The 144,179-nt window shown below is 40.7% G+C and overlaps 2 protein-coding genes across 4 annotated transcripts in view; both read right to left on the reverse strand.

Moving 5' to 3' along the window:
- Nucleotides 1–2,578: 2,578 nt before the first annotated feature.
- Nucleotides 2,579–85,019, reverse strand: LOC122558260 (calcium-transporting ATPase type 2C member 2-like). 2 transcript variants are annotated; one of them, XM_087995744.1, is made up of 27 exons: nt 84,713–85,018; nt 68,949–69,062; nt 66,222–66,338; nt 63,198–63,287; nt 59,952–59,987; nt 59,798–59,859; nt 59,156–59,264; nt 53,511–53,660; nt 43,067–43,135; nt 40,949–41,024; nt 34,800–34,866; nt 31,412–31,536; nt 30,940–31,037; nt 29,223–29,324; nt 27,928–28,017; nt 26,978–27,079; nt 26,720–26,876; nt 23,664–23,834; nt 21,526–21,623; nt 21,174–21,224; nt 20,783–20,949; nt 15,695–15,763; nt 15,450–15,566; nt 13,346–13,493; nt 12,371–12,466; nt 5,353–5,494; nt 2,579–3,180 (listed from the first exon to the last, which is right to left on the reverse strand). In XM_087995744.1, exons 1-27 carry the CDS (start codon nt 84,809–84,811, stop codon nt 3,059–3,061), a joined length of 2,844 nt encoding a protein of 947 aa, XP_087851870.1. In that variant the 5' UTR covers nt 84,812–85,018; the 3' UTR covers nt 2,579–3,058. The 2 variants fall into 2 exon arrangements, with proteins under 2 accessions (XP_087851870.1, XP_087851871.1); XM_087995745.1 differs by lacking the exon at nt 27,928–28,017 and having other exon boundaries at nt 84,713–85,019.
- A 15,080-nt stretch (nt 85,020–100,099) lies between these two features.
- Nucleotides 100,100–144,179, reverse strand: part of wfdc1 (WAP four-disulfide core domain 1) — a 49,697-nt gene continuing 5,617 nt past the window's right edge. The window contains exons 1-6 of one of the 2 annotated variants that reach the window (XM_043706647.2): nt 142,413–142,768; nt 113,787–113,982; nt 112,604–112,687; nt 106,212–106,352; nt 102,199–102,249; nt 100,100–100,352 (exon numbers count right to left, since the gene is read on the reverse strand). In XM_043706647.2, coding sequence (XP_043562582.1) covers nt 100,294–100,352; nt 102,199–102,249; nt 106,212–106,352; nt 112,604–112,687; nt 113,787–113,982; nt 142,413–142,544 — 663 coding nt within the window. In that variant the 5' untranslated portion in view covers nt 142,545–142,768 and the 3' untranslated portion in view covers nt 100,100–100,293. Of the gene's footprint in view, nt 100,353–102,198; nt 102,250–106,211; nt 106,353–112,603; nt 112,688–113,786; nt 113,983–142,412; nt 142,769–144,179 lie in introns of those variants that run through there. The other variant, XM_087995746.1, reaches the window with a different exon arrangement.

Below are 144,179 nucleotides of genomic sequence, written 5' to 3' on the forward strand. Positions count from 1 at the left end.
GCCCTTGAACCCCGCCCTCCAATCACCACCAGGACAGAACCCCACTGGTCCTCACCTACCACCCCACCAACCTCCAAATACATGGTATCATCCTTCGTCATTTCCGCCACCTCCAAACAGACCCCACCACCAAGGATATATTTCCCTCCCCTCCCCTATCAGCGTTCCGGAAAGACCACTCCCTCCGTGACTCCCTCGTCAGGTCCACACCCCCCACCAACCCAACCTCCACTCCCGGCAACTTCCCCTGCAACCACAAGAAATGCAAAACTTGCGCCCACACCTCCCCCCTCACTTCCCTCCAAGGCCCCAAGGGATCCTTCCATATCCGTCACAAATTCACCTCCACACACATCATTTACTGCATCCGCTGCACCCGATGTGGCCTCCTGTACATTGGGGAGACAGGCCGCCTACTTGCCGAACGCTTCAGAGAACACCTCTGGGACACCCGCACCAACCAACCCAACTGCCCTGTGGCTGATCACTTTAACTCCCCCTCCCACTCCGCCAAAGACATGCAGGTCCTTGGCCTCCTCCATCGCCAGACCATGGCAACATGACGCCTGGAGGAAGAGCGACTCATCTTCCACCTAGGAACCCTCCAACCACAAGGGATGAATGTAGATTTCTCCAGCTTCCTCATTTCCCCTCCCCCCACCTTATCTCAGTCCCAACCCTCGGACTCCGCATGCCTTCTTGACCTGCAATCTTCTTCCCGACCTCTCCGCCCCACCCCCTCTCCGGTCTATCACCCTCACCTTAACCTCCTTCCATCTATAGCATTCCCAACGCCCCTCCCCCTAGTCTCTCCTCCCTACCTTTTATCTTAGCCTGCTTGGCACACCTTCCTCATTCCTGAAGAAGGGCTTATGCCCGAAACGTCGATTCTCCTCCTCCTTGGATGCTGCCTGACCTGCTGCGCTTTTCCAGCAACACATTTTTCAGCTCTGATCTCCAGCATCTGCAGTCCTCACTTTCTCCCCGTTTTAAATTAGGGATTTATCATTTGTTGAGCAAAGCTATTCTTAGAAATTAGGGAAAAGCAGTTATGTGTGGCAAATCATATGTCAATCATGATCCAAGAACAGGCTCATGGGCTCTCATGGATCTTTTAAAGAATAAATTGTTCTCATCATCTATTCATTACTCAGCCAGTACCACCAAGACAGATTTACTGATTTTAATTTCTGCAGATTGTGGGAGCTATTGTGGGTAACATTTTGCTACCACTCTATTCACAGTTGTAAGGCTGTGAAACACTGAGAATTCCTGAGGAGGAGTCATAGACCTTGCTGATCAGATATCCGAAATAAATCTAGTCCCATTTGACAGCATTTGGCCTATATCCCTCTAAACCCTTCCTATTCATATACCCAACCAGATACCTTTTCAATGTTGCAGTTGTACCAGCCTCCACCACTTTCTTTCGCAGCTCATCCCAAACATGCACCACCCTCTGCATGAAAAGGTTGTTCCTTTAGGTCCCTTTTAAATCTTTCCTCTCTTGCCTTAAACCTATGCTCTCTAGTTCTGGACTGCCCCACCCCAGGGAAAAGACCTTGTTTATTTACTCTATCCATGCCTCTCATCATTTTATAAACCCGTATAAGGTCACCCCTCAGCCTCTGACGCTCCATGAAGTGATTTTCATACTGAGACAATCAGCAGGTAATTTCTAAACACTTACAGAGCAAATCACAGCTCTTCGATTGCCACAAAATATGAATCCAAGCCTAAGGTTTCCTCAAGTTTTCTATTTGGATAGCAGCTCAACCTTGGCAAAATGAAATTAAATAGCACGAACTGACCTGAGGAACCGTTGTGCTGTCTATACCTCATTAAAGGTACAATTGACACTATTTCTTGCCATGGAGCAAAGTCAAGCCTTAGTCCACAACCTGCATGATCAATATGGTTGTGAAATTCTACATGTCTGTGTACAGTTGCGATGGTTTGTTGAATCCCTGTGCATATTTGCATGACTGAGGTTTTCTAACATTAAATCCTGGAAGAGGACCAATGGGTATGAATACAGTGCCGTAAAAACCTCTGGGACTGTTCGTAATGATTTTCTGCAACCACTTAACTATACATTAGTAAATCAGCTCTGACATTCTCTGAAATACACTCCTTTTCATGTAGTTGCACATTTAAGTTTAAGTTCAATTTTCTACCATCAGTTTTGTTTGGATGTTTGCAAACAGGCTATAATGTGCTACTATTGTTTCTTAACATTGTGCCTGTTTTTACACGTCTTTTGTTTTGAAAAGCTTCCTGAACAGGAAATATATTAGACCACATACATCATAGAGCAAAGGTGGTACTTGCTAGTAACCCTTTGCATAATTATGCATAAATTGCATAAAATTATTTCTGCTCAAGCCCTTGTTACTTTACAAAGTGCTTGATGAAGGCCCGTTGTCAACAATTTGATTGACAATGCATAGCCATTCACAGCAAATGCAGTGAAAGTGATTACTAATGAAAGAAATCAGATTGAAAAGTCCAATACATTTCAAGAGATAGTACAAAATGTATGACAATCACTTAAAGGAACAAAACTATAATCACTGCCCTTAGTTTATACATAGCTAGTTTATACAATGTCTGCAACAAGTAAGAAAAACTATGTTCGAAGAACAATACTTAGAATATTTATGCAGAATTGTTACAGCAGAGAAGGAGACTATTTGAACCATCATAGTGGTACTGGCTTCTGAATGTGCAATTCACCTATAAATATTCCCTGTCTTCTCCCTGTATTTCCAGAGTTGCAAGGCTGTTTTGCACATTGCGACTCACTTTAAGAATTTGTACAATATCCAATTTTGCGAACTTTCAAGATAAAATTACAAGGGAATTGTTCTGATCAACAGCATCAGTACATTCTGAAGAGAAACATTTCCTTAAATGAAATCTCAATATACAAAACAGACTTTTTTTTATCTTCAAAATCAAATTTCACAATTGTCTTTGATAATCTTGATAAAGTGTAGCTGTGCAGTTCAGTAGTGCACCATGGCTCAGAGCCAATACAAGTTACATTCCAATATTGTCATAATCCTGACTTGGGTCCATTTTGCCTTTGAGTTGCTGAAGACCATGACCTTTCAATTAACTTCAATACCTCTGATGCAAAGAAAACCGAAGATGCCAAGCCAGCCAAGAACAGCAAGTCTGTCAAGGAATAAATGATACAACTATGTTTAGATTTCAAGACTAGCTGAACTGTTAAATTCAACAAGTGATACCAGTGTTTACATTTTGAAACATTCATTATTAGTGTAGTTATTTGATGTGAGGTATAATATTCATAAGTGGTTTGTAACAATTCAGGATTTACAAATGATACCATGACAAGATAAAAATACAGGCTAATGACTTTTAAATTTAAACCATTACCATAAAAGCCATGGACTTTAGCTTGAGAGGAAACAATTAAAAATGAATTGGGATTATTACAATCAAGGCTGGACGAGTGCAATATTATTATCTAGATTAGAGTGGTGCTGGAAAAGCACAGCAGGTCAGGCAGCATCCGAGGAGCAGGAAAATCGACATTTCGGGCAAAAGCCCTTCATCGGGAATAGAGGCAGGAAGCCTGCAGGGTGGAGAGATAAATGAGAGGGAGGTGGGAGTGGGGAGAAAGTAACATAGAGTACAATAGGTGAATGGGGATGGGATGGAGGTGATAGGTCAGAGAGGAGGATGGGGGAAGGTAGCAAAGAGTACAATGGGTGGATGGGGGTGGGATGAAGGTGATGGGTCAGAGAGGAGGGTGGAGTGGATAGGTGGAAAGGAAGATAGGCAGGTAGGACAGGTCATGAGGGCAGTGCTAAGCTAGAAGGCTGGAGCTGGGGTGAGGTGGGGGAAGGGGAAATGAGGAAACTGGTGAAATCCACATTGATGCCCTGGGGTTGAAGTGTTCCAAGGTGGAAGATGAGGCGTTCTTCCTCCAGGCGTCGGGTGGTGAGGAAACGGCGGTGGAGGAGGCCCAGGACCTCCATGACCTCGACAGAGTGGGAGGGGGAGTTGAAATGTTGGGCCACAGGGCAGTGTGGTTGATTGGTGTGAGTGTCTCGGAAATGTTCCCTAAAAAGCTCTGCTAGGAGGTGTCCAGTCTCCCCAATTTAGAGGAGACCGCATCGGGAGCAACGGATACAATAAATGATATTTGTGGATGTGCAGGTGAAACTTTGATGGATGTGGAAGGCTCCTTTGGGGCCTTGGATGGTGGTGAGGGATGAGGTGTGGGCTCAGGTTTTGCAATTTCTGCGGTGGCAGGGGAGGGTGCCAGGAAGGGAAGGTGGGTTTTTGGGGGGCGTGGACCCGACCAAATAGTCACACAGGGAACGATCTTTGCGGAAAAAGGAAATGGGAGGGGAGGGAAATATATCCCTGGTGGTGGGGTCCGTTTGGAGGTGGCGGAAATGTCGTCGGATGATGTGGTTTATGCGAAGGTTGGTAGGGTGGAAGGTGAGCACCAGGGGGGGTTTTGTCCTTGTTATGGTTGGAGGGGTGGGGTTTGAGGGCGGAGGGGCAGGATGTGGATGAGGTGCGTTTGAGGGCATCTTTAACCACGTGGGAAGGGAAATTGCGGTCTCTAAAGAAGGAGGCCATCTGGTTTTACCGAGTGCAATATTATTGTAGTCCCACTACTCCAAGGGTCGCAACTTAAGATGAAAATTACAATACTTTTTTCCAGTTACCATGTGAATTTCTCAGATGGTACCATTTCTCAGATTTTAAACAACAAAATCTATCAACCATGTTTCTTAATAAACACAATAATGGGTTTATTATCAAATCAAAAAACTTATTCAATAAAGATGCAATAATCGGTCAGCCAATAATAAAGAAGTATATATGTATGCTAATGTGTATTCATCTGTCTGTTTCATGGAATTTGATCTTCTAAATTTATTCCTTAACTTGAGTAAATTTTCAATAAACTAACTCCTTAATTCAAAGAGATCCGTCTGACTTATTATTCATGGCTGTAATGCATGATCAAGTACATACTGATTTGGGAAATACTCCATCTGTTTAAAAATTCAAACTCTGCTATGCCAACTCCAGTGGTGAAAATAGAGGAATGTATTCACTCATCCAGACTCAGTCATAACAAAGTAGACAGGCAGGAGGCTGGACGAACACAGCAAGCCAGGCAGCATCAGGAGATGGAGAAGTCGACATTTCGGATGTAACCCTGACCTCTTCAGGCCTAACAGTGGCAACTACACAATACAATCTGACCTCAAAACTATGATGATAAAAACTCGCGAATGTGTTCTCTAAAAAGTTGGTATCTAAAAACTCTGCATCACTAAGAATTCTTCAATTACATACCGAGTGGTGTGAGGTTCTCAGTTTGGAAAATTTTCTGGAGAGGTGGGAAATAGATGACAGCCATTTGTCCCAGAAGTGAGCCCAGTACGGTGTAGAGAAATACATGATTACGAAGAAGGCCTACTTGGAATACTGATTTAGTCTAGGAAAAAAGAAAAGTTATATAAGTTATCCTGAACCTTGATCTAATGCTGTTGAGGCCGAAGCTGAAATGTAATACCAGATCTTTGTCTCCCAATGCAAACATTGATATGGATTAGGTTGCAAAACACAATTTCTTTTGTTGGAAAATAATTTTCCTCCTGCTTCCTGACAGCACACCATTTTCTTGTGATCTGTTTCTAGTCAGGAAGAGCTGATGAAGTAATTTGCAGAGATAGGTGTCCCTATTTTGAGGTGCATGGGAAAATGGCATGTTCTGCCACATATAATTTTGCTGTGCTCCTGTGGATTTTTCAAAATGCCTGTGAAGTGCATTAAAGCTCCTTAAAGAGCTTGTAATCGTTGGGGAAAGCCGGCTGAGGAGTTGGGAACATGCTGAATGCTCTGCAGTCCAGGGAGTGGGTCACGATCAGTTCTGATGCTCCATAGTGGCCAGTTCAGGGGGTAGGGCGAACGCAGTCAAGGGAAATGTATAGGCATCAACAGGGGCTGGGCACCTCTTGTCCAGAGCTATCCAGTTAGGTCACTCAATGGGGTTGGCCATGGTCAGTCTGTCAGCTCCAGAGAAACGAGAGACATGAGGGTCTGAGTGGGGCTGAGGGAGGGTATTGCTGGGAGAAGTAGCCTTAGGAATCTACTTGTGGGGACTGGGGCTGCAGGCTAGGTAGAAGGGAGTGACAACTGTGGAAGAAGGCAACTGCATTTGTAAGGGGGAGATATAGTAAAGCAGGTTTGGAATGCCAGAGCCTCAGGTGAGGGTGGAGCAGTGTATGACCACACCTGGCATGGTCACCTCATATGCCAGGAGCAGAGATAGGTAGGGAGCTGGGTAGGTGCAAAGGACGGAGTTAAGGTGTTTGCATGAAGAGCTGTCAGGAAAGGGGCCTGAATGTTCAAAGCCTCACTGAGTTGGAGGTTGGAAACCACTGCCGGAAATAAACTCGCTGTCGCCTTCAAAATTATACAAAGGGAAGGAAGTGCCTGTGAATACATCCAGAGTGTGTGGAGGAAGTATCTTAACCAGTGAAGAATAAGCTGCCAGACCCACTGATGTGAGGCTGTATGTAGAGCAAGAATGTTGCACTCAAACCAATGCACTGTACAGGACACAGGTCTGCTGGCACCTTAATCCTCGGTGATCCTAATGCATTGGTTCCCTGTGAGCTGTACATTTCCCTGCCCCAGTCACTTCAATGACCACAGTATGGAGGAGGAAGGGCTGGCCACCCTGGAGCGTCCTGAGGGGAAACTTCTGAGAGACTCGAGTGTGGTTCCTCCTCCAGCTGGATGCCTCCTGGCACTGCCCTGTCTCCTTGTGCACCTGGAGTGAGTGCCTGGGTCCTGCCCTAATGACACCATGCATTTGCTCATGAGGACCAATGGCTGGGAAGATGGAGAGCAGGTGTGCACAGGTATCCAGCAGACCCTGGGAGTGCTGGACGGGCTGTCCATTGACAGCCACCAACTAGTCCATGGAGGCAGCCAAATGGTTGCAGGTTTGAGGCAGCAGGGTCCTGTACTCCCACAGTTTTCGGCCTTTGACGGCCACTGCCTCCTACACAGCTGTCTGCTGCTCTGATGCCTCCCTGTGTATTTAGATGAAGTTCCTGATTGTTGACACCTATACCACCTGGAGCTGAGCAGCTTCCTGGTCTCTGGTAGTCCTTAGGGTGCCAGTGGCTTCTGGGGTTCCCGCCCCAGAGTGCTGCAGAGCTCTCACAGTGAGGTGCTCACCAGACTGTGCTCTCAAACCTTCTAACCCTGATGTTCCCACCAAGGTGTCAGGATCTGATCTAGGATGGATGGTGCGGGAGGCTGCCTTCCTGTTGCTTTCTCTGAAGAGTCTGACTCCTCTTCCTCAGAGGTGCCCCCTGGCGGAGCAGCCCGATTCTCAGCCAGGGCCATGACCATCCCGCTGGCACCTACAAAACACAAGGGAAAGAAGATGTCACGGCCAGGGGTTAATAGTCGTGAACAATTAATGACATTGACAGTGGGGTTAATGTGTGAGTTACAGTGAGACGTGGATCTCTTGACATTCTGACAGGAGTGGTCCTGATTCTCATTTGTGAGGGACTGGATTCCATCCTGAGAGAGGGTAAGGAGCCCCATGTCAGACACCTCTCCAACCAGCCAGGCTCATTCTTCCCTCTGAAGGGCTTTTTTTTCCCTCCTGAAAAGAGAAAAAAGGGAGGGATTGAATGAGTTCTAAGTAGCTGGCACAGCTGTTATTGCCAGCACAGATGATGTGACCCTGGCAACTGAGCAGGCAGAGCAAGCCATGGAGGGTTAGTGGTGTGGGGGATTGTGTAGGTGAGAGTGAATGAGGGAAGATGTTGCAGAGTATAAGCCTTGGACTTGGGTGCAGTTACAGAGAGAGATGAGTGTGAGGCAGCATAAAAAAAGTATTGGACTTACCCTCATAGAGCGACCTTCTTATGGCATTGCTGCCTCCAGACGTTAACCTAGGTGGCAACCTCAGGCTCTTGTGGCATAGCATCCTCTGTCAGTCCTTTGGGAAAGGGATGGTCCCCCTCTGGACCACCATGTTTACCAGGACCTCCATGCGCCTATCAGAGAATTGCAGCCATTATCCCCTTCTCAGTCATCTTCAGAAGACTGTCCTCCAATGTGCAGGGCAGCATTGGAATGTCAGTGGTCATCCTGGGCACAGTGGTCTATGGAAGTTGGTGCCAGGGATGCCGGTCCTCCAGCTGACCTCCGGTGGGCGATGAGTTCTTCCAGAAATAGTGCTTCATAGCATGGAGTTTGGATTGACCGAATTTGGCACCACTGGAGTGGAGTAGGTAGGTAATGAGGCACATTTGGGATGATGTGGCTAAGAAACTCTCTGGGGTGGTCGCAAACAGAAACCTCCCCCACCATAAACATGTTCAAGGTGACAGTGGGGGAGCATTTTAGTGATAGCAATCATAACACAGTATGTTTAAGTTTAGAAAAGAATTGGGAAAAAAAAATAAACTGCTAAAAATAGTTTTGGATTGAGGGATTGCAGATTTTATTAAAATAAAGACAGGATCAAGCCAAAGTAGACTGGAAACAGCTCTTGCTGGTAAATCTACAGCAGAACATTGGTAGGGAGTGGATGGCATTCAAAATGTAATTAGGGCCAACATATCTTCTTTAGGGTGGAATGTAGCAACAATAAGCCAAGACAACCCCTGAATATCTAAGAATATTCAGGACTAGATAAGAAGGAAAAGAAAAGCTTTTAGAAGATTCATAGGGAACAAATCGATGGATGTCCTGATGAAGAACCCGGGGCAATTTAACAAAACAATTAGGAGAGCAAAGGGGAGTGTGAAAAAGCACTAAGAGAAAAGATTAGGGAGAACTTAAAATATTCTGTAAGTATATCAAAGGGAACAGAATAACTAGGGAAAGAGTAGGGAGCATTAGGGACCAAGGGTGAAATCTCTGCCTGGAGATGGAAGACATTGGTTGGGTGTTAAAACAAGTTCTTCACAATTATCTGCACTGGGGAGGTGGAAGATGTTGGTACAGAATTTGGGAAAAGTAACTGTGAGATTCCTGAGCAGATTGGAGTGCGGATATTTTGCAGCTTTTGGCGGGCTTACAAATAGGACAAATCTGACTTGAATTATATCCCAAGCTAATATGGGAGATACGAGAGGAAATTACAGGGGCTCGGACCAAAATTTATAATTCCTCTCTGGCAACATGGAAGGTGCCAGAGGGCTGGAGGATAGCGAATGTGGTTCCACTTTTCAAGAAGGACAGTAGAGATAAACCAGGGTATTATAGACCCGTGAATCTCATCAGTGGTAGGGAAACTATTGGAGAAAAGTCTGAAGGAAAGAAGTAATCTTCATTTGGAGAGGCAAGGTTTGATCAACACACCTTTTTCAAAGGGAAGTCATGCTGAACAAATTTGATTAATTTTTGAGGAGGTTGCCAAATACGTAGATGAGGGTAGTGCAATTGATGTAATTTGTATGGATTTCAGCAAAGTCTTTGAGAAGGTCTTACATGGGAAAAGCTCATGGAACCTATGGTAATTTGACAAGTTGGATCCAAAGTTGGTTGGAAACAGAGGGTGGTGGTAGAAGGCTGTTTGTGGAACTGGAGGATGATGTTCTGTGACATACCACAGAATCTGTTAATGTTTGTGAAATGTATATATATATATATATATATATGATACAGATGATAATGTGGCGACTGAGAAGTAACTTTGAAAATGGTACAAAGCTTGGCTGAATGGTTTTTAGTGAACAAGAAGGTCTTAGATTACAGATGGATATAAATGTATTGGTTAAATAGGTAGATTAGTGACAGATGGTATTTAACACTGATATGTGCGAGATGATGCACATTGGAAGAGATAGCAAGTTAAGGCAGTAGTCAATGAATGGTAGGACATTAGGAAGTCCAGAGGAGCAGAGGGATCTTGGAGCATTTGTCCACAGATCAATGAAGGCAGCAGGACAGGTCAATAGGGTAATTAAGAAGGAGTATGGGACACTTTCCTTTATTAGTTGTGGCATAAATTATAAGAGCAGGGAGATTATGTTGGAGCTGTACAAGACTTTGGTTAGGCCACTGAAGGAGTACTGTGTGCAGTTCTGGTTGCCTCACTACAGGAAGGATGTGATTGCCCTTGATGTGCTGCAAAGAAGATTCACCAGTGTGTTACCTGGGATGGATCAGTTTAAGGATGAAGAACAGCTGAATAAGCTCAGAGTGTTTCCTTTATAGCAAAGAAGGGTGAGAGGGATGTGATTGATGTGTATAAGATTATGAGGGGCATGGACATGGTGGAGAGGAAGCAGCTCATCCCCTTGGTTGAAAAGTCAATAACGAGGGGAGATGATTTCACGGTGAAGGGTAGGGTTTTCAGAGGGGATTTGAGGGAAATTATTTTCACCTGGGGTTGTGGGAATCTGGAATGTATTGGGTGGGAGGGGTGTCCAGGCAGGAAACCTCAAAACCTTTAAAAAGTACTTAGATGAGCACTTGGAATGTTATACCAAGTGCTGGAAAGTGGGATTACTGTAGAGATGGCGGAACAGACTCAATAAGCTGAAGGGTCTGTTCTGTGCTCCATGAACCTTGATGAAATTGCGACTTTACCAACAACAATTATGATTTCACCCTGTGCGTCTGTTTTATTGAGAATGATACAAGAAGTCTCCCACAGGTACAGATCCAATAACTAGGGAGACTGAAGAGTTGAAGGGAATTAGTATAAATAAGAAAATTGTACTGGAGCAATTAAGGGTCTGAAAGTTGGTATGTTCAAGAGACCCGAAAAACCACACCCTAGAGTGTTCAAGAAGGTGGATTTTGAACTAATCAATGCAGGGGTGATCATATTCCAAAATTATATAGATCCTGGAATGATTCCTGCAGACTGGAAGCTAATAAACATCACTCTACAATTTACAAGAGCCAGAGAGAAAACAGGGATCTACAGACATCTCTGCCTTACATTAGTGTCAGAGAAAATGTTAGAATCTAATATAAAGGACAAGGTAAGTGAGACTCCAATAAATAATGATCTGATCATGCATAATCACAGGGGATTTGCAGAGGGAAAGTTGGGTTAGACAAACTTGAAGTGTTTTGAGGATGCTTTTTACAAAGTGATGACAAGTAGTAGGTCAATGGATGTAATACAGTTTGATTGTCAGACGCTTTTGATAAGGTCCCCCACAGGAGGTTGGTTCGCAAAATTAAAGCACATGGGAGAGGAGGTGATGTACTACATGGATTAAGGATTGACAGAACTCAGAGAAAAGGAATAAATGAAATTAACAGAGAAAATGCTGAGGAACACAGAGGATCTGAGCATCTGTGGAGAGAGAAACAGAGTTACCGTTTTCCTTCTGATATATTTCTTTTTCAGAACTGAAGCACAATAGCAATCCTGGTCTTCTCCTTTGAGCGACAGGATTCTCTCCTCTTAGTGGGTAAGGAGTCTTGTAATTTGCTTTTAGTTAGTAGGAATAAATGGTTTATTCTCACAAATTCAGTCCTTGACTGGTGGGTACCGCAAGTACCAATACTTGGACTCCAGCTGTTTGCAACATGTGTACATGATAAATGTGGGAACCAAACATAATATTTCCAAATTTGCAGATGACATAAAGCTAAGCAGCAAGGTGATGTGATTAAAGAGGGCCATATCGGACTCAAAACATTAACTCTCCACAGATGATACCAGACATACTGAGTTGCTCCAGCATTTTCTGTTTTAATTTCAGCTTTCCAGCATTCACAGTATTTTATTTCTATTAAAAATGTGGTTTTAGTTTATGTATGATTATGCAGTGGTTACATGAATAATATAGTTGTACTAATATACAAAAGATCACAAAGATGTTGTTATACCAGAGCATCCTTTTTGAGAAGATAAAATGTGACCATATTTGGAAAGATGATCATTTTAGTCATGTGCACCTAACCTCATGGTGCTTCGAAAATATTGTGCTATAATTAACCATTTTAAAGTATTAATTAGATAAGCCAGACAGCTCTTCCACTAAATTTTAATGAATTCTAATACTTCCTTTAAATTGAAGCAAATTATTTAATCTTTAAGTCAGCACTTACGAATTGAAGAAGAAAACAGAACAGCGAAACTCAGAAGAAGACTGAGTTATTGTTTCTACAATTCCCAAATGCTATAATATTGCGTGCAAGGTAGAACCCCTAGAGGAAGGAATCCTTAAATAAAAAAAAAATTAGTGAGGAACAGAAAATAGAAATCTTTTTGTACACTTTTAATTTGTGGTTTGCTTCATTTCCTGAGCTAGCACAGTCTCGGCATATTATGGCATCTTTAAAAATATGAATAAAGTAACATTTGTACCTGAGAGCGACAACTTAAAGCGTTGAACATATCAAAGAAGACAAAGCAGGTAAATGTCATGGTTGTGGTTCTTGAGGAAATCTTCCCCTCTGGAAGCTATTTTAAATAAAACAATAGATTTAAAGCTCTAGAATCATAAGAAATATAAATATTGATAACTGTTACTGCAAAATCAATCATCCCTATCTTTCAAACAGTAGATGTTGATTGAAATACAGCAGAGATTTTCAGATAGGAAAAATAGATGCACAGAAATGGCCTGCATCTTCCTCTGATTGTTCACAACATACCTTCTAAAGTTAACAAACATAACGGAAATAAAACATTTTTATGGACTACCTGTCTCCAAAGAGAGGTCATTGTTTTAAGATAAGAGCTAGGAAATTTATAGTCAATATGAGAAGAAATTATTTCTCTCAAAGGGTCATGAATCTGTGGAATTCATTACCCCAGAAAGTGGTGGTTGCTGGGACTTTGAGTAAATTGAAGGAGGTGATAGATAGATTTTTAATTAGTAATGGATTGAAGGGTTACGGAGAGTGGGCAGGAAAGTGGAGTTGAGGCCAAGGTGAGATCAGCCATGATCATATCAAATAGCAGAACAGACTTGAGGGGCTGAATGGATTATCCCTGTCCTAGTTCTTGCATTTTTACATGTGGCTGTTCAGCACTACTTTCAGGATTACATTTCCCAAATAACTGGTTTCAAACAAAATACAAATTTACAGAGTTAAGCCCTTTAAAAGAGGTTGCTGGAAACAATTCCAAGAATGGACTGTGAAATTATTTCACACAGAACATAGAATTCTTCTCTTCATTTGCAGATGTGAACACTATTTCTAATTTCCAAATCTATCTACATTCTTTAAAATTGAATGACCAACCGTGCATATAAATCATCTTTCCATCTACTGATGAATTAACCAATGAACAGTTAAAGATAAAGAGCTATTTAGGTTCATAAGTTATACAGACCTCTCTCCAGAAAACAAAGAGGGTCCCACTGATAATGATAATAGCTGAGAATAAGATTTTAACAATTAGGCCCTTATTCAGGATCGAGTCTTTAACATTTCTTGGAGGCCGTTTAATGACATCCCGATCAACTGGCTCAACACCCAGACTGTAGAAAGAGTTGGAAAAAAAATTGTCCAATTATTTAACCAATAGCTGAGTGACCTTTAGTTTACAAGTTAATTACAAATTAATTTACAGGAATCATATTGCATTCTTAACATATCCATGATAGCTAGAGAAATGAAACAAAAATCTACTCTGACACTTCAGATACAAGAGCTTTATTTTTCTTAACTCGTGGGACATGCACAGCACTGGCTGGGGCAGCAGTTTATTATCCATTCCTGGTTGCCCTTGAGAAGATGGTGCTGAGCTGCCTTCTTGAACCACTACAGTCGATGTGTGGTAGGCAGACCCCCAATGCTGTTTGGAAGGGAGTTCCAGAATGTTGACCCAACAACAATGAAGGAACAGCAATATAGGTCCAAGTGGGGTGGTAACACACATACACACACACACATTCGGCTTTTTACATCTTCATTTCCACCTATTTTGTGTGACACTCTCCAACTGTTCCTCTTCCCTCCTCTGTCTATAGCATAAAAACTACCATTTTGCAACCCCTTTATTATTTTGAAGAAGAGTCACATTGGAATCAAAATGTGAACTCTGCTTCTCTTTCCACAGATACTGCCAGACCTGGTGAGTTTCTCCAGCACTTTATATTTCAGTTTTCCAGAATCCATAAATTTGCTTTTATGTGGGCAACATTCCATCCTGGATTCACACCTACAATCACAGAAACCCTTGTTTGTTCTCCTAACTAATGAATCCCCTATCACTACAGCTCATCTGTTCTTCTTCCTCCCATCCTGTCCAGCCAAGCCACTTGCAGTATCACAAACCTAACTCTGACTGAACTCCCTTGAGGAACCAATACCCTCACTAGTTTCTGAACCAGAAAGCTGATTTGTGAACAGGATTCCAAGGGATCCCTTGCACTGCCTGCACAGGATAACACCTAACACTACACTCTGTAGATGTCATAGGCACACTAAATATAACTTCGCCAAGTTTTGTCTAACCTATGTGTGTCTGTATTTACACTACAGGCTAAACTCCTTGTTCCCAACTGGTCCAAGTTTGTCTTCTGCAGGGAGTTTGACACAATCTCTCTCCCAGTTAATACTGGAATCCAGCTTCTTATTTATACTTTAATATCATAACCAAGTGGAAACTGCTTTGCACAATGTTATAGCTGCAGTGTAAATGATTCACAGTACATATTGTGGTAAGGTGTCCCATAGATCATTATCAAACAAAATGAGGAGATGCTAAATTGTTTTAACGAAGCTGTTAAGGCTTGAAAGTAAACAGGATTTTAAGTAATTCACTAAAAAAAGAGAACAGACACAACTGCCAGAATAAAAGCAAAACAAAATCAGACCACCACAGATCATGATCCAAATGTGTATAAAACATACACACAATCCTCTTAAGAACAAAAATGATGCATCATTCTATTTTAATGCAAATAAGGATACAATTAAAAACTAGACTAAAAGGTCCAAAATGCATATAGAAAACAATACGCTTGTAAGTGGATGTATATTTGGTGGCATGGTGGCTCAGTGGTTAGCACTGCTGCCTCACAGCACCAGGATCCCAGGTTCGATCCCAACCTTGGGTGACTGTGTGGGGTTTGCACATTCTCCCTGTGCGTGGGTTTCCTCCGGGTACTCCGGTTTCCTCCCACAATCCAAAGATGTGCAGATTAGTTGAATTGGCCATGCTAAATTGCCCATATTGTAGGGTGCATTAGTTAGAGGGAAAGAGGTTTGGGTGGGTTAGTCTTAGGAGGGTCGGTGTGGACTTGTTGGGCTGATGGGCCTGTTTCCACACTGTAGGGAATCTAATCTAATCTGTTAGCATGATTCACCATTCACACTTACATCAAGTCATAATAGGATTCCGATTTAAAACATAGCCCTAGCTGGACAATGCGACAAGAACATATCATGACCTTGATGGTTACAGTTAAATAACTAACATTGAGTGGTACCTTTGAGCAGGGGGTCCATCCATAATGATGTTGATCCACAAAATCTGCATTGCATTTAATGGATTTGGTAGGTTAAATATAATAGAAAGAGCAATCAAGCTCAATGCTGAAATACTTCTGTGTGTTTAAAAAGAATGAAGATAAATAGAACAGTTTACATATTATATATATATATTCACATAATTGATCTGTAATCTTTCATGACAATTAGAGTTCTTTACACCAATAACTAGATTTATACTTACGTACTCAACTGAAAGCGCACAAAATTTTTAATGTTGAAAAAAATTCCTTTGCCTTCCTCCATTGCACATCTACAAAATAATGACATGGCAGGTCATTCAACTTCTTGGAAATTATTAAGCTTTACAAACTTCAACATTTTTTTCTTCTGCTTGCATTTTTCTCATTTATCTTTCTTCAAGGCAGAGACACCTGGTTGAATACAGTTCTATGAAACATGGTGGAAGCTCATTATTATTTATTAAACTCTCTTATATTATTGTGTTTTTATTACCTAAGTGCGAGTTGTGTTGAGTTTTTTGGAGGGAATTTCATTGCAAGACTTGATGAGTTCTCTTGTTGAGTGTCTGGTGCTGGAAAAGCACAGCAGGTCAGGGTTTATGCATGAAACGTTTCTCCTGCTCCTCAGATGCTGCCTGACCTGCTGTGCTTTTCCAGCACCACACTTTCGACTATGATCTCCAGCATCTGCAGTCCTCACTTTATATTTAATGAATTCTCTTGTCATATCTTTCTCCTGCTCCTCAGATGCTGCCTGACCTGCTGTGCTTTTCTAGCACCACACTCTCGACTATGATCTCCAGCATCTGCAGTCCTCACTTTATATTTAATGAATTCTCTTGTCATAGCTTCCTGATCTTGCCTCATTAAAGATATCTTCTAGTGTCTTTCATTTCTATTCCTAACCCCATCTTACCATGTCCTGGAATAACTTACAATTACCAAGATATCCTGAAATTAACTAGCACCTTTGTCATTGTTAGAGGCATGTTGTGTAATGAGGCAAGCAGTCAGTCCATAACCGTACTGACCCTTGCCCCAGTCGTGGCAGACTGATACCCCGTTTTGTGGGCAATGACTTGAGCTGGACAGTAGAAGTGGGACTTCCTCTGACCGTGAGACCAGCAGAGGAGGTTATGAAAACCAGACCATGCCAGTCTGGCCTGTGGTCGCCACCCATCTCAGCCACTACGAGGAACGTCCAACACAGTAAAAGAGGGTCAATGACCTTCTCCACTCCACCAGAGTGAGTGCCACCATCTCTTTTCAGATCCTCGCATTAACCCTAACTCTACTACTGTTACCCATGTCCCATCAAGGTTGATGCTCCACATCTATCACTATTGCCTGTGGCATCTTCCTCACTTGTTCTCAGTCACCCCAACTCCTGACATCATTAACCCTGTATGCCATCTGAGGTGCCTATTCGTTCACAAGGGGCACCTCCCCACCTGCACCTGAAGTAACAGCAATTTCCATCTCTTCTCTTACCTGCCTTTCTCTCATTCCAGGAGCAAAACAGCCTGTAAATGGGGGAGAGAGTGTCAAGACAGACGATGGGCAGCCTGACATTTAATCCCTCATCCTGCATGTGGAAAACATCTTAACTCTGACTTCCCCAAAGGCAGGCTGACTGACTGATTGACTGTGTCAATGCCCCTGGACTAGTATCAGAGGCTGCCCTTGCATCAATGGGGCCAAGAATCCTTGACTGAAGGCTATCCCCCTTGACTTAACTGAAGCCTTTTACTATGACAAGCTTCTGGCTTTGTGGTCTGCGCTCACCACAAGGCAAGAAAGATATAACAAAAGCCTGGTAGGTCTTGTTGAGGGTGCAAAGCAGAAAAAGGCAAGGCAGGGGTACTGTTAGCATCCAGGTAGGCTCAGAGTGAGTGACTGCTGACTGCAAACAAAGAGTATGGAGATACATCCTGGTCCAGTCCATGAGCTTGCTGCATTTCCCTGAAAGCACAGTGTCCTGGCTGCAACATTACAACAATAGTTGAAAGTGCAGCTTCAGGAGTAGCGTTGAAGTGCAGATGGGCACTGAAGGTGGATCAGAGAAGTGCTATGAGAGTTCTTATAGGCTGGTACATATCAGACTCCAAAATCTGTAGGCCTGGGGTATGTGCATGAGGCTGGTACCCATGGACAATGTGCTGAGACATTGCTGCTCGGTGTCTAACATGGAAGCCCTTCAGACCAAATGATTTGATTTGATTTATTATTGTCACACATATTTAGGTACAGTGAAAAGTTTTGTTTTGCATACAGTACAGGCAGATCATACCATACAAAGTGCATAAGGGTAATAAAACAGAGTGAGAAATACAATGTTACAGCTGCAGAGAAGGTGCACAAAGAGTGAAGTCAACATTAAATTAAAAATTTGAGAGGTCCATTCAGAAGTTTAATAACAGCAAGGAAGAAGCTGTACTTGAATGTGCTAGTACGTGTGTTTAAGCTTTTGTATCTTCTGCCTGACGGAAGAGATTGGAAGAGATTATAACCAGGGTCGAAAGGGTCTTTGATTATATTCGCTGCCTTCCTGAGGCAGCAAGAAACGTAGATGGAGTCAACAGATGAAAGGTTGGTGTGCGAGATGAACTGGGCTGTATTCATAACCATAAGTCATTTATGGTCCTCAGCAGAGCAGCTGTCATACCAAGCCATGATGCATCCAGCTTTCTATAATGCATCTATAAAAATTGGGAAGTTTTTACGGACATGCCACATTTCCTTTTCCTCCTGAGGAGGTAGAGGCATTGTTGTACTTTCTTGACCGTCGCATCAATGTGCATGGACCAGGACAGATTTTTGGTGATCGTCATTCCGAGGAACTTGATGGTCTCAATTATCGCCACTACAGCACATTGATGTAGATAAGGGCGTGCTGCCCACCTTGCTTCCTGAAGTTAATGACCAGCTCTTTCGTTTTGCTGACATCAATGGAGAGATTTTTATCCTTACAGTATGCCACCAAACACTCTATCCCTTTCCTGGATTCTGTCTCATCATTGTTTGAGATCCGGCCTACAATGGTGGTGTCGTCAGCGAACTTGTAGATGGAGTTAGGATGAAATTTGGTCATACAGTCATGAATGTACAGACAGTATAGTAATGGGCTGACTATGGAACCTTGTGGGGTGCTAGTGTTGAGGATTGAAGTGGAGGAGGTATTGTTGCCTATTTTCACTGATTGCGTCCTGTGGATCAGCAAGTAAAGGATCGAGTTGTAGAGGGTGGAGCAGAGATCTAGATCTCAGAGTTTGAAGAGTAGCTTGGTTGGAATTATATTGTTGAAGGTGGAGTTGTAGTCAATAAGTAGAGGCCTGATGCATGTATCCTTGTTATCCAAATGTTCCAAGGCTGGGTATAGCAGCAGGGAGATGGCATCTTTCATTGCACCAGTAACAAATTGCAAAGGATCAAGGCAGGCGGGGAGGCTACAGTTGGCATGAGCCATGACTAACCTCTGGAAGAACTTTGTAATTATGGAGGTCAGAGCCACTGAGCAGTAGCCATTGAGGCATGTTGTGTGTGCTTTATTTGGTACCGGGATGATGGTGATCTTCTTGAAACAGGTGAGAACTTCAGATCACAGTAAGGAGAGGTTAAAGATGTCAGCAAATACTCCCACCAACTGCTACGTGCAGGATCTGAGTGCATGGCTGGAGACTCCATCCAGAGTTGCTTTCTCTGGGTTTACTCTCAAGAAGAGCAATCTAATATTTGCAGCGGTAACTGAGGGAACAGGTGCACCCGAGGCAGTCAGGGCAGGTGGCACCGTTTCACTGACCTTCTGTTCGAAACGATCATAAAATATATTGAGCGGATCAGGAAGGGTTATATTTTTGTCCACTATTTTGCTCTGCTCTGCTTTGTTGCTACATGGTGGCATAGTGGTTAGCACTGCTGCCTCACAGCACCAGAGACCCGGGTTCAATTCCTGCCTCAGGCAACTGTCTGTGTGGAGTTTGTACATTCTCTCCATGTCTGCGTGGGTTCCTCCGGGTGCTTCGGTTTCCTCCCACAGTCCAAAAATGTGCAGGTCAGGTGAACTGGCCATGCTAAATTGCCCGTAGTGTTAGGTGAAGGGGTAAATGTAGGGGAATGGGTCTGGGTGGGTTGCTCGTCAGAAGGTCAGTGTGGACTTGTTGGGCTGAAGGGCCTGTTTCCACACTGTAAGTAATCTAATCTAATCTAATAAATGCGTGTTTGTGTGGTTAGTTTGGGTCTCTAGTTTAGTTCAGTATTTCCTCTTCGCCTCTCTAATGGTATTACAGAGGTGATATCTGGATTTCTGGTAAAGGCCAGGGTCGTTTGACTTGAAGGCAACATACCTGGACTTCAGTAGGCAATGGATCTCCTGTTTCATCCATGGGTTCTGGTTGGAGTATATTTAGATTGATTTCTTTCTTTTATACACTTGCTAAAGAAGTCTGTCACGGTGATGGCACAGTAATCTAGATTGGCCACTGAGTTCTGGAAAATGGACCAGTTCACCCATTCTAAGCAGTCCCATAGAAGCACTTCCACTGCCCTCAGACCAGCACTGTACTACTTTCTGTACTGAGTTCTCACATTTCAATTTCTGCATGTAAGCCAAGTGGCAAGCTGACACTGCCAGGTACCTGCTCTGATTTCCACACTAAGTTATCTCGACCTCGAGCTTGTTGGTGTGTTTGGTAAGATCAGAGACTGAATGCTAATGAGACAAGTTGTACCATTAACAAGGCATTTAACAAGCTAGAATTACCCATAATTGGCAATTTGCTGTTGGCCAGCTAAGAATCTCACCTCACCACTTGTTAAAAACGTAAAAAATGCAGCGAGATGCTCTCCTCCTTCAGGTAAGCCTCTCGAGACTTCTCATTTGATTCCATCACCAGGTTAAAAATCACACAACATCAGGTTATAGTCCAACAGGTTTATTTGGAAGCACTAGCTTTCGGAGCGCTGCTCTTCCATCAGCAGGTTGTGTCACCAATCTCGCCACAGGTCATTTTGTCCCCTGTGAGATCCTGCACTACATCCTAGTGGCCACTGTTCATGTGACTGTGGACAGTGGATGTCACAAGCTAATTGACCATACAACATTACAGCAAAGTCTGGTTCAGTGATTGTGCAATTCTAACCTTACCAAAATTGTAAGTATTTTTCTTGTACATTTACATTACATACTCATAAGTAAGTCCAAATGTGAACTGTTCATGTTAAACAAGTCTGCTACAGTAATGCACAACAGTTAGTTTACTGTTGAAAGAATAAAGATAAATTCTAAAACGACATCAACTGAAGTTACTCACAGAATAGAAGAAAAGTTATCATCGACCAGAATCATGCCTGCTGCTTCTTTACTGACGTCAGTCCCTGTTCCTTTCATGGCAATTCCAATATCAGCAGATTTGAGAGCAACAGCATCATTCACACCATCTCCAGTCATCCCCACCACTGCATTGTTGCTCTGAAGGGCCTAGGCAGCAACAATTATAAGAAGTATATAACTGTATAGTTTGCAGTTAATACAACATTTAAGCTAAATTTATTACTGCTTAAATTAGCTGACAGGCATCTAAAATTGCTTCAATTTACCATGACAACATCTTTAGACAAATTTGGTATACATTTGAATAATGCCAAACCAGAAGGGATTAATACATTTGCAATTTATTGTGCAAAGTTTGAAATAATTAATACCTTAACAATTTTCTGCTTGTGCTTTGGACTTGTTCTAAAGAATACAGCTACCTGACAGAGGAGGGGGTGTTGAGAGGAAGAGAGAAGAGGGAAAACATATACAATTATTATATGGATAATTTACATTAAAATGCATTTACTATTCTAATTTAAAACATATAACAAAGGCATGACCGCAATATCTCTAAATAGCTCCATTTTTATGCCAAACATTCAAAAATATAAAACTTTCAGGGGGCTGAATTAATATGTTAAAGTGGAACTTATAAATACACATGTGGAAAGTGTCTTTAAGTTAATGTGCACATGAAAGACTTAGTGCATGTTTTGAATAACTGGATTGGAATCATACCTTCATTACCATGAGGGAAAGATCCTCATCTTTGAGTAGGTCCAGTTGCTCTCCTGACATAACCTCCACATCATCATTATAAAGGTCTATGCTTTTTCCTGTACATATAAATTTGAAAAAGATTACCAACTACCATACAACCAGGTTATGCTTTATACCTTCATTTTATTTGAAACACATTGTTAGGAAATATGTTTTTTTTGTTTGTAATTGTTTGCCCAAAAATAGCTTTTTAATTGTGGTCCAAGAATACAAACACACCGACTCAGTGAAAATAAAACAATGAACATGTCACATCCAGTGAAGTATTCCCAGTAGCATGTGTCCCAAGAGAGAAATAGAAACTAGTGATAGAGTCATAGAGATGTACAGCACAGAAATAGACCCTTCGGTCCAACCCGTCCATGCCGACCAGATATCCCAACCCAATCTAGTCCCACCTGCCAGCACCCGGCCCATATCCCTCAAAACCCTTCCTATTCAGATACCCATCCAGATGCCTTTTAAATGTTGCAAACGTACTAGCCTCCATCATTTCCTCCGGCAGCTCATTCCATACACATCCCAACTTCGCTTGAGAAGGTTGCCCCTTGGATCTCTTTTATATCCTTCCTCTCTCACCCTAAACCTATCCCCTCTACTTCTGGACTCCCCCATCCCCAGGGAAAAGACTTTGTTTATTTATCCTTTTCATGCCACTCATGATTTTATAAACGTCAATGAGGTCACCCCTCAGCCTTCGACGCTCCAGGGAAAACAGCCCTAGGCTATTCAACCTCTCCCTATAGCTCAAATCCTCCAACCTTGGCAACATCCTTGTAAATCTTTTCTGAACCCTTTCAAGTTTCACATGTTTCCGATAGGAAGGAGACCAGATCAGTAAGCACACATATTTTAGTCATCACTGCAACTCATCTTAGGAATAAAAATCAGACAGCAATATGATTTTTTTTTATTAGATTCCCTACAGTGTGGAAACAGGCCCTTCGGCCCAACAAGTCCACACCGACCCTCCGAAGAGCAACCCACCCAGACCCATTCCCCTACAATCACCCCTCACTAATGCACTTAACACTACAGGCAGTTTGGCCTGGCCAATTCACCTAACCTGCACAACTTTGGACTGTGGGAGGAAACCGGACCACATGGAGGAAACCCGCGGATTATTAAAAGTATGTCCATTGAATCATCCATTACAAAAGGTCCAGGAATGGAGTCGAATCATAAGTTACCAGAAAATCAACCAAGGACAATAAAATGCCATTCAGTCCACTAAAGTTTCTACCTCAAAATCCGAAATTCCCCACTGTAGCATCGAATTACATTTTGAATAACCCCAGCAGCTGCCTCCATTGTCTTGTCTGATTAATTATTCTACAGACCGATGTTGATTAATTTTTATCAGTGCCAGTTCTTATTCATTTATTGGTCTTTTCAATTTACAGATAAAAGAATTGATATAGATGTGTGCAGAAGACTAGATCATTTAGTATCTACAAAATTGATTTCATATGTTAATAAGAAAAGTACGATTCAGCACAAATCATAAGGCTCTATTGTTGGTATTGAGCCTTGATAGCTTGTGTGGCAAACACAATTGGGGTTTCAGTGAATTCCAATTTCTGACATTGTAATGTTCACGTTTGACTGATACATAGCTATATTATAATACTCAATCTTCTTTTACTAACCTATTGCATAATCAGTCCTTCATATTTTTCTTATTAATTTAAGAAAAATAGACAATCTATTTCAGGTTGACACTTTTTTTCACTGGCTTCTATGCATAATAGAACTTGTGTCTGTCCAAGGATTACAATGATCAGCTTTGTTCAAAAATTGGATGCTACATTGTCTGGCATGCTGCAATACTCAACTATAGGATAGTGCGCTGAATGGGCAGAAAAAGCACTGGATATAGCAGCAGATAAATATCCCTTTAATTGTCTCCATTTCTTTAAAATTGTCTTGTGTATAATATTATCTTTTCTGCCTCAAATTTGGTGAATCATTACACAAATAGAATTTGACAGGTAAATTATTAATTACTTAAGATTCTGTCAGGCATTCCACCCCAAAACGAACTAAACACGAAAAGAATTGTTGTATAAAATAATGAATGCCAAAATTCACAGCACCTATAGAAATAGCCGTCTCCTTAGAGTCTCCAGTGATCATCTTTACAGCAATGCCTGAGCTTTGAAGCATTTGAACTGCTTCTTTGACTTCAGTTCTCGGTGGATCAATAATGCCAATCAATCCCAAGAAAGTAAGTGCGCCTAATTCGCATCCAGCAGCTAGCGTGAGCACTGAGAGAAAGAAAAGGGAAGAGAATCTTATTAAAACTGATCTTTGTCTTTGTTGAACATGTATTATATATAATCAACTTGGATTTGAAGCCAATAGATGTTGAGATCATGTGCAGGCTACCTTTGAAACCCTCTATGTAACAATGTAGGACTTGGCATCAGATTTTTGCTATGACGGATAGTTTTTCCTCTGCGGCAAAAATGGCAGAATATTTCAGAAATCCTAAGTCAATTTGAACCTGGCATTCCTGTTTTCATGATGACAGGAAATGGAGTGGTCTGTAGTTTGGGCATGCACACTTTAAGAAGACAGCTGCCTCCTTAAATTATTTGAATTTAAATAATATGGAGGTGCCGGTCCACTGGGGTGGACAAAGGTAGACATCACACAACACCAGGTTATATCCAATAAGTTTATTTGGAAGCACTAGCTTTCGGAGCATTGCTCCTTCATCAGGAAGCTAATGGGCTAGAATCATAGGACACAGAATAAAGTGTCATACAACTGATGTGATATATTTAATAAACCTAGATGTCTGTTAGGTCAGCATTAAAGGTGTGAGGTTAGAATCTGTTTGTATTCCAATCTTGAGTCAAACTGGTTTTATTTCCAAAGTAGGATTTGATATAATGTCGCATGGTCTGACTGCCTACAGATTGTGTGCTATTTGAACAAAATAGAATGTATCTGCAAATACAAATTCTAAATTGTTCAAAAAGTAAACAATCCATAGCCAGTCAGTCCATGTGACATTTTATCAATTCCTACTTTGGAAATAAAACCAATCTGACTCATGATTGGGATACAAACAGACTCCAACCTCACGCCTTTAATGCATTGTCTGAGCTGAGATGTCACTTTTTTTTATAAAATCTTAAGTTATCTCAGAAATGTGACTTGAAAGAAGTTCTGGGATTTACATATTAATGAATCGAAACCTGCAACCCTAAGTGAATAAAGACCTAACAGACATCTAGGTTTATTAAATACATCACATAGTTGTATGACACTTTGATTTTTTCTGTGTCCTATGATCCTGCCCCACTAGCTTCCTGATGAAGGTGCAACTCTCCGAAAGCTTGTACTTCCAAATAAACTTGTTGGACTATAACCTGGTGTTGTGCAACTTTTACATTTAAATGATTTGCAGCCTCCATTCAAATCTGATCTTGGAATCCCTGGAGTTTAGAACTCAGATTGTGGACATTACAGCTGGTAGGGGCAGACCTGTTGTCTATATTTTTTTGGATTATCAGGGTATCCGTTTGGACAGTTGAGTTATCCCTATGAAATACTTCCAGGGCATCTTATGATTGGGGTCAGGGATAATTTGGGGAGGGATGTTGTTCAGGTGCCCTTTAGGACTGTCAATTGTGGAGAAGATTGTGCACAATCCAGTGGAACTGCCCAATGTGTTCAAATGTATTTCTATGAATGCGATTGCTTTTCTCAATTTCATGCAGTCTGTAATTTACAATGTTAAATAATGAAACTTTATTGTTTTTCCCCTGTTTGCAGTGGTGCTGTGGTACTTGACTTGGAGGTATAAGGGATCCTGGGGTATGGTTAGAAGGCCTTAATGGCATGGGTTGGCATGAGGGGGAGCGATGGAGATATTAAGGGCGAAGGCTGGAAGAATGTTTTACATTTTATTCTATTATTTTAAATTTTGGATGCAGTACTGGAGCCCTATGTTGGCTTTCTACTCAGCACGCTTGGGGAACTGGCAATCTCCTCAGGATGCATGGCCTGAGTACCCAATCCACTCTCCAGGCTATAAATGGGGAGTGTGGAAAGCCAAGGTGGTTTGTGGAGCTATGGTTTCTTCTGCCGCTCCACACCTGTCCAAACTACGAAAATTCGGTGTCTTGATGTTAACCCATTCATCTTACTGAATGCACAAAGGAGAACAAAGCTTTCGGGTTGTATTTAATGATGTGGGTGAGGTGTAGACAGGCAGTAGTTGGATTATTCCTGACTTTTCCATGCAATTACCCTCTTGCCCCAAATAATGAAGGCGATTGGAAACCAATCAACCAAACACAACTAATATTAAAAGGTGGCAGTGGGACTTCCTTCCCTCAACGGGAGGAAATCCTGCCCTTCCGAAGTGCCACATAACCTGATTGGTCAGCATTTTGCAGTCCCAGCAGTGCCAGAATGTAGCAGTGGTCACAGCTGGAACTGCAAGCTGGCTTACGAGAAGGAAGAAGCCCACACCAAAGCAAATAGAGGTTATTGGGCTGCGATGGATTAGGCATCTTACTGCTGGAATTGGTTGAGTGTGAGGAGTTGGCATAATACAGATAGGGACAAAGGAACGGAGAGACAGAGGTGAGAAAGTTAAACCCAATCTGCAAATGATATTCCTTTTGAAGGTGCTGACCCCCAACCCTTCTTCAGAGTCTATTTCCTTCCAGATCTTTTAAAAACACTTTTGAAAAACAAAACAAGCTGCCTAACCCCTGCTCATGCTGACTGTATCATGTCATGGGCAGGATAATACTGAGCTCTGATGAACTCCGAACAAGCTCAATGGACACTTTGTTCATTTACATACGAAGGGCAGTTTGCCAATTTTGGCACCCCCTCCACCTCCTTTAACTATTATCAGGATGAGCTCAGTGAGCCAACATATTTTACATGCCTCACTCCTGCCCTGCCTTAAGAAAACCTTAAGGTGGGAGCATATATTAACCTTTTGTACCAAGCAGAGCACCTCTGTGACAAAATGATCTGATACAACAACTATGATTAATATTCAATAGTTATCCATTTACCAGTAGTTATACATTACGATGAGGTAAAAAGATATCAAATACATGCAGGTTTTCACAAGACAATTAATTGTTTATGAAGTTTAAGACAGAACACAAGACCGTACCGCGCAGGCCCTCTGCTCCTAGTTTTGCTTGTTGTTGGATGTATATTGTCTTTTGTTGTGGTGTGAGGGGCACGGGCATACCACCATTGCTATAATTGCTACAGTACTGAATAACTCCTTCATATGCACCCTTCATGAAGTACATTTCTTCAGTTTCCTTTAAATGGCACATATAATAAAAACTGTTAGTGCTGCCGTGGGAGACATAGACAAACCGCGGAAAATATCTTTCAAGTTCACAAACAAAACAATCCCTACCCGACTCTTGTGGACGCATCTAACAGCCATCCATTTCTGTTCTGAGCTAAATGGATACTCTTTCTTCCTTATATAGCTCTGCTTAACATGATCAAGGTCCATCTTCAATTCAGAATGCAAGACATTAGATTTTAAAGTGAAAGGGTTGATCAATAATTTAACCAAATGACTTCTTAATTTTCCTTCAGACCTTGGCACTGAATCAGATATACAGTTGAGTTGAAACTATATTTGCACAAAATCATTAGAGAAAATTTTATTAGGGTGGCCCTTCTTGAACACATGAATAATCACTTTTACTATTTTCTAATTAATCTCCTATTTTTTGATAATCTGTTCAACAGGAAGTTCCCTGCAATCCCATCATCCCATCAACAGCCTGAGAAAGGTGAAAAACCTGTGTCACAAGTTTCCAGCCAAGGAATGGAGAACATGTAATGAGGAAGGGAGAGATTGCAATGTAACTGGGACGATGCACTTCCTGGTCTAGACACAACAATGGAAGTGTGCTTGGCCTATGGATCTGGCCTTTTTCCTCTCTATATAATTGGCAGGTTACACAATGCAGCGGAAACCTTATTAAAATGAGTCCAAAAAACACAAGCTCAATCCATGAATGGAAGCACGTTGCTACCTTAAAGAGATGTCATCACTGGCCTCCTTCTTAAGAGGAGATTGCTTGAGTGTTTTACCCTATTTCAGTTCCACCACAATGATGAAAAGGTGGTTCATGACAATTTTTTATGTCACTGAGTTGAATAAATAATCCTGATGGGATTGCAGAGAAACATTAATCTCTTCAGGTGAATTTTAAAAATGCATCAGAAGTCCCCTCCTCTTGAAATTTTCAACTTTTTAAGGTAATTTAGCTGTAGTTTGATACAAACTTGTAGCTAATGTTCCAGTTATGATCTGCTTCAAATATCCAAATGTATTTTTTCAGTAATTACCTTCATTGCAAGAGCAATTAAGGCACCTTCTGTTGGTTGTCCCATTAATGTGTCTTCTCTGATGACAGCGTTATTGCATAAACATCCAGCCTACGAGCAAGCAAATTTTAAACATGAGGCCCCACCATTAATCCTTGCGGTACCTCACTAGTAACAAAATTCATTCCCACGTTGTTGCTTTCTGTTCCTGATTTTTCCTCTGTCTATGACAATGGATTACCTCTAACGACAGGAAACCTGATCTGGTGTCATATTTTTATGTTTGGCATCTTATTAAATGCCCTTTTGAAAACCCACTGTTTTCTACACCTTCAGATCGTTCTAATAGATTTGCCAAGTTTTGGAGTCATTGATTGTTTTCATATTGCTCTTTATCAACATTAATTACGTTAAATTCTTCACTTTTATCAGACCCTAAGTTCCACATTGTTTGGGTCTTTTTTGGGTCTGTAGGTGGGATTGGCCAAGGAGTCATAGAGTCATACAGCATGGAAACAGGCCCTTGGGCCCAACTTATCCATGCTGACCAGATTTCCTAAATCTGAACTTGTCCCATTTGTCTGTGTTTGGCCTACATCCCTCTACATCTTTCGAATCCATATACCTGCCTTGTAATGTCCAGGAATGTGAAGGTTATGTCGATTAGCTGTGGTAAATGTGGGCACATGGCGATAGACAGGGGTGATGAGTTTGGGGGGGATGCTGTTTGGGGGGTGTCAGTGCAGACTCAATGGGCTGAATGGCCCCTTTACCCAATGTAGGGATTATATGATGGAAAACAGACACAAAATATTTTGACTTTTACCCATTATAATTCTTCCTGTCTAATCCTCAAGGGACCCAGAGTTACTTTTGTCACTCTATTTCACTTTACACACGTATAAAGCACAGACTGCAATAGTTTCTTTACTTAGTTTTTGTTCACTTCCATTGTATTTTATCCTTCTTGATTTTTATTTGACCATCCCTCAATAATTTTGGAACTTGTCCAGTTGTATGGTTACTACTGTATTAAGTGGTCCTCATTAATAATCTGTTTATTGATGCACAGTTCGGGTTCCACCAGAGCCACTTGACATGAGATCTTGTTATAGCTTTGCTCCAAAAATAGACAGAAGAGCTGAGTGTCAGAGACAACTGGAGATTGACTGTCCTTGATATTAAAGCAGAAACTATGGCAATAGCTTCCCCATACAGAGCAGCAATTCAAGAAGACCACCCAACACCACCACCTTTTCAAGGCCAATAAATACCAGTGACACCCACATTCAGAGAATGAATTAAAAGTAACTCACTTCAACCAGTTTTCCTACAGACAGATTGGAGAATGCCTTTACTATTTCTCCATTGGATGACAGGTGTACATTGCCATTTCCATTATATCCTGTACCAGTTACCTGCACCAAATGAAAATGCAATTTTAATTCACAAGCCCAAAATGTCAACAAATTAGATTTGGTCATTATTCAAATGATTGTTTTTCAATCCACCAGCTAACTCGCTTTCAATAAGAGCTACTGAATACTTTTAGATAGTTTAAGAATGAGCCAATTAATACCCTTTCTGGCTGATCTATCTGCAAGCAGCTCGTCTGACCGGGGCACCAGTGAATGTGAACCAAATTCTTCAATTGACATAGGTCCACTACTTTAGCTTCCATTGCAAACTGGCCATTATAGATCTCTTGGATATAATACTGCAGTCAAAGCTATTGTACAACAAATATTCAAAGAATGTTTTTTAAAATGATCCAAGATTGCACACAAAAGTTGGCTAATCACCCTTTGCATAGTGACTTGACCATGCGTTTTTATCTGCTGCCTAATCTATGCTATCCCATTAGTAGACGCAGCTTATGGAAGGCTCCAGACTTTCATTGTGGGGGACCTTGAAGGGTGATCTCAAACTGTTTTGACACAAGAAAGTGCATTTTCAGATTACACCATTTTGAGTGGGTGGTAACAGTCTGGACCAGTCAACAGCAAGGGTGCTGGTGGAATTGAAAAGTTAATTGGAAGCATTTGCTCATCCTGAAAGAAGACAACAGCTTCATGTTCCAAGAACCAATGTCATTCCTCTGAGGCGGCACCTCCAGCAATCCAAGTCATGAAACAAAGGACAGATTGCTATACTACTATGACACCCTGCAGGCCCTTTTGAACATTGATATCTACAATCAGAATGATAGAGATTCAGCTTGTATCACTTCAGTCTGAGTTTCCATTGCAGCACATTGACATTGAGTGGCTTCTGCATGACCTGTAGTTAAAGCTGAGACATTGTCCATCAAGTGCTGCATCATAGTTGGGTCCACAGTGAGGAAATGGAGTTGACCGTCAGTTCCATGCTGAAAATGGACGGACAGACTTTAAACTCTGCATTCACCCATATGGCTGGTGGTGCAATTGGTGGGATATGGCATTTAAGGATGTAACCAGTGATCTTGAGCACTAGTGTGAGACTACTAAACTTGTTCTCATACTTCATCTAAGTCCTTGGCATTAGGTAGTGCTGTTGACTGTTACGGCTTCTGTGACTGATTGGCCTATCTGGTCCACTGCCTTTGCAATGTTTGTTCAAAGATTTATGAGTTCCCTGTAAATAGAAAGCCTATCTCCTCCTCTCTACATTCTGTTTCTTGGTCTTGAAAGAACTTCGAGCATGCATGCCTGGCTATTTGCAGGTTAAACTCACTTTTACAGTGATTTCCAGGACTTGCTGTAGTCAAAATGCACCTCCATCCTTCTGAACTGCAGACTGACTTTAAATATTACAGTGCTGCTTTAAACTCACGCAGTACTGACTGCAGGTTGCAATTACATAAATGAGCAGACAGACCAGCAGTTTCAAATTGGAAGGGATGGGTTTGAGTTAATGATGCATTGCATCCCTTATGCCCATTAATAGGGGTTGGTTTAATTTGTCCTCCAAAATCTGGTACATGGATAAATTGTGATGAAGAAACTATAAAAGCCTTATCAGGTTGAGAGTGCAAGGTATGTCATTGCTCACCTCTGCATGTATTCCATCTGATGTAACCAATCGTGTTACAGTCATCTCGTTAGCTGTTAGGGTGCCAGTCTTATCAGAACAGATAACGTTACAGCAACCTAGAATTTAATAAGTGTAACTAGCAATTACATTGCATTTTGCCAAAAATTATATTCGAGAATCAATTAAGGGTCTAACTTATTAAGACAGGATTCTATTTCTACTTTGGTCATTCATATACGAGAAAGTTTGAACAGGTCCAATTGAAAGAAAAATGGAAATTTAATTTACATTTTTTTCAACAATGCAAATATATTAAAGACATTTGCTTTTAAACTAACCAGCTCTGTTCCATCTTGCCTAATAATTCCTCCAAATGATAACTTTAGATGGGTGGAAAACAAATCAAATTATTCAAATAAAAATAGTCATGATATTAATTTTAAGCCATGTGACTTAAATTGGAGAAAATAAATTCATTTCGTTGACTTACCTAATGTTTCTACAACAGGGAGTTTCTTTATTATCACTTTCTTCTTTGACATTCTAATCACACCTAGTGCTAATGTTACCGTGACAACAATTGGTAGGCCTTCCGGAATAGCTGCAACGGCCAGGCTATTATTAAAAACAAGAAGCCATGTTACAGCCAAGACTGACTCTGTCCATACGCAAAGTGCACACATGATATTATGGTAAGGCATTATCGGATAGCAACAGAACCACAAAAAATGATGGAAACAAGGTGTTTTGATTTGAAGCCAGGAAGGCCTCATAGAATATGAAATCCTTGACTGAGGCTGTTAACCTGGTCCAATCAGGGAGTCCTGGCAGACAGATATAAGCAGGAGTATAGGGAGGCAATGGCCTAGTGGTAATATTACTGGACTGTTAATCCAGAGCCTCTGGTAATATTCTGGGGACATGGGTTCAAATCCTGTTTGAATTCAAGAAAATATTTGGAATTAAGAGTCTAATAATGACATCTAAGTATTGTCCATCTCACTAACATCCTTTATTGAAGGAAACTGTCATCCTGACCTAGTCTAGCCTACATGTGACCTGCAGTCAATGTGGTTGACTCTTAACTGCCCCCTGGGCAAGTAGAGATGAATGATAAATACCAGCCCATCCAGTGATGCCGTCATCCTGTGAATGAATAAAAAAAAAGCATGGACTTGATTCAGTTCCAACCATCAGCTGAGGTTACTCTGAAAGTCTGTTTAAAAGAAAAAAAAATAAACAGGAGTATCAGAGATTCTGTTCACTGCAGAAGTTGGCTCTGAGCTAGCTGGGTCAGTGTCATATATTTTGCAGATGTAAATAAAGGGTGGTGTTTTGGCGATGGCTTACCAACCTTTATGGAATTCACAAGGGAAAGCAATTTGTCCAAAAAGTCATCCACTCGTGTTTTTGTTTGCACGATTTGGTCAATACTAACTGGGGCTATGATTATTATATTTTTAATCATTCTTTGTTCATGGGATGAGGGCTAGGTTAGCATTTATTTCCCATGCCACAGTCAATAGTGAATCTCGGGTCACACATGTCGGCCAGACCAGGTAAGGATGTCAGTTTCCCTCCCTAAAGGACATTAATTAACCAATTGGATTTTTCCTCAACAATCAACTTTATGGTCATCAGCAGACTCTTAATTTCAGACTTTTTAATCTGCCATGGTGAGACTTGAACTTGGATTCCCCAGAACATCATCTATGTCTTTGGATTAACAGCTCAGTGGTATTACCACGAAGCTTTAGTTACTCAATAATTGTGGATATATGTCACCTTTTGGACACCTAATGTGGGGAGCAAGATTCTTTTCTCAAAATGAGTTGGTAAATAGATAGTGCTTTTATCATTTCAGCAATTTTCATATCATGTTTCAACTCACAAATCACCATATTCATTAAATTCATTTTAATCGCTTTCAGAAGTGTGGATGATTTATTTGAAATTTAATGTCTCCTTCTCATAGAGTTTGTTTAAAAAGACTCCTTTCAAAAAAAGGAGAATTAGAACTATTTTAACCTTCCCCCAATTTACTTTGTTGCACCTTGCAGTCTCCCACCAGCTATTTCCTTCTCGTGGTGAAACACCACATACATAATACAACACAACACTGAAACACTAGCACTCTTTCAAAATGGCAATTTCTATTTCTGCTGATACAACACTGCCTTTCTTCATTGCGGATATATTCCTGCATATCAGTCACTCTTTGTGAGAGGGGAAAGATATAAAAGGGACCAAAGAGGCAACTTTTTCATGCAGAGGGTGATGTGTGTATGGAATGAGCTGCCAAAGGAAGTGGTGCAGGCTAGTATAATTACAACATTTAAAAGGCATCTTGATGGATATATGAATAGGAAGGGTTCCGAGGGATATGGGCCAAATACTGGCAAATGGGACTGGATTAATTTAGAATATCTAGTCGGCATGGGCGTATTGGATGGAAGGGTTTGTTTCCGTGCTATACATGTCTGTGACTCTATGGTTCTTTTATGTATTTATAACGAAACCTTAAATAGTCACATATTCCACATTCCACATGTAAGGCAAGGATATATCATCATCTTCCATGGAACTGAACACAAATTTTCATCCCTTCGGCTGTAGAAATTTCCAGCTGAGCCTTATTTGTGTTAAGTTGCTAGGTAACATTGGATAAAGAAAGTAACCTCAAGGTCCTGACCAGGGCACCTTTTCAGGAGACTTCAGGATCATGAATTTGACCTCTGACCAATTTGTAGCCATCTCACATCGAAGTTATTTGCAAAACCAGTGAAGCCAACAAAAAAACTCCTTGTTTTACTTTTAAATTACTTGAATCTCATCAAATGTAAAAAACACATTAAAAATGAGATTGATTTGTACCAAGTTTAAAAATATTGTTCTTGCAATCATGAACAAAACCTCTCCTGTCTGGATATAGTTACATTATTGTTGGAAAAAATAATGCAGACTGTGCCATATGGTATCTCCAACACGAAGAAAATGACACAGACCAATGATTTACAAAAATGGCTCTACAAACATACTGGAAATTAAAACCAGCTCCAATAATGCAGACACCATCATAAACGAGAGGTGGAGCAGTCTGGGAAAACTGTAAGGAAGAAGTGCATCTCAAGATATTTAAAACTAGATTAATGTAAACTCACCAAAACCTATTCAAATGAATAGGAACCATAATAAAATAATTACACCTTAAGGAATCATTCATTCATGAATTCAGCTGGGAAAGGTAGAAATTATAACCAACATCACATTCACAAGAGGTCATTCAACAAGTAATATTAAACAAGAAAATGCAACAAGCACAGTTAACAAATAAAGCAATTATTTATAATTTGTAATAATTCAGATACAAATAATGAAAACATCTCATGAGTTAAGGAGTGAATATTTTAAATCATTTTCGGTGGAGAATGAAGGATTAAATAAACACACTTTACTTTCTTTGAAAAAATAGTTTAACATTCTTACTTTCACTCATAATTTTTCCCCTTGCTCTGGTCCCATGCAACTGCCTGATGCCAATTAGCCTGCTCCACAACCTATCACTCAATCCTACCTGGTAATAATAATGAGTATTTTGTTCCGCAGCATAAGCGAAAAGCATCTATTTAGAAGCAAACTTATTACCAATAGATAAGCAGAATTAGAGAGAATTTCACTCATCTGTTTATCATAATGCTGTTTCTAAATAGGAATCTCTCTTTTTACTTAAGCAAATAAAGAACAACTATTTTTCCCATGTATAATACCCTGAAGCAAAAATTATTGAAGGCCAACAGGTTCATTCTCTGTTAATGACATATCATGATGGTCATTGCTATTCCATCACATGAAACTGAAAGGAACATTGATGTTCTTACCTAACTCCTATAGTAAACATGCCAAGGAGGTGCTTCCCTTGTGACCAACCAATCAGCATCATTAAACCTGTGGAAAACAAGGTTTGCAGTTACATGAAAGGTGTTGAAATGAATGAATTAAGACATTAGAGGTAAAGGTCCAGGAGTCTTGTACCAGTCCACGGCTGCGAATTCAGTAATAGTGAAGTTACAGCAATGGAAGGAAGGAATCATAAAGGCCAAAGATGTGCAGGTTAGATGGATTGCTAAATTGCCCTGGAGTGTTCAGGAATATGCAGGCTACGTGGATTAGTCATGGGAAATGTGGGGTTATGGGGATGGGTAGGGGGCACGTTTGGTAGAATGTTTTTAGGAGGGATGGTGCAGACTCGAACTGCCTCCATCTGCACTGTAGATTCTATTAATTCATTCCCATTTGATTTATTTCCATTCACAATTTCACTATCAGCATAATTACATTTAACCAAAAATCAAAATGTTAACAGATGTATTTCATTTGGGAAATTTGTGATTTGTCATCGCTTTTGGCCAAATTCAGAAAGCTTCTGAACAATTTTCAACAGGACTAGTCAATCTTCCATTTGAATACCTACAGCACATGAGAAGATATATTGTTTTAATATAATAGGAATATTTCATTTCTGATGAAGGGCTTATGCCCGAAACATCAATTCTCCTGCTCCTCAGATGCTGCCTGACCTGCTGTGCTTTTCCAGCACCACACTCTCGACTCTGATCTCCAGCATCTGCAGTCCTCACTTTCTCCTAATGGTATATATTGAGATGTGACACTTCTAGGGGAACTATAAATCAAAATAGGTCACTAAACCTCATAAAGAGATATTAGGGCAGGTAACTAAAAGTTTGGTCAAAGACTTAGGTCTCAGGAACAATGTGAGGTAAAGAGTAAGGAAGATTTAGTTAGGAAATTCCAGTACTCAGCAACCTGACATTAATGGTGAGGTGAAAAATGTGTTGCTAGAAAAACGCAGCAGGTCAGGCAGCATCCAACGAGCAGGAGAATCAACGTTTCGGGCATAAGCCCTTCTTCAGGAATGAGGAGGGTGTGCCAAGCAGGCTAAGATAAAAGGTAGGGAGGATGGACTTGGGGGAGGGGCCATTAATGATGAAATGATTGAAATTAGGGACAATGTGGAGGCCAGAGTGAAAAGACCACCAAGATCTAGAAAGGTGTATAGGGACTGGAGCAGATTATCAAGATAAGGAAGGACAAGACCATGGAAGGATTTAACAAAGATCAGAAGCTTAAAATTTAAGTATTGTTTAACCAGGAACCAATATCAGTCAATGAGCACAAGCCAAATGGATGGTTTAGTTTATGGCAGAGGGGATTGGGGGGTATGATGTGGGAGGCTGTCCAAGAGCACACCAGAACAGTCCAGTCTGGACATGAGAAATTAATGGAGGAGTGTTTCAACAGCAGATGAGCTGAGTTGGGGATAGGTGATGGAGCAGAGTTAATGACATTACAGGGTCATACTGAAGGTGCATATATGTGCTGGCAAGTTCACCTCAGCATAAAATATGACCCCAAGATTGCAAACATTCTGCTCTGCCCTGAGCAAGCGTGAGGTACAGGAAGTGAGAAGTCGGTAGCTGGGGACTGCAGCTTGTGGTGTGATGAAGACAAAGGCTTTGGTCTTCTGAATATGTATTTGAAAGAAATTTCTGCACATCCAGTCCTGTTGTCATAAATACATAAATATATTTTAATAAATCATACCGATAAGAAATAGTTGGAGGACTATATATGCAATAGATAGATCTTTGGGGACCACAAAAGGCAACTGTTAGAAATAGGTTGACAATCCACTGCATGTGATTTTCTGGTTGCAAATATATAGATAATAATGGAAGTGAGCAAGAGCATCTCCACTCAACTGACTGATGATGAAGGACCAAGCTGTGATATGCATATTGAGTTAAAATAAAAGCTGGCTTCTGGAGAAGATTCTGAATTATAAATGTTTGGCTCCAAGTGAGAAAGAAAACAGTAGAGGTGAATTGTCTTTCTTCATATTTAAGCAACAGCTTGCCCTTTGGTGTATCAGTATGTATTATTCACTGTTCTAAATAGATTTCAAGTTTGCATCACTACCTCAGTAATAGGTATTATTGTTCATCGAGATGTATCATTTAATACATGGGGTGTAACTTCCCCCACTTTCAGTTAAAATGTTTTCTTCACCAAGATTTGTGCTGAATGATCCACCATGGTTTGGACTGACTTCCCTCACACCACCTTCCACTCTTCACCTCATTAGTCATGTACCTGGATTCATGGGTGACCCACAGGGACTGAAAGGCCCACCACTGCGGGCACCTTTTGTTGTACACACCTCCAACACCATGTTGGAATGGCAGCTGTGCTTCATTTCAGATGCTACAAGCCAGGATTGACCCTCACACTATGATCGGAATCAGAAACAGAAATTGCTGGAAAAGCTCAGTAGGTCTGGCAATATCTGTGGAGACAAATCAGAGTTAATGTTTCAGGTCCAGTGACCCTTCTTCAGAACTGATGGTAGCTCGGAAATTGTCAGGATATATGCAGAAGATAGGGTGGGGGCAGGGGGTAAGGAGTAAATGATAGTTGGGGATAGAGCCCAAAGAGAGAGAATCACAGTAGGACAGAGAAGAGAATGGATAACCATTAACCTAGGAGAATGAATAGCTACTAATGGGGATTATTAGTGGCTAACAATGTGTTGTGTGTGATAACATACCATGTGATTAAAAAGGTCTGGTGTGTGGGGGTTGGGGTAAGGACATGGAAGACGTTGTCTCAAGTCCTAAAATTGTTGAACTCGATATTGAGTCCAGAAGGCTGTAGAGTTCCCAAGTGGAAAATGAGGTGGTGCACTTCCAGCTGAGCTGGAGTACTGCAACACGCCTGAGACAGAGATGTTGGCCAAGAAGCAAGATGGTATATTGAAGTAGCAGGCAACTGGAAGCTCAGGGTTTTTTAGTGGACAGAACATAGGTGTGTTGTGAAGTGGTCAGCCAGTCTATGCCTTGTTTTCCTAATGTACACTGTAATGTTCGAGCCTCTATAGTCAAAGTGTACCAGAGGCAAGGAAAGTTTATTCTATGCTTTGTTTTCAGGGACATGGAACTCAGGGTGAACGAAATGCTGGAAAGGAGGCTGCAGTTTTTGTAGACCCCATCAAATACTTTCTGGAAATCTAAGAACTGCACATTCACCGGTTCCCCTTTGCCACAGCACGTTACCTTTTCAACTGGTCAAACGTGGTTTCACTTTTACAAAACATTGTTGACATAGCCTTGAACTTATCCAATTCCTGCTTTAGCATCTTTAATAATAGCTTCCAACATTTTCCCTCTAATAGATGTTAAGTTAACTAGCCTGTAGTTTCTGCTTTCTGTCCCTTTCCGTTTATGGACAAAAAAGTGACATTCACTATTTCCCGACCACATCAAGGGTGTTTTGGAAAATTAAAACCAATGCATCCTCTATCTCACTAGCTGTTTCCTTTCAGACACTATGTTGAAGTCCATCAGGATGTAAGGAGTTGTCTGTCTGCAACTCCAACAACTTACCCAGTACCATTTCCCTAGTGATTGTGATTTTCCAGAGTTCATCCCTCACTTCCATTTTCCGATTTATTGCTGCTTCTTCGAAGTTGTTTGTATCCTTACAGTGAAGACTGATATCCAATACTTGTTCAAATCATCTGTCATTTCCTTATTTTTCATTGTTAACTTTACAGTGTCATTCTATAAAGCACCAAAGCTTATTTGATTCAGTGTTTTTTTTTCAACTTTTTACCTATTATTTATTTATCTATGCTATTTAACTTACGATCTGCCTGTATTGTTGGCAAGACAAAGCTTTTCATTGTGCCTCAGTACATGTGACAATAAATTCAATTCAAAAAATTGATAAAAACTCTTATTGTTTGTTTTCAATCTGAACTGCCACTGTGCATGGAACCTACCAAGATTCATGGATTACAACTCTCACTACTGCAGGCATCATGTCCACTCACCAGCTCTTACCCACTTCGTATTCCCAAAATGCTAGCGTGCTCTCTGTACTTTGCGCTCCATCACTGGGGACACATCTCCTACTCATGCATCACCACTAATTGCCCTTCCATTCAAGAGGAATGGTGGGGCATGAGCACTCACATATATTGTCGTGAAGAAGCAGCTGCATGATAGGCAGAACAAGCATTCAGCAAACTGTAATCACTGCAGATACATGTCAGGAATTTGCCCTGTTTTGTTTATTGGTAGAAAGAAGAAGATTTGATGTAGCCCATTGGTGAGATTAATTAGGACTTCAATGAGATGTACTGAATGGATATAAGGTAGTTGCCAATCAATGTTGAGGTTTTGAAGTTGCCACTTAAGACTTGAGGGAAAAGAAGGAAAGATCCAGAATATTTTTCTCAACATTGGGAATCTGATATTTTTCATTACCACTGTAATTTCCTATTTTCCCTGCCACCCCTCACAATATACCAGAGTGAATTAAATTTTGCCCATGATTTCAAAATGTTCTTGATTTACAGAAAAATTTGCTCAGGGTGAAGGAAGCTATAATATCATGGTATGAAGACTACACCCAGATCATTTGATCTCCGAAAACACTTCAAGTGAGCAGCTTGCAATTCTATGGCAAAATAGTTTTCCTACAATTGTTTATGTGCTGGGCAGTTGGAAAATCTAATAATTCTTCATCCCTAGCTCAGAGTGGGGTTATTGAAAAAACATTCAGAGAGATAACACAGGTAAGGGTGTGAACATGGTAAGATGAATCGTAAACACATTCTGAAACCTAACCCACTATGATCACACTCAATTCTGGATTACTCACAGCATAGCTAAGTCTGCTCTCACCAGAAGGGTAAGCAAGTATGTGCTCCACTCTGCCACACTTATCCTCCAATCTTCTCAACTGCCAGCAATTTTCACCAGCTGCTCGTGCATTAGGCCTGACAGCTGGCCTGGCTACAAGATAGCTCCAAGAAATAGAATAAAACAATTCCAACAGGAACCTGCTGTTAAATGCAATGCAACTTTCCTGGTCACAGACAGATACCTCCTGCTGCGTCTTTGTAATTCCCGGACTCAACAGCCTGAATTTTTGCATGGAACTATTTCTCTTAGAAAATGGTGCTGGAAGCACAAAATCCTGCCTCTAAACATCTGTGCCATTTTCAAGGGACAGTAGGGGGAAGAATGGGGGCAACTCTTAATGTTCACATCAGACTTCATGGAAATCACTTTATATGTTAAAGTGCAGATGCTTTCAGCCAGATCTTATTTTCGCTAGTGGGATGTTCAAAACACGACATGTATGCTTTAGATCTGTGAGAAGACATTCCAAAACCTTACCAGAGTTCTTTGGAGAGATAAAATTTAGTCCAGGAACACATTTGAAAAATGATAGGTACTTTTACACATGAAAAACATTGGATCCATCAAAGGGAACAATCTAGGCATTTAAATATCCTGACTGTTAAACAATAAAAAACTTTTTAAAAAATTACTTGTTATTTCACTCTGTCTGTTGATGTATAGGATTAATGCTGCATGACTGATTTCACAAGCTACCACCACAATGTTCTGCTTGTCAGTTCACAGTTTGACTGACAACTCTAAGTGTTTATAAAGCTTTTGAAGTGGGACTACAAATGGATTAAATATTTGAAGGATCTAAAATGTAGTGAACAGGTTTTTAACCGATAAGAGTGTTTTTGTCGAAATAGACACTAAAGAACTTTATTTAATCTGAGTATATACTGAGGTATGCAGATGGTAGATACGAAGCGAGTTACCATGGAGGGTGGGAGAATTAGGAGTGTTGGATGAGGAGTATATAGAGCCATGGGGGCATGTTAAGTGGCATGAGCCGGAATGAATGGAGCAAGGAGATAGTGAGAGTGCATGGGCGGTGAGGCCTATTGGCTGCTGGGCTGTTCTATGTTTTATTCCGTTATTTTTCTTCCTGCAAATGTTGAAGTTCCAAGATAATGTTTTCTTCAAGTCTGCTTCCACATCTGGAAGTCTTAAAACACTTTCAAATCTCACAAATGCTAACTCTAATAATGTATACATTGATCACAGAGAAAACTAAAGTTGTATCTTGTAAAACTTACCAATAACTGCAAATGAAAAGAGTGATAGTTGTTTTCCTAGCTTGTCCATACTTTTTTGTAATGGGGTCTTTGGAGCCTAGATATAATACATAAAAATAAAATCAATATTTCACAGATTATCGGTTTAAAGGTCTTTCATTCTAAATAATCATAAATTTTTAGACGTAATTTAATAATTAACAGAAGTACTATTAGCCTGGACATTTGTTTTATTTTTAATTATTTTATTTGCATTTCTAATCAATGGTTGAGGAAGAGAAACCAAGATAGGAAAACGAAAGTAAGAAAATAACTTGCCAGTTTATAAAAAAAATACAAGAGAAGATTTTGCTATGGAGGAATCAAGTTCACATGTTTTGAGCTGAATTTCTCCATAGGTTTCAGGACCATTTTCTGATACCAAATTGGGGTTCTGAGTCCACGGGTGCTAGAGGTAAGACTGGAGAACAATCTTTCCAGCGCTTATTCAACACTGCACTTGCCATCTAATAAATGACAAAAAATACTGCAGACACTGGAATCCAAGGTAGACAAGCAGGTGGCTCAAAGAACACAGCAAGCCAGGCAGCATCAGGAGGTGGAGAAGTCAACATTTCGGGTGTAGCACCTCTTCAGGATTGGGGGTTCCTTTCTTCCCCACCTCCTTTGTCTGAAGCTTCCCGAACACGCAGCCTCAGTTCTGAAGATGGGTTACACTCAAAACGTTGACTTCCTGATGCTGTGTTCTTCCAGCCTCCTGCTTGTCTACCATCTAATTAATGACAGCAGTAAGGCTCACAAAATTGCCAATCCAATCATTAGACCAGCAGATCTGTAACCCCGAAAGCCCCATTAGACAAAGTAGAAGCTGCTGAGGAAGGTCAGGAGGCAAGGGTGATACCTGAATAGGCCCAGTGGCAAGTATATAAAGAAGGATCCAACTTGCTTGGGTTCAGCTGCAATAGTTCTCCTTTATGGATGCAAGGGATGCAGCTCAGCCTTGGTGGAGTGGGACCATATGTTCTGAGGGCACCCCAGTCTGCTGCAGAAAGGATGTCTTGAATGAGCAGAATGCCACTAAGATGCTGGCAAGGCTACAAAAGGTCATCCCTTCCTGGTGCCTAAACTATGCTAATTGGCTATTCACCTCCATGGTCACCCCTGAGAAACTTCCTCAGCAGTGGCAATGCATCAGGGAGCCATTTCAACATGGCTCCCCGTTATTTTCCTCATCCCACCCCAAAAATCCAAGCTGACCAGGGTGAGAGCAGGAAAGTTTAGTCCAGTGCATCGGAGCAACATTTATTACATGAACTACAAAAGGAGAAGAAACGTCAAAGTTACTCCCTTTCTACAAAGACTGTGAATATGGAAAACTAACTGTAAAATGCCAGAAGAAAATTTAGCCTTCCAATTTCTTTTGATTTCTACTTTTTTAAAAAGGCAAGAAATATTTGTGAGGGGGATCAAAATCCCACTTTGAGCATCTAATCAGGCCTTCGTCAGTGGGGTCAGATACTCAGTAAAAAGCTCCTTTATTTTCCACTAAACAGTTTGCATCCAAGCAGCGGGCGGCATGGTGGTTAGCACTGCTGCCTCACAGTGCCAGAGACTCAGGTTCAATTCCCGCCTCAGGCGACTCTCTGTGTGGAGTTTGCACATTCTCCCCGTGTCTGCGTGGGTTTCCTCCAGGTGCTCCGGTTTCGTCCCACAATCCAAAAATGTGCAGGTTAGGTGAATTGGCCATGCTAAATTGCCCGTAGTGTTAGGTGAAGGGGTAAATGTAGGGGAATGGGTCTGGGTGGATTGTGGGTCGGTGTGGACTTGTTGAGCCGAAGGGCCTGTTTCCATACTGTAAGTAATCTAATCTAACTCATGGTTTCAGTCTATTTTGTTGTTGTGCAAGTGCATGCCCAGTTAATTCCCACCAGCTCTGTACAAGGAAACACAAATTGTAATCAAATAAACAGTGGCCATTTCTCACCTCAGTGAGGGTGATAAAAGAAATATTACAGGGAGAGAATTTCCAAGCCAAGTTATCCTGTCGTTTGCATTGAATGTATACAATCTCTTTTGACAAATCTCAGATTGACAGATCACATCTATAGGCAATAGTATTAAAAAATGAATGGTATATACCTCTTCAGCTTGCATCATTTTAAACACTTCTCCAAACTCAGAGTTTTCACCAGTTCCAATCACAATGCCCTGGACAGAAGAAACAAGCATAAACAACTTCACAGTGGCACATCATACGTATAAAAAAATCAAAGATTTGCAAATACTGGAACTCAGGAACAAAAACAGAAATCACTGGGAAAACTCAGCAGGTCAGGCAGCATCTGTGGAGAGAGAGCCGAGTTATTGTTTGGAATATGGTTCTGAGTTACAAGTCCATTACCACTATACCACTGCCTCAGTACTTAAGATCAAGATAGCACGGTGGCTCAGTGGCTAGCACTGCTGCCTCACAGGCACCAGGGTCCCAGGCTCGATTCCAGCCTCGGGTGACTGTCTGTGTGGAGTTTGCACATTCTCCCCGTGTCTGCGTGGGTTTCCTCTGGGTACTCCGGTTTCCTCCCACAGTGAATTGACCATGCTAAATTGCCCATAGTGCTAGGTGCATTAATGAGAGGGAAATGGGACTGGGTGGTTTACTCTTCAGAGGGTCGGTGCGGACTTGTTGGGCCGAAGGGCCTGTTTCCACACTGTAGGAAATCTAAAAAAAAGATTCGTGACAATTCAGAGTAAATCTTGGAAGTAGGTAAGAAACATCCTATAAAAGAGAAACCAGTACTTCGAGGGTCTGTACTGGTGTGTACATGAGGAAGGCTGCAGGGCAGGTCAAGTGGAGTGGAATCCCTCAGATTCCAGTACTATGTACTATTATCACTTCTAAATTAAGAAGATTTAGATTCAGAAGTTGATACCAAACAAGGAAAGATGAGTTGATTTTGAGGAGGCATCTCAAGAGCTGAAAAAACAGTTTTGGGGCAGATTTCATCAGTAAGTGAAACAGATTCAGGGGAAATGTGCTACATAATGCAGACAAGTGGAAGGGAGGGAAAAGAATGGAAATAAATGGTCCATGAATATTACCAAAACAGTTGAGGATAAAATTTCAAATGTGAACTTGCATAGAGCTATCTTCCATTTCCTCAATCTAGTAAAGCAGAGGGCTCACCAGTAACAACTTTATGTAAACAGTTCAACATAATCCCGAGGAAAGTGCTCAAGACTTGTTTCTTAGATTTCATAAAGAGTGAACTTAAAAATTAGAATAGAAGTTGATTGTTTTTGACTTGAGTGGACATGATGGGCATAAGGGTCTTTTTCCATGCTGGAGATATCCACGATTCTATGACTCCAAAGGTGAAAAATTAAGTGCCTTAACTCTTTAAAAAGTTTAAAAATGTTCACCCTGAGGGCAGCAATCAAAACAGTAAACATAATATGTCAGAATATGACTAATACTGCAAAATAATATTTTAATGAATTCGTAGTTAAGTCATATAACACTCTCACACACAAATAAACAAGGGTGTGTATTAAGAGTACCCAAGAAGCTCAAATGATATTAAAGAGGCATCAGAGTACAGACTCATAGAATCAGAGTAGGTCAAGAGTTTACCGATAAACAAGTAGTGGCAACAATAACTGCTGATGTTCAAAATTCAATCAGAATCAGGAAAATAATTAGAACAACCTTTATTAATATCTAAATATCTAACAGAATGGAGTAGTGATCAAAGCAATTTGATGATATCAAATCTTTTCACCTGCCTTTCTAAAAAAAATTTTTTCACTAAACCAATGACATCACATGAAATAAGGTTTCAGGTATTAAAAAGTGCAAAATTCAGAGCAAAACAAAGTGTGGCGTCCTCTAGCAGATTTAAACTGTTTCTCACATTTTGTTTAGATAAAGGCTTTTCCACTTCTACTGTTGAAATTGTGGACAGAGTTATCACTTGGTCAACTGAATGAATCAGAAATCTCTCAGAAGGCATTAGTAACAATTTATATAAACATTTCAGCATAATCCCCAAGATGTCCTCCAGACCTGTTTCTTAGGGTCTGTAAACAGTGTACATAAACAGCAACAATATATTTGGGAACTTGGCAGAGTAACAACAGAATGTTTATTTACAAATTGATAGCTGAATTGGCCATTTATGCAGCATGTTGAATTGTGTTGTTCTCAAAGTCTGTCACTGTATCAAACAATGAAGAAGGTCTGTATGTCCTGCCAGTGCAATGAAACAGGATATCAATGCCATTAATGTCACCACTGTGCACCTTGATCAGTGGTTCTGCACCCACTCCAACTGTAAGTGCATGCATGGTGCAGCTGGCATCATTGTTGCACACATGTTAACTGCTGAACACCTACCACCTACCTGCTTGTCCTTCTCATCATCCTTTCATCTCTCCATTTACTGCTTTAATCCCTGTCACCACAGTGCTTTGCTTCCTGCCTCATCACATTTTTACACAGGACTCCCTTGTCGTCCATTTGGCACCATATACAAAATCTAAATATTTCATTAAAAAGACCTTTCATTTACACCCTTCCCCATTTTCAGATAAAGTGGTTTGTCAAATAAGATTCATAGCACCTTGGCTCAGAGTGATTTTTCTCTTGCAATCTTCTGCCCTTCACTTCACCAATTATGCAACTGTGATATTTGTTATCCATATCAGGGTGATTGCAAGGCTGGAAAGGCAGTACCTGCCACTTCAGGGACCTGTCAGTATTCACTCCATCAGTGCCATATTTAATCATTCAGCTATTGACCACCTCAGATACTGCAAAGCCCACCACACTATGACACACGACCATGATGGCCCAGCATTCCCTGCTTCAGAGCAAAGATGGTGCTGGGAGATGGGGTGGTGGATTGGAAGGGTGCTTTTACTCCAGCTGACCACCCACAGAGGACCGTGCCATCAGACCTAGCCAGCTTGGACCCAACTTGCAAAATGGATCAATGTTGAGGGAGAAAGCATAGCAGTGTCGAAAGAAGGTAAACTATCTTCTGTTCTCTGGTTGTATCTGCCCTCTGCTCCCTCACTATCAGAGGATCATCAGTCACTCTAATTTTGCAACTGCATCAAAGCTCATGAACTTCAACTCTCACCATTACACACATCACATCCATTTAACTATTCTCACCAATTGTGAAAAAGGTGTATAAAATATTAGCATTTTGGAATTTGTATTTTAAAGTAGAGGTAAAATAGAAGTGTGGTTTCAATTCTGTTCAGTTCTTTTTAAAAAGATCAGGAAGTCATTAGGAGCAACAAACTAATTAAATCATTTTTGTGACTTCAGTTAAGTGCCAAGCAGGATACCTGTGATGTTAACTGATGAAGTGTTGACAGTGTTTTTATGACAAATAGAAAAAGCAGATGAGTACTGCTGAGAATTTTGAATTCAGCTCAGAATCTGGTTTCAGTTCAGGAGAAGAGTTTCACCTGAGGAGTGCTTTTGTTTGTGAAGTCTCTCAGCTGTAAGGTTGTGTCGAACTCTTTATACTATCAGACCTGAAAAGATGCTTATTTGATCAAAGGCGGAAAGAAATCATTGGGCAATCACACTTCAAGAGAGTTAGGTAAGAAAGAAATTAAAGAGTCAAATAGGAGTGACACTTCACTGGGATTGAGCATCTGTAAAGGGGATTGTTTGGAAACAGGCTGAAACTCTGCTTTGCTGTTTATGTTATAATCTTTCTAAATTGTCACATATACACATATACATATCAAACTTCTTTGTATGTAATAAACTTGTGATCTTTGATTAAATAATATTGGCAGCCCCATGTGAATATGTTTTCAGTGACTAACTGTCAAGCTAACCAACTGCAAAAATTATACTTATGATCTATCAGCCAATTTTCAGTCTGGGATTTGATTTGTCTAACATTACGACTGGCTGGGATTATAATATCCATTTCAATCTCCCAAAATAGTAACCCTCTCTGCTCTATGTCAGTCCGACTCACTCACTGGGGACAATTTGGTGAGGCACTGCTGCCTCATAGCGCTAAGGATCCGGGTTCGATACCACCCTTGGATGACTGTTTGTATGGAGTTTGCACATTCTCCCTATGCCTGCACGGGTTTCTTCTGGTTGCTCTAGTTTCTTCCTACAGTCCAAAGATGTGCAGGGTAGGTGGATTGGCTGTGAGATTACAAGGATAGGGTAGGGAAATGGATCTAGTTGGGATAGTCTTTGAGGGTCAGTATGGACTCCATGGGCTGAATGGCCTGCTTCCACACTGTAGGGATTCTATGAACTCGCCACTGTTCCTGCATCACTACTAACCATTTTTACACCCATTTCTACCGCCCTTAATCCCTTTCTTCATCTCAGCACAGGAAGAAATTACCTATATCTGCACTGCAGGCTGGCAGACATCAGGCATCTCATTCTGTATAAGGAGAAGATCCTCAGTCTAACCAGAGAAAAGGACACCCACTCATGTAGGGACAGGGAGACCAATGGACACACAACCCACTCAGCTTCATTGTGTGCTGCTGCTGCGTCCCATTAAAACCAATACTTAATCTGCATAAGTTTTTATCCATCTTACACATCTAATTTCCACTCTTCTCTGAGGCAGGAGTATTACCCAGTGAACCTCCATGAGGAAGATGTCAGCATGAGAAGCCCTCAGCTCCACTCCTAGCTTTGAGGAGGAAGCTGCTGAACACTCAGAGGATGCACTAGCAAGGCTTTCATCTGCACCCTCCACCAACTTACAGACTTTAATCTTTTTCTCAGTTAGACTCAGGAGTACAGTCGGGTGAATACATGATATGACATTGCTCTGTAGCTGGTTGAAGGATAAACATCCAAGGTCTATCACTTCAAATTCCCCTCCCACTACTCCAAGGACATGCAAGTCCTGGCCTCTTCCACTGCCAAATCCAAGCTACCCACCAATTGGAGGAAGAACGCCTCATCTTCCGCCTTGGGATGCTTTAACCACATGGCATCAACATCAATTCCACTAGTTCCCAAATCTCCCCTCCCCCTACCTCATCCCAGATCCAACATGGCACCACTTCTTGACCTGTCCAACCTGTCCATCTTCCTTCCCACCTATCCGCTCCACCCTCCCCACTGACCTATCACAATTACCCCCCCCCCCCCCGCATCCACCTATCGCCCCCAACCAACCTTTCCCCCAGCCACACACCCACCTCTCTATTTATCTTTCATCCCCGTTTCCCCTCCACATTCCTGATGAAGGGCTTATTTCCTCAGATGCTGCCTGAACTGTTGTGCTTTTCCAGTGCCACACTTTTCCACTCTAGCAATCAGGGTACTATCAGAGACCAGTTACTGCTCAGTGCAAGGCCACTATGATGGTTCTCTACACGATCAAAAAAATGGTCTGTTTCATACCACAGACCACGGCATTACACACTTATAGTTCAGTGTGTAAGTGCGGCAGCTGTGAAGCATTCTCTCCCAGTGATAGCTTTGGAACATGTTTGTTAAAACATAACTCAGTGTCACTTTTAAACACCTTTGTCGAATTCAATTTTCTTAGCTGACATGACAAGGAGATAATTAGTGCGCACATGTAATGATCATGATTGATAGATTCTTAATTCTGAATGTGCATTCTTCGACAGTGAATGACCTGCTGATGAATTGCAAATTGAAGCCAAATGGATCACATTACTGAATTACTATAGACACAGTTACTGCAATCACACCTAGAAAAGCCTCCAATTCCAAAAATCTTACACCCCCAGTCCAAAGAAAGATAATGTCACTTGTTCCACCCACTTTGTAGATGATGGTAGTCATTTTTTGTTATTGCACGGTTGAGTTTGATCTGCCGTTTCAAGGTTCCAATTTTGTTTCAGTGAGTGAGCTGCAGGCTCTGTCTATGACACACAAACTCCCCCCATCCTTCATGTTGCTGTCCCTGTGGTCCCTACGACTCACCCTATTTCAGTTCAGCCCCTCTATATACCCTCAGAGTTCATGATATTAGAAATTCTAATGCCCTTGACAGCGCTAAACCTCCCCCCCATAGAGGTCAGAGTTACCATAAGCTGTTTGAATACCCTCTCCAGAGCTCCCAGTCCCTTCCTGTTCATAAAGTGGTCTCACAGTGCTATCTACAATTTACCACATGACTGTCAACATTCTGTCAATGATTCCTGTACAGTGAGGCCTATCCCTAGGCCTTATGTGCCTGCTTTCCACAGGAGTCCATGGATTGCTCCCTGAAAAGCCATGACTTGAAGTGACCAAATCCCCAGAGTCTAACAGTAGCTTTCTTCCTGGACTGACCAGCTGCCTGACTGATATCTCCACAGCACCTCAATTGACATATCTGTAATGGCCCAACCAGTTGCATTTGACCTACAGGATGAATCGTGACCCAATCCCTCAACTACAAAGACACGGATCCCCAGACATATCTATACCTCTCGGCGAAAATGAGGACTGCAGATGCGAGAGATAAGAGTCAAGAGTGTGGTGCTGGAAAAGCACAGCAGGTCATGCAGCATCTGAGGAGCAGTAAAATTGATGTTTTGGGCAGAAGCCCTTTATTAGGAATATCTGTCTCTCTGATTGTGCAGTGCTCTCTACCATCACAAACTGCCTGGCACTGTCTCTGCACTCTGCAATGCAATGCAATGAAGTTCTATTACTAAGCACAGAAGGCCCCATGTGTCAAGAAAGCAATATAACTGACATAGAAGTCTGCAGTCTTTACATGAGTACATAAGTCAATAATTGTCCACTAAGAAAGCAAGTGAAGTATACAGATTCTAGCAGCATTCTAGTCAGGACAAAGTGAGTGAGTGCTCAGAAAACAAGCCAAGAACCATGAGATGCATCCAATGCAGATACATGAGATTCATGTATGTTCTGCACACAATGTGACCTAGCAAATTCTAGATGTCCCTGAGCACCAACATAATGTTGAAGGGCTGAGTGATGCGTGAGTTGCCTGACAGCACTCATGCTGTTGTGGGTGAGACTAGTAGTTTGACAATACCACCTTGCATTGACGCAGGTTCAAGGAGGATGGTGGCTGTGGAGCCTGCAGCGACTTTGTGGTGAAGAAACAGTTGGATGGGACAATTATTCACGTTAGGAATTTGTATCACCTAACTTCTCAGGTAGGAGAGGAAAACAGGAAATAGCATCTAAATTAGGATAGTTGGGGCTTTAATGAAAGGTTAATGCTTGGAAATAATGTTGTTACTCAATGGCAAGATTCCAAAGCCACTTTTTATAGCTTGTGGGGGAATAAAATGTTTCTCAATGTGGGATTCTGACCTATTCATTACCTCTGTATTGTCCTAAGTTTCTTACCGTTGATCATGTCACATGAGGAAGATTCTGCTCTCTGAACCACAACTGGCTCAATTTAAATGTTCCTTGATCCAGAAAGATCACAAGCACTGGGTTTGCATTTGTGGTGAGTGCAGCCCCCTCCAGTCACATTGTAGCCATGAGAAACAATAACAGAAGTTTGGGAGAAACGAGAAGAAAACTGGTAAACTGTAAACTTGTAGGAGGAGTCAAAATGATGGCATGGTGGCTCAGAGATTAGCACTGCTGCCTCACAGCACCAGGCACCCGGGTTCGATTCGTGCCTCGGGCGACTGTGGGGCACATTCTCCCTATGTCTGCGTAGGTTTCCTCTGGGTGCTCTGGTTTCCTCCCATAATCCAAAGAAGTGCATGTTAGGTGAATTGGACATGCTAAATTGCCCATAGGCAAATGTGTAGGTTAGGTGCATTAGTCAGGGGGAAATATAGGGTAGGGGAATAGGTCTAGGTGGGTTACTATTTGGAGGGTTGGTGTGGACTTGTTGGAACGAAGGACCTGTTTCCACACTGTAGGGATTCTAGATGCAACTAATGGTTTCCTGAAATTCTTTTAAATTTGTTTTCAGGACATAAGCATCAGTGTTTTTGCAAGCATTTATTACCCAATCCTAATTACCCAGACAGCAGTTCAGAGTCAACTACATTGCTGTAGATCTGGAGTCACAAATAAGCCAGATTTGGTAACAACACTAGATTTCCTTCTTGAAATGACTTAGTAAACCAGATGGATACATTTGACCACAGTTACCATTAGGCTACCTTTTTAAAAAAATTCCAGATTTCTATTTGAATACTAATTCACCATCTGGGATTCACACCCACATCCACAGAACATTAGGCTAGGAGTTGCTGGTTTACTTGCCCAGTGACATTACCACTCCACCACTGCCTCCCCTTATCCAAGGTTACTCACTTATCCCCTTGCAACACATAATGTGCAGATTTATTTTTGCAGCAGTTATATAAGTGGAAGGTGTTTATGTCTTTATCTGCGTGCACAGTTGGCACACTACTCACGTACTTTAAAAGAGAGTTAGCAAGGGAGATGCGCTGGAGTAATAGCTGCATACTAAACTATTACATGTTTTAAAACACAAATTTCAATCTAAAATGAGCAACATTACAACTGATTTGCTCATTCTGGAGGTGATTTCTTATGTAGTATAATTACAGTAGACAGGGTGTGTTCTGCCCACTTAAACAAATCAGTGTGAGGTTTATTTATTCCTTGGGGCTATTTCATAAGCAATAAAGAGGCTTCACAGCAACAACAACACCAGCACGGTTACAGAAAAGTAGGAGGCTTCTCAGCCCTTCATGTCTGTGTTGGTTGTCTGAAAGAGCAATTCACCTCATGCCACTCCCTTGCTTCTTCCCCACAGCCTTGCACATTCTTCCTACAATTGTCCAACTCCCTTATGAATGCTGCAATTGAACAAGCCTCCACCACACTGTCAGCATGACCTGTTCCAGGTCCTAAGTACACACTGCGTGAAAAGTGTTAACCTCATGTGGCCATTGTCAATTATCTTAAATTCATGCTCTCTCATTCTCAATCCTTCTACCAATTAGAGCAACTTATCCGTGACCTACTTTGTTCAGATCTCTTGTGGTTTTGATAACCTCAAGCAAATCTCTTCTTAAAAATCTCTTCTCCAAGGAAAACAGTTCTAACTTATCCAATCTATCTCTGGAACTGAAGTTTTTCAGGCCTAGGATCATTTCTGTGAATCTTTTCTGTAACTTCCCTAATGCTCTCAAATCTATCTAAAGTAAAATTATAGAGTCATACAGCACAGACACAGACCCTTCAGTCTAACTTGTTTGCACCAACCAGACATCCCAATTTGACGTAGTTCCATTTGCCAACATTTTACCCATATCCCTCTAAATCTTTCCTGTTCATACCCCCAATAAATATTGTAAGATGCCTTTTAAATATTGTCAGAACTGGATGCAATACTCCAGCTGAGGCCTTTCAAAATTTAGCTAACCTTCTTGCTTTTGTACTCTATCTTCCTATTCATCAAGCTTAGGATACTATATGCATTATTAATCATGCTTTCCATACATCTTGCCACCTTCAATAATTTGTCCATGTAGTTCCCTCTGCTCCTGTACTCCCTTTGGAATTGCATCCTTTATGTTGTCTCTTTGTGTTCTTCCTATCAAAATGCATCACTTCACACTTATCTTCATTAAATTCTGTCTATTACTTTTTCACACTCTCCACCTCACTGTCCATGTCTTTTTGAGGTTTTACACAATCTGCCTCACAGTTCATAATGGTTCCAAGTTCTGGACCTCATCTACAAATATTAAATTCAGTCCTGGACACCAAGACCTAGGACATTAGTCTATATCAAAATGTTTTGGGAATCCAACGTCGGCTACTGACTGTGTGTGTTCAATTCATTGTTTCCAAGGAGAACACCTTCTAGTTACTGAAGTAAAGTATTGTCACATACCTCTTTGAAAGAGGAATATAACTGCCTAGCAGGTAAAGAGTATACAATTACGGTTTTGTAGAGTTTGATTTATCAGACTGATTCCATTATCAGATTAGTTTTATTCTTAAATAATTTGAAAGCAGCTTTTTTGTCTAGTGCGTCTTCAAATCATAGAGTCACAGAATCAGAAACAGATCTTTCAGTTCAGCTCGTCATTGCAAACACATTTCCTAATCTAATCTTTGCCAGTATTTGGCCCATATCCCTTTAAACCCTTCCTATTCATATACCCATCCAGATGCCATTTAATTGTTGTAATTTTACCAGCCTCCACCACTTCCTCTGACAGCTCATTCCATACACACGCCACCCTCTGGGTGAAAAAGTTGCCTCTTAGGTCCCTTTTAAATCTTTCCCCTCTCACCCTAAACCTATGCCCCTCTAGATGTGGACTCCGCCAACCTACAGAAAATAACTTGTTTATTTATCCTATCCATGCCCCGCATGATTTTATAAACCTCTATAAGGACACCCCTCAGCCTCTGACTCTCCAAGGAAAACAGCCCCAGCCTATTCTGGAAGAGAGTAGAACAAAAATGAACTAAATTAATATCTAAAAAAATGAGATGGAGAAACAATTTCAAGAACAGGTGACAGAATTAAAAATTATTCAACTGTGCAATGTCTCAAGACTTTTAAATTCCTCTTCAGCCAAATGTACATTTTAGCTTGAGAAAATAGTAATTTATTAAAGTAGATACCTTTCCATTCCCACATCGTACAAGTGTTCCCATGAATGCAATGTTTTGAAGAGAAGTCAGATCCCCAGCTTCTGTTAAGGTTGCAGCACTTTTGTTACAAGCTTCTGACTCCCCTGTGAAACTCGATTCATCGATCAACAGATCAACAGCCTAAATTAAAACCAATAAACTAGTTAGTTTTAATACCTAGGTGGAAATAAAATTTTCAAAATTAATAGGAGATTTCTATTTGTTAATAAAATGCTAATGCATAAACAGAAATTGCAATCATTAGTTGAAATATAAGTTTCTGGCACTTACAGTCATAGAGATGTACAGCACAGAAACAGACCCTTCAATCCAACTTGCCCTAGCCGATCAGATAAACGAAATTAGTTTAGTCCCATTTGCCAGTATTTGGCCCTTATCCCTTTAAATCCTTTCTATTCATGTACCCATCCATGCTTTTTGACATTTTAATTGTATCTGCCTCTACCACTTCCTCTTACAGCTCACTCCATACACACATTACCCTCTGTGTGAAAATAAATGCCCCATAGGTCCTTTTTAAATCTTTCCCCTCTACCTTAAACTTATGCCCTTAGTTTTGGACTCCGTAATCTGGGGAAAAGATCTTGACTATTCACCCTCATGATTTTATAAACCTCTATGTGGTCACCCCTCAGCCTCTGACGCTCCATGGAAAATGGACCCAGCCTATTCAGCACCTTCCTGTAGCTCAAACACTCCAACCTTGGCAATATCCCTGTAAATCTTTTCGAAATTCTTCCAAGTTTTAACTAATGCACCTTAAACAGCAATTTTTTTTAGAGTTCTATACTGTAAAATAGATTAAAGATCTAAAAACCATAGACGTTTACTTTATTATGCACTGTCACATTGCAATTACCATTTCAGTGCATGCATTTTGGCTGCAACTGGGCACAAGTGCATTATTCCACTCTTGCTCCTTTCTCTTGACTTATCTTAGACCCTTCTCTCCCATTTAGCACCTGTCTGTCATTGGGCTATATCTTTTTACATTTTTGTCCTTTCTCATACTTTACCATCAGTCTCCTTGCTAGTCACCCTTCTCCCTCAAATCCCCACTCTGATCAATGACCTGCTGTCTAACTTTCCAAACTCATTTTTCTGGGAATTAGAGCTGTGTAAAATCATTAAATGTTTAGACAGTGAAAGTAGAGATAAATTATTTCCAACAGCTGACGGATCCATAACCAAAGGCTAAAGATTTGAGTTTATTGGTAAAACCAAAGATGATGGAATCAAATTCATGGCCTTCAAAAATGAATTGGAGAAAAACTTGTCAGGATATGGGAAAAGAGCAAGGAAGTTGGATGTACTTGATTGCTTTTCAAAACAGTTAAAACAAACTCAAAGGGTGAAATGGCCTCTTTGTGTGCTACATTATTCTCTGACTATGAAAGGAGCAACATGAGCATAATATACCATCAGAGCCTCATGATATGTATTAAGTCTTCAATTGGAAAAGTGTCTAGGAATGAGCAAAACAGTAGAATAGCCACTTTTTTGTTTTTGAATGAATTCTTTACAACATACACTGGTTTGGAAAAATAATTCCTTTGTAAAGGAAACACCAACTTAAAGTTATATAAAGTCATGAGGGGCATTGATAAGGTAGCAATGCTTTTTTTTTCCCTAAGATGGGGAGTTCAAAACCAAGGGGCATATTTTTAAGGTCAGAGGAGAAAGATTTAAATAGGACACAAGGAACAACTTTTTTACACACAGAGCGGTTAGTCCATGAATGAACAAGCAATGGAAATGGTGGATGGAGATACAGTCACAACATTCAAAAGACATTTGGATAATTTCATTAATAGGAAAGGTTTGGAGGGATAATGGCTAAATTCAGGCAGGTGGGACTAGTTTAGTTTGGGAACATGGTCAACGTGGACTAGTTGGACCAAAGGGTCTGTTTCCATGCTGTATGACTCTATGACTCTATATCAGAACAGGTTTGGATTTGAATGCACAATAAAGACATTTTCTTTAAAATGACCTTCTCTTGTACAATTAAAGAAATAGTGCTAACACTGCAACCTTACATGTGTAAACAAACCTGAAATTCAATGTCATGCAAACTATTATCAATATTACGAGCAATAAAAACACAACTGATTCAACACATTTCCTGCAATAGAGAAGTACAAGGAAAATCTACCACAATTTAACACTCGAAACCTTCCAGTAAATTGGTAGTAAATCCATTGGAGATTTAGTCAACAAACACAAACCACTTTCTGTTGAATGAAGAAAATGCATCACCTGAATAAATGGATTAGTGCCTTTTGGTTTACAGCATCACATCCATTACCCACTTTAGTTTTTTCTGAATAGTGTTGATATGGAAAATGCATTTACACTTATCAAGATTTCACAATAATGACATTGAGCCGATATCTAGATGGAGAGTTCATAGTTTTAGGATAAGGGGTGAGGGATTTAAAACAGAGATGAGAAGAAATTACTTCTCTCAAAGGGCCGTAAATCTGTGGAATTCACTACTCCAAAGTGAGCTGGATTCTGGGATATGGAGTAAGTTTAAGGAGGAGATAAGCAGATTTTTAATTAGTGATCAACTAAAGAGTTACGGACAGCGAGCAGGAAGGTTGAGGCTGAGATACAACCAACCATGATTGTATTGAATGTTGGAGCAAGCTCAAGGGGCTGAATTACCTTGTCCTGCACTTCGCTCCTATTTTCTTATTTTAGCATGTTCCCCATCTTGTCCCACCAAGGAAGAAGTCATTCAAGACCCCGCCAGTGTAAAGCTGACTGCTCTGCTCAGCGGAGTTTTTGTCACCTCAGGCAGAGACTCCTGGACCTCCTGAGGAGAAAGACCTGCTTTAGAAAGCTGCCAGCCAATCCAATTGTTAGTTCTGAAAGGTGGTCCCTATTGGGACAACAGCCAGAACATGAAAAAGAGGATACTTTGGAAACCAGACTGAATTAAAGTCTGGGCTAACACAGGTGCTTGGTTGGTAGGTTCCAGTGAGTAGGTAAGATAGGTGGGGTATTGGACAATTAATGGTGGGGGGACAGTAAGACCTTACTCATGGGATTGTGAGGTGGGGGTTGACATCACTGGACACAGGTTTTGAAACCATCTTGCCCAGTAAAAGCTGCTGACTACCTACTTTGTCTGAGCCACTCCCTGATGTGGTGAAAATCCACCAGTAGTGGCAGGATGAGGCTCTTAAATGCCTGTTGAATTGGGGTGAGTGGTTCACAGGCGACTCCTATTGTAACATAGGAGACAGGTCATACATGGTTGAGAATGTAGTCACCAGCCCACACACGCCGTACCTTAGAAACCCCCTCGCCCTTTAGAGAGCTGTAAAATACTGCACCGGGTTTCAGTCGCTAGTGCACAAGACACCAAAAATTTAGAAGCCTCAAAAGAAAAAGTGCAAAAACCCGTTTCAGATTTTCCCAATGCGCTAATATTTTTTGGGAGGGAAAGGTATGGGTGGCCAGGGAAGGGACATTGTAAAACAACTCAGTGAAATTGACCATAAAACTCAGTGTTCTGATTTCTGGTTACCTGGTACAACAAACATAATTCCAACTTGTAGCTGAAAGAGGAACAATCTCTTCTTTTACACTCTTAGAAGAAAAGCTGCTTTGAAAACAGACGCGAAAGTGGGACTAAATAAATAAAACTGTTTGTGGAGATACATTGGTAACGTAAGCAGATATAACTAACTGAATGTATATTGAAAAATAAAATTTACACTCTATATATAATGCTACTTGTAAGATCCCAACCCTGTAAATGCAACGAAAGCTTCATAAACAACCCACATCTGACATTCTTCCCTTAAGCAGACACGCCATGCATATAGCCTAACTTTAAAATCTACTTGATTCACAAGTCAATTTTGTACTTGTATTGCAACTGCAAATAACAAACCTATATTAACTCCTAAAACATTTATATCCAGAAAAGTACCAGCAAAACACAAGGAAATATGTAGGAACAGCAAGCACTACATTATTCTCATAGTCCAGGATCAAGTGAGGCCATAGGTTATGGAACCAAATTAGGGCAATTCGCCCACTGAGTCTGCACTGTCATTTAATAGCTTATTATTGATTTGATAATTCTCAACACCACATTCCTGTCTTTTCTCCATACCCCTTACCAATTAAAAATGTCTATCTCTGCCTTCAGTATTCTTAACTATCCTAATTCAAAAGCCCTTTGCAGTGAAGAATTTCACAGATTCAGAGACAATTGAGAGAAGAAATTCCTCCTCATCTCTATATTAAATGGACAATATCTTACACTGAGATTATGTCTTCCAATCCTGGACTCTCCCAAATGAGGAAACAATCTCTCATCATCTAGGAGAAAGTAAGGACTGCAGACACTGCAGATCAGAGTCAAGAGTGTGGTGCTGGAGAAGCACAGCTGGTCAGGCAGCATCCGAGGAGCAGGAGAATCGACGTTTCAGGCAAAAGCCCTTCATCAGGAATGAGGCTTGTGAGCCAAGGGGGTGGAGAGATAAATGGGAGGGGAGTGGGGCTGGGGGGAAGGAGGCTGAGAGTACAATAGGTAGATGAAGGTGCGGATAATGGTGCTTGGTCAGAGAGGAGGGTGGAGCAAATAAGTGGGAAGGAAGATGGCCAAGTTATGAGTGCTGTGCCAAGTTGGAAGGTTGAATCTGGGATAAGGTGGGGGAGGGGAAATAAGGAAACTGGTGAAATTCACGGTGATCCCGTGTGGTTGAAGGATCCCAAGGCGGAAGATGAGGTGCTCTTCTACCCTTATCCCTTTATCCCAACTCTGTCTTCTATTAGTGAGCCAATCTTCTATTCATGAGGCTACCACATATCATTATGCCATTGACAATAAAGATTTTTGTGCTCACTGCAAATTTACAGAATCTTATAATCTTATTTGTTTGTTAGCACCGAGCACTATTGAGAAAATGTACTTATTTTTAGCAGCAATCAGCTATCCTGGGAGATGACAGACTGGATCCATGGTAGAAATCACTTTTGGATTTAACATTATTGTGGCCATTGAGGCTAATATGTTAGGGGCAATGCCTTCAATAGCTGGCATTGGTGAATAGTGTTAGCTCGAAGTTGGCTGATGATTTTTCCATCTGCCAGACTCTCCTTTCAACTGGCTGACCATTTGTTTTGTCCTTTGCTTTTTGCACACACCTTGTAGGCTGCTAGCCTTTCATGAATATTCATGAGTTTATCAATCATCAATGCAAAACTATGGGCCCCATATTTTGAAAAACTCATTCGTGTGATGTGAATGTCAGTGGCAAGGCCAGCTTTTGCTACCTAACTCTCATTGCCCTTGAGAAGGTGATGGTAAGCTTCCAGTTAATAATCAGTTGCTGTTCTGTGGACTTGCTAACCTGCTAGAAAGCTAAGAGCTTGGCTGTTGGTTAGCTCAGTTGGCTGGGCAGCTGGTTTTTGATACAGAGTGTACCAGCTACAATCACTGCAAAGGTCCTGCTTTCTCAGCCTTGCTCTTCACCTGTGGTTTGGTGGGTCTCAGGTTTATCTTACTACCAGTTGTCTCTTTCTAATGAGCAAGTGGCACTATGGTAACTTTATCATTATCTCGAGTGTTAAAAACATGAAAGAAGACGAACCTCAAAGAGTCGAACATCTGCTGGGACTCGATCACCGACTGAAATGCACACAGTGTCACCCAGTACAAGCTCCTTTGCTAGCAAATGCTCCAGCTTACCTTCACGAATACTGAAAATGGGAGACAGACAGACTAACGTCATTCTTTGAGCTATAAAGGCATAAACACCATAAAAACAAATTGCTTTTGATTACCATTCTTTTGAAAGATTATCATCAACAACTTTGATGCATCTGGTTCTGGCTTGTGGCCAGAAGTGCATCGGAAACACAATTTACACAGTCGCATGGAGTTACAGCCATGATTTAATGGAGTTACAGAGTTACATTCTGGCAGCTCCTAGAAATGTCCCGTCCTCTGTGTCAGAGGGAGGATTGCTCCCACATACAGTCATAGAGATGTACAGCATGGAAACAGACCCTTTGGTCCAACCCGTCCATGCGACCAGATATCCCAACCCAATCTAGTCCCACCTACCAGCCCATATCCCTCCAAACCCTTCCTATTCATATCCCCATCCAAATGTCTCTTAAATGTTACAATTGTACCAGCCTCCACTACTTCCTCTGACAGCTCACTCCATACACGTACCACTCTCTGTGTGAAATATTCATGAAATATTCGAAGGTACAGTGGTACGTACCAGTTACATTCTGGAGGTATCAGTTTGCCTAGCTCTTGCAGAGACTTCTCAGATCGATACTCCTGAGAAAATAAACAGTCACTAGACAACACAAAATTTTAAAGTAATTGATTTTACAAAAGTTTCTACTGAACTTACAGCAAAAATAGCTTACCTGCACAAAAGCAACTGTGACAACGATTATTATAGCCTATAAAATGAATGAAATTAAGTTACTGAGTTGTACACAAAATACTTCCTGTTTTTCAAATGATAATAAAACAATTTCTTTTTTCAACGTGGTGGTTATAGAGTCATGGATTCATTGATTTGTACAGAATGCAAGCAGGCCCTTCGGTCCAACTTGTCTATGCCAACAAGATAGCCTAAATTAATCTAGTCCCATTTGCCAGCATTTGGCCCTTAACCCTTTAAACCCTTCCTATTCATATACCCATCCAGATGCCTTTTAAATGTTGTAATTGCACCAGCCTCCACCACTTCCTCTGGCAGCTCATTCCATACACACACCACCCTCTGCATGAAAAAGTTGCCCCTTGGGTTTCTTTTGAAACTTTCCCCTCTCACCTTAAACCTATGCTTTCTAGTTTTGGACTGCCCTACCCTGGGGAAAACACCTTGGCTATTCACCCTATCCATGACCCTCACAATTTTATAAACATCTCTAACGTCACCGCTCAGCCTCCAACACTTAAAAATCATCAGTCAGACAGGTGACAGCTGAATAATGCTGAGTTAGCCCAGTGGAGGTACACAATCTGCTAAGAACCTTCTTCATTTGCTTCTTCATGTTACTGATGCCCTCTTCGATGATGCTGAGACATTGGCAAAGGAGGAAGCTAAGGAAAAGAAAAAGACCACAACCCAAATCATAAGCGCGTGTTGCTATTTTCCCACAAGTTTAGAGAAATAAATTGCTTCAGGTAAATATTTAGATCAGGCTGACACATTGCAATGCTGAGGCTGACAGAACCTGCCAACAAAAGAGGAGGGAGCAGCTAGTTTCTGAAGTGAATTGGTTTTCAATGGAACTCCTCCTCAGTGCTACCCCCATCCCTTCAAGAAAGAAATCTTTGTTTTCTCAAGTGCCTGTCTTCACTCTAATCCCAGACAACACATTCCAGACTTAACCACTCACTTTGTGAAAATGTTACTTGCGTCGCTTTTACCAATTACTTTTTGTTTCAATAAGATCCGGAGGGAAGCTTTGACTGGATTTTAATGCATTTCTTGAGAGACAAATGATACACTATTTGTATGCACACATAAGAATATACTAACATAATTCCACCACAATGTTCATAAACAAAAGACTTGAACAGAAGAAAAGAAACAGACAGTAAAACACATACTACAAAACTGGCATCTTAAAGAAAATGTAAAATATGTAGATATCACATTTAATTTACAAATTGCAAAAGTTCGAAATAGATTAGATTAGATTACATTACAGTGTAGAAACAGGCCCTTCGGCCCAACAAGTCCACACCGACCCGCCGAAGCGAAACCCACCCATACCCCTACATTTACCCCTTACCTAACACTACGGGCAATTTAGCATGGCCAATTCACCTGACCCTGCACATCTTTTGGACTGTGGGAGGAAACCGGAGCACCCGGAGGAAACCCACGCAGTCACGGGGAGAACGTGCAAACTCCACACAGTCAGTCGCCTGAGGCGGGAATTGAACCCGGGTCTCAGGCGCTGTGAGGCAGCAGTGCTAACCACTGTGCCACCGTGCCGCCCACTTTCTTACTTTCTTAGAATACTTTCTTAGAATAATTTAGGGATGGAAAACAAAGGTAATGCCTGCAACAATAAAACCAAATGGTTTATTTTACAATTTCAGCTCCTATACTATCACTGAAATGATTTATCTCCAAAAACGTAATTACATTGCAATAAACTGTAAAAGGTAGTGACCAAGTAGCAACTCGACCTTTCTCCTGTTTCTTTTTAGTATATTTATTCCTTTGTATATATTTTCTACTTCTGTAAACGAGTACATCCTTAAAAAAAATTGCTCTGGCTAAATTAAGTTGATATTCAACTTGTCACACAGCTGAAAATGTCACATTGTATACAGAATGGCCTCGATGGATTTTCACCCGCATGGAAATCAGTTCCAAAGGAATTCTAAATTGACATGAGTATTGGGAGCAACTTGGTTAGTCCAAACATTTGGTATGTAACCTGCAGACAGATTTATCCCTGAAATATTAACTTCTCATTTCTTCTCCAGTATACATGATGATGTATGAACTGTACTTTTCCAGCATTTCTGGGACAATCACTCCTGTAAGTAGATCTGCTCTTATTTACATTGCAAAGTTGACTCACACAGACCAATATCTATTTATGATGAAGTGTGAGCCAGCAGATGTTACAATGTACTATCTTAATATAGGAACTGGTCATAGAACCTTTTTGTATTAGCCCTTCTCAAGTGTGACACTCAAGCTCTCAATAGACAGACCATTTACACACTAATGAGGTGAGGCCAGAATTGAAACAATGAATTGCTTTATTTCTCAGGATACGAGCAAACACAAGAGCAATATGTCTCATCAAACTCACTTAATTCAATCTGCATAACATGGTTCTATGTAAAAATACAAACTAGTGAATGTACTATGCTTCCCCACATCAGATGGTCACCACATCGGTTCATATACTAATAAAACACAGAAAGAGGACAATTGGCCCATTGTGTCAATACCAGATTTTTGGCACAGTTATCACTTACTCCCAACTCCCTGCCCTCTCCCCGCAACTCTGTAAATGTTTCTTCTTGAAAAATTTATGTAATTTCCATTTGGAAGTTATGATATATCCTGCTTCCACTCCCTCCTCAGTCTGCAAATTCCAGATCACAAGAACTCACTGCATTTGAAAAAAAATACTTTCAGACTTCCTGTTCTTTAAAAGCAAATAAGTTTGGTCTGTGTTTTCTCACTCGGGCCTGTATTCTAATTTTTTGGATCCTGATAAAATTCTGCATCAAGAGCTTTCTGCTTAAAAATCTGTTTTTAAAGTTCTGTCCTTATTTTGTTTTCTAATTCTAAAAACTGATGGGGAAGAGGAAGCCCTGCTAAATGCCAATTATCAGAGGCTAGCATCTTTATCAATTGCTAAATTAGATCAGCAATTCATGGAGCATTTTCACCTTGGAGAAATAACTTCAATATCTAGCTCATTAACATTTTAACCACTTCTCAGAATTTTCCTTTTTCAGAAGGAAGCTTCCACTTGCTTTTAAATCCCAATTTATAAATTTATCTGATATCCTTTCCGTAGAAAACTGGCAACTCATTTCCTTCCCTCAACAAATACAAAGTCAAAATTATTTGCCAGATCATATTCACTAACAGAATGGACTATGTGAACATTTATACATACCAATGTTATGCTCACTGCATCTTCAATCTCTTTCGTGATGAGACTAATAACAGCTGAGGCCAAAAGCAACAGAATAAGGGGATTCTTGAACTAGGATTGAAAACAAAAATTAGCAATTGTACTGAATATAGGATGTATCAAAATAAATCTAAGACTTGAATAAACTTGTCACCATTTGATGTATAATTATTCATGTAAAACAATTACATGTCTGGATGGGATTAATGCAGCTGTAAAAGTTGACATCAAAATGTTTGTTTTTTTATACACTAAGCTTCCACTTTATCTTGTGACACATACTTTAATGAACAAAGCATTCATGACCATATTAGATAAGCAAAACTTCATGACTTAAGAGAGGAAAATGCATTGTATAATATTGGTTCAAAGGGCCAAGGACATTTGAAATAGGATTGAAATCTTAGTTAAACAGACAAATGTTAACAGTACAAGGAGGAATAAGCTTCAATAACTGATATTGTCCGATGTCTTTATAACTGTGCTTACCAAAGTACACAAACACATCAGTTAACAGATTATTTAACACATGACAAATAGTGCTTAAAGTTGATTAACTTATATCTCGACATAATACCTTTCCTACGTTTTGTAGCAACAAATTTACACAACTCTAAAAAATTTGATTCATCCATGAAGGTTACCAATTGCTGACCAACTGCATTTTTGTTGGAAATACAGATATTTTAAAGCAGTGGTTCTTCTGGCTAGACATTATTTGCATAAAAAGTAAAAAAAACTCAATAATCAAAAACTGCTTAGCTTTTGAAGGAATAAAAATCTTATGAGCAACAACCCCAAATGAACCCAAATATCTCTGTCACACCAACATTTCCTCTTGAGCATAACTGCAAGGGATTAATATTGTCAGACTTATCCCTATCCCATTTAAACTCTCATTTGATTCCACTTAGGATGCAACCAGATAACTTCACAGACAAAAAAAACCTGCAGATGCTGGAATCTAAAGTAGACAAGCAGGAGGCTGGAAGAACACAGCAAGCCAGGCAGCTTCAGGAGGCGGAGAAGTCAATGTTTCAGGTGTACTCTTCTTCAGAACTCATGAAGAAGGGTTACGCCCGAAATGTTAACTTCTCCACTTCCTGATGCTGCCTGGCTTGCTGCATTCTTCCAGCCTCCTGCTTGTCTACCAGATCATTTCAAGCAGTTGTAGCTCTTGGCATCCTGGAGTTCCCCAAGGAACTCCCTTTGGTCCCTTCCTGCCCCCCCATCACCTGTGGAGCCTTCGCCAAAATCATACAAGGATAAGGGACTGAGTTTCCACCCAGCACCCCATCCTCACCAACCGTGGGCAGGTGTGAAAATTGATGGTGACTAATTCAAGGAAAAGTCACTGCTGAGTGATCGTTTCCCACCCAGTGCACAATCATGACTCTATTTGACCTGACATCAGGATTCTATCTCAAAATCCAAACGTCCTGCTCCAGAATTCATCTCCCACCTGCATTCTGATTATGCATTATACCTCATCACCATCTTAACAATTCCACTACTTATGAGCTGCCAGATTTATTGTGCAACATTCACAATGAATTACAATTTTCTTCAATCAGACAGTGGGAAAATCAAAGCCATGCTTTTAGTCAGCTATAAATTTTGTACTCCACACTGACTGCATTCCCACCCTGACCACTGTCTCTGACTGAACCAGATTGTTTCAACTTTGGTATCCAAATTGCTAAAGCTGACTTTATTTTCTCTCCAATGTCTAAGACTGCCTTTGTTTTACTGTTACAACATATTCCACCTCAGCCCAACAGTTTCTAATACTGTGATTCATAACTTTGGTTCCTCCACAAGTGATGGTTGCAATACTCCCCGACTAGACTTTCACCTTGGTCTGTTGAGGGTCTTATCACTCCCTTTTCTTTGTACCCTTACCGGCCTTACAGCAAATCGCCATGAACTCCACGTTAGCATCTTGTTTCGTCCAAGTGCATTGACAGCCATCCTTCAGCCATCCAGACACTATGCTTTCAAATTACCTTCTTGAGCACCTCTGCCTCATTTTTCAAGGACCTTCTTAAGAAATACCTCTTTGCTTATGCTTTTCTCTGCCCAATATCCCAATTCTTAACCTATTATCCATTTTCTTTGTTCGGAGAAGCTGCAGATACCAGCATCAAACAGCCATGAAAGCCGTAGTCTCCTGAGGCCCCATTGCTCAGTCATGTTGAGGAATCTGATCCTGAGTCCATGTAATCTGTGCTGGGAGTATCTCTTCCGACAAGCTGGAGCCCTGAGTCCACCTCCTCTGTCCTGTGAGCAATATATGAATACGGGTTGCTGCTAGTATCGCTGCTGCTGCAATTCCTTATTAGAGGCCCATGCTTTGGATATTCTCCAGCAAAGATTGACAGTTTTGAAATTCAAAATAGGTGAAATGACTTTCCAAAATTGGAAATCACTCGTGAAATAGTGTATCAGGCTCTAAACATAAGGAATGACAGCACAAACGTTTAGTGTGGGCTGACCCCTGGCCATACATTTTCACCAGTTAAAGGCTTTTAAGCTTCTTATTTTCATTGAGCAATGTCTTGCTGCTTTCTTCTCACCTGGTGAACTCTAGCAATCTCCACACAGTTTGAAAACCTGTTTGCTGGCAATCAAAGCCAGAATCTTGGGTTAAATCCATAACTGCTTGACAATTTTCACATTCAGTGTACTTACTCAATATCACCGTGGTGGTTTCCTGCTTGCCTCCAAACGCTACACAGTCAAACCTGGAAGTGAGAGGAATCATGTCGGATTCCTGACCCACAGGCACTTTGAGAGTTTAAACCCAAACCCAAACCCACCCTCTCTTGGTCATTAAAGAGCTGCCCTAAGAATCTGAAAAATGTCAAACTGCATTTTGCAATATCTAACTGTTTAAGGGGGAGTTACAATGAACTCAAGATCAAAGCTGTAGACCATAAAGTAAACTTGCTTTCTGTATTACCATTTCAGAATTTACACGACATTCACATACATGCTAAGCATTACCTGGCCGAGGTACTTTTTCCAAATTGGTTCTGGTTGAGCCACTTCAAAATCATTCCATCCATACAGGAGGCGACGTTCCTGCACATGGACTGCTGTGAGGCCATTCTGTAAGTCAGCCTAACATTAAAACCAAGGATTCATTTTAAAATCACCAATGACACGACCCTCCCCAGAAGTAAAGGTACTTCATTAAAATTACATTCTGTGCATCTTTCTGAATTTGGCTGTTTAAAACAAAATGTTCCTTTTAGCAATTTCTTTTGTGTTTTATTCTGACCTTTTGATAGAGTCACTTTCAACATTTGACTGACTGAAGCATTAAGTTAAAAATCACACAACACCAGGTTATGGTCCAACTTGTTGTGTGATTTTTAATTTTGTACACCACAGTCCAACACCGGCATCTCCAAATCATGAAGCATTAAGGAGACGCTAGAAACATTGAAGCCAAAAAGCATCGGGGCAATCTTTCTACTGGTTGATGTTATGCCAAACACAAAGGAAGATTGCTGAGGTAGTTGTACAGGAATTATCTAAACATTGCTGCAGCTGCTTCTCAAGGTAGGGAACACCACCACAGCACCATAAGAACCTGATCCTCAGGCCAGTATCCCAGGCACAGCTATTTTCAGTTGCTTCATCCTTCTATCTATAAAAGTCAGAAGTGTGAATACTCACTGATGTTTGCACAGTGTTCAGTGACATTCACAACTCCTCAGATAAGGAAACAAACACTGCTGGTCTGCAGCAACATTCCAATTCCATTCAGCTGATAAGTCACAAATAACATTCATTCTACAAGGTGCTATCAATGACCAACACCAACAAACAAAGTCTAACCACCTTTCCATTGTACTAGCTGGTTGAATTAACCATCAGCATCTTGGTCATCACCACTGACCAGAAAAACAACTGAACCAGGATATAAATGTGACTACAAGAGCCAAGTCAGAGGTTAGATATTTTCCAAAGCCATTCCACCATCTACAATGCAGAAGTGGTACAGAATAATCTTCAATTGTCTGTACAAGTTTAATCCCATCATAAGGAGCTCAACAGTATCTAGGACAAAGCAACTTGCTTGATTGCCACCTTAAGCATCAGTTCATTCCAACATTCACTCATCCCACCATGAGCTCAGAGTCTTCAGTGTACATCATCTACAAGTTGCTCTGCAGCAAGTCACCAACATCTCCAGACTCACAACCTGTATTATCAAGAAAGATCAAGGGCAGCAGGCACATGGGGAAACTATTACCCCAAAGTCACACACCATCCTGATTTGGAAACATACCATCATTCTTTCATTATCAGTGGTCAAAATCCTGTAAGGCCCTCCCTGTCTTATTGCTCAGACAGCATTAGCTCAAGTCAGCAGCTCACCAGCACCTTCAGAGGCAGTTAGGAATTGGCAATAAATGCTGATCATGCAAGTGACACTTTGAATGAATGAAAATAAAGCATCACTATAATTGAATATAATTATAGGGAAATTGGGTTTTGCTTAAATGGCTAAAGAACAAGTCAAACCATCCATCTGTTATATAATGAAAAGACAACAATGTGGATATACTAGATGCTGAAAGCAATCAATTTCAGAATCATTAACACAGTCTATACGGAAAGAAGCACCAAGGAAGCATTCATAACAGAAACAGAGAAAGCATTTATGGCATAAATCTGATGCAACCAAAATATTACATATATACAAGATTAATTTAAACAGAAATTTAATTTTTTGCTTCAAGTGCCTTGTTATTTAACTGTGTTTTTTAAAGTACCAGCTTTCCTCTCACTTTAGAATGGTAGGAGTAACATTGAAATAGAAACTGTACTGGGTAGCTCCTGAAAAATGGAAAACTATTTCAGGTTGCACAATCATGTACAAAAACAGAAGTTCCTGAAAAGCTCAGCAAACCAGGCAGCACCTGTGAAGAGAAATCAGAGTTAATGTTTCATGTCTGGTGACCCTTCCTCCAAAACGTGTACCTGACTTCTGCTGGTGTTATGGAAACCACCAAGATAAAATCTGCATTAAAAGCCTCTTGGCCTATTGTCAATGTGTTACACAAGTATTCCAACAATATGCAAACATGAGTCTTAATTCCTGATGTGCACTTCCTTGCGAAAACTGGTCTTGGTTGAGAAGGGTAGATGCTCCTCTACATTATCCTTAGCTGTTCCAACATCTCAAATAGCAGCTGCCACCAGTGTTTAATTGCCAAAAATAAAATGAAGGATAAGTAGTTCTTTTGGAGCCATAAGGTATGGCTTTTCTCTACTGCTTACTACATTATCCATGTGCAATATCTTCCACCTGTGACATGTGATTTTCACCTTTAGAGGAGGAACCAGTTGTCAGTGAAAGCAAGACAGGCTTTGGCAGGTCATGCATTAAATGTTATTGAAACCAGAAGACCATTTTGGTCTATGTAATATAGGCTTGCATGTAATTTAAGCAATATCTGGTAGGAAAATTTGCAAACAATATCTCCATTGAAAATAGACCTTCAAGTCAAATATCAATGCTTAAATGTATCCATAGCAACCATCTCAACCTTGAGTTTCCAATTTGAAATAAGGAATGTGAACACACAAGCAACAAATTTACATAATAAAAGTGCCTTTGGCAAATTGTTCACATAACATTTCAACCAGGTGACAATACTATTCCTTCAGAACAACAAAATGTCATGCATTCTTAGTTACATCAAAATATATTCTCACCTGAAGATCGCTTACTAGCTCATCCAGGTACCGTGTGCTAGCTTCCTTGGAAGATACAGGCACAATTGGTTCTTTTTTGCTATTAACTTTTAGTTCCTGGAGCTCCCCATTCTCCTGTTGAATGAGAAAAATTCAATTATGATTAATGTATATGTCAAATAATTTATAGCTCCACCATGTTTTTGCCTACTCTATATATATAGTGATCAAGTTATGAGAGTTGAACCAATTTATGTCCTCGTCACACTGCTTAATTGGTCTGTACAAGAGTTTGTATTAAAGAGAGAGGATATTGCAAATTTCTTTATACAGATTGTACCCGCCCTATCCACCGAGCAGGGTCAGCATGGGAGTTTTTTTACAATTCCTTTCTCTAACATGCCCCTTCTTCTTTTACCCCTCACAGACTTGCACAAAAGTATTTCCCTTGTTGCGATTTTTGATGATAATCCTTGATGAGCTATTCCACCATGGGGGTTACTGCACATGTACACATAATTGCAGAGTGCTGGTGACCACTCTCATTGTCTATCATCTTGAAACAATCTTGCAGCTTGGTTGGTCCAACGCATCTTTGCCTTTCTTTGATGGATTTCTCTTGTATCATGTACACAGACATGGCCACTTTCCCAGGATACAAATGCCACAGGAAGGATAGAAAGGGAGGCAAGAGAGGAGGGGGATTGGCATTTTTGATAAGGGATAGCATTATAGCTGTGCTGAGGGAGGATATTCCCGGAAATACATCCAGGGAAGTTATTTGGGTGGAACTGAGAAATAAGAAAGGGATGATCACCTTATTGGGATTGTATTATAAACCCCCTAATAGTCAGAGGGAAATTGAGAAACAAACTTGTAAGGAGATCTCAGCTATCTGTAAGAATAATAGGGTGGTTATGGTAGGGGATTTTAACTTTCCAAACATAGGCTAGGACTGCCATAGTGTTAAAGGTTTAGATGGAGAGGAATTTGTTAAATGCGTACAAGACAATTTTCTGATTCAGTATGTGGATGTACCTACTAGAGAAGGTGCAAAACTTGACCTACTCTTGGGAAATAAGGCAGGGCAGGTGACTGAGGTGTCAGTGGGGGAGCACTTTGGGGCCAGTGACCATAATTCTATTTGTTTTAAAATAGTGATGGAAAAGGATAGACCAGATCTAAAAGTTGAAGTTCTAAATTGGAGAAAGGCCAATTTTTGACGGTATTAGGCAAGAACTGTCGAAAGCTGATTGGAGGCAGATGTTCGCAAGTAAAGGGACAGCTGGAAAATGGGAAGCCTTCAGAAATGAGATAACGCAATATCCCAACAGCGGCCTAACCAATGTCCTGTACAGCTGCAACATGACCTTCCAACTCCTGTACTCAATACTACAATTATAACAACCAAGAACAATCTGAAATAAGAGTAGACAGTGCTGGAGAAACTCAGTAGATCTGGCATCTGTAGTGAGAGAAACCGAGTTAACATTCTGAACCAACCTGACTCTTCTTCAGAACGGAAAGGAGTGGAAAATAATGGTGTTTATGTTAGTGTCAAATGGGGTGGAGGAACAATTGGAACAGCTGGTGAGGGTGCTCAGAGCGAAAAAGAAACAAAAGGCAGCGATAATGGTGGTAAAGGAGAGATATGTAAAATAGGTGTAAATGGATACGTTTAAGCATTGATATTTGACTTGAAGGTCTATTTTCAATGGAGATATTGTTTGCAAATTTTCCTACCAGATATTGCTTAAATTACATTCAAGCCTATAGTGAAGAAGGCGTTTGGTATGCTTTCCTTTATTGGTCAGGGTATTGAGTACAGGAGTTGGGAGGTCATGTTGCGGCTGTCCAGGACATTGGTTAGGCCACTGTTGGAATATTGCGTGCAATTCTGGTCTCCTTCCTATTGGAAAGACGTTGTGAAATTTGAAAGGGTTCAGAAAAGATTTACAAGGATGTTGCCAGGGTTGGAGGATTTGAGGTACAGGGAGAGGCTGAACAGGCTTGGGGTGTTTTCCCTGGAGTGTCGGAGGCTGAAAGGTGACCTTATAGAGGTTTACAAAGTTATGAGGGGCATGGATAGGATAAATAGGCAAAGTCTTTTCCCTGAGGTCGGGGAGTCCAGAACTAGACGGCATATGTTTAGGGTGAGAGGGGAAAGATATAAAAGAGACCTAAGGGGCAACTTTTTCACTCAGAGGGTGGTACATGTATTGATTGAGCTGCCAGAGGATGTGGTGGAGGCTGGTACAATTGCAACATTTAAGAGGCATTTGGATGGGTATATGAATAGGAAGGGTTTGGAGGGATATGGACCGGGTGCTGGCAGGTGGGACTAGATTGGGTTGGGATATCTGGTTGGCATGGACGGGTTGGACCGAGGGTCAGTTTCCATGCTGTACATCTCTATGACTCTATGACTCTATGACCTGCTACGGCAAAGTTGGCAAGGCACACAGGGCGCTCCTGGGGGGAAGATGCAAGCAAAATGGAGTGCAGAGGAGTTGTGGAACTCAATATTGAATCCCAGAAGGCATAAAGTACCTAAGCAGAGAGTGAGATATTTTTCTTCTGCCTTGTGCTGAGCTTCATTGGAACAGCGAGGAGGTTAATTAAAATGGTAAGCAACTGGAAGGTTGGGGTTTTTCCTTCAGACAGAGTGAAGGTGTTGCACAAAGGGGTCACCCAGTCTGCCTTTGGTCTTGCCAATGTGAAGGAGACCACATTGTGAGCAGCAAATGTGGAACACAACATAAAAAGTAGGAACAGGAGGAGGCAGTTCCGACCCTCGAGTCTGCTCCAACAACTGATCATGACTGATCTCATTACAGCCTCAACTCCACTTTCCTATCACTTTTCATAATCCCTTCAGCCATTGCTAATTCAAAATCTGTATATCTCCTTAAATTTATTCCATGTTCTAGCACCTACTGCACTCTGGGGTAGCGAATCCATAGCTTCACGATCCTTTGAGAGAAAGTCAGAAGTCACATGACACCAGGCATAGTCCAACAGGTTTATTTGAGATCACAAGCTTTCGAAGCACTGCCCCTTCATCAGGTGAAGTAATTAATTATTCTTAATTATCTAGAACTATCTTGCCATTATCTCTCTGCCTATATATTCTGTGCCTATGCGCCTCTCTCCACTTTGCCAGATGAAGAATCCTCTGAAAGCCTGCGATTTCAAATAAACCTGTTGGAGTATAACCTCATGATGCGTGACTTCTGACTCTGTCCACCCCAGTCCAACATCGTTACCTCCATATCATGGCTGCCTTTGACAAAAGTAATTTCTCTTCAACTCTTGTTTTCAAGCTGCTACCTCTTATCCCAAAACTAGAAGACTAGGTTGAAAGTTGTATGCATAAAATTCTGCTTCACCTGGAAGGTGTGTTTGGGGCCTTAGACATTAAAGAGGGAGGAGGTGAATGGACTACAGATATGCCTTTTGGGATTGCATGGAAAGTTACCATGGGGGCATGAGGAAATATTCAAAGTACTGGAGAAGTGGGCCAGAAGGTGGTCCCTGCGGAATGCTGACAGTGGAGAAGTGGGAAAGATGTGATTAGTTGTGGCATCCTGCTCGAGGCAATGGGAATGATGGAGGATGAGCCTTTGAAATGTGGAGACTAGTGATGGAAAGTTAGGACAAGGGGCGCACTATCGGTGTTCTTGGAGGGAGGAGATAAGATGATGGCAGAAGTGCAGGAAATGAGTTAGACACAGTTTAGAATCCTGTCAACCATTGTGGAGGAGAATTCTTGGTTGAGGAAAAAGGGAGGTTTTCTATGAACTAAAAACAATAACTCTGTCTTTGGCTCTTCCACAACATTTGGCACCTCCTTAGCTCTGTTGCTAAGGATTTGCAAACCATCCATTTCCACTACATAGCAGTTTATTGGCATTGTTTACCAGCTCTGAGGATAACTTAGTGCCAACTAACTACACAATTTCTTGGACATGGTTGGCAACTGTTTCAGCACTGGTCTTCTTTTCCCACCACACAGTGTAATCTAATGCCAAGTCTGTTCTTAACCTTCTTCAGCCATCCTTACGATCATTCACACTCATGCTGCCAGTCAAGGTCTTTGTGTAATAATTATATTTGGGCAATTAACATCTCACCAGAAATAATCATTCCTGCATTGTGACAAAGCCTAAACCAATGCAGGAGTGTGCTATGTAAGTTACTGCTCTTTTGTTCCCTTACTGTTTTACAGACAGTCATAATGTTCTCCCTTTCACTGCCAGATAAAAACTTAAAACAGCAATAGGATCAGATCTTTCAGTCATATGACCCAATATTAAAGACTCACACGGCACCTGTAATGATGGATGCATACTTATTCTTTTTTCAATAATTCAATAGTTGGCTGCATTGATAATGACACATGTTTACACTTTGCTGGTCTCTTTGATGACACTTCAAACAGTTACTCTATTTTAAATGCTGGGAAATCTCATTTCCTGCTTGTTTAAATTCCTCCTTGGCTCTTCAATGCTGGGAAAAGTGTTTTCAGGTGACCAATGATGAGAAGACTGTTTGATTCATGTCAAATTGCTTAACTGACAAGATGTCTTCCTTCCTGCACTATAAAGTGCGTGATCTTCGAAAAACAGGAGTAGTATGGCTGCCAGACCACACAGTGCTGGATTAGGCAGGTACAACTCACATATATATTAATTAGACTGAGTATGCTGGATCAGTCGTAGCAGGCTGATTCACTTTTCTGGTGATAGTGGTGTAGGTTTCAAGTTCTCCTCTAGGCACCCTCAACTTACAGTGATGACGCTTTCTGGTGGATTTTTAACTGACATCTGTAACCATAAAGTGTGATGGATAAAGAGTGACAGAGGGAGAGAGTGACAGAAAGAGACAGACAGAGAGTGAGATATGGTGACAGCAACAGAGAAAGAGATGACCTCTCTGAAAGTATTGTAGATTCAATCAGTCGAGTAATACAGGCCTCACTGGGCTCACATTTTCAGCAGGGGTAGCACATAAAATAAAATGGGTGCTCAGCCCACCACCATAACACCTACCCATAACTGGTAGCAGGGTAGCAGATGCTGAAATCAATAGCATGACTACAACATGTCACTACATAATTAAATGTTAATTTTGAGTTTGGTTTAACCCACTATGGATCTCTGGTGATGCTATAAGTGACAGCCAATCAGAATAACCAATATCTTCAGAGAATGGGACATTCCCTCTGTTCACTAAGTTACCCCGTCTGCGACAAGTCATGGCTCAGGGCAGGCTTGTTCTGAGTTGCCGATTGGTCACAAATTCTCTTTCCAGGATTGGGGGTAAATGGATAAGAAGAGCTGTCCATGCCCCTCCCCCCACCAAAAAAAGTGTCTTTGTCCATCAACTCCATTCAAGCAGCTTGAATTTCTTTCAAATTGTTAATGCACTCCCCGTACTCCATATTCTTGGAAGCAGTCTCTGAATTTACAAGGAATAGGCTATGGAATGCATTCCCAATGACATTACTGTCCATACAGTAATCAGTTTACAATTGGTCTCAGCTTCCAATGTGCTCCAGTCTCACCATTCTGCTGAATAGTACCTTTGAGTGTTTTCCTGCTTTTCACAGTTCTGGAGAGTTTCTTGAATCCACTATCGTGATAAAGTCTATTCTCATGATGATCTCCCAAAAACCAGCAAAGGCTGCACCATGTGTCTCTTCAACTAGAGGCCTCTTCAACCAAAGCTAAGCAGCCTTTTTAATCTGTTTATTATCACATAGAACTATTGTCTGTCTGAGAAAGTCATTGATTTGTAGGGAGATTTGTAATCTGATCTCAAAATGATCTCCTTTGGGAATACCATCTGGGACAAATATAACAGGGGAATATTCCTCTCTTTAATTTCCAGTACAAAATGGCCCACAGAAAGAAAATAGTGTTTAGTCAATAGTTCTTTTGATTGTTTGTCAAGTCAAAAAAGTTTTAAAAATTTAAATTATGATGTGTCGTTCTTTCAGCTATTAACTCTGATGTCCAATCATAGTTTTAAACAGTTATCAGTCTTAATGGCGATCGCAACTAGATCTTTTGCACAGGAACGTAAAACTCCATTAACTTTGCATTCAAGTAGGAATGCTAATTAGCTATCTGGGGTCCCAAACCTTGGAAGTGAGTGGACAGCTTATTGCACAACCGCTCACAAACTGATATCTACAACAGCTTGCTGGGATTTTAGGAGATTCCACAGCCTATTAATTGTAAACTCAAAGACTGCTTCCAAGAATATGGAGTCATAAAAGGAGAAAAATTGCAGAAATCTGCAAGACAAAGGGACTTGGGAGCACTTGCGCTTGAAACACAGAAAGCTAGCACACAGGTAATCAGGAAAGCTAATGGAATGTCAGCCCTTATTTCAAAGGGCTTGGAGTATAAGAGCTGGTAAGTCTTACTACAAACTTTACAAGGTGAGACTACATCTAGAATACGGTGAGCAATTTTGATCTCTTTGTTGAAGGAAAGATATCATTTCATTGGCAGCAGTTCAGAGAAGGTTCACCAGGATGATTCCCCAGTATGGAAGGACTGTCCTATGAACAAAGGCTAAACAGTTTGGGAACTCTACTCAGTAGAGTTTAGAAGGAAAGGTGATTTCATTAAAACATCTAGGATTCTTCAGGGACTTGACAGAGTAAATGCTGTGAGGATGCTTCCCTCATGGGACCAGAGGGCATAGTCTCTGAATAAAGGGGTGCCAACGTAAGACTGAGATGAGGAAGAATGTCTTCTCTTAGAGAGTTGAGAGGCTTTGGAACTCCTTGCCACAGAGAGCTGTGGGGGCAGAGTCCTTGTGTATATTTAAGGCTGAAATAGATAGGATTCTTGATTCTGGATTTGAAAAATGCCGCATCAGCCATGATCCTATTGAATGGTAGTACAGACTTGATGGGCCAAACCGCCTACACCTGTTCCTATTTCTTATGGTCTTATAATCTAAAAACTACCCTGAACCTTCTTCTTAGCACATCAACATAAACCTTCCTTTGATCTCTACCAATCAAATGACCAAAATTTATTTTCAGGCAGATTGAAAAACAGGTCACAGGATCCTTTTCATTTACAGCAAATTTAATCTACAGTTACAAATTACAATGCTCTTCTAAACTTTACCACTATAATTGTCTTATTTAATTCTGGGCCCTATGCTTCCCTGAATGCTAAGCTTACTTTAAGCATGTATTGCAGCATTTTAAGGGTTTGTATCACATTCCCCTCTCGCTCCTTGACAAACTTATATGTGCAGAAGTTTCTCTTCATACCTTAAGTCCTGAATTTCTCTTCCTTGGGATCGCAAAAAGTTTTTCAAAACCTTGAAATGTCTTCCCTGCCCTCAGCACGTAAATAAATAAATTTCTTCCCCTCATTGATCACAGTTACAAAATTAATTGCTGTTCAAAGTTTGTGAGAAGATTTGTAGCTCGGGTGCTCGTTGCTGTGGTTCTGTTCGCCGAGCTGGAAGTTTTTGTTGCAAACATTGATGTCGCCTAGCCAGGGGACGAAACGTTTGCAACAAAAACTTCCAGCTCGGCGAACAGAACCACAGCATTAATTGCTGTAATATCAACGGTTACAATTATGTTCAAGAAAAGTGAAAAAATATTCTTTTATTCATTGGATGTGAGTCACGCAGTGCCATTAAGGAGTTACAGAATTTTGACCAAGCAACAGCAAGTGAACTCTGATATTGTTCCAAGTTAGGAAAGTGTGTGTGACTTGGAGAGAAAATGGCAGGTTGGTGTTCTCAGTCATTGCCATCTCTGTTCTCTGAGGTGTAGAGGTCACAGTTTTGGAAAGTGCTGTCAAAGACGTCATGGCAATGTGCTGTGTACCTTCTAAGGCAGTCCCTCAGGATAGAGGATGGTTTGTTTCCACTTGGTTTTAATAGATTCCGAGAAGGCTGCTAAGTCGAAAAATGTGGAGCTGGAAAAGCACAGCAGGTCAGGCAGCATCCGAGGAATTCCTTTTCAAGTGCCACACTTTTCGACTCTAACTCTCCAGCATCTGCAGTCCTCACTTTCACCCAGAAGGCTGCGAGGTCCATGTGCCATCTACAGAATCTGCCACGTGTGAGGTAAATGGTGCTTGGAGACTTGTGTACGTGAGGTGCTACTGGGAGGTTTAAATGATCTCTCCAAAGCCTCAAAAGCACTTCTGCACAAACTGGTGCAGGTGCTTGACTACTTCAAGGATGACATACCAAAAGCATACCATCTGTCCTCCTGGCATCTTCCACTGTGACTAAGCAGTTTCTTTGGGACTCTGTTGTCTGGCAGAGCTTGTTTTGAATGAATTTGAATGATCCATGACTTGATGGTGGATTTGTTGGCTTTTAAAAGAATGCTACTGTTGGATTCCATTCCTTGCCACTGGATTTAGACAGTTTTATGAAGGCACCACTGCAGGTACCTATCCAGTGCTTTGAGATGCCTATAATAGGTTTTAAAGTCTCTAAAGCATTTTGACTGCTGCCTAGCAAGCCAATATCTTAGTGTTAGCTTTGAGATCCTGCCCCTCAAACAGATACTCTTTTCCTTTCTCGGCTGAAGGCAGAGTTGGAGGCAGTGATGAAATTTGTTGTCTATACCTGCCTGAGGGTGCAAAATATTCCTCCTGGGGGAGGAATTGCTCTTTTGAGATTTCTTTCAAAGGTTACTTCATTTTATCTCATTTATTAGGCAGTGTAAATACATAGTAACGATGTCTTGCATAGGGAATATTTGGACTCATCGAAGCAAATGTATTCACCAGTATCGTAATTAATTAGCAGCCTTTCATTAAAGTAAAGGCACAACACAAGGAAAATATAAACTTCAAGGACAATACAGCATTTAAACCAAACATCATGCACAAGTTAATAAAGTTTATTTTCAAAAACTTGATACACACTCCTACATAAAAAAAGCCGTCATCCTTGGCCAATAGCTACCCCTCAAGCAAAATAACATGATCATTATCATATTGCTGACTTTGCAAGCTTGTTACATGCAAGCCACATTTTCTGCAATACAACAGGACTACACACCATATATTTGTTTAATGGGCTGTAAAAGTGGTTTCGGGGTTACATTTAATATACTAATAAGACAGAAAGTGACACAATGTCACACAACCTTACTCTGATTTGCAGCCATGTGGCGAGATCTAAACAAATAATTATATTTCCTCAGTAAAGGCAGTGTTTTCCTTACCTCAACAGCAGCATCTCCCTACTGATACAGAGCTAGCATTGCTGATTACTTCCATAAAAATCCCTCACCCCTCTTGTTAAAGGTAAAAATGGCAATTGACCCTATGTGAAACAAGGATTCATTTTACCTTTGACAGAACTAATAAGCTGGTCCTCAGATATGGAACCAGCACCAAAGCCCAACAGATCTGTAAGAATCTACAAAGCAGTTGAACATTAAGTAGACCGTCTGCTCTCTGTGGATGACAGCATAGAAGAATTGGGAAAAAGTTCAATCTTCAAGTTGCTGGCAACACTTTTTTTGAATTCACTCATGGAATGTGGGTGTCACTGGCTGGCCAACATTTATTGCTCGTCTCTAGTTGCCCTTGAAAAGATAGTGGTGAGCTCCCTCCTTGAACAGCTGCAATCCATATGCTGAAGGTTGACCATCGATGGAGGGAATTCCAGGATTCTGACATAGCCACAGTGAAGGAATGGTGATATATTTCCAAGACAGGGTTATGAGTATCTTGGAGGGGAACTTGTAGGTGGTGGTGTTTCCAGATAACTGTTGTCCTTGTCCTTTTAGATGGAAGTGGTTGTGCATTTGGAAGGTGCTGTCTAAGGATCTTTGATGAATTTCTGCAGTGTATCTTGTAGATAGTATACACTAATGCTATGGAGTGTCGGTGGTGGAGGGAGTGGATGCGTGTACATTCGATGCCAATTAAGCAGGCTGCTTTGTCCTGGATGGTGTCAATCTACTTGAGTGTTGTGGGGCTGCACTCATCACGGCAACTGGGGAATATTCCATTATATGCCATGCTTGTACCTTGTAAATAATGGACAGGCTTTGGGGAGTTGGAAGGTGAGTTACTATTCCTAGCCTCTGACCTGATTATGTGGCGAGTCCAGTTGAGCTTCTGGTCAATGGTAACCCCAAAGATATTGATAGCGTGGGTTTCAGTGATAGTAACATTAGAGAATGTCAAGGGGTAGTGGTTAGATTGTCTCTTGGATTGGAGATGATCATTGTCTGACATTTATGTGGCGCAAACATGACTTTCCACATGGCCACCCAAGCCTGGATATTGTTCAGATCTCGTTGCAACTACCCATTGTTGAAGAGACTAAATTGTTCATTACACTGATGGTAAGGTTTTATTTTCAGCGTAATCTTCAGCGTCACATCAGTACCAGATTACTTTGAGAGGACAAAGGCAAGTACCTTGAAGGATGGAGTTAGATGTCACATAGGTGATGTCCTGATCCATGGATACACACATACAGAATATGACACTTCAGTGTGAGATATGCAAACGCTAATAGGACTTATACTCAACTATAAATCTGAATTCTCAGAGCAGACTATCACAATCAATGAGTATATTGTGGACATTTCACATATCAGAGTTGGTCCACAGAAGATATGATCCACTAAGGAGTTTCCAACTCCTCAGAATATGACGGAGCTCCAAATATACAGAGGTATTGCAAACAACGTTGGAAAGCTTCTTCCCAACTTCCTGTTGTCAATAAGCCACTTTGTTGGCTGTTACAATTAAGACAATGCATGGTGACAGGAAGAACAACACAAGTCCTTTAAGAGCATCAAATAAATGTTGCTATCACCTGCTATTTCAGCTCACTATAACCCAGAGCAATCCACTGTCATTGCTACAAATGAATCTTCTATTTGACTAGAAGCTTTGAGGCTTCAGACATGAACAGATAGAAAGTGTAGATCTAGTGTCCTACACATTACATTCACTAAACTGGACTGACTATGGGTAGGCATTGACAAAGAAAGAAATGGATCTTGATCAGATGGGCCAAATGGGCTCAGAAGGGGCAGATGGAGTTTAATTCAGATAAATGCAAGGTGCTGCATTTTGGGAAAGCAAATCTTAGCAGGACTTATACACTTAATGGTAAGGTCCTAGGGAGGGTTGTTGAACAAAGAGACCTTGGAGTGCAGGTTCATAGCTCCTTGAAAGTGGAGTCGCAGGTAGATAGGATAGTGAAGAAGGTGTTTGGTATGCCTTCCTTTATTGGTCAGAGTATTGAGTACAGGAGTTGGGATGTCATGTTGCGGCTATACAGGACATTGGTTAGGCCACTGTTGGAATATTGCATGCAATTCTGGTCTCCTTCCTATCGGAAAGATGTTGTGAAACTTGAAAGGGTTCAGAAAAGATTTACAAGGATGTTGCCAAGGTTGGAGGATCTGAGCTATAGGGAGAGGCTGAACAGGCTGGGACTGTTTTCCCTAGAGTGTTGGAGGCCGAGGGGTGACCTTTTGGAGGTAAACAAAATTATGAGGGGCATGGATAGGGTAAATAGGCAAAGTCTTTTGCCTGTGGTGGGGGAGTCCAGAACTGGAGGGCATAGATTTTGGAGGGGATGGGGGGAAAGAGATATAAAAGAGACCTAAGGGGCAACATTTTCACGCAGAGGGTGGTACGTGTACGGAATGAGCTGCCAGAGGAAGTGGTGGAGGCTGGTACAATTGCAACATTTAAGAGGCATTTGGATGGGTATATGAATAGGAGGGGTTTGGAGGGATATGGGCCAGGTACTGGTTGGTGGGACTAGATTGGGTTGGGATATCTGATTGGCATGGACAGGTTGGACCAAAGGATCTGTTTCCGTGCTGTACATCTCTGTGACTCTATGACTCTGTGACTTGGGCTTGTGAAAAAGCGGTAAATGTTATTCTTAATTTTCACTTTAAAATAGGTGCAGACCACCTTGGTGGCATCTTTGTGACACTCTTAAATTCTAAACATGTAGTAAAAGAACCTTCGCAAGTACAATAATCAGACCAAAGATGATGCTAATATCTGCCAAGAAATCAGCAGACTCCAGCTGAAGCTTGTCTCATATCCCTGTAGCAAGGATTGAACATGAAGATGTTGTTTTCATTGAAGAGGTGGAAATCTTTACATTGAAAGCAACACCATCTGCGACTCTGCGATTGAAGGAAAGCAGACCAAGAATGCACATAGGTTGGCCAATACTGTGTCAAAAGATGGTCGGCATACGTGTGACATAACCCTATTCTCTGACACTGTAATCAGAGGTGACACCCTAACGTAGTGGATGATTTACTCATTTATAATGAGAGATTAGTCTTTCTGAGAGTCTAGAGATTTAATATACCTCAACTATTGCACCAAGGACATCTGAGAATGACAAAATGTTGAACCAAGTTGAAATATTCTGTTTGGTGGCTAGCTATCTCAAAATCATAGAAGGAGATGACATCAAGCTGTCTTACATGTGCAATTCACTGTCCAGAGTCAAGTGAACCAATAATTTCATCTTCTTTTATATTGGGGCCATAGAAGCGTCTTGTGGTGAACCTCTTTGAATAGAGGTAAGATAGGGTAGACCACTTCTCCAGATGCAGAGGCAAACGTCTGAAATAATGATTACACTGCTGCAGATGTTTGAAACACATGGAAAGTCAAACCATGCAACTTAGTTTACCAATGGGCTCATCAAGATACCCTCAAGACAATGGGTAGCTGGAGAAGGATGACATTTAACTTGCACTTCTGAGTAATCATTCAGCTTCATTCCAAAATAGTGTAGCTCCGTGTGAACTCCGCATGGGAAGAAGCATGAGCTCAAGTTCCTTTACTCCCACATACCCTCACACTGTGTGTCTAAGATGATATCTTTAAATAAAGTATAGGAGTAAGATACTATACAAAAGAAAAATAAAGACCTGCAGATACTGGAAATCAGAAACAAAACAGAACTTGCTGGAAAAAAAACACAGCAGGTCTGGCAACATCTGTGGAGGGAAAGCAGTGTTAACATTTCAGCTCCAGTGACCCTTCAGTAACGAGGGTCAGTCTGGGCTTGAGATCAACCCCACTGTGGAAAATGTGGTGCAGCAGTCACCACATTCACAGTTCTTCCTCAATCAAACTGAAAATGGTATGATGCAACTGAAGAGACATGCACCAGTGTCTATACAGAAGCAATCTTCTACACAGTTAAACAGACCAGTTACTCTGCATTCGTCAAGAGATGCAAATGACAACCTGATAGCTGCCCAGCAGAGTCAAAGGGTTCACATAGAGGCCTTGAATTCTCAGACTCCTTCAAAGGAGCAAAGAACAATTCTTATAGATGAGGAATCCACCACAGTATTTGAGCCTGTAAAATAATAAGGTGAAATTAGAGACTTTGCAGGATAGGGAGATGTAGTGTCAGGGGTTAAATTTGACTGTGATATATATATTATATATATCACAGGGCATCATGCAATGTCACATTATCTTGCTCTCTCTCCTAGCTTTGTGGCAACATAAAGATACATTATGATAATTCTTAAAGTTAAATTTTTTATTACCTCAGCAGACTCTAAATATTCTTTAGCAGAGCAATGAGAGCGAAGATATCAAGTAAAATTATTGTGATATCCTCTGATTATGAAAGACTTTATGTAATTGCATTTTTAAAAAATGGATTACTTCATTAGAAGTGAATTAAAGGATTACAGAAAGAAATGCATTTCAATATAATAATTTTCTAAATGGAGATCACATTATGTTATCACCTTTCATAACTCCTTTTGCTACTGTTCAACGCTGTGCATAAATTTAACTATGTTTCCTGGAAGAATATAATTTAGCAATTGATGAAGTGGGTGTACATTAATAAAGTAGTTACTTATTTAAAGAGCATGCATACTACTGCATTGTCAAATTTCCATAATTGCTACACATCAAGCTTCACTCTTCAGCCACTTGTTCAAATAGTTCTAATGTGACACAGGGTCCTCAGAGGTAGCTACATCACTCGGGTGCCTTATGTAATTCTGACAGCCAGTTAATGTCAGTACAGGGATTTATAAAAGAAGAGTCACTGAAAAATTATTAAATAAAGGAAAAAAATGGCAAGTGGTTTCTCCAGCTTGGTCTCACCCAATGAACAATGAGTTATGGAGTAGAGGAAATTGTTGTAAGTGGCAAGAACTGCATTTAAATTTATTTCTTGGAAAGGGAGGCACAATTGAAATTGATTTAAATTTGCAAACCCAATTTCATGCAAATGAGTCTTAAATCTCTGATTCCTGTCTGAGATCATTGGTTCATTGTTACTGGCCTGCTTTCTTTCCTCATGCAGTTTTGTTAACATCTTTGAGAGATATAATTAATTGTAAAATCAAAGTTTTGCATTTAAATGTTTTTCTTGTACTAATTCAACCTAAAAAAAAAGGCAAAGAGACACGTAAACAGACTGACAGACCAGATGCTTCTACTTGCTTGTCACGCTGTAGGAATCACTGAGGACATATTGACTGGTGAAACTTAATGCAGGGAGATAACAGAGAGTATGGGAAATTTACCATATATATAAGCATTTAAATGTGAGTGAGAAATTGAGTTTTCTATTATTATACGCATTGTACTGATTAAACCATTTTGTTTGTTTTATTTTTGCCTCTTAGTGATTACTACTCATCAGTTCTCAGGTTGACCTATCGACAAGCTGATAATTTTGGGATGTTACAACTGGGCATAAGCATTAGAAGAAAATAAATGCCAGATAAACTCCTGTATAACTCTGATATGGTGTGCCAATACCTGAGCATAAAGAGTACAGCTTTACCTGTAGTAGCTGACTGATTTGATTTGAACATTAAGTAGAAAAAGAGACCATATCATATCAGTAATATTTTAAATGTTAGAAAGCTTCAGAGGCACCTACATTATTACTTTAAACTTGAATCTTCATAAAGCTGGAAGCTGTTTGAAACTCCTTTGGTCACTGTACGTTACAGATAGACCAAAGGGCAAACCTTTCATTGCCCAAAAATAAAAACAAAATATGTCCATTTGGCTCAATAATTATTTCAACCATACTGTAGATCCAGCTAAAATGCTATGTATATGTATTGGAGCAGGGATTCCAGTATAAAGGTCTAACAACTAGATAAGCATTTGGTGCTAGTTATTGTGAAAGTTACAAAGCAATAAATTAGCCATGTTAAAGTGGTTTAGAAACACATAGGTTCATTGAGAATAATAAAGAAACACAGTACTGTATACTTTTGAGACAACAGGAAAGGCTTGAGATCAGCAACTTTTGAACTAACTTTCAACAGATCTTTTTTCAATACTTCGGTTGGATTAGCTAAAACAAAAGCGCAGGTCATGAGCTGGAAAAGCAGCTGCCAATTTTTTGTCTCTCTCGCAAAGGATACAGAGAACTCCATTCGGCCCGTTCTGCCTATGCTGGCTCGTTGAAAGAACGAACAACTGGGCTCCCTATCCTCGCTCACGTCCCAACCCAGCAAGTTCTTTTTAAAAAGTCTCCCATTTAAATAAGCAACTACGAGTATTGAGAAAATGCAGTGCTGTAACATTTGATGAATTATGCAGCACTAGCAATGCAAAACAAAAACCAACTAGTCTGTTTAAAGATATTGACTTGGTAAAGGCAGATTGGCGACAATGTAGCTTTGTTTTCTGAAATGGCTGGGAGATCAGTGGCCCGATGCATACCCAGGTCTGACACTGGGAGTAAGGGTAAAGCATCCCACAATAAGCACTCACCTTGCCGTGCAAGTCACTGTCCTGCAGCAGTTGGTATTTTCTCCTGGAGAAGGCGATGGAAAGTTTCTGGAACAATTTGGGAAATCGCGATTGTTTCATGCTTTCACCCCGCGCTGCCCTCCTCAGAGACACATATAAAACAGGTACTTGTTTCGAGAGTGGCGGTGGCTGTCGTCAGTGAGCTGTCTGACAGCACTACAGCGAACGAAGCGGAGAGTCGAGTTAAACATTAAAAAAAGAGTTGCTGTTAAATGCTTTCTCCTCCTCCCTCCTACAGGCAGGTAACTAACACGCCTGTCCCAGCACCCAAACCCAGCTCCTGCAAGCGACAAGGTGATAATTCTGCTTTAGGCTTATTGCCACGTATCTGTCATTATATTGAGCAACAGGCCGCACCTTTTTTTTCGCTTCGATTTTTTAAAAGAAGACATTGAGTCGTTAAAGGTGTTGCTGGTGCCCCAGGGTCACTGACAGGTAATACAACTCTACAAGTCCGAACTGGCACCACCAATCACCTTCTTCCCTCATTCCCTTCCTCACTGACCTACACTGGCCCTTATCAGTGAATAATTTGCTTTGCAAATTCCCACCCTTGTCCTCAGGCCCCTCTATGAGATTGTCGCTCCCAATCTTGCAGCACCTACAACTCTCCAAGAACTCTGCAACTTTCGCTGAAGCTATGCATCACTAATTTCCTTTCCCCCAGTGATAGTAAACTTTCTAACCCCAACATCTGGAATTACCCTCGCCAGAGATCTCCTCCTTTACGAGATTCCTTCAAGCTTAACATTTCGACGAAGCTTTTCGTCACCTGTGGTCCCACTAGTCTGCTCCATCATCAATAACATGCCTGGTCTTTGGCCTCAAATGTTTGTTTTTGTTTCAATGTCAGTATTTGTCCGATTCGAGTACTTTGAAATTTTATTACATAAAAGGACACCAATTTAAGGTGACTGACAACAGGGTATGTGTTAGCTCAGTTGCCTGGGGGGTTAGCTTGTACTGCCAATTGACATCCAACAGTGTAGGTTCAGTTCCAGTACTAGCTGATCTTATGATGAAGGACTCTGCTTTTCAACATCCCCCCCCCCCCCCCCCACACACACTAACCTGAGGCATAGTGGTCTTCAGGTTGTTCGGTCATCTCCTCTCCCTTAATAAATAGGTTAATCTTGAAAGTCCATATGTTGTGATGGCATGTGGTGCATAGCAGATATGGGGCATCGATCTCAACATTTTCTGGGTTGAGGTTTATCCCATAAGTTGGATCATCGATCTGATTGTGGGTAGCATGGTGGCTCAGTGGTTAGCACTGCTGCCTCATAGTTCCAGAGACCTGGGTTCAATTCCCGCCACAGGCAACTGTCTGTGTGGAGTTTGCACATTCTCCCCGCGTCTGCATGGATTGCCTCCGGGTGCTCCGGATTCCTCCCACAGTCCAAAAAAATGTGTAGGTTAGGTGAATTGCCCGTAGTGTTAGGTGAAGGGGTAAATGTAAGGGAATGGGTCTGGGTGGGTTGCTCTTCGGAGGGTCGGTGTTAACTTGTTGGGTCGAAGGGCCTGTTTCCACACTGTAAGTAATCTAATCTAGTCATCTACGCTCAGCTGACACTTTGCCCTGTTGAAGATAAGTCCTACATGATGAACTGTGCCATCAGCTAATGTACATATTAGATTAGAGTGGTGCTGGAAAAGCACAGCAGGTCAGGGATCATCCGAGGAGCATGAAAATCAATGTTTCAGGCAAAAGCCCTTCATCAGGATTCCTGATGAAAGGCTTTTGCCCGAAACGTTGATTTTCCTGCTCCTTGGATGCTGCCTGACCTGCTGTGCTTTTCCAGCACCACTCTAATCTAAACTCTGGTTTCCTGCATCTGCAGTCCTCACTTTTGCCTAATGTACATATTAGTTGTGCACTTCATTAACATTGAAGTGATGGGCAAAATCATGAACAATAAATTGACATCCAGGAATACCTACTGTAATTCTATCCAGGTGCTGCTGGAACAGATCCTGACTGACACACAGTTTGAAAGTATTCTGGAAGCCATGCCTTCCAAATGGTGTTCTGAAACTAGTGATTTCTTGAGATTCCATTCTGAAATGAATCAACCAAGGTCCATGTCGGGCATTCAGGTTGAAAAGAATTTTGCTGCTGTGAATTTGGGATTCAGTTCTTTTAAGGTTGGAATGTTTATGAGGACATATTTTGGAGTTGGATTTAGACAACTAGGGTCCAAATATACCCTGATTGTGCCACCTTTCTTCAGCATGGATGTAACAGAAGTGCACCAGTCCCTACCTTCCCTATTGCCCAGCTCACTCTTAAACATCCCTTGTTTGTGAACACTGCACATTCTCAAAGGGTCAAATGAATGAATTACATTTTCTCAGAAGTGTAATAAGGCATCACTTTTGTAGTTTTCTCTGGCATTGAAACAAACTGGGTATACTCTTTGCAAGAAACAAAAACAGAAACTGTTGGAAAAACTCAGCAGGTCTGGCAGCATCTGTGGAAAGATTTATCATTTCGAGTCCTGTGAATGTCTTCAGTTCTGAAACGTTAATTTTATTTTTATGCCCCTTAGATCCCTTTTAAATCTTTCTCCTCTCACCTTAAACCTATGCCCTCTAGTTTTGGACTTCCCTACCCAGGGGAAAAGACCTTGACTATTCACCCTTTGCAGAACCCTTTTAAGTTTAGCAAAATCTTACCTATAGCAGGGAGACCAGAATTGAACACAGTATTCCAAAGTGGCCTAACCAATGTCCTGTACAGCTGCAAAATGACCTCCCAATTCCTATACTCAATGCACTGACCAATAAAGGCAAGTGTACCAAATGCCTACTTCACTATCCTGTCTACCTGTGACTCCACTTTCAAGGAACTATGAACCTGCACTCCAAGGTCTCTTTGTTCGGCAACACTCCCCAGGACCTTATCACTAAGTGCGTAAGTCCTGCCTGATTTGCCCTACTAAAATGTAACACTTCACACTTATCTAGATTAAAATCCATGTGCCACTCCTTGCCCATTGGCCCATCTGATCAAGGTATCGCTGTACTCTAAGGTAAACTTCACTGTCCACTACACCACCAATTTTGATGTCGTTTGCAAACTTACTAACCATACCTCCTGAATTCACATCCAAATAATTTTGATTTATTACTTTAAAAATGTCATTCTCTGTGCTGTGTTTGGCTGCAGCTCAAGTCTTTTTTGTTTTACACGCTTTCATCCTTTTGTATGGAAATGGCAACTAACGTTGCTCAACAGCTCTGTTACTTCCATAACCCAATTCCAAAAGACCTGAGTGCTACCCACATTCATCTAGCTAGCTGATAAAGGAAGTGGCATGGTGGCTAAGTAGTTAGCATTGCTGCTTCACAGCACCAGAGACTCAGGTTCGATTTCATCTTTGAAGAGAAAGTGAGGACTGCGGATGCTGGAGATCACAGCTGAAAATGTGTTGCTGGAAAAGCGCAGCATGTCAGGCAGCATCCAAGGAGCAGGAGAAGTCCTGAAGAAGGGCTCATGCCCGAAACGTCGATTCTCCTGCTCCTTGGATGCTGCCTGACCTGCTGCGCTTTTCCAGCAACACATTTTCAGCTCAATTTCATCTTTGGGTGATTGTCTGTGTAACGTTTCTCTCTGTCTGTGTGGACTGCCTCCAGGTGCTCTGGCTTCCTTTCACAGTCTAAAGATGTGCAGATTAGATGGCTTGGCCATGGTAAATTGCCCTGTAGCCTCTGCGGATGTGTAGGCTAAGTGGGAAATACAGGGTTACAGGGTAGGGAGATGGGTCTGGGTGGGATGCTCTTTGGAGAGTTGGTGTGAACTAGATGGGCTGATTGTAGGGATTCTCTGAAGTACTCACTGTTTAGCCAATGGGGTCCCAGTGTGAATGTAACTTCTGCCACTGCTACAGATCAGGCTTGTACCTGTAGCGTTCAGGTTCACAAAACTGGAATGGCAGGACTTACAAATGGAGAGATCGGATTGGTCAGGACTAAATTCACTGGAATTTAGATCAATGAGCAGACCTCATAGAAACCCATACATTGTTAACAGAACTGAGCAGGGTAAACACAGTCAGGATCTTCTGGAGAATTCAAGACCAGAAATAGGTAGGCCACTTAAGACTGGGACGAGGATAAATTTCTTCACCCAATGTGTGGTGGGCCTGGAATTTTCTGCAGCAGAAGGGCATTGAGACTAAAGCGTTGAACATTTTAATATAGAAGATACATATAGTCTTAAGGTATAGGACAGAAGCAGGAACATGATACTGAGTTGGATAGTCAACCATTGTTATAGATGAAGTGGGGGCAGGTGTGAAGGGCCAAATGGCTTATACCTTTTTTTTAATGTTTAGTGTTTTAAAAAAAATCACGGCACACTACAACATCATATTCATGTGCTATTTTCCTTAATCCCAAATTATCACTTTCATAATGGATTGGTAAGCAGTGTAGGTTCATTTTACTTGAAAATCTCAAACAAGTCAAAGACGAACTGCTAACTTGTCATTACAAAGCAACTACCAACACATCTTAGTCTAGTATGCTGTTGGTTGGAGCACTTATGCTTTCTGTCATGTGGTGTCAGCTTTAAAAAGCTGTAATACAACAAATATCAGGAGCTACAGTGGAATTGAACATTGTGTCTAGGGCCTTAGTCTTGGCCTTTGGATTACTAGTGGCCAGCAGATAACATTTCATAAAATTAAACCACTGATTCATGATTGTTAAATAAAGAAATTAATCGGTGTTCTGTTAAACTGTTAAATGAGATTAGAATAAGTGCTGGAGACAAGAGAAAGTGACTGTCCTCAATATTTCAATAGAATGATTAACTGCTCAAATGTTACAGTTTGAAAGTATAATTATAAGAAAACCTATATTACAGAACTCTAATTAAGACTGGAAAATAAAAAAAACGTGTTGCCACTGTCTCCTTCATTTTCAGAGTCACATCGAAACTGCAAAAGGTTGTAGATAGACTCTCACTCAAATACAAAATGTTGGAATTCAGAGAAAAAAACAAGATAAAGAAGTTTTTAAAAGACTGAGCAGGTCAGGCAGCTTCTGTGGTGAGATTATATGTTTTAGGTTGAGATGACCTTTCATCAAATCTGTTCTGCTGAAAAGGCATTGATCTTAAATGTTTGGCCAGAGTATCTGTGGATTAGAAAAGCAAAGACTTTTTTCCCACTAATATTTCCTCTCTTAATTGTTGCTGAATGCATGCTACTAAATGCATAAATGGACAGCAAGGGTTGGCTCAAAGTGTGATGTCCTTTTGATCAAATAGCTTGTGAGCGTTCACACATCACCTAATCATTGGGCGGCACAGTGCCATAGTGGTCTGCCCTGCTGCCTCACAGCACCAGGAACCCAGGATCGATTCCACCCTCAGGTGACTGTGTGGAGTTTGCACATTCTCCTTGTGTCTGCGTGGGTTTCTATCAGGTGCTCTGGTTTCCTCCTACAGTCTGAAGATGTGCAGGTTAGGGTGGATTGGCTATGCTAAATTGCTCATAGTGTCCAGGGAGCTGTAGGCTAGGTAGACTCGCCAAGGGAAATGCACGGTTATAAGGATAGAGTAGGGGTGGGCCTGGGTGCATCGGTGTGGTCACTATAGGCTATATGTCTGCACTGTAGAATTCTATAATTGACTGAGATGCTGGAGATTGAATGGCACATATGAATGTATACTCCCAGCAAGTTGTGAGTGATGGGGATTGGAAGATTGGCAGGCAGGTCTGAATTGGGAGGATGAGCAGACAGGTGATAAAATGGAGAAATAGTGATAGAGTTCTTTTAAATGTTATTGCGAGGTGCTTCCACTCTATTCCTTTTCAAATTACTTGAATTCCCTCTACTTACAGTTATTTTAAACAACCTGTTTGGATTTATTGTGACACATGGAACTTTCCAGCCTCAGAGGCAGAGCATTACCAGTGCATCACAAACCCATTGGCCTCTGTTTATTAACTCTGTTTATTATTCCAAAATTCTGTGGAAGAGACCAATTAATCAGACAATAATTTTTTAATGTAAAAATCTGATTTGCTACATTGTTATACAAGAAGGAACTAAATTAAGACCAACCATCTTGCATTGTTTCAGACAGATTTTAATGCAGAATTTTGCCTCAGTTGCCACTGGTACAAAGTGAAACAATAAAAAGTATTTGTACATTACACAAAATCTTTAGAACTATAACACTTGGCATTTAGCACCATGTAAAAGAATCTGAGATATTTATAATCTCACAGAAGTACAAAATTGATCAAAGTAAATGGAGATAGTTTGTTATTTGTAAAATGAATGAATAACTCTAAGTCATTAATTGCACAATTGAGGTTCTCAGTCATGAGTGACTAAGTACAATGGGGAAAAGAATTACATTTCAATTTATAATGTTTTATGTGTTACTTGATTTTAAAAGTCTTTAGTGTAAAATAAAAAATATATTGAAGAAGAAAGCTAACAACCACTATGATTATGTATAAAAATCAAAATGGTTGATTTATGCAGAAATAATATCAGCTAAATTATGATAGTGATGATTCAAACAACATGCTAGTTCAAACAAAATACTGTGGATGCTGGAAATCTGAAATTTAAAAAAAAAATTAGTTCCAACAAATCATATTGGATTCAAAACGTCAACTTTGTTTTTCTCTCTCCACTGATGCTGCCAGATCTCAATTTCTCCAGCATTTTTGCTTTTTATTTAATATGCTAGTTCATGTAGTTGCATTTGACAGTTTTCTGACTCAAATGTTTTAGTGCAGCAAGATCAAATGAAGGGAAAGATGTTTCAGCTTTAAGGTAGGTACTTGTGTTTGAAACCAAGAGGGAGGGCAGCCTTGTGTTTGTTTTTAAAAGTATTGGGGGATAGATTTCTTGTGTTTCATGGAAAGCATCAACTATTGTGACCTTTGAGGACACAAGGGAAGGGGAGAGGTTCCTGCATTTTGAATGCCCCAGTACTGAAGAGGGGAAGCCATTAGACCTGGGGACTTAGATTGTGGTGCTTGAGGATTAAGAACAATCGGGGACTGGTTTTCTGCATTCAGTTAGCCTTAGGCGCTAATATCGAGACTGTGGGAGCATCATGGGAGGGGGAAACAGCTAGAGTCAAGGAACTGCCATTGCTTTCTGCTCCTGTTCTTGTCCATTGATCTTGTATTACTCATTGGTGTCAGCAATTTACCAGATCAATGAGTGCACACAGACCAACAAGAAGATAACAGGGTGAAGAGCAGCATTCAGAAGGGAAGGAAGATTAATGAAACCAATAGGGGAAGAAAATGTGAGTTGTACTATATGGTCATGAGAAAAACTTAAAAAGGATAATTTTTATTCTGACTATATACTTGGTTCCCACCTCCCTGCATCCTTACTCTAAGTTTGGTTATTACAATGGGCTTAGAAAAATAAAAATAAGTTAAAAAGTAAGGCTTAAGGCTGAAATTTTAAGGTATTGCTGAAGCTGGGCAATTGACATCACCACCTGAAATATAAAAAAAAAATGCTGGAGATCACAGTGGGTCACGCAGCATCCATGGAGAGAAATCAAACTAACATTTCAAGTCTTAGTGACTTCTTCAGTGTAGACTTCACTTCAGCTGTGACGAAGAGTCATCTAGACTCAAAACGTTAGCTTACTCTCTGTCCATGGATGTTGCCTGGCCCACTGTGATTTCCAGCATTTGTTGTTTTCAGTTCCGATTCCAGCATCCACAGTAATTTGCTCCTAAACCTGCTTTGGGACCCAGGAAGAGTAACTACAATTACTTTTAATCTGATCAAGATCGTTGTGAAGCAGAAAGGGAGGACTGTGAAGATGGGAGAAAGGATATGGACAAATGTGAAAACATCACGAGAAAGCTGAGAATTGATTGGCTGGTGAGTAGTATAGCCTCGTACTCTTTAGTCTTAGCAAGTTAGTCTAAAGAACTGACAATTTTTTTGAAAAATTGCTTAATAAGAGTTAAGTAAGGCATTCAATAAACCTCCACGTGTAAGTGAAAATGGACGACAAAGTAGAAAAGAAGAAAGTACAAATAGAAGTTGGAAAACTGAAAGAACAGCAAGTGCTGGAAATCTGAAACAAAAACAGAAACTGCTGGAAAGTCTCAGCAGGTCTGGCAACATCTGTGAAGAGAAATCAGAGTTAACGTTTTGGGTCCAGTGACACTTCTTCAGAAGAAATTTAAAATAGTTTGGGAAAAGCAGAAAAGGAGGCATAAAGAAAAGTTCTCTCACGGAGTGAGTGTTTGGGATCTGGAATGCGGTGCCTGAAAATGTGGTGAATGCAGGGCCAATGAGTCTTTCACGAAGGAGTCTTATAAAAGGAAAATTCAGGCCAGCTGTGAAGCAATGGCAAGGGAATTGTACGAGATGAATGGCTCATTTCTTAGTGATCAGATAGATTTAGAGAGGTGGCATCTTTTACTTTAAAGAAACATGGATTTTGATATTTGGACTATTGATATTAGAGGTTTGTAGGAGACATACATAGGTTGCAAAGGCACAGAAACCAGGTGGGGTGCTAGGGAGAACTTTGTGCAAATGTCAGTCTCTGGAATAAACTTCCTGCTTGTGCAGTAACTGCACATTCAGATCCAAGTATTCAAAAGAAAGATGGACTAGTTCCAGTGTGTGGTTAACACCTGTAGATTCAGGAGTAAATGGACAATCTGAGGATAATGTCAGCAATTATTAAACTCCAGGAGCTTGCTTGTTTGGTTGTCTTTGGAAATGAGAGGGGAATTTCTTAATGTTTCTTTCATTAATTGATTGACTTAAAGTTTTTATTTTAACTTTCCCAGGACATTGTGTCATTGGGATAAGAGAGAGAGAGGTATCTGCAAGTTACACTATACTTGTGCACGACTCTTTGGATATCATGGAGAAAATGAACCCGGGAGGTAGAGCCTGCAGGACAAAGCTGGGAAGGTGTCACATGGACTAAAACAGCTCAGATTATCGAAGTAGACAGAGCACTCAAATAACAGCAAATTACTGCAGATGCTGGAAATCTCGAAAGAAAACATCAAATGCTAAGGAAATGAAACAGGTCTGACAGCATCTGTGGAGATAGAAACAGAGCTAATGTTTTGAGTAATCATAATACACACAAAACATTGACTCTTTTTCCACGGATGCTGTCAGACCTGTTAAATAAAAGTAGAAAATGCAAGAGAAACTTAAGTGAAAAGTTAAAAATAAATGTTAAAATAAATGTGACGCATAGGAAAAGTTTGCATTAGATGCAAGCATTTAATGTCAGCTTTACCAAGGCTTGTTCTGTGATTTCTGTTTGTACTTTTCAACTGAATGTAAGTGCAAACAATCATGCTTTTCCAACGTAAACTGATCTGTAAGCAGGGTGCGACTTTTACACTGTGCGTGCTTGATATTGCATCAGAGGTCCAATTGTTGCAGTTTGGCCTTTAGAAGGTCAGTATAAATGAGCCAGCAAATAAACATTAAACAAATAGGACTTGTCACAGGTATACCCATCTTTTACTGAGAAAACAAAGAAAGTAATATTTTATTCCATTTGTTAAAATTGTTGAATAAAAACTAGATTGAAGGCGACATTAACAAAGGAAAATATGTACTAAAGTCTGTTTAATTAACTCAGCTGAAAAAGTGATCCATTTGCTCACTTGCATCTAATTTGATAAACATAAGAGAACATTCTGATACTTGTTAAATAATGTTAAGTATTACATTTGTGTTTATAGTCTGTACATTGTGTTACTTTACTTCAAAGTAATCCATTATCAGGTGGTCGGAAATATTTGAGAGTTGTGAAAGTGCACTCTGAACAGAAACCTTTTTCTTTCCTGCACATATTCAGTTATGTGAATTAGTAACAGTTCCTTGACATTTGACAGGAAATAAGCAAAAAAAAAGACAAGCACTGTAACCAAGGAGGAGCAGACTGATTTAACGTTGAATGGGACCAGAAAGGTGATGGCATTTTGGCCATGCACTTTTATTCCTGGTGAAGGGCTTTTGCCCGAAACGTCGATGCTGCCTGAACTGCTGTGGTCTTCCAGCACCACTAATCCAAAATCTGGTTTCCAGCATCTGCAGTCATTGTTTTTACCTTGTAATACAGAACTCCAGGCTAATGTTCAGGAGTCACAAGTTCAAATCCCACCACGGTAGGTGGTTAAAATTTTAATTTTAGGAAAAATCTGGCCTAGTAGCAATCGTGTGACCATTGTCAATCTTTACCCCCACACAAAAAAAAACACCTGCTTCACCAATGTCCTTTAAGGAAAGCAATCTACCATTACCATTAGTCTTTTTTCAGGCGAGTCCAGACCCACAGAAATGGCATTGACCTTTAATTAACCTCTGGATAATTAGGGATGGGCAATAAATGTTCTAGCAATTGGCACCCACATCACATACAAATAAAAGAAAAAGATAAAGATCAAATTGGTTCAGTTGTCAGCTTCCTCAGTTACAATGTGAGAGCAGATTTATTTTTGCTGCTGAATAACATGCTAATGTTTCCAGTGAAGAATTCAGTTTTCCATATTATATCAAATTTAATGTTTTTTATACATCTCTAATTCTCTGCAAAAATGCGATGACATTTCAAACAAATTAATGCAATAAGTCTTCTCAAATTCAGCTGTTTTTCAGTCAAAAATAGATCTGTGTTCATGTGAGGTGTAATGTCATTGAGGTCTAGCACAGTTTTACTTTTGTTAACAGATATTAAAGTATACAACAGCCATATCTGCTTAATTTTAAATACTCTGTATGAAACATTTCATACGTTTCAACTCTCTTAAAAAAACTAATATCTATTCCCTTGAAAAATTATAGAAAATCTTAATGATGTAAGTTGTCATAAAAAATCAAGAAAAGGCAAGTAACTAACTAGTATTGTATAGCTTAATGTAAGAGAAATGTTGGAAATATACATGAGGTAAATTAATATTTGAAAGAGAAAGGTAGATGAAACTACATCCACAATTGATCTTATTTTTCAAGTTGTTTCCATTGGTAGGAGAGACTAGGACCCGAGCCTTACAGTAAAGGGAAGACCTTTTAGGAAGGAGATAAGGAGAAACATCAGCCAGAGAGTGGTGAATCTATGGAATTCATTGCCGCAGAAGGCTGTGGAGGCCAGATCATTGAGTATATTTAAGACTGAGATACATAGGATCTTGAGTATCAAGGGAATCAAGGATTATGGGGAGAAAGCAGGAAAATGGGTTTAAGAAACTTATCAGCTGTGTTTGAATGGTGGAGCAGACATGATGGGCTGAATGGTCTAATTTCTGCCTTGATGTCTTATGGTCCAATATTTTCCAATGCTGCACTTAAGAGCTATGGTCAAGGAGGGGGAAGAGATATGCTGGATCAGTAGTTCACCATGGAGGTCACTGGAGGTCATGTTGTCCCACAAAATATTCAGTGAAATGACTTCACTCAAATTGTCAAAGTCAGTGAATGCATCTTCAAATGCAATATCCCACCAGTGACGCCACCAACTTTAATTGTCACCAATGCACCACACGTGCACCACCCACCACTGCTGAAAGTGCATTATCAATCAGGACTTGTACTTAACATTGCTTCATCCTGTCCTCACATACTGAGTAATATTGCAAGCCATGCCCTCACATTTCAGCTGGCACACACTACCAGCTATTCAACCATGACAACAACATCACTTGTACATTGGACTAAGTTAACATACTTTCAAGGTCAAGTGGTGCAGAGATGGAGGTAGCAGGTGCTAATGGGAGAAAGTAAGGTGTGACTTCATGTCCTAACCTAGTGGTTGAGACAGTGCCGGATATCATTGGAGCAGCCAATGCTTACACATTCGCCAAAAACAATAGAGGATGAGAATATATTTCTACCTCACCCACATCCTCAAAAGGTGTGACCCCCTTATCTATGAGATGCCCCCATAATTCTTCTCAACTCCAGTGAATACAATCTGAGCCAACTTAATCTCTCCTCATGTTAGTCCTGCCATCCTAGGAACCAATCCAGTAAACCTTCATTGCACTCCCTCTACAACAGGAACATTCCTCCTCAAATAAAGAGACTAAAACTGTGCACAGTATTCCAGACGTGGCCTCACCAATGCCCTGAATGGCTGCAGCAAGACATCCTTGTTCATTTACATGTGACTCCAGACCCACAGCAATGCTGTTGACTCTTAACTGCCTTCTGAAATGGTCAGGCAAAACACTGAGTTCCAGGGAAATTAGGGATGGATAATAAGGGCTGGACTCGCCAGTGAATGCCCACAGCCTATCAACAAATAGAAAACAAGAATCAGCAATGTATTTTGAGTAATAGCAGACGAACAACAGTGAAAATGTTGAAAATACCTCCTGCTCGGCTTTCAAATTGCCAGTCCGCAAATGATCATGGTCATCTGCTGACAATGCAGCCCTTGTCCTGGCCTGACCGCAACATCTAGCTGGTTTTAGTGAAGAAAGCCTGATTCAGGTGCACATTCCTCTATTGTTCTGGTAAAAGGATTACTCCCTCAATACACTGGGCCCCAGCTGCGAACTCTTCTCCCACCTCTTCTGGCACGCTTCCCTGCCAAATTTCCAAATCATGTTCAATGCCAAGGATAACGCCTATGATTGTACTAATGCCTAAGGATAACTGATTTTACAGATATCTTAATATCAGGAACAGTTCTTCCAACATGTGTTATATCCACTTCTGGTAGATATTAGCAACTTTAAATAACTCTCGAAAGCACCAAGCAATTGCACAATCAGAGCAACAGTGAGTAGAAATTAATCAGCAGCGAACCTGAAAATGGTCAATACCCTCTAGAATCAGAACTCATGTGTCTTTCATGCTGCTGAATGTGAGATTGGGCAGACATGATCTATCTGAACTTTGCAGCAAAAGTAGCTTCTTTGTGAAATGTACTTTTGAGTATATTTGAGAATAATATATTTCACAAGTAGAAGAAGAACATTACATAGCCAATCTCTTCTAACTTCATCACATCTACTGTTCAAACATATCTCCTCGCTCGATTTGCATTATATAGAGCAATGCTGATCGTAATTTGACATCCACAGCACTAAACATTTTATTAGCTTATGAACTGTCAGCTTTAATTTCATTGTCTCTGATTTTGTGATCCATGGATAAATGACAGAACTTGCTACTAACCTTGGAAACTGCCCACAAATATCTGGCAATCTCTGGGCATAGATTTCCTCTTCCTAACATTGATTTAATTCTAACACTAATTATGGGGAGATCTGGTCTCCAACAACAGTAATATCGTTAAACAAGCTAAATAGTCATATTGAAGCATTCTCAGAGAGCAAACCAGGAATTTAAAAAAAAATATCTTTCACTTTATGAATAATTTTACGGGCTGTGAAAGAAAGGTTGAGACACACATATGGGATTATACTGAAGCTGAATTATTACAGTCAAGTCCTGTTTTTGCACATCCAACCTGCACAAATTCACTCATCCATTCAAAACTTATTGTACACATTCCACCAACTGAGAGTGTAATTTTTGCTTCGGCATAGTATCCAAGGAATATATTAAGAGAAAACTTACTTCCTGGAACAAAAGGTGAGCACTGCACATTTTCATTTTTTGCAAAAATCACAATTTAGAATGTTTCCCTTTTTCAAGAACATTTTTTAAAAAATATATCCAGCGTACCAGATTTTTAAAATCCAAAGATGTGCAGGCCAGGTGAATTGGCCATGCTAAATTGCCTATAGTGTTACGTGCATTAGTCAGGGGTAAATATAGGGAGGGAGAATGGGTGTGGGTGGGTTGCTGTTTGGAGGGTCAGTGTGGACTTGTTGGGACGAAGGGCCAGTTTCCATACTGTAGGGTATCTAAAAAAAAAGACTTTTATCATAATAGACATAATCTGTAATCCACAAGTATAAAATTAGTTTTCCAGAGACAGTGAAGTTGTTGGGCCATAATGCTGCCTTGGTCTATTGTTAAAAACCCAGCCACACGTCATTCAACAAAGTGCAACATTTTCCAAACTTTTTATAGTGAGACTGTTCATGAGAAAAGTGGAATTTTGCTTCAAATCAGTAAGTTTTAATTGGATTTACTTCAAGGACTGCAAGATGTAACAAAACACTGACAGTAACTTCCAGATTTCCGGGTTTAATTACATATAGAGAAGTTGTTGTTAGTTTTGTTCAATTCTGAGCACAAACACTGGCAGTTTTGCCATTATTAAAATTGTAAAATCTTGGACATCATCTTCACAACTTATGATACAAATAATTACTTTCAATGTGGTTAAATTCTTTGGCCCAGAATTTGCTGCTGTGGAAAGTTTGGTGAATGCCGAGATTTGGATCATTTACCTCCTCCCTCAGCTCCAGTTGTTTCATGTTGCCAATTATTGATGACACAAGTTAAACAGCACTCCAGCAGGATTGCAGAGCAGTTGAAACCTTGATGTATAATGAAGCCAATTTTCTACCTCCCCAACCGATGAAATTTGGTTATCAAAGCTGTGAAGTGGCAGTTTGACCATCTGCTATAACAATAAAGTTATAAAAATCATTGAATTACAGCGAAGAATATATGTACAAGTGCCAAGTTTAATTTTGTCCAGGGACCATGTGAGTTGAAACAGACATCCTTTTGCACATGGTTGGGATTGTTTGCTATTTTAAATTTATAAGTGGACTGAAACCAGCTGTTGCTATGTATGGAAATCATATATTTTATTCTGTTACATTTGGAAATAGCATGGTTAATTTTCTTTCTTGGAAATTAGTGGGCCCAGATTTGTTTTTTTCACTCAACTTGTTCAGAGATATTATTATGCACATTTCTGACAACAGGTGAGACTTGAACCTGGGTCTCCTGGCTCAAGGCCCTACAACTGTACCACAAGAACCCCAGATACTTTGAACTGGTTGGAGGGCTGGGGTAGCTGAGTGCTAACTCTAAACCATAGCAGGCTGACTTGAATTTAACATATACTTTGCTCCCAGCAAGAATCCACAACACGTGTTTTAATCAGCGAAACAGATCAGTTCAATTTACATTCTGAATGTGTGCTTTTTGCGGCATGTACAGAACAATATAATTGCAAACTGGCTATAAAGTGGAAGACCACTGGATACATGAATTACTCCATTCAAGAGGTCCTCACGCAGTCACAACTTCCTGCCATTGGTTTAATTCATCTTCATAGCACAAATGCTGTCATTTTTGACGCTTGTAGAGAGATGTACAGTTAACCATCCAGCAATTTGCGGCAATTCATAACTCATGGTCTATCCCTTCCTTGCCATAAATTGATGGAGATTTTACTTACTAATGACATTACGTGAATGAAGCTCTCAATTATTTTGTCAGCAAATTCTGGGCTTTTATTTGATAAGCAATTAATGATGAGGTCTACGTGACTCATTGTGAGTAACGATCCAAGTTACTGATATTTTTACAACAATTGAGAGTGTTGCAGAGTTACAAGCAGTGTACTGTTGATCACATTATGTTCTTAAATCAGACCTTGTTGTACCTTCACATTGGCAACTTTACCCCAGATGTTTATAGTGGTGCTTTTTGTAGCCAACAGCATTATTAGAACTAGTTCCTGCAAAATGAAAATGCACTTGTTACAATTTTAATGATTTTACAAGCATAAATTTGTTTAAAGTATGTTATTCACTACCATGAAATTGATTTTCTTTGAGGCCTGGAGGTTAAGAGAAGATACTGCAGAACATGAATAACGATACTGCTCATCTCAGGATATAGTTATGTAAAAGATTCATGGATGTTCAATCATTATATTGGGAAAGAGAATAAAATAGTTCGTTTGGGAAGAAAAAAGATTTTTAGTAAGGAGACTTGAATATTACTAAGAGAGTTTAGTGAAAGGATATATAGTTAATTTAATTGAATCTTATCTGTACTTTAAAACATGACAAATACAAAGGATTAAAGTGATTAAATTTGAGTGCAGAGACATTTGGTTCATTTTGCCTAATCAGTGCAAGCTCCAGAACAGAACAATTTAATCCCATTTTGCTGTTTTATATTCCTATTCCCTTAACATTTTTCTTTCATGCTAATTTTGTTTTCAACTTCATGACTGATTTCATATTAATCATCACTTCTGGTAAGGCATTCTATATTCTAATAGATCATTGCATAAAATAAAATCTTGAAAACTCATAATTTATGCTAATAATGTTAATCATAAATTAATGTTCCCTTGTTGGAAATGGCAATTATGTTTGACTTGAAAAATGTTCTTTGGCTTTTCATTTTTTTAGAAAAGGATCCAAGCCTATTAGCAAACCAGCTTGAAAGAATATCACAGATCAACAGTGTGTAGGAGGATAATTAATATAGGCAGTTGAAATTACCACTGGCATGCAATTTGATTGTACTGACTAATATAATGTAACATCTCATATTGCTAGATTCAGCAAATTCTCCTTCTAAAATGATGTAATGGTGCGTTCTGTTTGAACTAGGCAATACATTTGAGTAGAGACATATAGTTTCTCTCTCTCATATGTCAATAATAGACCTCACTTTACTAACCATGTTTTTGTAAAGTGCGGCTGAGGATTCACCCATTCATTTCATTTTTCTCCGATTATTTGAAGATGTCTTCATGATTTCAGAACTTGAAAGCTTAACTAAGGTGCTTTGGACATCAAAGAGTGATACAGATTGTTACATTTAGCATTCCCTTGGTAATTGCTACATTCAATTCTAAACTCACTGCACAAACAGACAGGTTATGGTTTACACTCAATCTATGGAGCCTCATCCGGTCTTCAATAAGATCATGGCTAATTTGATTACTCCACATTCCCATCAATCCGCAATAGCCTTATATCCTTGCTTATCAAGCATCTATCTATTGCTGCCTTAAAAAAATGTAAAGGCTGTGCTTCCACTGCTTTTTGAGGAACAGTGTTCCAAAAACTCAAGACTGAGAAAAGCTTCTCCTCCAGAAAGGTTTGCAGAAGCATTAAATGAACAAATAGCCAATTTGATTTAACTTTCATAAGTAAATTGTACATCAGTAGTAATCATTTTTGCTGCTAAGTGGGCCATCAAGGTCTGTGTGTAGTCGCAGCTTCCAGAAGCAGAAGCCATTTATCGATCTGCTAATCGACAGACATGTAGCTTCCCAGCAGCCATGGCTTAGAGAACGTTGACTGGGGATATGGAATAATGAACATCCAGGCAGCAAGACATTTTTCTTTGTGTTACTTATTTAATGGAATAGTACTTTTTCTATCGTTTGGTATGTAAGTTGTCTATTATGTAGTATTTTGTTTACTTTATGTTGAGTTTGTTACAGTAGATGTCTTTATAAGATGAAATCTGTTATATGATTCCATCAGTCTCTGTATACATTGCAACATAAACTGCAGTCAAGTGGGCATACTATTCAATTTGCTACTTGAAATTCTTACCAAAATAATCCTTATAGTCCTTGTACATTTTCGGTCTTAAGTTGCGTCCATCTGTGAACAGACATTTTGATTAATTAGGTATAACTTTTGAGGCCTTATTGAAATATCCTGGATAAGAAATCTCTTTTTAAATATTTTGTGTCAAAATAGCTCAAGTCTGTTGATTCATTTTTGTTTCAAAAGATGAAAGCATTGTAAAATTCCTGGTTCAGTTAATCTCTATTTTTCTCTGCTAATCCACATAATTAATAGGAACTGAATGAGAACGTTGCACTTTTCTGTATGTTAGTATTGTTCGTTGGTTGTTCAAAAGACTCATTGCGTTAAATAACATTTCTGAAATTCTGGACTGATTAGGGCAAGCTAAAGGTATTTTTCACAATGAAAAAATGCGTGAAACATTTCTAAAAGGGTTGCTTTGTAGTGAAAATGTAATAATTTGATGGTAGAGATGAAAGTTAATATCCTACATTTAATTATTAAGATTTAGTCCATAAAATAAGGAAACACAAACTTAGACATATGGAGTCTTGATTTCATGATGTCCCAAAGGATTGCATTACAGTGCGATGAGTACGCCCAAGGATGCAAAACCAAGTTTGATTATATCCAAACTCAAGAGAACACTCTGTGCACTCTTTAACATCTTCTAACCCTCTGAGTATACTAAAAATGTTGAGACTAAGCCCAAGAATGTGTTTTTTTATTTGCAAATCCTAACATTGAGAATTTTGACTGGATTTTGGTCCAGGCGGCGGGTATGATGGTAAAAGTAATATAGTGAGATGCCAAATGTTCAGACACTCTTTAGGTTGGAAATTTGGTCCCCACTGGGACCGGATCAAAGACAGGAAGGAGCTAAAGTCTTATCAGTTCGCACACCGATTCCCCTGCTTCAACTCCCAACCAAAGTATTTTCAACGAGAAGGGATTGGGGTGGCAGGGCTACCCATCCAGATGGTGCTGTGTAAACTGTCAAGGCCTGGTAAGAACTGACTGAGTTGCTAGCCTGTGTGATGAAACTGTCACTGTCTGCCTTGTTGAGGGTCCCACACCTCCCCTCACGTTTCTCCCTGCAGGGCAAATTGCTCGGTTGTTAGAGGCCACTTCGTTACAACTTTCGAACAAAGCATTGCTGAAACTCAAAAAAACGTTGTGTTGTTAAACTTCTTCTCATGCACTCATTAGGGCAGATGCAAAATTGCCAAACATCAAGGGAGCAACAATCTATATTACATGAGAAAGGAATGTTATTTGCATGGTAAGTGGAGAATCCACCACACCTTTGTTTTAGTTCAAACAAAGCACAATACCACATCATGTCCTTTTTTAATCTTGTAGAGGACTAGTTCCTGCTAGTGAATTTATGCCTGGCTTGCTCGGTTCTTCCAGCCTCCTGCCTGTTTACTTAGGATTCCAGTATCTGCAGTTTTTTTGTCACTATGAATTAAGATTAGATTAGATTAGATTACTTACAGTGTGGAAGCAGGCCCTTCGGCCCAACAAGCCCACACTGACCCTCCGAAGAGCAACCCACCCAGCCCATTCCCCTACATCTAACATTACGGGTAATTTAGCATGGCCAATTCACCTGACCTGCACATTTTTGGACTGTGGGAGGAAACCGGAGCACCCAGAGGAAACCCACGCAGACACGGGGAGAATGTGCAAACTCCACACAGACAGTTGCCTGAGGCGGGAAATGAACCCAGATCTCTGGTGCTGTGAGGCAGCAGTGCTAACCACTGTGCCATCGTGCCGACCTGATGCATCTTCTAGCAAGTATAAATAATTTGCATTGTGAGCCTGCAATTTATGTGATTCTTAGCACATTTGGGAGTGTTCAGCAATTGTCATATGGTTTCAGAATAACATGTAATGTTTGGTAATATCTTTCTAGTTGTGCAAGAACAGGCTGGCTGACACTGATTAATACTCAGTCCATTGTGAATAGCTGGAGGGATCTGCTGAGACTCTTTGGGATATTCCCAGCATCACACCAGCCCTGATATTCTTGCCCAGCGTTATTCATTTGTGGAGTAATCGCAAGTTTTTCTGGCTTGGTTACTGCAACCTGTTAGTAAAAAAAACATCAACTGTGTTGCTATTGCACAATAGCTACGTAAAATAGTCTGCTCATTGTCATTTATACCTGACTATTTCAGGGTAATTGTTAGTGAATAAAGAATGCCTCAATTTTAGCAAGTTTATGAGACCTGCACGTCAAGAGCAATGGACCCATTCAACGTTGCAAGCCGAATGGCAAATGTGCTGCTTAAGGAAGCCAGGAGAATTTGTGCTGCTTCACAATACCATCACATTTTGGATGTGCTGCCATTTTCTAAATATGTATTCACTGAACATATGAACTTAGCAACTAATACAGTTGAGTTCATGATCTTGAATATTAGATGTGATGTAACTGGATAGCTGTAAGAAGACAACGGGTGGTGGTTGATAGGAAATGTTCATCCTGGCATTCAGTTTCTAATGGTATACCACAAGGATCTGTTTTGGATCCACTGCTGTTTGTCATTCTTATAAATGACCTGCATGAGGGCACAGAAGGATGAGTTAGTAAATTTGCGGATGACACTAAGGTTGGTAGAGTTGTGGATAGTGCAGAAGGATGTTGTAAGTTACAGAGGGACATAGCTAAGCTCCAGAGCTGGGCTGAGAGGTGGCAAATGGGATTTAATGCAGAAAGGTGTGAGGTGATTCACTTTGGAAGGAGCAACAGGAATGCAGAGTACTGGGCTAATGGTAAGATTCTTGGTAGTGTAGATGAGCAGAGAGATCTCGGTATCCATGTACATAGATCCATGATAGTTGCCACCTGCGATGATAGGTTTGTTAAGAAGGCATACAGTGTGTTAGCAATTATTCATAGAAGGACTGAGTTTCGGAACCATGAGATCATGCTGTAGTTGTACAAAACTCTGGTGCACCACACTTGGAGTATCGCGTATAGTACTGCTCACCGCATTATAGGAAGGGTGTGGAAGCTTTGGAAAGAGTTCAGTGGAGATTTACTAGGATGTTGCCTGGTATGGAAGGAATGTCTTATTAGGAAGAGTGAGGGACTTTAGGTTGTTTTCATTGGAGAGAAGAAGGTTTGAGAGGTGACTTAAGATAGTCAGCGGGTTAGATAGAGTGGACAGTGAGAGCCTTTTTCCTCGGATGGTGATGGCTAGCAAGAGGGGGCATTGCTTTAAATTGAGGGGCGATAGATATAGGACAAATGTCAGAAGTAGTTTTTTTACACAGGGAGTAGTAGGGGCATGGAAGACATTGCCTGCAATAATAGTAGATTCGCCAACTTTATGGGCATTTAAATGGTTATTGGATACATATGGGTGATAATGGAAGAGTGTAGATTAGATGGGCTTCAGATTGGTTTCACAGGATGGCTCAACATTGAAGGCCGAAAGGCCTGTACTGCACTGTAATGTTCTATTGTTCTGTTTGCTGAATGTATTAAGAATTACACCAAGAAGCAATTTCAGACCATCGGTCAGGCTCATACAAGCTTGCTAGAAGTTATGTACATTGATGCACAGGGAACTGTCCTCTTCAGAAGAAAAGAAACAGAGCCAGGCATTCACCCTTTTTAAATTAAACAAAAGCATGGGGGCAATAGTTCCACAGTTGAACCTTTGCCACGGAGAATGCACCAGAATTAATTTTCCAACAGATCAGCACACTTTTTTCATGCAGTATCAATTGTTGTTGCCATGAATTTCTTGCATCTGCCCTGATGAGCGCAAGACAAATACCTTCAATAGCATGATGTTTCAACAAACTTAAGGTTACACATATTTTACATTGATCCATATTAAGGATCATTGCTCATTTCTTACATTATTCTGAGTCATTCCTGTCAAATAAGCTTCAAGCATCTCAGACCTAGGTTTGATTTCATCTGTATGATTCAATTATTTACACTATACTTGCTCCCCAATTTATATAGTCACCACAGTATTAATAGTAGAAGATGTAAAATTTTAACTTACCACTATTTCCTCGTTGCTTTATGCATTGCCCTCTGTTCGGAATTCCTTCTGCTGGATTCCCGGGATTTATGATATGACACTCATAGCCAGTGGGACAATGCAGGGGTTCATCTCCATCCTCTGTGGTACTACAGGCTTCAGCTGCAGAAAAGACAAATGGCTAAACAAATTGCCATGATCCAATCTTGTAATTACATTGCAGTATCTGTGATTAAAAAGAAATTGTTTGTGCAACTTGAACACAGACACTTTCAATACATTATGTCATTAGTGAGATCTCAATTCTAGATTCCCCAAAATGGGAAACATCCTTTCAGCGCTCATGCTGTTGAGCCGGCTCGGAATCCTGCGGGTCTCAATAAGATCACCTCTCATTTTTCTAAATTCCCAAGTGAGTATGGGCCAGCCTGGTCAATCTTCCTCAGTGGAGAACCTCTTCATTCCAGGAATCATTCCGGTAAAAGCTTCTCTAAACAGTTTCCACTCTAAGCATATTTCTCCTTTTAAGAAGGACAATAAATATTATACATAATATTCTATGAGTGGTCTCACCAATGTCCCTGAATCCTTTGAATTGTGGTTGTTTACAGAAGAGAAAGAAACCTTTTGGCCATATTGGCTTTCTGCAAGGGTAATTCACATAGTCCCACTCTTTCATCTTGTCCCCATGACAATGCAAATCTCTTAGCTTGAAGTATTAATTCCAACTCCCATTTGAAAGTCTTAACTGATAATGTCTCCACTACTCCCTTGTGTGATCCAGGTGTCTGAGCGAGGGAAAAAGAGAGAATGAAAGAGAGATAGAAAGAGAGAATAAAATGAGCACATATGGTGCTCTAAAAGTTATTAATAATTGAAAGTATAACTCAATCAAATGAATAACCTTCAACCCTCATTACTAAATAAAGCCTATTGTTTGGCCAAACTAGATGAATGTAATTTTTAATGTGTTGACTGTCTACTAGAACAAAGAACAAATAACAAAGAAAGTTACAGCACAGGAACAGACCCTTCGGCCCTCCAAGCCTGCATCGATCCAGATCCTCTATTTAAACCTGTCACCTATTTTCCAAGAATCTGTATCCCTCTGCTCCCTGCCCATTCATGTATCTGTCTACTTACATCTTAAATGACGCTATTGTGCTCACCTCTACCACGTCCACTGGTAATACATTCCAGGCACCCACCACCCTCTGTGTAAAGAATTTTCCATGAATATCTCCCCTAAACTTTTCCCCTCTCACTTTGAACTTGTGACCCTAGTAATTGAGACCCCATCCTGGGAAAAAGCTTCTTGTGATCCACTCTGCTTGTACCTCTCATTATTTTGTATACCTCATTCAGGTCCCCCACCCCCCAACCTCTGTCTTTCTAATGAAAATAATCCTAATCTACTCAACCTCTCTTCATAGCTAGCACCTGCCATACCAGGCAACATCCTGGTGAACCTCCTTTGCACCCTCTCCAAAATATCCACATCCTTTTCGTAATGTGGCATCCAGAACTGTACACAGTATTCCAAATGTGGCCGAACCAAAGTCTTATACAACTGTAACATGACCTGCCAACTCCTATACTTAATACCCCGTCCATGAAGAAAAGCATGCCATATGTCATATTCCATACTAAAATGAGTATCTTAAAGATCATTTTTACTACTCACAGTTGTCATGCTGAGAATGAGAACATTTCAAATGTAAGCAGCTTTATTAATAATAATAAAACAATTTAAGTTATGTACCTTTTTCTAGTTTTGACTTCTGTATTTTCTTCCTGCTACTAATATCACATAAACAATGGGAAGGTACACAGATACCAACTTGGTAAGCATTTTTAAATGGATCATATCATTTTCAGTTCTACTGCAGTAATATTCCCAAATTAATACAACATTGGATTTCCCAAAACGTGGATTATGTCGTGAGTCTATCACCAGTGGAATTCAAGAGTTGCGAGCTCACAGGGACCAATAGCTGCCGCAGAACTCTAACTGAGTGCTCATAGCTGTGGGGTTCCTTTAGATCCTCACATATTTCTAAATAATAGGTGTGGCTGATCTTTAAGGCCTGACTGCTCTTATGCAAAACCCTGTAGAAATCCTGTATACTTAAAAACACTGTGGATTAAACAGCTCTCCATCCCTGCACTCACAGATATTGAAATCTCTCCTCCCTTACACTATTACCCACTATCACAGGTTTCTCATATCTCCTCCCATGCAGATGTACACACAAGAAAGTCAGAGGTCCTGAGCTCTGCAATGAGTAACTCACCTCCTCTTCATTTTCAAGACACAAACATGCCTGGATGACTGCAGCTCAACAACACTCAGGAAGCTTAACACCATCCAGGACAAGCCCACTGATTGGCATAACATCAAACACTTTCAACATTCATTCATTATTCAAGGCACAAGAAAAGGGTGGGTGTAGGGATTTATGAAAATGGGTGGTGAAACATTATATGGATAAATTGAAAGAGCTTGAGTTAGTCTCCTAAGAGAAAATACAGTCAATGAGATTTGTTAGAGGGGCGGCACGTTGGCTCAGTGGTTAGCACTGTTGTCTCAGAGTGCTAGGGCCCTCGGATGCTGCCTGACCTGCTGTGTTTTTGCAGCACCATTCTAATCTAGCCTCTGATTTCCAGCATCTGCAGTCCTTACTTTTGCCTAGTCAGAGTGCCAGGGACCCAGTTTGATTCCAGCCTCGGGCAACTCTGTGTGGAGTTTGCACGTTCTCCCTGTGCTTGCGTGGGTTTCCTCCGGGTGCTCCGGTTTCCACCCACAATCCAAAGATGTGCGGCTTAAAGTGAATTGGCTGTACTAAATTTCCCATAGTGTTCAGGGATGTGTCGGTTAGGTGCATTAGTTAAGGATAATAGGGTAAGGAAATCAGCCTGGGTGGGTTAGTCTTTGGAGGGTCGGTATGGACTTGTTGGGCCGAAGGTCCTGTTTCCACACTGTAAGGATTCTATTCTATTTTATGAGATGTGTCCAAAATCCTATGGAACCTAAACAGAAAAGATAGGAAACTCCTTCCATTAGCTGACGGGTTGAGACAAACATCAATTTAAATATGTTTGGTTCCTTTGCAAAGGAGGCATAACATATGTGTATGAAATCCACTACATGAGAGTATGTGTTAGGTAGATTCAATCAGGCCTTTCAAAAAGATATTGGACAATTGTCTGACAACAGATCTGTTGGGCTACAGAGAAAGGGCATGCGGTGTGGGAGTAGCTGAGTTGCTCTTGCAGAGAGGCAGCACTGACGGAATGGGCTCTATTTTTCTATCTTGTGACAACTCTCAGCTTTTTATCTTTTTAACCTTGGTCTTCTACATTAAGTGTCTTTACTTAAGTTTTGGAATAATCAGTGCTGGCTGACATTAAGTCAGCTAAACATAGTGTTATCATTCCAATCACCATTAAATAACATGCTTTTGTCCAGTAACATTTGCTGGTTTTACAATTTCTTGGAAAGTTGCCTGAATTTAAGAGTCATAAAATAACAAATGCACTCTTGCCTCCACACACAAGAAGTGATTTGCTTGTTCAAAAATGTAATGCTAAAGAAGCAACCATTGCTTGACTCAATGAATTATGTATTCATTCACTGAATCGTGGAAAAGAAGGATTTGTATTTGTGTGTCTATTTCAGTTGGTCACTAAATTTTGAGTTCAAGTGGGTACGTCAGTTGAGGCAACCATCAGTTAAATAAATAATGGTGGATGTGCCTGCCCCAGGCAACACTTCTACACTTTAATAGAGGGTATGGTAGCACAAAGGTTCTGTTAATGTGTTACTGTACAGATATATCCAGAAATACACATCTATCATGGCAACTGGAGAATTGAAATTATTACTAGAAAACTGACACCAGTAATGGCGACCATACCAAAATTTCCCTTTGGGAGAAAACCTGTCATCCTTACCTGGTCTGTCCTTTACCTGACTTCCTTTTATATAGCAAAATTATCCTCTGAAATGGCAAAATTAGCCTCATAATTGCACAGGAGGGACAATGATGCCCACTCCTGGTAAATGCTGTGATTTTTTCTTAAATTAGAAAAGACATGTGATCTGGTCCCACCAATGCAGTTTTCCAAACAATTTTGTGTCATCAATGGTCACAAAAAGGAAATCTGCAAAAATAATTGATGTGGGGAAAATCAAAACATTAAAGTTGGCAGGCTATCTTTTCCATCCACTGTTGGGAATTGAATGTCATTGGCAAATGCTGCCCATTCTTAGATACAATTGAATAGTTTGCTCGGCCATTTTAGTGTCAATCATGTTTATTTAGGACTTCAGTCACATATCGGTTGGGCGGCACGGTGGCACAGTGGTTAGCACTGCTGCCTCACAGCGCCAGAGACCCGGGTTCAATTCCCACCTCAGGCGACTAACTGTGTGGAGTTTGCACGTTCTCCCCGTGTCTGCGTGGGTTTCCTCCGGGTGCTCCGGTTTCCTCCCACAGTCCAAAGATGTGCAGGTCAGGTGAATTGGCCATGCTAAATTGCCCGTAGTAATAGGTAAGGGGTACATGTAGGGGTATGGGTAGGTTGCGCTTCGGCAGGGCGGTGTGGACTTGTTGGGCCAAAGGGCCTGTTTCCACACTGTAAGTAATCTAATATCAGTTCGAACCTTTTAGGTTTGCTGGTTTCCTTCCCTCAAGAAATCGTTTTATTCCCTTTGACAATGATTAGACATGCAAGGATCAGAAAATAAATTTCATCAAATTTCTGAATAAATCCGTGATTGTTTTCAGACAATTAATTAGCAAAAGAATCAGTAAATGATTTGTCCTACATTTCCTTAAACAAAGTCCCAATTTATTTTTAATCCCAGTCATGTTCATTCAGGCTTGACTGTTATTATGTATGGCAATATGCCATACTGACATATATTGCACAATATGTGCACATCATGAGTCTAATGACCTGCTAAAAGAAATCAAGGCCTCTTTTTCAGAAGAGAGGAAAAAGAATCCAGATCTTCTTGGTTCAACAATATTGTGGAGATTGGTGTCAGGAGCAAAAACAGTTTTTGAGTAAAAATTAAAGTAAAATAGAACTCGTTTATGTACAGAACTAATTTTGCTTTGGAAGTCACATGACATCAGGTTATAGTCCAATAGGTTTATTTGAAATAGCAAGCTCTTGGAGCACTGCTCCATCATCAGGTGAAGTAGAAGGAAGTGCACTTGCACAGAATATATGGGCAGAGAGATAATGACAAGATAATTCCACATAATTAAGAGTGTTAACAGAGAAGTACAAATAGTGTGAGTGTAGTGTTGACCGGCTGAATAACAAATCTTTGCAACCGATTAATTGAGGCAGAGAGATAGTTACAAAAAATCAAAAATCATCTTAATTATTGTAAATTAAAAGTTGAGGGAAATTTTAGATTTACATTAAAAATGTTTTTTTTTCTGTACTGTGCAAAAGTACACAGCGCATCAAGTAGTTTAATGGAGTGGTTTCTCTTGTTTGTATTTTTGCATGCTTAGCAATGCTAGTTATTTTATTTACTATTTATCGGAGTTGTCTGGTATTCAGTTTGCTTCCTTACTTTTTTCCACTTTTCATTGCTGATATCAGAATGCTGAAAATCCAGCACTCGGGTCAGTCTTTAATGGCTCTAAGATTGAAATACTCAGCAGCTTGAAGGGAAAAATGTAAGAAAAATCCAGATCCAGAAGAGCTGCGAGGTTATGCTGCAGCTCTATAAAGCCCTGGCTAGACCACACTTGGAATATTGCGTTCAGGTCTGGTCATCTCATTATAGGAAGACTGTGGAAGCTTTAGAGAGGGGGCACAGGAGATGTACCAGGATGCTGCCTGGACTGGAGGGCATGTCTTATGAAGAAAGGCTGAGGGAGCTAGGGTTTTTCCCATTGGAGCGAAGAAGGATTAGAGGTGACTTGATCGAGGTGTACAAGATGATGAGAGATCTATCTAGAGTGGATAGCCAGATACCTCTTCCCAGGGCGGAAATGGCTATCATGAGGGGACATTATTTTAAGGTGACTGGGGGAAGGTTTAGGGGAGATGTCACAGGTAGGTTCTTTACACAGAGTGGTGGGTGCATGGAATGCCTTGCCAGCAGTGGTAGTAGAGTCAGATATGTTAGGAACATTTAAGGTCTCTTGGGTAGGCACAGGATATGTAGGTTAGTTTGATCTTAGAGTAAGATAAAAGGTCAGCACAACATCAAGAACCAAAGGGCCTGTACTGTGCTGTACTATTCTATGTTCTATGTTCAGTGATCTCAGTGAATGATGTAACAGGCGTAAATGGTCATATAAAATAATTAGAACACACCCAAGGGTTTATATTCAAACTGCTTGTATATATGAAAATCACTAATAATAATGAAGAAGCGACACCTTGAAGTATTTCTTCTGGTCCATCAAGTAGCCATCCATTGCCTCCGAGCCATCTGGGCTTTGGTTGCACCAACCAATCTAGAACTAAAAATTAATATTACTTAAACAAGCCAGCAAAAACAACAACAACTTTGCACAGGCTTTGGGTGTGAAATGAAGAATAAATAAATAATCATTAGTAATCTGAAATGCAATCCATGCTGCAAAATATTCATGCTATGGTAATGGGGCAATTACGCAAATTATATAATGTAATATATTTTTCAATTAAGCTATTTGGAGCCTGGGGGTATTCACATTATTTCCACTTCCTGCTTGTTATGGAAACCCATAATTTCATGGGGCATTGAAGAGATGCAAGGAAAGAAGATTTATCCAGTGTAATCCCCAGATTTATTTTCAATTTATGGGAGCAAATTTCAGCAAATTATTATACTTGTTCGCCTTTCTGGTTCGACATTCTCCTGTCAACCTCAATCTGTTTTTCTCCACTTCAGGAGCTAAGGGTGGCCAGTATGATCTACATCAGTGACAAGTTCACTTACTGTGTAAGGTCTATTCAAGTTTCCAAGATAAAAAGTATTTATTTAAAAGGCTATGTGGATGTCATGTCTATTCATTAAAGCAAAAAAGTCATTCAAAGCAAGACTGCAAAATACATTGCTATTTTTACTCTCATCTTATCTTCACATAGCTAAAGCTCATTCACAAACGTGAAGAAATCCCAGATGATATACTCCAGGACAAATTATGTATAGTCATTGCATTCCACTCATTCGATGTCTGGAAGCAAAATTCTTTATTTTGCTAAACTGAGGGGTTGAAAGTTTTGAATGTTGCATTGATATTTATGATTAAAAATGAGCAAGGTTTTGATTTGCATTAATAAATCATTTCCATATGTTGAGTTGCAAGCCTTGGCAAATGGGAGGAGGAACCTTACACATCGTTGATTAACCAATGACACATTGCTGCAGATTGTTTGAGGCAGAAGGTTGGGAGCACATTCCTTTAGGAGCCTTTCAGCCAGGCAGGATGGAGCAATGAAAATTATGTTCTTGCACTCAGCAATTACCAAATGGAATTAAGAGGCTTTGAAGTCCAGTGTGCTTCCTTCATAACTGAAGACTATGCTACCATTGCAAAAAAAAAGGTTCAAAGATCTTGCAGAGATTAACTATACCTGGTGGTGGCTTTACAGATTCCAAACAAGCATAAATGCACCCATTATAACAGCAGCGTTTGTGTCTTTCACACTCAGAGTCCGACCTGCAGCTGGGAACATCACAGGCTCTGTCTGGCAAAGCCTGTGGAGGAGGGGGGCATCGGTCGTTCTTCTGGTGTGGTGATGAATATGAAACCAGCTGATACTCATAGTCCTGTGAAAAAAGAGAAACAAAAAAAAACCCTTAGCTAATGTAGCAGCAGAACAACTATGAACCAATTCAAAAGTACTTGTGCCTAATTATTTTGCACTTTTGCCGCAACTTTGCTTACAGCTAGAATTGTGAAATGACAAGTTGCCTCTTTTTACAACTTAGCATTGCAAATATGCTGGTAGCAAATATCCTTCTGTTGCTATTCAAATTCTGATACATTTTTAGTGGGTTAAAACCATCTACATAGTTTTCTACTCTCCCCATTTACAAAATATTTTCTTCTTTGGAAGAATTTTACCAGCAATTGTTAATATTCATATATGAATAGCTAACTTACATGAGTGATATTATAAGAGATCACTGGAGTAGACTCTGGAGAAAAAGAATGACTATTTGTACACCTTGTGCTAAAGTTTGAGATGAACAGTTAGCAGCATGTTCAACAAATACGAACACCATCACCTCGGTACTGTCTAGACCTTGGTGAGAACGTAGCTTCCTTCTAGGTCAATCATCACAATAGCAGATAGGACCAGTGAGTGGCTAATCCAGCAGCAGGGCAATAGTCAGTAACTGGGCACACCAGCAGGATCAAGAAAAAGCCCAATGATTGCCAAGCAGCTGTGAGCATAGTGAGAAAATGGAAAACAAAATACAGTAAAGAGAAATCATGGAACAAACTCCACCACCTCAAAAGTCTTTTGAATACATAGAAGGCCCAGGCGAAGCCCAAAAAACAGCAACACACTGGCACAGACATTTCACCAGGTACCAGAACTGAACTAACTGCACTGAGGCTGGTAGCCTGTCACCAAGTCACCCTTTATTTACATGTGCACAGTACATGGGCTCTGACCAGCCAGCTCAAAGCCAGTCTATAGACTGAGGAGACCTTCTGAATCTCTTGTATTATTTTCTGTCTTTTCTCCCAGCACAGAGCCAGTCCCTAGATGGAGGAGACCATCTGAATCTCTGTTTAATTTTTTTTCTTTTTTCTTTTCTTTTTTTTAATTTAACCCCCACACTAAGTGCGGTAGTGCTTATTTTTTCCCCAGCACCCATGGTGTGTGTGTGCAGGTGTGAGACATTGTGTCTTTCACTAAGTGCACGAATCTTTATTCAAATTCCACCACCAGGAAGATAGGAAAACACCCGGGTGGCCAGTGACAAACACTGCCCTTCACATCAAAGGGCAGTGCTGTGTGATCAAAACAGTGAAGGGGAGGGTAGAATCTCTGTTTAATTTTTTTAAATTTTTTTTTAGTGCGGTAGTGCTTATTTTTTTCCCCAGCATCCATGGTGTGTGTGTGCAGGTGTGAGACACAGTGAAAGACACAAAGTGCACGAATCTTTATTCAAATTCCACCACCAGGAAGATAGGAAAACACCCGCCCTTCACATAGAATCTCTGTTTAAATCTTTCAGCAAGGGCTTCCTGATAGGCCCAGGTTAACAACCTCAATGAAGGATTTCATAGTCAATGAAAATCAACCTCGCCCTGGTTCTAATCACCACAGGAACACTTTGGAGTTAGTGGATTAACCAAACAAGAACAAGATCTGTGCCTTTTTTATGCATTTGGCAGCAATGTAGATGATGTTTTAGCGATGAACAGTATACATTAAGAAACTGCCACCACTGATTATATTATTGAGGCTTTGATACTTATTTGAGGCTACAATAAAATATTATAACAGGGAAGAAATTTAAGAAACAATGCCAAAAAAGAACTGACACACACGAATTAATGACCTCTATCAATTAGCAGATAATTATGAGTATAGAACTTGTGGAGAAAATTTAATGTGGTTGCATTGTGATTGGAATTTTGGAAGAAAGCTTATCATTTTTTCACAGTTAAAGCAAGACTTGACAAAAGCAAGAGTGTTACAATCGGCAAGGTAGCGAGAGGTGAGGAAAGACAAAAGTTTTTATTTATATGTTCACAGAGGGAAAACAACAGAGGAATAACTATTTGGACAGCACAGGAGGTGAAAAGTGCACCTGAGCTGAAGCAGGGAAAGCATGAAGAAAAAGAGTCACCAGCCATAATTAATGCAGTCAGTTCTCAATATGTAGTTGCATTATAACAAATGATTATTATTACTGTTGTTATTGGACAAATTAACATTTCTATAAAGAGAATTCAGGAAATCAGGTTAACAATAGCTTATTTCATTCATACTTTTAAAACTTCAGTCACAAGATGGGGCAATGCTGAGGAGGCCAGTATTTATTGCCCATCCCTAACTGGCAGTTAAGAGTCAATCACATTGCTGTGGGTCTGGAGTCACAGGTAGGCCAGAACAGCTAAGGATAGCAGTTTTATTGCCTAAAGAACATTAGTGAACCAGATGGACTTTTCCAACAATGGATTCAAGGTCATCAGTGGACTCTTAACTCCAAATATTTATTGAATTCAAATCGCACTATCTGCTGTGGCTAGATTCAAACCCAGGACATTGTCTGGGTCTCTGGTTTAACAGTCCAGTGATAACTCCACGAGACCAAGACCTCCCCTAATGCATGGAGTATAGAAACATAGGAACAGGAACTGGCTGTTCAGGCCTTTAACACAATACCACCATTCAGTGAGATCATTGCTGATCTGTAGCCAAACACTATATACAGGTATCTGCCTTTGGCTCATATCCCTTTGCGGGACAGAAATTTATCTTTCTTTATCTATAGAAAATTAACAAGGAAGAGCTAACCTGTCACCATGAAGTGTAAAACTAATATGATGTGGAGTTGCCGGTGTTGAACTGGGGTGGGCAAAGTTGAAAATCATACAACATCAGGTTATAGTCCAACAGGTTTATTTGAAAATACAACCTATCGGAGCGCTGCTCCTTCGTCAGGTAGCTAGTGGTGCAGGATACAAAGGACACAGAATTTATAAGTAAAAGGTTTAACAGCCATCTTTTACTTATAAATTCTGTGTCCTTTGTATCCTGCCCCACTAGCTACCTGATGAAGGGGCAGCACTCCAATAGGTTGTATTTTCAAATAAATCTGTTGGACTATAACTTGGTGTTGTGTGATTTTCAATTCTGCTGGATTACAAGCAACTCCAAGTTTTATGCAAAACATTGTAATGTACATATTATATTATCCACACTTTACCCACAGTTTCCACAGGTTTTGTCTTTATCTCACTCAGGACTGACACTATTTTGTTGATGGAATTGCAAAGGCAGCTGCACTGTGGTTCCCATTTGCTTTCAGAATATGTCTGAAAACGTAACAGTCAACTAATTGAACTGATTCAATCCCATCACTATAGTATGAAGATTGTCCCATCTAAAATAGAGTGCCATTCCTGCTTAAAAACATGTTTTCTTCTTGTACCACAGCAAGAAGAGCCAAGCTCAAAATCAAAATAAAAATCTCACCCAAAGAAGTTACAGCCAAGAGATTGAAGAATTCACAAACATTGGTTGAGAGAATTAATAGAATCCAAAAGAATTTAATGAACTGTGAAATTAAACAGGCATAAAGCAACATTTGAACTAGTTGCTAAGGTAGGTGCATCAATTCTATCCACTAGTGAAGTGGCTGAAACCATCATCAATTGACTTCAGGGACCACAATGTATTGATCTAAAAATAACAGAAAAGGTCAGCTAGCAGCGACACTACAGTTTAAAAGAAGGGCAGTCACAGAGACCTTATATATAATTGAAAGTCAAGAGAATTTATTATGAAGCAGGAAAGTATTCAAGTTGGAGACTCCTTACAAGGTCAATCAATTGGACAGCCAGGGAAAACAAAAAGAATTCAGATAAAAGAATTCCTGCAATTGTTCAGTGGCTTGTGAAAGCTAAAAACAGCATACAATATAACATTGAGAGCAAAGAGCAAGTCTCTGTTTATATAGTTCAAGAAGAGTTCATGCCCACTTTTGAAGAAAGTGAAGCAGAAATTGGAAAAAAATGCCAAAACAGTGAGTTCACTAGAGACAAGGCTAGCAGTTGGCTCTGACATGGAGAAAATGCCAAAAGTAACTGCTTAGAAAATAATGTGTGTTGTTCTGGCAAAATTAAACAAGACAGTACAGAGAGAATTCTACTCCATGGGATCTGCAAATGAGAGGGAGGTGGACCAAGCTAAAAGTACAATTTTCACTGAAGGTGATGCCAACCATGGCTTTTGGCAGCTTCCTCTGGACAAAGAATCAAATTGCTAATAATGATTACAACAACATTTAGATAACATTGTTTTAAACATTTATCTTTGTGCGTAACACTGGCACCTGAAATTTCTGGTTCTATAATTATATTTGTTCCAAAGTTATTCACCTTCAACAATTCCTGAGTCTGAAAAGTATCCGTTTGGATTCTCCCACAATCTTCGGGACTCTGACGTCAGATCACAATGGAGCTTGAACCCACACTTGCCAGCAAAGTGTGCTATGGGGAAATTTTAGGGATCGAGGTTTTGAATTTGCCTCCTCCACTCCCAATGTCATCTTGAGGATGAAGAGTGGTTTCCCAATTCTGTTGACAGCAGGGTGATGGTAGCTTCCGAGCCTCAGCAACCCCATCAGGTCAGCTGAACCGTCTGAGACAGGCACGGGGGGCAGGGGGGTGGCTTCATCATGGAGATGCCCCTGGAGACCTAAATCAAAATGAAAACTTCAGAGGTGAAGAGTGTGGTGCTGGAAAAGCACAGCAGGTCAGGCAGCATCCGAGGAGCAGGAGAATCGATATTTTCGGCACAAGCCCTTCATCAGGAATGAGGCTTGGGGGCCAAAGGGGGCTGAGAGATAAATGGGAGGGGGCTGGGGCTGAGGGGGAGGTAGCTGGGAATGTGATAGGTTGATGAAGGTTGGGGTGAAAGCCGATTTGGTAGCCTGGCCGAGCGGTCTATGGCCCTGGACTCATGTTCCAGTCTCAATGAGGCATGGGTTTGAGTCCCACTGCTACCAGTGAGGCAACAGTCTTGGCAGCTCATCACTTCACTGCTTTGGTTTCTCTCAGCCCCCTTGGCCTACAGCCTCATTCCTGATGAAGGACTAATGCCCGAAACGTCGGTTCTCCGGCTGTTCAGATGTTGCCTGATCGGCTATGCTTTTCCAGCACCACACTCTTTGACTCTGATCTCCAGCACCTACAGTCCTCACTTTGTCCTCCTTGCAGATCTCAGAGGGACAAGCCAGCACACCCATCTGTCAGAAGCATTTGAAGTAGGTGTGTAACATTACCCAATTCTTTGCACCATCAATGAACAGGCAACCACACATTCTTTTTAAAAGGGACAGTGACAATTGTTCAATAAAGAAGAGCTTTAATTGGACGGGTGAGCCCAGGAGACTTTTCACACATTAAATGTCCTACACAAAGGCAGAGACTTGATGGGATGAATGGTCTGTTTCTTCACTGGAACATTCTATCATTCTACAGCCATATAAAACAGACAAAAGCAAAATACTGCAGATTCAGACAATTTGAAATTAAAAAAGAAAATGCTGGAGGTACTCAGCAGGTTTGGCAGCATCTGTGGAAAGAATTGATCAACTTTCTGATAGATTCCCTCCAGTGCAGAACCAGGCTGTTTGGCCCATCAAGTCTGCACTGACCGTCTGAAGACCATCCCACCCAGACTCAGTCCCCCTATCCTCTCCCCATAACACCACATTTGCCATGGCGAATTCACCTATGGACTCTACAGACAACTTAGCATGGCTAATCCACTTATCCTACACGCCTTTGGACTGTGGGAGGAAACCGGAGCACCCGAAGCAAACACATGCAGACATAGGGAGAATGTGCAAACTCCACTCAGACATTACATGAAGTGGGTTTTAGTACCAGTATACAATTAACTGAAAATAATTTCTGATGTGCATCTCAGCTGTGTACTAAAGGACATTTGGACAAAAACAGGGCAAAGGAACACATTTAATTTTCATAAATAAAGTAAGAAAACTTTATAATAGTATTTTGAATAGAAAACGGTCAAGAGGCATTCATTTATGCACAAACATAAGGGGCAGCACAGTGGCTCAGTGGTTAGCACTGCTGCCTTATAGCACCAGGGTCCCAGATTTGATTCCAGCCTCGGGTGGCTGTCTGTGTGGAGTTTGCACATTCTCCCTGTGTCTGTGTGGGTTTCCTCTGGGTGCTCCGGTTTCCTCCCACAGTCCAAAGATGTGCAGATAAGGTGAATTGGCCACGCTAAATTGCCCATAATGTTAGGTCAATTAGTCAGAGGGAAGTGGGTCTGGGTGGGTTATTCTTTGGAGGGTCGATGTGGACTGGTTGGGCTGAAGGGTCTGTTTCCACACTGTAGGGAATCCAATGTAAATCTAATCTAACCCCGATGCTGGGTGAGCTCCTGCTCATGCTGAAAGTTACTGTCCTCTAAGTGTAGGCAGTTAAGGACCTCATTTGGTCGATTGTAGTAGAAGAAAATCACTTCCTGGTCTAATGAGAAGAGTCTCTTGTAATTAACAAGATGCTGTTTATTGCAGCTAATTACAGATTACGACATGAAATACATTGCTATAGACTATGAGGAGCAGTTGGATGTTGGGTCTTACTCCTTCCAGATCTTGAGCTGATCTGCCCCCAAGTTCATATGCCGGTGGCAATACATCAAGAAACAGTTCTGATGCAGTTCTCCTCCATTTTTATCTCAGAGCCTGTCAGAAACATTCAGCTCAATCCTTCAGTTTCATCCCCCAGCAATGCTGCGTACCTGGCTGTGTGCATTACAGCCATTCCCACTGTCATTCCTTCTATAACGCAATAGTTCCATTCCTGTATGACCCCACACTGTACAAAAGTTGTGCACTACAAATAACATGTAAATTAGGGTGTAGGTTTGCTCGCTGAGCTGTAGGTTTGATATCCAGATGTTTCATAACCTGGCTAGGTAACATCATCAGTGGCGACCTCCAAGTGAAGTGAAGCTGTTGACTCCTGCTTTCTATTTATATCTTTCTCCTGGATGGGGTTCCTGGGGTTTGTGGTGATGTCATTTCCTGTTCGTTTTCTGAGGGGTTGATAGATGGCATCTAGATCTATGTGTTTGTTTATGGCGTTGGAGTGCCAGGCCTCTAGGAATTCTCTGGCGTGTCTTTGCTTAGCCTGTCCCAGGATAGATGTGTTGTCCCAGTCGAAATGGTGGGGTTTTTTTCATCCATGTATAGGGCTACGAGGGAGAGAGGGTCGTGTCTTTTTGTGGCTAGCTGGTGTTCGTGTATCTTGGTGGCTAACTTTCTTCCTGTTTGTCCATACTGTTTGTGGCAGTCCTTGCATGGAATTTTGTAGATGACGTTGGTTTTGTTCATGGGTTGTACTGGGTCTTTTAAGTTTGTTAGTTTTTGTATGAGAGTGGGTTTGTGTGCTACTAGGATTCCGAGGAGTCTTAATAGTCTGGCTGTCATTTCTGACACTTCTTTGATGTATGGTAAGGTGGTTAGGGTTTCTGGCTGTGTTTGGTCTGCTTGTCGTGGTTTGTTCTTGAGGAATCTGCGCACAGTATTTTTTGAGTATCATCACAAACCCCAGGAACCCCATCCAGGAGAAAGATATAAATAGAAAGCAGGAGACAACAGCTTCGCTTCACTTGGAAGTCGCCACTGATGATGTTACCTTGCCAGGTAATGAAACGTCTGGATATCAAACCTACAGCTCAGCGAGCAAACCTACACCCTAAACCTCAACCTGAGCTACAAACCTTCACAAACCTTGCAACATGTAAATTGTTGGTGATTTAATTGCATTATAGTTAACACATGGTTGACAGGTTCGCATTTTAGAAACAGCATTCCCAATTCACCAGTCACGTTACAGCCAATTCGTGTTAACAAAAGATATGTTCCAGCAGAACTGACTAATAGAATGCACAGAATTTAGCTTTTTTTTTGTTAAAAAATGTAAACAATCTTCTAACAAACTTGCATGTCTCAAGTAATAAATAAAATAGATCTTGATAGGATTTAGAATTTTGCAACCAGTGGTGCCACAGCTTTTAAACAGCTTTCTTTTAAAAAGCAAATCTCCAGACTCAGAATTCAAACCAGTTAAAAGCAACAGATAAGGAAAATAAGGCTTAGATACAGTGGAATGTGATTGAATTTATGAATGTGATGTTGGGATCGCCTCTGCTGCCACTATGTGGAAAAGCAGTCTGACTTTCAAATTACTGCCTTTTCCTTTTGTACATATTTTAATAAGTAAATGGAAATGTAATTGCTCTTATATTATTGATCTTCTTGGTACTCCCCCCAAAGAACAGTTTGAGCTTGTCTGAACTAGCAATAACTCTGAAGTTCAGTTTTACTTTCCGTGTAATGTACAACATTAACTGAACTTTACTAATGCAGCAAAGTAGCAGTAACTTTCACATTCCTGCAGGTGGCCCTAGTTAATAAGTTAAGCGCAGCTGAATTGTACACAGTGCTGTCTGTAACACAGCTATAACCAAAGGGATTTCTGCTGGTTTACATATGAACCTCCCAGTCTTGGGCCTGAGGACTTTCACGTTAGCACTTAAGAAATGGGAAGGAAACAATCAATACTGTACATTAACAAAAGTCAGGTGTAATCTCAGAATACCATAATGCTATCATTAGAAAAACAAAAGGAAAAGACTTTAAATACATGATTTTATCAAGAACAAATGGTAAGAACACAGAATTTGATATACACCAAAAGACCAAGGTCCATTTAGTTTGTCATCCATCATCTTGTGGTTGCATGATTCAATAATAATGGAATAGTTAACTATCCTTAGCAATCAATTTCCAGACATGAAAGGACACTAAGAAAACAAAGGGTAGTAATTTTTGATAACTGTCACCTTCTTGCTACATGCAATAACATAACATGGTAATGTTAGCTTCTGAATATTTTCATTACAGCAAAGATTCAGCTGAAAATCTTAAAAATGCTTACTCCCGACCCATGTAAATCAATAAACGTTCATTACATATTTGTCCTATGCTGGAGTTGGCTTATCTCAGCCCAGATAGAATGATGGATTCTACTGTTATGTGTCAGCATTGTTGAGGTACAGGGTATCAGCTAACATTCCTCAGCCTGAACACTATCTAGTAATCACTATAGTTGTTGTCAATCTGGGTGGCAGGCTAGGACACCTTGATTCAAATGATTTCACAATCAAAAATATCTGCTGACACTAATTGCATAGGTTGAAATACAACAAACAGCCACTTAAGCAAGGGAATGGGAGACTAGTTGCATCTGCAAAGGTCCTGTTATTAAACATTAACTTATGCCAAACTATGGACTGCAAGACTGTGACAACTAATGTCATATTTTTGGTGGGGGAGCTAGTTTTATGCACTGATATGATTGCTGTCATTTCACAATTTCTTGAAAGAAATTGGGTAATATGCACAGCATGTGAATATAACCTTATTAATATCATACATCAGAAGTCCTGCATTGTGCAAATTAAATGAAATTTGAAATAAACTACATAAAATGGTACAAAACAATTTATTAAAGTGGTGCTTGTTGAATCGTAAGGTTTCAGTCAATTTTAAATGCATAATCTTTCAAAATCTTTTGACAGCACTTGGTAAACAGCACATTTTCTGAAGATCAACCTTACAGATCCAGATTTCCAACAATTAGCCTGAACAGTAGCTACCTGTAATCACTGTCCCATGAAATAAATCAGTTTGGTTCAAAAAGTTGAACTTTAATGGATTAAATTTTATTATGTTAAATAAAATTAAGGTCAGTAATCCCATAGTCTATCGAGTGCAAAACTTGCCACTGAATATTAAACCAGGGAATCACTGCAGCTTAAGAAAATGCAATGTTGCAGTTGACATTGCTCTGGACACAACGTGAAGCAGAAACAATCTACTTTGCCATCTATGACCTGGCAATTGCTAATTGCGACTTACAAATTTAAAATGGCTGCAACTACACCCAGATTGGGTGGAATCACTATCTACTCGACAGTCAAATACATGGGCTTCACTTTTTGTGCAATGGGAGGTCCTTCAAGGAGCATTTGCAACAGCTATGCACCTACAGAGTGCAGCCTGAAATGACTTGCAGTTGTCATTTGTTTTGTCTCTATGAAATTCATTCAATATGCAACGTGTTGTGGTGCAAATGCTGGTCACAAACAATATCAATCATGTCACTAGTCTTTGCAAATTAAAGATAAATGTCTCTGAGAAGTAGAAATAATCACAGGTGACTTTACAAAAACCCCTAGCGGGCCACACAGCACACAGATAATGCAAGATTCACTAGGGTGCACAGGGGCATAGAATTGATTATGTCAGAATTCTGTCTGTTTTCAAAACTGTAAACATAATTCATGACTCCCTTATGTGCAATGATGACTTTCTTTGGGTGATGTGGGGCTGGAAAGGAGATGGAATCAGTGCTCAGGCAGCACTTACAATCCAGTACTAAATATTTGCCATATGGTCAGTGATGCATTCATTGGAATAAGGTCCAATGTCAAAGTGTCAAGATAAATCAATATAGTCATAGAGTCATACAGCATGAAAACAGACCCTTTGGTCCAACCAGTCCAGGCTGACCATAATCCCAAACTAAACTAGTCCCACTTGCTTGTGCTTGACCCATTTCCCTCCAAACATTTCTTATTCATGTACTTACCTAAATGTCTTTTAAATGTTATAACTTTACCCACATTCACCACCTCCTCTGGAAATTCATTCCACACATGAACCACTTTCTGTGTAAAGAAATTGCCTTTCATCTTTTTTTAAAATCTTTGTCCTGTCACCTTAACATTATGCCTAATAGTCTTAAAATACTCTACCTGAGGGAAAAGTCACCTACCATACATCTTATCTATACTCCTCATTAGTTAATAAACCTCTATCAGGTCAACTCTCAACCTCCTACATTCCAGTGAAAAAAGTAGATAAAATAATATAAAAATTTAAAAAAAATGGCCCTTCTGGAGCAGGCAATGACTGGATGTGATGGATGCTGAGGATGTGGAACAGCAGAAACAATTTTCCGAGGAGAATGAGGACATAGGGCAGGAGGAACATCACCTTCTGCAAGACAGACAGGATCTGATTGACACCCAGTTTCCAGTAGATGGGAGCTGGGTGCTGTGATCAATCAGTATCTGTAAACTTGTTGGTTTTCAACATGCAGGCAATATATTTGTGATCCGAGAGGCAAATGCAGCTTCTGTTTTGATTTCAGTTCACTTTTAGAAGTAAAAATAGATGGCCCTCCTTGTCAGAATGTCGTTTGTTCCATTGTATGGAGGAGTATGTTAAGTCGTCATTTGAAAGGGAGGTGAATGCTGACTGTTGACATTAACAAGGACCTGTTCTGTTTCTTCTGCTCCGCACATAGGCTCAGTGCAAGCATGATTTATGGATCAAGGTACCACAGGTATGATCATTGCTGCTACTCTGATACAATAATGGTGCAGAAAAATGACACAGTAATAGATGTGCCAACAAACCCTGGACTAGTGACAACCCCCAGCCTCTTTAAGAAAGGGTTGCAGCTGAAGAGTCCTTAGGAATGTGCTGGAGGCCAGAGGTTGTGGTCCTCAGTGCCTTTTCGGCTGGAAGACAGATGCAGGCTGAGGATGTCCTGGGACACTATTACTGAGCCAAGACCTGACAACAAGGCTTTGAGGGGCCATTCTATCCAGGTGGCCACAAAGTGACAACTGCATCGAATCTTTCTGCTTCTGGCTCACTCCAGGGAGCCACTGTATGAAATCTTTCAATCGCCCATTCACAAATGGATCAAGACTGTGACTGATATCAAGAAGTGTGGTGTTGAAAAAGCACAGCTGGTCAGGCAGCATCCGAGGAGCAGGAGAATCAGTGTTTCAGGCATATGCCCTTCATCAGGAAAGCTCCTCAGATGCTACCTAACTTGCAGAGCTTTTTCATTGCCACATATCTTGACTCTGATCTCCAGCATCTGCAGTCCTCACTTTCTCTCAGTTGATTATAACCTCACTGGGAAGCCTCTTCCACGGATGCCCACCTTGAAGAAGTTCTCCTCCTCCCTCCACAATCTCAGCGAGTCTCTCTCTCTCACTGCACCACACCAACCACCACCACCACCCCCTCCCTGCCCCCCTCCCAGATGCTGGCTGACCTGCTGTGCTTTTCCAGCGCCACACTTTTTGATTCTGATCTCCAGCATCTGCAGTCCTCATTTTGTCCAAGATTGTGACTGATGCCATTTGTGACAGATCACACCGATTCATCTGGTATTCTATGACAAAGTCAGTGCTACAGCCTGGGCATAATCGACTGTACCCACATTGCACTGGAAAGACCGTATCACAGCACACTGAGGTTATTGACAGAAAAGGATTCCATTCTGTCAATGTGAAAGTGATCTGTGATCATCAGCTCCATTTCTTTGAGGCTCCTGCCCTGAATCCCAGGAGGTTTTCACACTTCCTACATTCTTGAGAACTCATATTGAGTTCCTGCTTGTATCCAGAAAATATACAAGAATGGTTACTGGCAGACAAGGACTATTGACTGCGACCATGACTGAAGACTCCATTATGCAACCCTCTGGTTGAGGTTGAGTATGGATACAGTGCAACCCATTCTTCAACCAAGCAATGGGAGAGCAAACAATACAACTACTGAAGATGAAGGCCCCCTGATTGGACTGGTCTGGGTGTACGGGGCAGAGTGTGCAGCATAATTCTAAAATGCACTGCTCTGCTCAATTGAAGCAGACAATGAATGGATGTGATGGATGCTGAGGAAGTGGAACAGCAGAAACTATTTTCTGAGGAGAATGAGGACACAGGGCAGGAGGAACATCACCTTCTGCATGATCAAGCAAAGCTGCATCAGGCACTGCAAGACAGACAGGATCTGATTGACACCAATTTCCAGTAGATGGGAGCTGGGTGCTGTGATCAATCAGGATCTGTAAAATTGTTGGTACTCAACATGTAAACAATACATTTGTACTCTGAGAGGCAAATGTAGCTTCTGCTTTCATTTCTGTCATTTTTAGGGCAGGGAGGTAGAAGTGAATCTTATGAAGCACTTGAAGGTTTTTCTGTACATGATGGCCCCATATTCATTCATAATAGTTGCTGGGTTATAGTGGAGATTCAGGAAAGCAATGAGTTAGAGAAGGACGTAAGATGGCAATTGGCTCTGGATCAGTCAATTGTGTTGCTTGGTGCTGTGTAAACTTTGACAGTGAAGGGCAACTCCTGACTGTTAACATTCGACTGAGTGTTGGTGCCAGGGATGGCAGGTGTTAGTCCGTGATATCCTAACAATGGCAAGCACTTCTGACTACAGCGAATGGAAGAATCGGGCTGGTGTCAGGGAGAGGGGCAGCCTAGGGCCTCATCAGTAGCTAATGAGGGATGAGGAAATCCATTTGGACTCTCAGAGAAAAACCCTCCAAACAGCTAAAAAAATTACACGTGGTCAAAATATTGTCAAATTCAGCCCCCTATGTTTATCATGCCCAATACGTCACACCTCGCCTTAAACACAATACCTGCACCATTCCCACATTGTGAAGATAGATGCAAAAGTGTTTAGTAAGAATCACACCAATGTCTTCTGCCTCTACGCATAAAAGACCAAACAGGCTAACTATGAGCTCGACTCTTTCCTTAGTTATTCTCTTAATAATAAAACATCTAAATTAACTTTGCCTGACCTTGCTAGTATTCTTTCATGCTCCTACTTTGCTTCCTTAACTTTAACCCTCTACTGTCAATACTCCTCTTAACTTCTGTAGTTGGAGTTCTTGGTGTCAGACATAAGTTTTCCTCCTCTCTCTTCTACTTTCCTGTCAGCTCTTTGACGTCTGGGGGGCTCTGGATTTGGCCTTTATCACAGCAGGAACATGTTTAACCTGAACCATTGGAATATCCCTTTTCAATGCCTTCCATGGCCCCGGTACTGATTCACCTTCAAGTAGCTGTTTCCGGTCTACTTTTTGCGAACTCACTCCTCCACTTTGTAAAATTACTCTTGCTACGGACACTGCTTCTTTGTTCCTTTTTCGTGATTTTGTTGATCATCACCACCAAAATGCTTTCCTACTGCCATTCCTCCCAACTGCCTAGTTTCAATTCCTAAAATGATGGCCAGAGCACCACGCTCTCTTTGAGGAGAAAGTGAGGTCTGCAGATGCTGGAGATCAGAGCTGAAAATGTGTTTCTGGAAAAGCGCAGCAGGTCAGGCAGCATCCAGGGAACAGGAGAATCGACGTTTCGGGCATAAGCCCTTCTTCAGGAATCACGCTCTCTTGTTTGACTTGGTACATACTGCTCAAGAGTCTTCACCTCAAACGTTCTGCTTTTGTACCAGCCTGCCCAACATCAACGATATACCAAGCCAACCATTATCAGTGGACAAAGGCTTGACACTGTCACCAGATATACCTACCTTGGCAGCACCCTCAACAGAACAGTATGTCAGACGCCAATGCGCCATTGGCAAGCTATGAGAAACTCTGTGGTAGTGAAGAGGAATTAGTCTCCCAATACACTATTTTGTATGCCTGAGAGAAAAGGACCAATAACCTCAGGTATGCTAGCTTGATGCACTGTTTTTGGCATGAAATTAACTCAATTAACTTTTTATATTTGTTGTGGGAAGTGGGCATAGCTGGCTAGGCCAGTATTTATTGTCCATCCCTAAGTGGTAGTTAAGTCATCCACATTGCTGTGGGTAAGCAGTCACATGTAAACTAGAACAGGTAAGGATGGCAGAGTTCCTTCCCTGGTGAACATGAATGAACCAGATGTTTAAAAAAAAATTGCTACTGGTTGTAAGATCACCATTAAGCTAGCTTTTAATCTAGTTTTTTTTAAAAATTGAATTCAAATTTCATCATCTGACACAGTGGAATTCAAACCCATGTCCCTATTAAGCTGTGGTTCTGGATTACCAGTCCAGTGACATTACAGCAACGCCCCCATTCCCCGGCTGATGTAAATCGTTTTTTTGTTATGAAGGATAAATGTGCCCTTTAATGCGCATCTGTGCACCCTTTCAGATGTGTTTATTCTGTGGCAGTGACAACACAACTATTTTTACATTGGCTGGGGCTACATACATTGTAAGTCTACATTGCTGTTGGGATTCTCACCCCATTGCCAGGACAAACCCTAAATCTGCCCAGCATGTTGCAAAATCCATTTGAATCATTAGAAAACCGTAGCATAGCAGCATTCCAGATTTGCTTTGGTTGGAGGCAAATCTCCCACTGGTAGCAGGGGCTGTCTTGCTTAAACCCTTGCGGAATTATGAGTAAAATTATTGTGCAGCAGTCATTACTGTTGCAAAAAACATTTCAAAGAACTTCACAAAACAAGTTATTCTTGGAGTGCAGTGAGTGTACAGGCAGCATGTGACTGAGCAATTATAATTTAAAAGAGCTGTGTGTGTTCTCCTTGGGTAATTATGTGTTTGCGGTGGCGACTTTCCTGGCTCTGAATCTTTGATTCAACTCATCTCTCTTTGAAAACTCCTGAATTAAAAATTGGCTCCAAAAATGTGAGAGAGGAACCACAGGAAGTACTGGAGGAAACTGAATGCTTGATTGACAATGATTAAAACATTTCCTTTAAAGAAAGGATGAATGAGGCTGCTCTGCTGTAACATTGCAGAATTTTATAAATTAAAGTCTCAGCATTGCACAGCATTGTAAACATCAATTTATAAAAATTATTTTCAGCCAAGAAAAGTTATTTTCAGAACAGAGAATCTGTCTTGAACTGCCTTAAACAAAGATATGTCTGAAGGCTCATCTCTTATTACACCAGTCTTTGAGTTAACTCTGGGTTATGTGCTTGTTCCATTTTTGTCTCTTTTTTGAAAGCTTACTGTACTAAGGCTCTCTTTCCAGCCTCTGAACTTAAAATAACATCTAAGTAAGTCACAGTAAATTCAATGTCTGCATTTCAGATTTCCAACATCTGCAGTATTTTGCTCTTATTTGAGACAGAAATGGATTTTCTTCCATTCATTCACTGACATGATGAAAATTGTGTGTTTAGCATATCTGTCACATCCTAAAGTGTCCCTTCTGAAAGAATTGTAATGTCACATTTATTTGATGCAGTTGTGCAATTTTATTAACCTCTTTACAAAACGGCAGCCACCATTGATGTGCATTAAATGTTAACCAAACTTGACACAGGAGTTAAATCCTGCTGTTTTAAGTGTAAATACTTAAAGACATGATTATTGTTAATTACTGCCAATTAACTTCACTGGTACTGAACATTGACCATTAGAAATGTGGAGTCTCGTTCTGTCAGGTATTAATGATTTGAATACTGCACCACTGAAAAGAGACAGATGCGCGCAAAGGCTTTTGTCCTGCGCTCATCCGGACAAATACAAGAATACTAAATATCAAACAACCACAATGATTTATGCTACACAAGAGAAGGACACTGACTGCCAATGAGATGTGGAGGTGCCAGTATTTGACTGGGATGGACAAAGTCAGAAGTCACATGACATCAGGTTCAAGTCCAGCAGGTTTATTTGAAATCACAAGCTTTCAGGGCACTGCTCCTTTGACAGGTGAGGGAAGCACACAGACACAAAATGTAGACCATTCAGCCCATTGAGTGTCCTCTGCCATTCAGTGTGATCATGATAATCCTCAATTCCACTTCCCTGCCTTTTCCCCGATACTCATTGATTCCCTCACCGATTAAAAATCTGCTGATTTCAGCATTAAATATTCTTAATGAGACAACCTTGACAGCTCTCTGTGGTAAAGAAATTCCACACATTCACTACCTTTTGAGAGAAGAAATTCCTCCTCATCTCTGTTTCAAAGGGGTGACCCCTTATTCTGAGATCCCCTATTCTAGTCCTCGACCTTTCTAACCTCTCCACATTAACTTGGTCAAGTCCTCCAACAATGTTGTGTATTTCAATAACGTCACTTCTCTTTCTTCTAAACACCACAAATACAAATTAAACCTATTCAACTTCTCCTCATAAGAAAATCGCTCCATACCAGTGATCAAGTCAACCTGATCTGAGCTGCCTCTAATGCCATTATATCTGTTTTTGAATAAGGAGTCCAAAAATATTCAGAGTATTCTTGGACTGATCTAGCTAGTACTCCCAAATCCCCGTGCTGCAGATTTCTGCAGTCTTTCTATTTAAATAATATTCAGCTCCACTATTCTTCTGCCAGAGTGCATAACTCACATTTCCCACGTTATGATCCATCTGCCAAGATTTTGCTCACTCACTGAACCTGCCTTTATCCCTCTGTTAATTCATTGTATCATTCTAACCACTCGTTTTACCACCGATTTTAAAGTCATCTGCAAACTTGATGTTGTACTCACTCCTACTAATTTGTACTTACATCAGCATTTTATTTCTCAGCCCTTCAAGCTGACTAGTTAGCCTGACTAATTAGTTGTCCTGTTCACTCAGAGCCCAAATATCACATTTCCTCCAAAGGATCCGTTATCAACTTACACTTTCTGTGAATGGACAGGTAAAACTATTTTGATCTGATAGTGCAGAAGGAAAGCTAACAGCAAATAGCATGCCACATCAAAATCTAATTTCAGGTCAACACAAAACCTGAGTTTAAGCCACTTTGAATGTTTGCATGACTGTCAATGATGGAAGGGAAGGCTGGGTAGGGAGTTTAAAAAGAAGCCACTTAGCTATCGTCAATTTTAGTCCCCTTAGAAGTTGAAAGTTCCAACCAATGAAACATGAGATTCAGTTTAAATTGGAAGAGTTAAGATATAATATCAGTATCCTGTACATAGTAAGTATGTGGAATAGTCTATTCAGGGAGGAAGCATGAATGTCAGATCTTGTTAATTAAGAGAGGTGATCAGGTCTAATGAAAGACTTGAACAACAAGTAAACTGCCTAATGGATACAACTCACTGATCTTGTATTGGTTCTTATGTTTCTAAAGGCATTGAGACATGTTGCTGTGAGGATAATTATACATGGCATCTTCAAGAGACCATAGTTGTTGAAATTTGTTTTATTCTTTATTCTTTAATGGGATGTGAGCAAAACCAGCTTCAGCTGCATTTCCTGTATCTATCCCTAAATGCCTTTAAACCTAAGTAACCAGTTCAGAGGGTATTTAGTCCAATTCAGGTATAAAACTATTCAATAAGCTATTTTATACTTAACACATTTTTAAATATTATTCTACAGTCATTAGCAGCACAATCACAAGTGATGTGGAAATAAGAGAGAGAGAAAGAGAGATAAACTAACCATGAATTTTTAAAAAGCTCTTTAGAGTCAGAATAAATGCCGATAATCTAAGGCAATTTGTTATACTTTGGTTCATAGAAGGAGGAAATCCAGATACAGTAATTAGCAGTTGTTTAGCTCAGCTCAAACATTTTTGCCAATCATACGGAAATTACCAAAGGAAGTAATTAGGAAGAAAATAAATACTTAGAAAGTAATAGACAGATCAGAGATCATCAAGAGCTTCTACCAGGCAAGTTATGTTGGAATTACTTAGCAACCATTTTAGATAAAAGGTCATCTGTTACACAAGTGACTAATGTAGCCTTTTAGGGGAAATTTATGAAATGCTGTGTTGCAAATTGATTGAGAATATTACACCCCATGGCCCTTCTGACTGCATCAGTGTACATACAGTAGGGGTTGGGGGTGGGGCGGGGAGTGCAGTGACTGGATTGGTGGGATTAACTAAGAGGTTGGCTGGCACCAGTGTTGCTGGTTGAAGTTTTTTATAAATTAATAATTAAAATTACACTCAGCTGGTGCCATTGTTCTCACTCTTTCTACACCATCATTGCAACACTGCATGTCAGGAACAAACACATTGCCCTAGTTTCCAATGCTGATAAGGCATCAATTTAGTTCCCCTCCAAACCACATACTATCGCTCCTTCACGGTCACTGAAATTCTGGAAATTCTGGAAATCCCTTCCTAACAGCTTTGTGGGCATTCCCACACCCCATGGAGGGCAACAGTTCAAAAGGCTTTTCAAGGTCAGTCAGGGATGGGTAATAATGCTGGATTAGGCAGCAACACCTACATCCCCTGACAAATTTTAAAAATGGAATGATTCAACTCTTACAATATGTGTTGTTTGTGACCTATAACAAAAATAGGTCAATTGCCAGTGAAAAGGTTCCATATATCCCATAAAAACCGAAAGAACTGCAGATGATGTAAATCAGAAACAAAAACAGAAATTGCTGGAAAAGCTAAGCATGTCTGGCAGCATCTGTGGAGAGAAATCGGAGTTAACGTTTTGGGTTGAGTGACCCTTCCTCAGAATCTGTTCCCTCACAAAATGGAAATTGCATGTTTGTAGAGTTAAAGTAGGGGGGTGGATCTGGGTGGGATGCTCTTCAGTTTGAACGCAGTGGACGGATTGCTGTAGGGATTCTATGATTACAGTTTGCATACATATTTAGTGCCTTTTTAAACTTAATTGTAACTGAGCAGTTCTTCAAGGAGGAACAACTTAAAAATGACAAGCTTAATAAATAAGATAAATGGAAAATTACTACGTAGAGCATATCTAAGAGCAGGTGGTTTATATTTAAAGCGATTTCTGTCTACTTTGACCTTAGCCCTTCTTCATAGTTCTATTTTCAATGCAAGATTATGACAGTCATCATTTTAAAGGATGGTACAGTAAAACTAAATGGTCACTAAACGGTTCAGTTTACTTCCTCCACAATGAAACATTTTAAGTACAGGTTGTAATTATCTAATCTTAAAGATGCAATTCATGCAACTGCAAGTTTAAAGATGACAGAAATGAAACAGAAAATAAATTTTTCTGGAAGAAAATGCACCAGACAAATTACACCTCTAAAAGTCTTCATGCTTTGATCTAATGGTTAAACTCTGCATTATTCTGTCCATTAGGAATTCTGTAAAAATCTCTCCATTTCGATCTGCTTCAAATTGCAACTCACTGTTTATTTGACAATGTGCAGCTCATATTAAAAATTTAAACTTTGATCAGTTGAAAAATAGTCATGATTCTATCCGTGTGGAGGTTATCAATGTATCATAGGGGCCAACCAAAAATCGCTTTTGCTTATTTTTCAATTCCTTATCAGTCGTTGATATAACAACACTGCTATTTTCTGTTTTCTATGGAGTCTAAATCACAGTTTACAATCTGATTTCCAATGCTTCTTAGCAAACTCCTGTCATTTGAATTCAATGGAGAAACTGGGTAGATGACTCCATGAATTTCTATACTGACAAAAAGGCATTGATTGCTCCCTCTAAGAGCAATTGATCTAAATCCACTCCCCTAACGTTTCTCTGTAACCTACAAATACTTTCCCCTCAGGTGCTTCACCAATTCCCTATTAGAAGTGCTGCAGTACAGATCTAATACAGATTGGTGACTTACAAATTCCACCAGTTTATTTTAATACTTGGACTTTCATTGGCTGATATTATTTCAAAAAGAAAAAGCACTGACTTAAAATCGCAGCAATCAGTCAATCACATAAGTTAATTAAATTTCATGAAACTAATGTGCAATAAATAAAATTGTCTGAACTGTAGTTAACACTGTTAATCAACAGACTTAATCCACCCAGCTAAGCATGAAGAAACTCTCATCCTCTATGTAGATTTACACCTCTGCAGTAAGTTTTACATTTTGGAGATGAATGATATCAAGTTTAGAAACAATGAAGTCAGAACCAGAAGTAAATAAATAAAGTTAAAAATCACACAAAACCAGGTTATAGTCCAACAGGTTTATTTGGAAGCTCTAGCTTTCGGAGCGCCGCTCCTTCATCAGGTGGTTGTGGAGGACACAATTGTGTCCGAAAGCTAGTGCTTCCAATTAAACCTGTTGCACTATAGCCTGGTGTTGTGTGATTTTTAACTTTGTACACCCCAGTCCAACACCAGCATCTCCAAATAATAAATAAACAAAGATTTTTGCCAGCAAATACTGAAATGGTAATTAAGAGGGATTACTGCTAGTTAACAGACTAATTAAGTCTAATCTAGCCTCACTAATATGCAGCTCCCTAACCTACCTGTGTGGAGTTTGCACGTTCTCCCCGTGTCTGCGTGGGTTTCCTCCAGGTGCTCCGGTTTCCTCCCACAGTCCAAAGATGTGCAGGTCAGGTGAATTGGCCATGTTAAATTGCCCGTAGTGTTAGGTTAGGGGTATGGGTGAGTTGCGCTTCGGCGGGTGGTGTGGACTTGTTGGGCCGAAGGGCCTGTTTCCACACTGTAAGTAATCTAATCTAATCTAATCTACCACTTACCATAGAAATTAGACATCGACAATTCCTGACATGGAAGTCTGAGCAGACATCTGGCTTATGTTTGCGCCTTTATGCCATCATTTCAGATACCTGGCAACATTTCAGGGCACGCTTCTTGGCACTCCATGTTCACGGCACATTTCCTAAACACTTACACTGTGCTCCTGCACTTCTATGCTGCACCTCAGAGTGCAGTAACAACTTCATTTGACTGCTGCAAGTACACTTTGACCCACAGGGACAGGCTCCCACCTTATGGATTGAACCAGGGTGTAGCTCAAGGCTGTTGGCTTGCTCTCTCAGTGGATGCCTCAAACCATCCTTGCCTTGCCTTGCATTTCTGTACTTTGCCCCCTCAGCGAGAGCAGCCAGGTACACAGTACTTCTGCATTGCCTTGTCATTTGGTACAGGTACAAAGCTAGGAGTCATAGAGTCGTAGAGATGTACAGCATGGAAACAGACTCTTCGGTCTAACCCTCCATGCTGACCAGATATCCAAACACAATCTAGTCCCACCTTCCAGCACCCGGCCCATATCCCTCCAAACCCTTCCTATTCATATACCCATCCAAATGCCTCTTAAATGTTGCAATTGTACCAGCCACCACCACTTCCTCTGGTAGCTCATTCCATACACGTATCACGCTCTGTGTGAAAAAGATGCCCTGTAGATCTCTTTTATATCTTTCCACTCTCACCCTAAACCTATGCCCTCTAGTTCTGGACTTCCCGATCCCAGGGAAAAGACTGAGCCTATTTACCCTATCCATGCCCCTCATAATTTTGTAAACCTCTATAAGGTTACCCCTCAGCCTCCGACGCTCCAGGGAAAACAGTCCCAGCCTGTTCAGCTTCTCCCTATAGCTCAAATCCTGTCCGAGGTCATCATTCAAGTCAAGACACTTGGGAGTTTCCATGCAGGCAGATGTAGACGAGCCAGTACATTGGCTTCTGCTGCTCTGCCATGCCCTTCGAGGTCGTGCAGTGCAGATCAAGTAAGAGGTAACACTGGCAGCAGCCATCTTGGCTCTCTCTGCCCTATTGTGAGCAGTCTTTTCCTGGAATGAGAGAAAGGGAGGCATTAAAGGAGATGGCAGTTGATACTATCGCTACAGGTGTGGGAAAGGTGGTGTCGTGTTCTGAAGGAGGAGTCAGCACAAAGAGCATGTAGAGCTGTAAAGGGTCTGGGAGGGTCATACTGAGTGAGACGCAATGTTGCATGCAATAACGAAATGGTAGAGCACGAGCTTTTGTGGGGTTTGAATGAAACTGTGGAGATAGGGTACATGTGAGGTAGCAGAGAGAAGATGGTGGTCCTTAGCAGAGAAGGTCATTGCTCTTCTTCATATACCGTTCCGCATTCCTCCACATGGCTGAGACTTCATTCACCTGGGTAACAACCTCAGACCAGGCTGCCATGGTCTGGTGTCATAGCCTCCTCTGGCAGTCCTGAGAGAAGAGGACACTTCCCCTTCTGCATATCCCTGTCCTCTAGGTGCCTACTCACAAAATGGGGCACCAATTTCCCCTTCCCTCCCACATCTAGGCCAAATGTTAGGAATGGTGCAGGGCAGCCTCTTAAAGATGGGGTTGGTGCCAGGAATCCTGGGGTAACTGGGAACTGGCAGGTTTATCTGACTTTAGCAAGTGATAGAATGGGCTATCAGATAACTAGGTCACCATTAAGGCGTGGTCGGTAACTGATGACAGCCGCTTGGTAAGATGGCAAGAGAAAACTTGCTCAGCATTTCAGAGAAGAGCCCTCCATGAAACTCCATTAGACTGATATTTTACCAAAATACAAGAAGATTCAGCTGTAAGTGCAGGCTGTGAGCACTGGGGAGATTTAAAAGAGGGGAGTCAATACACCTCCTCACCAGATTTTAAGAAATGCCACAATCAATACCACCTCCTTTTCATGCAGTACTGCACTAAAAATGCGTTTTCCTCTTCCAGTCTTTGATTTTGTCACAATTATCAAGATTGGTGTCCTTATTTTCTTAACCTTTACGCCAGTGGGAACGTTTTTCTAACCACCCTAATTAATCACCTCATATGGGTAGCACTGGTTAATACTGCTGCCTCAGTGCTAGGGACCTCGGTTCGATTCCACCCTTGGTCTACTGTTTATGTGGAGTTTGCACTTTCTCTGTGTCTTTATGGCTTTCCTTTCACGGTCCAAAAATGTGCAAGTTAGTTGGATTGGCCTGAGAAAATGCTGGGTTACAAAGATGGGGTGGGTCTGGGTGGAATGTTCTTAGGAGGTTCAATGTGGACATAATGAGCTAAATTGTCTGCTCCCACACTGTATATCAAATTCCCTCTCAGTATTTTCTGTAAGAAGGACCCCAGCTTTTCCAATCGATTCACATAATTGAAGTCCTCAGTGTATAGTCACGCTTTTGGAATTACGCCCTTTTTTAAAGTGGTTTGTCTGCTACAATTCATTGTTTGTGTTTGTTGTTATATTTGTAGTTAAGGAGGCACCTTCCCTTGCGTACTTAGCACCTGCAGTTACAATTGGCACAGAGCTCATCTGAATTCATATCCTATCAGGGGCAATTGTACATTAGGTCTTATTAACTCAGATTCAGAGTAATTGCTGGCAGCAAGAATTCTTGCTCACTTCTAGTGCATGCTAAACATTGACAGGCCCCGGGCCAAGATTTCCCAACATGAGATGGTAATGAATGAGATTCTTCACTTTAGTAAGCAGCATTTATTCCACCTGAGTAGCAGGGCAGGAGCAAGATGGTCATTCTACAGCTTGTTTCACCAGTGTTACTATAGAGAATGCAAACTGTTAACAGGGATTGGTGAGCTTCATGGGCACTTCATTGGCCCAGGAAGTGATAACTCTGAAGATAGGCCGTTGACAAACATTCTGGATAGGCACTTGTGTTGACTTGAATTCCTTTGAAAGACTGAGTTGCTTCCTTGCAAAAGTGGTGATAAATCCTTTTGTTTTTGAAAAAAAAAGGACCTACACACCATCCTACGCCAAGAGACGTGTAGCTGTAGAATTGCAGCTCCCTGGCTTGTGGTTGCTTTTCTCACTGATTCCCTCCTCTCCACTCTTGGAAGGTTTTGGATCTTTGAAATTTCTTAAAAACAAGGGCCCCTTCCAGTTGTTCAACTTAATCCTCCCAAGATGGGGGAGGAGTAGGACTCCTGAGTCAGAGCTCAGCCATTCCGTCCATTTCTTTTCTTTATTTCTCTCTCGTTTCACCTTTTTATTTTAATCTCCCATCCCTGGGCGGCATCAAACTCCCAACCTCAGCCTGGACTTAAGAACATAAGAACTAGGAGCAGGTGGAGGCCATCTGGCCTTTCGAGCCTGCTCCGCTATTCAATAAGATCATGGCTGAAGTTTTCATGGCCTCAGCTCCACTTACCCGCCCTCTCACTATAACCCTTAATTCCTTTACTGTTCAAAAAATTATCCATCACTTACTGAGGAAGACTCAACTACTTCACTGGGCAGGGAATTCCACAGATTCACAAACCTCTGGGTGAAGAAGTTTCTTCTCGATTTAATCCTAAACCAGTTCCCCCTAATTTTGAGGCTATGCCCTCTTGTCCTTGTTTCACCTGCCAGCAGAAACATCCTATCTATTTCTATCTTATCTATTCCCTTCATAATTTTATATGTTTCCATAAGATACCCATGCCCCCCCCCACCCCACCCCCCGCCATTCTTCTAAATTCCAATGAATACAACCCCAGTCTATTCAGTGTCTCTCATAAGCCAACCCCCTCAACCTAGTGAACCTCCTCCAGTGTTAGTACATCCTTTCTCAAGTAAGGAGTCCAAAACTGCACGCAGTACTCCAGGTGTGGCCTCACCAACACCCTCTACAGCTGCAACATAACCTTTCTACTTTTAAACTCAATTCCTTTAGCAAGGAAGGACAAAACTCCATTTGCCTTCCTATTTACCTGTTGCACCTGCAAACCAACCTCCTGTGATCATGCACAAGGACACCCAGGTCCCTCTGCCTCACCGTGTGCTGCAATTTCTTACCATTCGAGTAACAGCCCTTTTTACTGTTAATCCTACCAAAATGGATGACTTCATATTCATTAACGTTGTATTCCATCTGCCAGACCTTTGTCCACTCACTTAAACTATCTATGTCCCTCTGCAAAGTCACAGTCCTCTGCACACTTTGCTCTAGTACTCATCTTAGTGTCATTCGCAAACTTTGATACATCTCAGGTGGCCCCCAACTCCAAATCATTTCTGTAAACGGTGAATAATTGCGCTCCCAATACTGATCCCTGAGGCACACCACTAGTCACTGACTGCCAACCAGAACGACACTAATTTATTCACACTCTTTGCTTCCTGTTCGTTAACCAATCCTCTATCCATGCTAGTACATTGCCCATAATGCCTTGCACCTTTATTACATGCAACAGCCTTTTGTGCAGCACCTTATAGAATGACTCGACCCCTGACACTCCCAGCCTCATGGTGAAGCCCAGCACAGTCTGGATTGGAAGGGCAGTTATTCCGAATTCTTATTTCTTTCCTTTTCTACAATTGTACAAGTTGTTTCAGTCATTTAACTAACATGAACACCAAAACCAAACAGAATAAATCAAACCCAACCAATTAGCATGCTTTGCACCTCGCAATCATTAGTATTTAAAGACAATAATCATTAGGTGACTCCTCACAATCGACAAGTAAGTACTAATGAAGTACTACATGTTAAGCCTTATCAAAAGCTCAGCACCAGAGAAGTGAGCGCATCTGCCTTCAATATTTTGGATGTGCACGTCACTAGCAAGACAAGCATTTACTGTTCATCGTGAGACACCAGCTTTGATATAACTGAATGTCTAGTAGTGACAAGGCCATGAATGAGCTGAAATGAGGGAGAAATGAGTAACTTAATGGAGGTGGCAGCAGTTAACAGTCTTAGGCAAAGAGGTGAGTAGCTTGGAATCTCAACTCAGTGACACATAGGACTCAGAAACTGTGAACAGGCCAGATCAGCCTCAGACATGTCATGGATGACAGACTGACTGACAGAAATACAGGACCAAAGACAATAGTTTCAGTCTCTCCAAAATGGTGCAGTGGTAGAGCCCTTACCTCTGAGCCAGAAGACCTGGGTTTTAAGTCACACCTGCCACAGACATGTGTGTGTGTGTCTACATGTCAGTTGAGGCATTCAAAGGACATTGGATGACAATTTGAAAAAAACGTAACATGCAAAGGTATAGGGAAAAAGCAGGAGGTTACCACTCCGTTCACTTAATGAGCCAGTGAAGACACAATGGGCTGAAGGACCTCCCTCTGCACTGTGACACTTCTGTGAATTAATGAGGGGATATTTTCCCTCATCCAAAGTTGGATATTAGACTAATTGCAAGACACTGAAGATGGTGAGACAGAGCTGGATGTCAGCAGCACAAAGGTGGCAACCAGCATTGTGCTTTCAGAGGATGTTGAACAGAGGCAGAAATAGGAAGGGAACAGTTTGATCTTTGAGTTACTACAGATGTAACAGAGGAGCAAGATAAGCTGTTGCATGTGATCCTTTTCACTATGAGAGAATAGATAGGAATGGAATGGAGCCAGTTGTAGTTTCTCCCAACTGGACAGGAGAGGCGATTTGAAGAATGCATGATTTAATATAGATATTGCAACTTATAATGGGCCTAGTCACGCTATTACCAACTTAATGTTTAATCCTCACTAAATCCGCACCATTACTGTACTATTGACACCACGTTTCTCTTTGTTTTGATGTCCTCAACCAAAGAACACGAACTGCATCTATCTCATTTTCTAGACGGCTATATTATTTCACTTGTCAGTGAAGTTGTAATTCACACAAATTAAAAACGCAGGGAAATAAAGATAAGGGACACAGTGTAATGCAGAGAGGCTACCTCACATTCCAGGGATCGATTTGCAGCAAGCATAGTTCGTGAGTGATGGGGAGCTTCACATGTTTTGTTCCGAGCAGGGGTAGCTTATCATCATCCCCGGCTGACATACAGTCCTTTGCAAAACAATGGCAAGCTATCAGAAGCTGCTCTCTGCTCAGTCACTAAACTGACTTCAGATAAGGGAGAATGGTAAGGTTTGGATTTGCAAAGCATTTGCTGTGATACATTCAGGGTTAAGATAACATTAGTCCTTCAGTAATGGGAAATTTATTTCGAACCAGTTACTGGCACTATCGGCGCTGTGGTTTTATTACCTAATCAGCAATGCTGTGTGTGTGTGTATTCCTCAGGTATTGAAACTACTTCAAACATCATGTTTTTCTCTCCCTTCTCATCAATTCCACTTCACTGTGGCTAAGGAACTCTCTCCTTTTTAGCTTCAATCCTGATATTTTAAAACTGCAGAAATGTTAGTATTCTGTATAGAAATTGGTATACAGGATCGAGTCCTAATTATGCCATGCAGAATGCCCCACCGAGATATCAGGTTTTCAAAGGCCTTGCAAATGTTAGCACAATTTAAGAGTTTAAAACAAGTGTTAAAATAAAACAAAAGAAATCCACAGATGCTGAAAATCGGAAACAAAAACAGAAATAGCTGGAGAAACTCAGTAAGTCTGGCAGCCTTTGTGGAGGGAAAGCGGAGTTAACGTTTCGAGTCCACTGACTCTCTCTGCCAGACCTGGTGAATTTCTCCAGCAATTTTCGGATTCATGTCAAATGTTAATGGAGAGGGGTCTCCGCCAGTGAACGGCAAGACACCGCGGACAGGGGCTGGGCACGGATTGCCCACTTGTACTGGAGAGACCAGGGAATCTCACCAACCCCCAGGCTCCATCACGCTTCTCAAAAGTATTCTCTGCAATTACTTCTTCCAAAGGCTCTCTGGGGTGAACTCGTTCAGAATGACGGGGATTTTCTTGTGAGAGCATTCCCCCCCACGGTCCTCCGTTCACAGGAATGTTCAGCAGAAACTCCGGCGTGCTGGGGCTCTATTCGTTCCCAGTCGAATTTGTGACTTAAAGCACCAGCAATCAACCCATCTCCTGACCCCAATCTCTTAAGCATGTGCTCTGGATTAAAATCGGCTCACTAGCACTTCACGTTAAAACCAAGAGCTCACTTTAGGATCAGTCTGTGCTTATTTTTCACTGATGTACCCCCGCCCCGCACCACACCACTCCTTTTGAATAGCAATACTCACATCGTTTTTATCTGCTACTTTCACACGGAAATTTTTGGCAAGCCCAGGGCTGGGCTGTAGCGCTAACAGACAGAGCAGGGTAGCGGCAAGCGCCCTTGGTAAACTTCCCTTCCAACTTCCACAGTGACCCATCGTCCGACTGTCCTCCCGTGGCGATCAGAGGGCGGTGTACAAAGGGTCAGAGCTAGACTTGACCGAGCTTGAATGCAGAGTCAAAGTAGGAGCAGCGAGCTGGGGAAAAGAAACTTTTTGTGTGTCTGTGTGGTGAGATATTCACGCCTCTCCTCCACCCACCGACTGCCTTTACCCTAAATATTAGCCAGATATATTTAGATTTCAGCAAACGTGTCCTCTGACAGTCTGCCCGCGCACACTTGACTACAATAAACTGTCCTTAACTGGGAACTGTAGCTCTGGGACCCCAGCTCCCCTCCAGCTGTTTAGAATGGAACAGCTGACCCGTGTTCATTAAAAAAAACCCCACAACAATAAAGCAGCCGGCATATGGGAATAGTGGAAGGATTTTGACAGGGTATAAATTTCAATCCGACATAAAAAGGGATAAATGAGGCATATCCCAACGTGCATTTTATTGCGATAAAACAAATCAAAACAGAACGTTTAGGAGAGGATTTAAGGCGGTAGGTTGATCGAAACAAGAGTTTAAAATGAGATCAGTGTTTGAAGACAGTGCCAAGTGCACTTCCAGGTGCCTAACTGTTGCCATACGTAAATGTCCGACATCTTAACTAACAGACCACCGGATCCTCTAGTGTAAACTGGCAAGGGTCATTTCCCAGAAATCATCTCCCAGCACCACATATCCCCACTGTTTATCTTCATGGAGCGACTAATTAATTGCCAAGAACAGATTTATTTGCTAATTCAAGTGGATCCATGGACCTGGTGAAAAGAGGTTTTTGTGTCAACCTAATTCTGGTTTCGCACATGGTCTAACTGCAGTTTAGAATTCTTAATCCTGATGTGGCCATGAACTCTGGTAAGCACTTTACCCTTGGACGTACTTGAAAAGAGCAGTGTAACCCATGCAAAGTCATCTTCTAAAACTGTACTGTGCATATCAACATTCTAAGCATTTGCTGAACTGGCAGTTTTACTGCAGGGAAACCCTAGTTGGAGGATGCTCTGGATGTCACAGAGAGTGAAATGATGTTCTGCATCCAAATTTAAACTGGCTAGGGTAATTACCAAGAAATATTGTCCCACCACCACATCCCACAACCTAACTCTTGCCAATTGTTGTGCCTATGCAGATTCAAAAGCACCATCAATCAATGTGTAAACGGCAATAAAACTGTCATCCAATGCCTGAGGAAATAAATACATTAATCTAGTGCCTTTGTTACTGTTTTAAGAAAGATCAAAATGAATCTGAATTTGCTTTTGAAATGTTAGGTGCAGCTGCAAAATTGTGTTTATTGCTATGTTGCAAGGTAGGAGACTAGCTCAGATGTTACTACGTCTGTACTTTCTACACACTAAAGTCAGAGTGACCTGCTGATTGTCTGGACACTTATCCAGTGAGAAGGGCACGGGTCAAATGAATGGCACTGAGTTTATGGGATATTCTGATTGCACTTGGTAGGCAAGCAAGCAATGACTATTCCGTCACTACTTTTTATTTCAAAATATACTTTATTCACAAAAATCATCTGTAAGTGCATAAAAATGTTCTAAATCATATCTGTATAGTCTTTGCAGAGTGCAAAACAACAACAAAACATTGGAATTTTGACATTTGTCAGA

The sequence above is a fragment of the Chiloscyllium plagiosum genome, unplaced genomic scaffold (assembly GCF_037043375.1).
Source record: "Chiloscyllium plagiosum isolate Xiang-an unplaced genomic scaffold, Cpla_swu_hap1 HiC_scaffold_17, whole genome shotgun sequence".
NCBI lineage: Eukaryota > Metazoa > Chordata > Chondrichthyes > Orectolobiformes > Hemiscylliidae > Chiloscyllium > Chiloscyllium plagiosum.

Bases quoted from the DNA above. Each gene is read 5' to 3' on its own strand.
- LOC122558260 (XM_087995744.1), bottom strand. From the start codon at position 84,811: ATGAAACAATCGCGATTTCCCAAATTGTTCCAGAAACTTTCCATCGCC. The intron at 12,467-13,345 runs GTCTGTATAACT...TATTTAAAATAG, and splicing joins TCTTTGTTTTCTGGAGAGAG to CTTCCAGAGGGGAAGATTTC. The intron at 3,181-5,352 runs GTATGTAATTGA...ATTCCTTGACAG, and splicing joins TGAGAACCTCACACCACTCG to ACTTGCTGTTCTTGGCTGGC.